The 122394-nt window shown below is 35.6% G+C and overlaps 4 protein-coding genes, 1 long non-coding RNA gene and 1 other non-coding gene across 14 annotated transcripts; 2 read left to right on the top strand and 4 right to left on the bottom strand.

Moving 5' to 3' along the window:
* Positions 1-11515: 11515 nt before the first annotated feature.
* PNN (pinin, desmosome associated protein) lies at positions 11516-18871 on the bottom strand. The gene is made up of 9 exons (XM_006187918.3): positions 18537-18871; positions 17807-17878; positions 17327-17395; positions 16767-16839; positions 16558-16652; positions 16322-16397; positions 15056-15211; positions 14841-14979; positions 11516-14095 (listed from the first exon to the last, which is right to left on the bottom strand). The coding sequence occupies exons 1-9, from the start codon at positions 18647-18649 to the stop codon at positions 12609-12611; spliced, it is 2280 nt and encodes a 759-aa protein (XP_006187980.2). The 5' UTR covers positions 18650-18871; the 3' UTR covers positions 11516-12608.
* Positions 18872-21510: 2639 nt separating this feature from the next.
* TRAPPC6B (trafficking protein particle complex 6B) lies at positions 21511-32302 on the top strand. 2 transcript variants are annotated; one of them, XM_032481931.1, is made up of 7 exons: positions 21511-21882; positions 22217-22337; positions 26805-26872; positions 27608-27725; positions 28862-28945; positions 30505-30598; positions 31352-32302. In XM_032481931.1, the coding sequence occupies exons 2-7, from the start codon at positions 22326-22328 to the stop codon at positions 31381-31383; spliced, it is 408 nt and encodes a 135-aa protein (XP_032337822.1). In that variant the 5' UTR covers positions 21511-21882; positions 22217-22325; the 3' UTR covers positions 31384-32302. The 2 variants fall into 2 exon arrangements, with proteins under 2 accessions (XP_032337822.1, XP_006187982.1); XM_006187920.3 differs by lacking the exon at positions 22217-22337.
* TRNAT-UGU lies at positions 28491-28563 on the bottom strand. The gene has a single exon. It is a non-coding gene; the product is annotated as a tRNA-Thr (tRNA).
* Positions 32303-35873: 3571 nt separating the features above from the next.
* Positions 35874-53016, bottom strand: GEMIN2 (gem nuclear organelle associated protein 2). Of its 3 annotated transcripts, none has more exons than XM_006187922.3 (10): positions 52763-53012; positions 52290-52374; positions 50658-50747; positions 50330-50389; positions 47859-47972; positions 46117-46161; positions 44925-44993; positions 43111-43221; positions 41871-41929; positions 35874-38509 (listed from the first exon to the last, which is right to left on the bottom strand). In XM_006187922.3, exons 1-10 carry the CDS (start codon positions 52897-52899, stop codon positions 38470-38472), a joined length of 810 nt encoding a protein of 269 aa, XP_006187984.1. In that variant the 5' UTR covers positions 52900-53012; the 3' UTR covers positions 35874-38469. The 3 variants fall into 3 exon arrangements, with proteins under 3 accessions (XP_006187984.1, XP_032337820.1, XP_032337821.1); XM_032481929.1 differs by lacking the exon at positions 35874-38509 and adding an exon at positions 38562-41600 and having other exon boundaries at positions 52763-53014; XM_032481930.1 differs by lacking the exons at positions 35874-38509; positions 46117-46161 and adding an exon at positions 38562-41600 and having other exon boundaries at positions 52763-53016.
* On the top strand, positions 52663-109328 carry SEC23A (Sec23 homolog A, COPII coat complex component). 6 transcript variants are annotated; one of them, XM_032481925.1, is made up of 22 exons: positions 52681-52799; positions 58620-58700; positions 59021-59186; positions 63984-64225; positions 65543-65600; positions 65806-65892; positions 66949-67185; positions 69871-69950; positions 70878-71022; positions 75339-75497; positions 76608-76723; positions 81303-81426; positions 83392-83472; positions 84486-84575; positions 85769-85875; positions 88134-88287; positions 94239-94316; positions 97014-97175; positions 98815-98901; positions 100868-101023; positions 102698-102763; positions 107919-108008. In XM_032481925.1, the coding sequence occupies exons 4-22, from the start codon at positions 64005-64007 to the stop codon at positions 108006-108008; spliced, it is 2298 nt and encodes a 765-aa protein (XP_032337816.1). In that variant the 5' UTR covers positions 52681-52799; positions 58620-58700; positions 59021-59186; positions 63984-64004. The 6 variants fall into 6 exon arrangements, with proteins under 6 accessions (XP_032337819.1, XP_032337816.1, XP_032337818.1 ...); XM_032481926.1 differs by having other exon boundaries at positions 52749-52886; positions 107919-109328; XM_032481927.1 differs by lacking the exon at positions 59021-59186.
* Positions 55008-59012, bottom strand: LOC116664241. Its single transcript, XR_004320643.1, has 3 exons — positions 58726-59012; positions 55465-55533; positions 55008-55362 (listed from the first exon to the last, which is right to left on the bottom strand). It is a non-coding gene; the product is annotated as an uncharacterized LOC116664241 (long non-coding RNA).
* Positions 109329-122394: the final 13066 nt, after the last annotated feature.

The following is a 122394-nucleotide window of genomic DNA, read 5'->3' as shown; positions in this document are numbered from 1 at the left end:
TTACAAGTTGAAATGACTTCTTGATCCATGGGCTGCAGAATGGATGTTGTCATGAAAACAACATGAATCTCACTGTCCGTCTCCATCAGAACTCTTGGGTGACCAGGTGCATTGCCAATGAGCAGTAATATTTCAAAAGGAGTCTGCTTCTTTTTTTTGGAAAATGGCATTTAGAGACTACAATTGGCACTGGGGATTCTCAATTCTATTGAGCTCTCTCTCTCAGTTAACAAAGCTAGGAAATAAGTGAATTTCAGAAAGAAAAATAAATCATGAATTCATATGGGTATTTCCAATGCAAATGAAAATTTATACTTTTTCCCCTTAAATCTGTAATTATTACAATTGTATCCCTTTTCTGTCACACTGAAAACCTTGGTTCTAATGACTAACATAATTACTTACTTGTTTATGCATAAATATATACATATATAATATATGTTATGTGTAAAATAGTTTCCAAGCAGCAATACTAGCATTAGTACTAACAAGAGAACTAAGTAATAGTACTAACAATAGAACACCAATTGCAACTGAATTGTGGTGCTTTTGCTCTTTAGGATATATCCCACCAGGGAGGTATATTAAAAGTTTCAGTGTTAAAGTCATTTGAAATAATTTTTTTTCAGTGTGGTTTACACCATCAATTTTATATACGCTGAGGCTCATTTGTATCCATTTGTTTCAGATTTGTAGGAGTTTTTATCCTTTTTGATTCAAGCTTTTTAATTATATGAAATGTTTACATGTTTTTAATTATATGAATGTTTACAAAATCAAAACTATAAAACAAGGTACAGTCAGAGAAGCTTTTTTAAACCCTTTTTGTCCCTCCTCTTCACAATAAAGGTGTTTTGTAAGGTTATGGGATTGAACTGAATTGTTAAGAGAGCCTGATCCCTGAAGGAGATTAAACAGAGTGCATTATTGGTGACAGTTACAGGCGCGAGAAATTTCATATTAATGAAATAAGCCTTATTCAAACCAGTAAACATGTTATAGGTCTAACCACAAAAATAAATTTTCCTGTCTTCATGATGAAGTACCTTACCTGATCTTTTTAACTAAGATCCAATCAACCATTGCAGGCGGGTGGGAAAGAGAGACACAGAAGTCTCCACTACAACATGAGGAAAACAAAAAAGCTTCCTGCAAACTAGAAAAACATTCTAAAATTTCCTATATACAAACAAGAACTATGTGGAAATAGAATGAAAGGGAAAAGTTCCTATTAAGAATAGCAAATGAAACCTGCACACAGACCCTGGGGCTAAACCTAACAAACAGGCACACTAGTTTCTGTTTTAGACAGACAATATTCTGAAGATGTTGATTATTCCTAAATTATAAAGTCAATGCAATCACAATCAAAATTACAACTTTTGAGGGAACTTGAAAAGTGATTCTAAAGTTTTCATTAAAAATATACATTTTGGGAAATTTGGAAAAGAAGCATAACTGACAGCAACCCTCCCCTCCTGCTCCTGCCCCACCATGTGTGCCCTGAATCCCACCTAGTCCGCCTGAGACCCTCTGAGTGCCAATCCTAGTCCCTGACAACGTCCCATTTCCACTCTATCCAGATGAAAAATTATCATGAACCAGGAGAAACTTGCCAAACGGCAGGCACAAGTGCACATTGATGGGAAAGGAACTGCTCACAGAAAGAAGAAGGTTCAATAGAACATCTACAACAGATGACTTTTAAAAACAAATTTCAGTTCTCCTCAAAGAAAGTTAGGGGTAAACAAAATCTCTGGTACTGGAGAATAAGTATGTTCGCAAAGCCAGGAACAGTGATGCACAATAACAACCCTGAAGTTCCAGCAACACTGTAGCTGCTACAGGCCATGCTGAGACGAAGCAGCTGACAGAAATGCTACCCAGCATCTTAAGCCAGCTTGGTGCAGTCTGACTAGTTAAAGGGACTGGTTGAAGCCCTGCCAAAATTATCTGTGGATGGAAAAGCACTGCTTGCTACTGGAGAGGATGATGAAGTTCTAGATCTTGTGGATTATTTTGCTGAGACTTTCAAGATTGAGACAAAACAAATCCAGTCAATTTCTGAAAATAAAACTGGAAGAAGTTATGGAGAGTTACTGTTTTATACTATGACTACTTTTTAAAATTTTGTTTATGGATCTGATAAAATATAGCTTGCTAATGTTTTTAAGCCCAAGCCCCTTGGACACTGCAGCTCTTTTCAGTTTTTGCTTATACATAATTCATCCTTTGCAGCTAACTAAATTGTAGAAGCCTGGTAATAAAGTGTGAAATGGAAGTTAATAAAGTATGTTGCATAGTTTTAAAAAAAGCACGTAATTGAGGGGGGGGGATTTAGCATACTAGATATCAAAGCCTACTATAAAACAACTTTAGGGAATATAATACAGCACTCAATTGAAAAGACTAGGATCCATAAATAGATCTAGGAACATAGGGTAATTTGCTATACATTTCAATACCGGGAAGACAAAGGTTATTCAATAAATTATACTGGGACAACTAATAGCAACTTGAGGGGAAAAAGGAAGTTGATTCCTATCTCTTTTTTTTAACAAATAAATAAACTTCAGATAAATTAAAAATCAAATGAAAACTGAAATTATAAATGTACTAGAAAAAGTTTCACTGTTAAAGAAAAGCAAATCAGTATAAGATTTTTATGAGCTTGCCAAAAAAAATGGATATAGCTGACAAAAATCAGAATTGGTAAGGGATGTGGGGAGAAAAGCAATTTCATGTATAGTTGGTAAGAGTATAAATTTGTATAATTGTCCAATATGCTTCAAAAATCTCTTTGACCCACCAATTTTATGTACTTGAATTTACTTAAGGCCAGTTTTAAAACTGTCTGAGAATAAAGATGAAGCTCACATAATGATGGAGAAAATTTGGTTAAGCATTAAGATGAATTGATTTTGGTTCACAAAATGACACGCAAGCCAAGAAAAGTGCCCTTGTTAAAAGACATTATAAAGTGATGGATTGCAAAATGCTCAAAAAGCAAGAAAAAACTTAGCAAAAATCTTAAAACTTGACTCTGGGTGGCAGGGAAAGGGGAATGAGGAACACATTTTATTTGCTAGATAATAGGTTCACAGGTGTTTGCTATGATCCTGGCTAATTTTTTTAAAATGTCTGCAACATCATTACATAGTAAAAATTATTTTAACCGGAGAGACAAGGATTTAGTGGCTTCTGTTTGGATAAAATTACATGTTGTACTGACTTAATTCAATTATTTCTTCCTTGTTTGCCATATTTGATTTGATGATATCAGAGAAGACATTTATTTTCAAAGTGAAGAAGTTTTTAACAAGATATGTGAACATGTTTGTGAACTTGGAGTCCACCATAAAAAATGCATAGTTGTAGCCAAATTTCCAAAATTACAGTGTTATTCTCTGGCAGTGAGGCTGCTCTGTGCTTGTTACACAAGCATGCGCAACTTGTATAACATTCTCCAGGATGCCTCTCACCATGAGTAAGAATACATACTCACAAGAATATTTTAATTGGATTTTTAAATGATGGGTTGTAGATTTGTGTGTGTGTACACATGTGCATAGATATAGACAAAATAAAATAACAGTGGTTTGAACACTTGTATTTGTAAACTAAGTTGTTTCATTGAGGGGGGAAAACGTGTGATTCCAAGAAATGAATTAACGAATTAGAAGATTTACCTTAAGAAATTATCCAGAATTCAGGATGGAGACACAGAGATACAAAAAATAGGTTCAAAGATACTGAGGAAGGACTGAGGTCGAACATATGTTTATGCTGAAAACGGTGAGAAAAGGGAGAATGAGACAGACGGAATATTTGTAGAGATATTGGTTAGGAATGCAGGCCCCATGAAGGCAGAGGTTTATCTGTTTTTTTCAAGACTATACCCCTAAAACTAGAAAACATTCTGATATAAAGAAAGTGACTGTAAATAGCTGTTAAATTCTATTGAATTCTATTTCCAGTAATATGGGAAGCTGGACCCCTAGGCCAACTATCCCACTAGAAAGCATTATTAACACATGGGTAAAATATAAAAATCTTCTTAAAAGTACTTATGAGACCTCAAGGAAATTTTTATTAAATTAGAGGCAGAAGATGAATTCTATTTCCAGTAATATGGGAAGCTGGACCCCTAGGCCAACTATCCCACTAGAAAGCATTATTAACACATGGGTAAAATATAAAAATCTTCTTTAAAGTACTTATGAGACCTCAAGGAAATTTTTATTAAATTAGAGTCAGAAGATGAGACAAAAGAGTTTTTGCAGGGACAAATACCAAACATCTCAAATATGACATCTGAGAAAAGAACCAAAGGAAAAGGAATGAGGTCCAGAAAAATATTCCTTAGGAGAAATAAGCATTTTATGCATGGTAGAGTTGATGGTTCACTGGACCAGCAGAGTTGATGAATTGCGGCACCAGCACAGCACTTTCTATTTTAACTGAAAGATCAGGTTGTTTATATACACCACAAGAACTACCCACAGGTTCATCAAAAGACATGAACAAGTATGTCAGTAACAGCACTGTTTACACTGACCTCAAACTGTGTGGAAACCACACAAATGGATTCATAAATTATGGGATCATCTTTCACACAATGGTATAATACACAGCAATTTAAAAAAAACCCTGCAGTTACAAATAGCTAAATTAATGAACCTCACAAACCTTATGTTGAACAAATGTAAAATAATCCATTTATGTAAAACATTAAAACAGGCAATAGCTATTACGCTGATTTCTAACAACATGCCACCATGTTCATGGATTGGAAGACTCAGTATTTTATAGGGGTCAATTCTCAAATTGATCTATAGATTCAAACCATATAAAGTCAAAATCCCGGTAAGTTTTTTGTGGAAATTCAAAGGCTGACTCTAAAATGTACATGAAAATGTAGATGGGCAAGAATAGCCAGAAGAGTCAGGTAGGGAGGGGGAGGGGGAGAAGGGGAAGAAGGGGAAGAAGAGGAAGAAGAGGAAGAAGAAGAAGAGGAGGAGGAGGAAGAGGAGACGGAGGAGGAAGAGGAGAAGAAGAAGAAGAAGAAAACAGCCAGGAGAGTCAAGTAAAACAAAGTGGGAGGATCTGCTCTACCTGATATTAAGACTAAATGTGGAGCTGTGATATTAAGACAGTGCTACTGGCTCAAAGGTAGACTAACAGACCAATAAAATAGAGAGCCTAGAAAGAGAAACATGCATATATGGATACCTGATATAGGAGAAAGGTGGCACTGCAGAGCAGTGTGGAAGGCATGGACTTTTCAATAACTGAAGTTGGGCAATCTGACATTCATAAGGAAAAAAGAAATGAGGCTTAACCCCTAACTCATACCATACAGAAAAACCAATTCCAGGAAAATGATAGAGCTACCTGTGGAAAGTAAGATAATAAAGCTTCTGCAAGTTAAAATAGGAGACTATCTTCTTGACTTTGAAATAGAGAGGTATATTTTAAATAGGACACATAAAGTATTAACCAGAAAAACTGATGAACTGAACTACATTATAATCAAGAAATCCTTAATTAAAAAATACTATTTAAATAATGAGGTATCACCTCACACTGCTCCGATTGGCCATCATTAAAAGTCCACAAATAGTAAGTGCTGGAGAAGGTGTGGAGAAAAAGGGAACCCTCCTGCACTGTTGGTAGGAACATAATTTAGTGCAGCCACTATGGAAAAGTGTGGAGATTCCTTAAAACAGAGTTGCCTAAAAAATAGAGTTGCCATATGATTCAACAATACCATTCCTGGTCATATATCTGGAAAAACCTCTGAATTTGAAAACATACATGCACCCCAGTGTTCATACCAGCACTATTTACAATAGCCAAGACACGGAAGCAACCTAAATGTCTTTTGAACCAATATCACAGTTGTAGTTACTTTAGTTTATAAAAATTCTTAATATCTGGTAGAGTAAGTTTGCAATTTATTCTTCAAGATTTTAGTTCTTTACCTTTTCTATTTCCATATACATTTTAGAAACACTTGTCAATTCTTCCATGTCCCACCTCCTCCCTTCCACTCCCTGCTGTAATCTATACTGAAATTGTATCCAATCTATAGATCAACTTGAGGGAAATTAGCATTTTTATAGTAGCAAACCTTTTGATTCATTGGTTTGACTGAATCACTGGTACATTCTTTCACTTATTAAATTCTTTAATTTCTCTCAATAATCTTTCATAGTTTTCTACATAGTTTTCATCTTTTCCTTTCTAATCTTCTACCATTTATTTTTATTTCTAGCCTTATTGCACTAGTAGTCCATTCAGTAAAACACTGAATAAAGGCAGAGGTATCCTGTTTTGTTCCCAATCTCAAAGGGGAATGTTCAATATTTTACCATTGTGCATCCTTTTTATACATTGCTTGATCTGATCTTCCAATAGTTTAAGTTTTCTCACTTACGTGAGATTGCATTGATTTTCCCTTTCTTGTGCTATCCTTGTGTCTTATTGCTATAAGGTTAGATAGGCCTCATTAAATGAGCTAAGAAGTGTTTCCTCCTCTAGTCTCTGGAAGTACTTGTATAAAATTGATAGAATTCACTGATGAAATGATTTGGGCCTGGAATTTTTTCCACTGCTCCCTATTTATCCCTCCCCTCAGGGAAATGGTTTGAATTACCTCCAAAGGAGCAAAAATAAGGCCATCATTTGACTTCTCAATAGAACAATGAATAAAGACAAAAAAATAATATCTTCAAAGTACAGAGAGAAAATACCCATCAACCTAGACTTCCACACTGAGCAAATATACCCTTCAAAAATGAAGATGAAATAAAGGAATTTTAGGATAAACAAAAACAGAGAACTCATCACCAGAAGACCCACATTAAAGGAAATACTAAAAAATTTTCTTTAGGCAGAAGGAAAAATGATCCCAGATAAAAGTCTGGAGATGCAGGAAGGTACAAAAAGCAATGGAAAGTGTAAACAAACATTGAATGTATAAATCCATAACACTGTGTTGTGAGGCTTGACACAACTATATGAAAAATTAGCGTATAAATGGAGTAAAATGTTCTAAAGTCTTGCATCATGTATGGATGCATGTTGTAAATTCTAAGAAAATCACATTAAGTGACAGTAAAAGAATGTGTAAGTATCAAGTTAATAGAGGAAAATAAAATATTAATTTTTCATTCAGTCCAAGTCAAGAAAGGAAAGGAAAAGAAACAGAATAGGCAAGAAAAATAGAAGGCAGTTAGTAAAATAGTAAGATTTAAACTTAAATATGTCACTAATTAAGCTGAAGCAGACTACTCCAAATAAAAGACAAAGGCTATCATATCGGCCTTTAAAAAATATATTGCTTACAAGACATATCTTTAGTAAAAGGATTACTAAAACCTGAAAGTAAAAGTATGGGAAAAGATAAACTATGCCAACACTATTCCAAAGAAAGCTTCAGTAGCAATACTAATATCAGGCAAAGGAGACTTTAAGACAAAAGCATTGTTAGAAGCAATAAGGATACAAAAGATTTGAACAAAACAAGTAATAAAAAGGACCTAATTGATGTAAACTAAAGTGCACATAGCTATAGAATCAATATTTTTAAGGCCACATGGAATAGTTATCAAACACAATCATATGCAAGGCCTAATAGCAATTCTCAACAAAATTTAAACAACTGAAATTATACAGAGTATGCTCTTTAATGACAGGGGAATTAAGCTACAAATCAATAATAAAAAAGATAACTAGACCATTCCCATACATTTGGAATTTGTATTTGGTTTTCAAAAGTTTTAAAATGCTTAAGTGTGGTTTTATTTATCCTACTTGAGGTTCAAGGCTATGGGCTTACTGTTTCTTCAGTTGTGGAAAATCCTCAGCCATTCTTCACTGACCAGCTCTGATCTACTGTTAAATCTGGCCACTGAATTCTTGATTTCAAAAATGATGTTTTTCAGTTCTAGAATTTCCATTTGATTTTTAAAACGTTTTCCATTCTCTGTTGAAATTCTCAATCTTATCTTTCAGTTCCTTGAATATGTTGAGTTATTTTAAAAGTACAGGACTGATAACACCATTTTGAGGATCCCCTTTGGCTCTGTCATCTGTTCTATCTGTAGTCTTTTAATCACAGGATCTTATCTTTTATCCCTTGTTGTGTTTGGGCAGGCAGGCAGGCCAGAAGCACCAGCAATCCCAAATCACAATCCAGTAAGGTTCAGTCCCTTTGAAGACTGGCCTATTTCTGCTTCACCTTATTTTTGAGTGTAACACTTTAGGGTTCCAACCCAAAGCTTGGGGTGTAGGAAGGTTAAAAGGACTCCCCTTGTTAGTGACTGTTCAACTCAAGATTTTGTCTGTCTGGCACCTTGATTTTCAGGGTCTTGACAGTCTCCTCCGTAAGAGGCTCTTGGGGAAAGATAGCCCAAAAGCAAGGCATCTCTGGGTTTCCTCTTTTCTCAGATATTGGCCCAATAATCCTCTAGTACCTTAATAGTTCTCTAAAGGCTTCAGATTTTTATCTGTATCTATATAACAAAGCTTTTCCAGTTCTCAGTGGGAGGTTGGTCCAATTTAACTACCTTAACTGGAAGTGATACTCGCCTCCATCTCTAGTCCTCCATCAGGCTCTTACCCTCATCTCTCCTTAGACTGTTATTTTGAAGGTCACTAATGACCTATGTTACTAAATCCAATGGTTCTTAACTCATTTTTATTAACCTATCAGCATCACTTGGCACATGATTATACTTCCTGCTTGAAACAGTTCCTTCTCTTCCAAAACACCAGTCTATTCCATTTTATTTCTCTGGCTTCTCTTTTGCTGGATCCTCTTCAGCTGTGATTACAACTCTTTTCTCTACACTCATTCCTTGGTGATCTTACCACTGATACGCTCAGAACTCTTAAATTTATATTTCCTATAAAGTACTGTCTCCTGAATCCAAATGGTATGCCTAGCTTCCTTTACTTTCCATCTTCACTTGGATGTCTACTAGGAATCTCAAACTAAGCTCCTGGATCCGTTCATCTCCACTATTCTCAAACCTGTTCATTCAGGCCCTTCCCATCTCAGCTAATGGCAATTCATTTCTAATTGCTCAGGTAAAATCTTTAGTAATCCCTGACTTCTCACACCACATACAGTCCACCAAAAAAACTCCTTGGGGACTATGTTAAAAATGTATTTAGAATCTGATTAACCACGTCTACTACTAGCACCCTGGCCTAGGTTACTATTTTGCCTAATTATTGCAATGGTTCCTTAACTGTTTCTGTTCTCACCCTTGGTTGCATTTAAGTCTTTCCTTAGTTCTGCAGCTAGGAGTAATTCTGCCAAAACGTAACTTCTGTCACTTTACCTCTGGTTTCAAACCTCTCTAACAACTTGCCGTAAATAAAAGCTAAAGAACTTAAAATTGCCTGTAATGCCCCATACAAACTGAGCCTATTACCTCTCAACTACTTTACTACTTTCCTCTCTGCTTACTCTGCTCCAGCCACAATGGTGCCTTCCTTTCTCAGTTCATTGTTTCAAGTAAGCATATATGGATGTGCTGGAAGAGGCAACTGAAAATTGGAAAAACCACCAGACAGAATCACACAAACCACATCAATGGCTTGACACAATTAACTCATATCACCTATAATGCACAAGGACCTATCCCAGGTACCTGAATTAGAGCAATTGGGTGAAAAAAAATCAAAACCAAATTGCTCTCATGGAGCTTCTATTCTAGTGGGAACTAGACAATAAATCAAAGTACAATATGATTATATTTAAATGCTATGAAAGGAGATAAAGCCAGAAAAAGGGACAATGAAGGGAAATAAGGGTTGTTACAAACTTAAAGAGGGTGCTGAAATGGCTTAGCTGTAGGTATCTGAGTACCATGCTAGGTGAAACAAAGAACAGTGTAAGGAATTTTCAGATACCTCAGGTTTATTTTTACCTAGCTGCAATCTTTCCTATTGATTTCTTAGAGTAAGAAGGTCCAATCATGTAAACAGCCAACAGGTTTTCTGGGCTAAGTGCTTTAGTGGCATTATCTCAGGGGTAACTGGGTTAACACTTTTACTCAATGATTTCAAAAAAGGTTTAAAAAAATTCATGTTGGGTCTCTCGCTCCCTTATCTCTGGAGACGGCCCCTGCTCTGTCTATGGAGTGCGTATCTACTTTAACCTAAGCACCCAACCCCTACACCTCATGGCCTTTCTCTGGCCTTCTGAAACAGCCTGCACTCTGTAATATAGATCTCTCTAAATATATCTACCTTTACTCAAAAAAAATAAAAAATAAATAAAAAATTCATGTTAAGAAATTGAACACCAAAACATTTTAATGATTATCCTGACAGCATTGGCCCAGATTACTACCCATGTAACCACTTAACTGTCAATTTATTAATCTATAAACTCATTTCTTTGTGGGTTTTGCTTGGCTCAAATTCCTAGAGTATACATGTATATAGCTACCAAAGTTCTAGACAGTACACAGCGGAGCATGACTGGGTACAGCTCTTTGAAGACCAAATTATCTTCCCATTTCTGTGGCCATGCCAACCCTGGAAACTCAGAGCAAACAAGCCGTTTCCTAAACAGATTAACAGAGCTCCAAACTAATTTGTCCTTAATCATTAGCGATACCCTGTTCAGCTTCTAAATTTTCCCTAAAAAATAATTTCTAACCTCTAATGGGACCCCTGGAAACTGTTATTATTCTTAGTCTAACATCCCTCATATCTTTGCAAGGAATCAATCATACACATCTCTGAAAATAAATTCCTTAAAATAGAATTTTTAAGAATAAAACATTACTTGGAAACACCAAAAAAATGAAAAAGTTACTCTTCATACTCCAAAGATCTTTCCTCCTTTTTTCCTGCTCATGCATTACAGTCCCATCACTGCCACTGCCATTCCCAAAAACTGAACTTAAAGCCCAAAGTAATCTTTTCTATAAGCACCATGACAACAGTTCAAATTTCCTGGATAAAAATGTGTGAACAAAACTTAACTTGTACAAGATCTTAAATGCATACAATTATTTTAGATTCATTGAATACGGGGTTTTGGGTTTTTTTTTAAGAACCAAGTTAAGTTTTATGGTCATCCCTTTCAAGTGTTTACCAACCTTTCCCCCACCATCGCACACAGTAAAGTAAAATCTGTACTGAAAGCTGGTATTCAAATTCCTGGGCGAAGTGACTCTTGGTGGAACTGGCTCAGGGATGCAGGTAGTAGTTTGAGACATTCTACTACTTTACTATTTAAAAATTGCTTCAAGAAAGGATTTTTTTAAAAAAAAAGATTCCGTTAACATGTTCACTTACATTTATACAATGTGGAAATGCATGATGACATTTTTACTCTTACCATTTACTCGTCAAGGGAAGGCATAATGAACATTCAAAGTGAAGCCTAAAACTACAATCACAATGTTAAATTATGAACTCAAAAAAGGCCATTTGCAATTTAAGTGCTCTCTTGTATAAAGCATCAGAAAGTTAATACAAGTACTAGTTTTAAGCAGTCACACAAGTCTAAGCCACATTTATTTGCACATTTATAGTAATGGGCAACAGATACTCCAAATTCATACAAATTTATAAAACAATGTTAATAATCATTTGGTACCACTTGCGTGTTATCTTGCTTACAGATTCAAGTGTAGATGAATTTCCTTCATTTTGTAAACTTTCATACAATACTTAAACAAAAATTCTTGAAAACACATATTGGCATGTTTCAGTTAGGGCCAACACAAAAGTTAAGACAAGACCACAAACTCAAAATCCAAGTTTAGAATATACTTTTCTACCTCCCTCCCCTGTAAAGTGATTATTTTCTTTAACAGATCAGATGTATATGTTGTATCACACAAGTAACCATGGAGACGAAAGAATGACACTCCCATAATCATAAAGAAAATGCCAACCAAATCATACCATTTTAAGTTATCTACCAAATCTATGTTTTAAATATGAAAAACAGGTGGAACTCCTTAGATTAAAATAACAAGGGAGATTAGAAAAAAGAGTGATTTTAAGGGGAACAAACTATGCTCCCATCAAAGCTGCAAAGATTTTGACTCTGACAACTCATAAGGCAAATAAAAGTGAGGAAACCTTCAAAACATTCTAATCATGTTCAGTATCTAGTGATAAAAGCTCAAAATGGTATCAAGAGGATATTTATTATACAAGCGTCAACAAGGACATCTCAAAACTAATGAAAGAAATGCACATTTATTTCTACAAAAGCAATGTATGATACAGAATTAGAAGGGAACAGACTTTAAGATTTACCTATTAAAATATACAGATTCTTACTGAAGAGTATAGGGTTTTTAAAAAAGATGACAAGGGATGTTAATCTTTTTTTATTATTATTATTTTTACATATTTTGGAACCTCACATAATTTTGATAAATAACTCTTACAAAATTATGCAAAAGTACAAGAATGTCTGGTAAACAAACAGTCTGTATTTTCCAAAAAATTTTTTACAACATGCAATTCTTAAGGCAGCATTCTCCTTACAAGGAAAGGTAATCCTTTTATTCAACAAAATCTTCTGCTGCAAAGAATAGGCTAAGAAAGCCTGGCTTCTTCCATTAACGCCTTTTGTCTTTCCTGTCTGATTTTCGGTCTCTTTCACTTCTTGAAGATCTTTTGCCTGATCGACTACTCTCTGATATAGACCTCTTTCTGTCAGACCGTGAATTCTTATCCTTTGATCCTTTCGCTTCTCTACTACTACCACCTTTTGAAGATTTGTGACTTCTCTCTACTCCTGAAGTATCCCTCCGCTTCCGATCCACGCTCCTTCTGTGCTTTCTGTCTCTGTTGTGCCCCCGGCCCCTACTCCGACTTCTGCTCTCACTACTACTAGTGCTGCTGCTGCTACTGTCCCTACTGCTGCTGCCACTGCTGCTGGAGCTGCTGCTGGAACTGCTTCGGCTACTGCTGCTGCCACTGCTGGAACTGCTGCCACTGCTGCTGCTGGATGAACTGCTACTGGAACTGCTACTGCTACTGCTTCGACTTCTACTCTTGCTCGTCTTATTTCTAGCTCGACCTCTACTTCTGCTCCTGGTTTTGGTTTTGGTTTTGCTCTCTGGATGTACTGTCAAGACTGGCTCTACTATTACCTCAGTGAGTTTTACAGACTCTACAGGAAACTCCTTCCTCTCAGGTGGTAGATGCCCTTGCTCCTGAGTAACCTGAGGTGCCAGCTGTAAAACAGCTAATGGCACAGTCTCAGGCTGGGAGAGAGGCTGGGTCTGGAGTACTGGCTGGGTCTGGAGTACTGGCTGGGTCTGGGTCTGGGTCTGGGTCTGGGTTTGGGTCTGGGTCTGGGACTGGGACTGGGCCTGAGACTGAGACTGAGACTGAGACTGAGGCTGGGGCTGGGGCTGGGGCTGGGGCTGGGGTTGGAGCTGAGGCTGAGGCTGAGGCAGGGACTGAGGCTGAGCCACAGGCTCAGGCTGGGACTCAGATTCTTTTTCTTCTTTTTCCTCAGGCTCATTTTCCATTTCTAGAGCACTAGCACTCTCTTTTGCAGGAGAAAGAGATTTACATTCTTTATCTGGCTCAACTTCAAATTCCATCTCTGGCTCTAATTCTTTGCTAGTTTCATTTTCTGAAGGTTCTACACTTTCAACTTGATTGGTTTCCATTACCTCCTGCTCAGCAATTACATTTTTGACACTCTCGACCATCTCTAGCACATCCATCACTTCTTCAGGCTGACTATCCTGCTGCTTCTCACTTTCCCTTACCTCAGTTTCCTCCTCCATCTTAACTTCCGCTTCCTGTTTTTGTTCCTCCTCCTCCTGTTCTTTCTCTGCATCACTATGAACTATACCTATTTCCTTTTCCTCTTCCTCTCCTGCTTCCTCTATTTCTACATCATTGTGCTGATTACCTGTCTCCTCCAACTCTTCCTCTCGCTGAGCCACCTTACCCTCTTCTTGTTCCGACTTCTGTTCTTCATTACGCACCACCTGATGCTCTTTTTCCTTCATTGATTGTCTTCTAGGCCTAGCCTCCATTTTATTTATTTGTTCTGCAAATTCGATGCGTCTACCTTCAAATAAAGCTAAAGAACGAAAATTTACACTTGTAACATTTACTATGATTTAGAATAATCCAAGTCATAATTTGACGCCTAGTTACACATTGTCATTGAACTTTATCTAAATTTCTTCTTTGTAAAGAGATGATGACAGAAGACCAATTATGGCAAACACGTAATTACAAATTGATGTAAGATGACAAAAGCAAAGATCCACTGGAAACCTATACACTAAGAAATTAGTAGCAGGAAAACTACACAGTATCTAACCAATGGAAAACCAGGATAATCTTTTGCTATTTTACTTCATACTAGATGAAAAAGAACAAAACTTCTGAACAATTAGTTTTATGGTATCATATCATGCATTAATTTTTCTGATCCCAGGAAGAAACAAATCATCTAGCCACCATATTAGTAGTGTCTACTCTTCCATGTGTGCCCTCTATGGACTACATCAACATTCAATTTTTGATTCACTAGCATTTATGTATGGCTACTAAGACTACCAAACAAAAGAGAAGTCATCTCACTCAAATGCTTAAGAAATAAACAAGTATTAAGCACTGTCTACAATATATGAGCTTCCAGTTAAAATCTATCATGAAACAAATGCTCCTGTGCTCCAAACACCTTAGCATCTTAGAATATCTTTCAAAAAAAAATTATCTATTGAATCACATTTATTATAGCAAACAAACATGTATGTATGAGTGTGTTACCTTACTCATTTAGGAGTTTTTCCAAGGACCTTTTCATGTACACTTACCATTCATCTTTCTCTGTGACTCTTCTATTAGTTTCTGGGTAGCTGGACACATTCTTCCAGGAATATAGAACAAATGGGGCTTTGTCTTAGTTCTTATATATTTAATTATCTTGGCATTATGCTCGTTCCATTCTTCTTGCTGAAGAAAAGGTAAAAGGTCAGTGCTTTTGTCAACATGAAGGCTAACCAATCTTAGAATTTCAAAATATACTCACCAGCTGCGCAAGCTCAACCTTTTGCTCCAAAAGCCGCAGTTCTGTCTGCTTAGCACGCCTCTCTTCAAACAGTTCTCTCCTCTCATTTTCAACTTGCTTCCTTTCTTCTTCTGCCTGCACTTCAAGTTTTTGTTCAATTTCTTGGCGCCTCTTTTGCTAAAGGTAAACAGTAATCTTTAAAAGCTTATTGTATGTTGTGATTATGTAAAACACTACAATTTTACTGTTGTCTGCATATATGTTTCACAACTGCAATTCTGGACACCAGCTAATTCAAACTTAGTATTTGAGGTGGATTATAATTTCTGTCAAGAAATGAGGAAGAAAACCTTTATGTAAAAATCCAAATGTTAAGGTCGTTAACCATAATACCAACAACTTCCATTCCAACATAACTTTTAGGTAAGGTTCTTCCATAAATTGATCTAAAATAGAAATAGTACTGTCTTTGTAGATTACATTCAGTTATTCTTTCCAAATCAAAGAATTTAACAGAAGTGATGTCCTCATGAACAAAGTAACTAGCCAAGCTATAGTTAACTCTCTATTTTAAAAATCTACCAACTTATTCCTCGAACATTAAGATGCTTTAAGCCTTTTACATTCTCTAAGAGTTGACGTATAAAAACTGAACTCTAATTTTATTTGTCTCCTGTACCTGAACTGTTATCTCCCTTTCCTTATAGTTCTCTCCTGAGAAACAATAACTTGGTATTCAACTCCAAGAACACAGTTCTGTAGCTTTAGTAAAAAACTTCCAGAAATATGACCCAGTTAATAAACTATGGAGACCAGGGAATTTAATTTGTGCTTCTGTTTCTACAGTGCCTGAGATATAACTCTTAAAAATCAAAATTACTGAATTACTTATGATTAACAAGTTCAACTCCCTATTTGAAAGAAAGCACTCTAAGACCTAAAGAAATGAAGCAACTGTCCAAGACCGCAAAATGAGATTGTTATAGAGCTGAGACCAGAACTCAGGTTCTCCTGAATCAGACTTGGCTCTCTGAACTACAAAGAGAAGTTCACTAAGTTACTAAATGGCACCTCAAAAAGGACCAGCTAACAATTTAACAACTTCAGAAAGTTTTACCTTGGCTTCATTTTAGGCTGCAATTAAACCTCCCCGCAGCCCCAAAATATCAGTAATCCACTTTATGAAGCCTGCAGTTAAATCTTAAAAGAACTTCTCAGCTCTTTCTAAAAATACACCATCCACTACTTTGATAACTTAAGGAAGCAAAGAAAAAACTGCTTAAATACCCTTTCAGTAGCAACAGTGGATTCTTGTTTAAATTTCTGAAGGGTGCCCATCAACAAGCCAAATATTCGCCGGTTCCTGAAGAACAGAAAAAGAAAATCCAATTTCAAAAGGTTCCACTTCATGTAAGCCTGCTATTTCCTAACAGGAACATAGTACAGACATCTGAACATTTTAAAAAATTTTCTTAAAATTGCATTATTTGACAAGTTTTCCTCCAAAAGAATACAAAAGATACCTTTGCTTTCCCTTTTCATCCATATTTTGATCCTGGATAAGGTCTCTACGTGTGCGCTCTTTGGAGGTAGCTACGACTGAAGACTGCAGAGCTGGCTGCAGAAGAAAAGAAATCTCAGTAATTTAACTAGAATGCGAGTGGCACTCTTTCAAATGCAGTAAGGTGAAAACACTATATTCATACTCTATTGTCCCTTTAATCTCAATTACCTTCTTAACATCATCGTCCTCTGGGTCGCTTTCTTGGCGTGATTCTCTCCGAGTCCGACGCTCCCCGCCCAGCCTGACATAGGAAAAACGATTTAAAAGACCACTGCAAAATTGGACTTCAGCACATACCAAGGGCAAACTACTACTTTTTTTAGGACTCATTTCCAGAGGCTTCATTCTATGTCTCCATCACATTTTACTCTTTCCTCTGGTAGTAAAAGGACCAATCCAAACTCTGATCTCCTATACTTCTCAAGCAGGTTAGTTTTTGAAGTACAAGACAGAAAAGTGGCACAAATCGACTTTTTTCTCAGTCCTATTCTTTTCATGACCTTTGCTTTGGTAAAATTTCTATTAACAGTAACTGAACAACTGAGTTCTGAGGGATATCGGCTGTCTCAGTTTAGTCAAATACCAGGGAAACAAACTCAGGGAAAGTGGTATACTACTTAATTCTAATACAACTGAACAAAATAATATTTATTAAATATTTAATTTGCATGCTACCTCAAAAGACAGAACACACAAATATGCCTTCAGAATCTTGTCCCTCAGCATACCTACTGACTGCCCCTTCAAGGTCTCTCTGTTTGGCTGGGGGTCCTCCTCCACTATCTGAGAATCCACGCCTGCAACAAACAATGACCAATATTAAGCACTTGAAATTTTAGATAAATGATATTTTCATTTAAGAAAGAGAATTTAGTTGCAATCTTCAAAAACCCTTCCAATTAAATAAAGCAACCTTAACTGGGCATTTATTCCCAGGTAGTTTTTCAGCATTGAAAAAAAAACTACATGGGAATAAATTACGTTTACACATGACTGGTACAGTTACTATATTCTTCAATCTCCATTTCTGCATGTAAATGAAGTTAAAAGGGTAACTATACAGAAAACTAAGGCTGATTACAGCTTTAAACAAAACAAACATTTCTAACATCGGCTCTACCACGAATGTTGTTTAAGTCGATACATTAATTTAGTATAATAAGTGCCAATGATCTTAGCAAATGAATCAAATCCTCAGGAAATCTTACCTCAGCAATAAACTACCACGTCCTCTACCTCCACCAGGACCAGAAAGGGCCAGCAACCTGGCTTGGATGGGCCTATGAGATATTTACAAGTCAGTACAAAAATCATATCTAAGTGCACCAAATACTTTAACGGGCGTAGTTCATCATCAAGAAAAAATAACCAGAAAAGTTCTAAAATGACGGTTTCAAAGTCACGTGTTTGAATCAAGGCAGGAAGTACTATATAGAAACCTCCCTGTTTTTCCAAGATCACTAACACAGAAATTATATTTACCTCGGTGCAACTACCCATTAACAAGCTTGGATCAGGTCGGAATTTTGCCAGCCCCAAGGAAGTTGCACGTGGGCAAGCGCCGAGGGGCGAGGGGGCGGCTCGTCCCGGAAGGGTCTCCGGGCCAGCTCCGGACCGGGGCCTCGGCGGGAGGAAGGCTTTGTGCAGCAGTTCCGGGCCTGCAGGGCCGAGGGCGGGAATCGGCAGTCCGGGCCTTTCCACAGGACAGGAGGCCATCCCGGCGCAACCAGGGCCCGCTCTACTTCCTCACGTACCTGCGCCCCAGGACCTACGGCGGGGGCCTGGGAAACTCCCACCTCAGCAAGGACGGGGTTCTACGGCTGCCCGGGACCAGGCCTCGATGTTCCAGCCTCCTCAGGGCTGGCCGCCCTCCCCGCCCCCAATTCACCCCGGTTTCACGACTGCCCTCGGGGCCGGCATTTCCCATCCGCTCCTCACCTCACATCATTCGGATCCCGCCCGGTGAGCTTGCGAATATTCTCATCCACGTTCTTAAGGCTCTCTTTGGCCTTTTCTAGCTGCTCCTGTAAAGTTCTCACTGCGACCGCCATCTTCTCCCTGCAGCAGGCTTCGAGACTGCTCGGCAGGCCGCGCCTGGCTGGGTCGCGCTGCGAGACGCCAGAGGACTGACAGCAGGGCTCAGCCAATGACGAGAGGAGTTGTAGTTCGGCCTCAACCACTCAGCAACCGGAAGGGGGAGAAGCTGCCGGCCTATGGGACTCTGGGCCAATGAAAAGTCCGCCAGGCGGTGCCTCCCTCCCGGGTTAGCTGCGGGTGGCTGGGCTCTGCTTCTAGCGCAGAGCCGGGGTGGGTTTGAGAGTCCCCTGGTCCTCGGAGACGTGGGTTCGCGGGTCGGCTTTTTGGGTGAGGAAAGCGCAGTTTTCCAGCCCTTTTTACCCCGTGTATGACATGCCTCCTACCGTTTAACCACCCATTCCTGTCAGCGTAGGGCGGAGGCGAGTCTATTTTCCCCCTTCCCCGGCAAATGATTTGATTAGGAGAGGGTGCGGCCATTCTGTTGGTGCGCATGCTCACAGGAGGGGTGGGAGGGGCGCGGGCTTCCCTTGATGAGGGTAAACCAGAGACAGTCGAGGGAAGCAAAGAGCGAAGGAAGGGGAAAGCTTTTCATCGTGATAGCTAACAATTATGTAATTTGTGTGAAACACTTTACGTGCCTTGTCCCCCACAAACCAAAAGCTTGAATAAAATGCCTTTTATTACTGATAGGGAAATTGAGACTGGAGATACTGGAGTTAACTGTCGCTAGGTCACAACGGCCTGGAATCATCATTCAGACCTAATACTGCAAGAAAAACGACAGTGAGACAGATGAGATGGGCATTAGCTCCTACACCCGTCCTACAGCTGACTGGTTTAAATGGGGCCTGGGGGAGTAGTCCTGTTCTTTGTGAGAGTGTCGTCAGCTTTTGGTTAGGCTTTACCTGCACTGCCAACCTGAGAACCGGTTTTGTTTCAGAAATGTATTTGCAAATGGTAGCTCAGGAAGCATTTCCCCACAGAGACAATATTATGAATAATCTGGGTTTTTATCCTCCATCTGTCAAGTCAGGCATCCTTGTACCAAGTATTATCATCCCAACTTTATTTAACCCGAGCTACCATTTTAATTCATCTAACAATCCTGAAAGTTCTTACTGGGTTAAGCTTGGCTCTGAGGGAAAAGCCTAAAACAAGATAGCTGCGGTTCCTGCTTCCATGGAGTTTATAGGCTCCTCGGGGAGCAAAGATCATTCATGTACTCATTCATTAAGCAAATACTTATTAAGCCCCTACTATGTGCCAGACGCTATTCTAGGCACTTGGATACATCAGTGTACAATAAAGTTATCTACCCCCAAGGAGCTTGGTGGCAGGGAGAGTGTGGACACAGATGATAACCGTAAGTAAATAACATAGCATGGTAGAAATGGGTTAAGTGCTGAACAAAAAAAGAAAAGGTAAAGCTGGGTAAGAGGGATGAGGGTTGATAAATAATTGTTTGATTCTGATGTGAGCATACTTGGTCTCGTTGATCCTTATTACAATCCTGTGTAGTAGGCAGTAGGTGAAGCATCAGAATCTGGTAACAGTAGATCCTAGCCATGAAGGGTAACAACGTTTCCATGGGAAGATGCTTTTAGAGGTAGCCAAAAACGTAGGATCTATTCCTACTTACATAGGATCTATTACTAAGATCCTGGGAAATTTAACATACTCTGATTTTGGGGGGACAATCAAGGGGATGCCATGTTCAACATTTAGTTGAACATTAATATATTCCCCTCTAGCCTCCAAAATATCCAAAGAACACATGTTGTTGTAGTTTAAGAAATCAACCTTAGTAAGTTGCCAATCTTTTGCTTAATCTTTGACCTCAGTGGTGGGCTTGGACACCTTTTCCTTGATGGTGGTGATGAAGAGAATACAGTTAGGATATAAAGGACCTAATTTCACATATGGGAAATTTTAGTGCTGGAAAAATTATGATTGCAAAATAACTCTTCAAAATGAGTGTTTTCAAAGGATTAGGTGAAACTTAAATGCTTGATTTATGTGGTGATTGAAAAAGGTGATCCAAACATTAGAAGGTACATGTTTAAAAAAATAAAGCTGGCACAATTCCAATTACGGGAACATAATCTTAAATTACTGTGAAAGGGTATGAAGAGTTGAGAGGTTACTGTTTAGAATTTGAGAAAACTCGACATGTTAATTTGGGGGAAGCAATGAATTAATTGGGAAAAAAACTCCTTTGTGAATTACTAAGAACTAATCATAGGCTAAGCAACATGTTTAAGTCAAAGTTTGCCAAATTTAAGATGTGCATGTGATTTAACATATGTATTTGCACGTCTGTAGGAGTTAAGTCCCACATCCGCCGTACATTCTTATCTGAACTCCGTCCCACAGTGACGTCGCACTTCTTAAGTCTTTCATTTGAATTTTCTGATTCAAATGATCTTGTTCTTTGCCTACTCCACCCCCCTCGTAAAACCAGTAAACTTGATGATGGCCAAAACGGTCTAAATCTTTTTTGTATACCCAAACTTAATTCAAAATGGATTGAGATAATTTCTCAATATACCTAAAATTCATAGCCTGAAAAATGACGATTTATTCATTTTTTGTTTTTACAACTTTTCATATCAAGGAACATAGGGCATAAGTGGAACCTCTGATGAAGCTAATAGAAATTCTTGTAGTTATAACATAGCTCATTAACACAGAGATCGCAGCGGATCTCCTGTAGTCGTACTTTCCCACCTGCCCCGGCCGCCGCGTTCGACGGCGTGTGGGAAAGAAATCCTCTCCTATCTGGGAGCCAGCAGTTCACTCCCGGGAAGGAACTTGGTAACCATAGAGCTGGCGGAACGCCGGGTAGACGGGACCGGAAGTTGTGTTTTCGCCCCCACCCGCAGGGGTCGGATCGGGTCTCCGCGGGCTGGGTTTGGCGCCCGCCGCTGTCAGATTTTCCCGTTCGGCCCAAGGACTTGGTGCCCCTCGGGTGGGCTCGCCCCGGCTCAGGCTGAGTTCAGTACCACCCTTCCGGAAGCTGGGTGAATTCCTCCGTCTCCTCTCAGCGGGGGACGGCCTGCGGACTGAGTGAGCCGCGGCGCCGGCCAAACTGCTCAGGCTCTAGCCGGAACCTCCGAGCCTGGCCCAAACGGGATTCGGCTCCCTAGCTGGGAAGAATAAGCAGGAAATGGCGGACGAGGCGTTGTTTTTGCTTCTGCATAACGAGGTGGTGTCTGGAGTGTACAAGTCCGCGGAGCAGGGGGAGGTGGTGAGTTCGGCCACAAGCCCGTGAGGTCCTTTTGCGGTGACATTCCTTGTATCCACTCAGTGCTTTCTTTCAACCCCTGTCCCGTCGCCACTCATTGCCTCCCAAGGTGTAGACAGACTGGCCGACCTGCAGGTATCCTAAGCCCTAGAACCTGTCAGCTGTCTCCATTCTTTCATCCTTATCTCTTTCGTATCTTCTACTATTTGATACTTCTTTGTCCAGGCTACAGATTTTTAGTTTTGTCCCTTGCATGTGTTGTCCCCACAATGATTGCAGCAGAGTTAACTGCACAGCTGATTTTGGCACCCCTGCTTAATTCTGTCGTCACTTCCAGCACTTCCGAATCGTCCACTGGACAGACGTCTCCCAGCTGAGAATCCTGTCCCTCCCTTCCCATCGCTAACCCTCAGTAACACCGCAGGCAGCTCAAAGAAAAAAGGCTAATGAGAGCTGAGGTAAAAGCAAAGGAAACTTTGCAGGCATTACTATAATTAGGAAACAAAGTTTAATTAATTTTAAAATATATACTTAGTGTCCATTATACGTCAGAGCTAGGCGCTGGGGATGTAGTAATGAACGAAATAATGGCCCCATCCTTGTGGAGATAACTTCTAATGTGTGGGAGTCTTCATTCACTCATTGATTCATTCAGAAAATATATTAAGAGTGTATTGTGGGCCTGACACTGTTAGATGAATAAGATAGTCCCTACCTCCTAGTTATTAGGGAATAGGGGTTCAATGAATAATGAATGCATTGGGTGGTAATTAGATATGGAATCATGGAGTTGTAGGATTTTGTAAGTGAGATATTCCAAAGTCTTGCTCAAGTCAAAAGCTCTTTCTATAATGCTGTTGATAAAGAGAGGTAGAATGTGAGGGTAAGAAAGCATCCTAGGCAAAGGTAAAGGCACAGAGGTATGAAAGAGTGTGGTGTGTTTAAGTATGCTTAAGCATTTTACTGTGGCTTGATTGAACAGGTGGAGAGTGAGAAGTATTGAAAGTTGAAGGTAGAAAGAGCCTTGTATGAATGAAAAACATGGACCTTCTCAGTGGAGGATTTTTAAGGAGGGGAATGACATTGCCCATTAGCATTTCAGAAAGAAAATCCAGTATTTGGGCTGGAGAGGGAAGATCCTTGTAAGAAGATTCAGTATTGCAGGGGTCCAGGAAGGAGCTGAAGATCTGGATAAGGAGAAGCAGAATGGTTTTAGAGATAGGAGGTAGAATTTCTAGGATTCGGTTAAATATAGGAGTGAGTGTTAAAAATTATCCAGGTTTTTAGCTTGAGCAGCTAGGTGGTCAAGCTTGTGGAGAGGGAATAAAGGAGAAGAGCTGAAGTTAATGAATTATTTTGGACAGGTTGAATTGTGGTGCCTGTAGGACATCCAGGAAGAGGTACTGCCAGTTTTAAACTACAAGAAGGATAGTGTCTGTTTGGGGTACTATAGCAAAAGTACCAGACTAGGTGGCTTATAAACTACAGAAATTTATTTCTTACAATTCTGAAGGCTGGGAAGTCCAGGATCAGGGCACCGGCAGATCCATTGACTGGTGAAAGCCTCCTCCTGGTTCATAGATGGATGCGCTTTGGCTCTGTGCTCACATGGTGGGAGGGGGCTAGCTAGCTCTTTGGGATCTCTCCTATAAGAGCACTAATCCTATTCTTGAGGGTTCCATCCTCATGACAGAATCATCTCCCAAGGGCCCTACCTCCTAATAAAATCACACTTGGGGTTAGATTTCAACATACGAATTTTCGAGGGAGACAGACAGTCTATGGCATTATGCAGTAGAGATATTAGTAAGAAGGCATCAGGAAGAGTATTGGAAATGAAACAAATTCTGTTCTTATTCAGAACCATCTGTAATAGAGAATTTTTCCAAGTTACAAACTTTTGACTTTGTCATCATCAACCAATAGTTAATGTTTAGCATCTGTGCTGAGTAACAGACATTTGCTGTTTGTGCAAAGATAGTCTTCCTTCTACCTTTTTCCCCAGAGAATAATTAGCAGCACATCCCTTTTACTCTTTTATCATAAAACCACTGCTCCCCACCCCACCACGTGTGTAATCAATTCTCTTCATTTTCCTCTACTTTCTTTCCCTCTTCCAACTCTTGCCCAGGAAAACATTTTTTTTAAACCCTTCTCTTTTTTCCCCAATGAATTAGTGAAAATAAAACAAAACATCTGTTTTAATCATGACTGTTAATTTTGAGAGCTGTGCTAGTCATATGAGAGAAAGGAAATCGTTAAGTTTTTAATCATTTAAACTAAAAATGACTTTCTTTTCCTATTGCAATTTGTAAATGGTGGGGGGAAAAGTTGAAAGTGCATCTAAGCAAAAAGGATTTTTAAAAAGTTATGTGGTAGTCTTGATGATTAGAATCCATGGTGGAATCTAGGTGTATAAAGGTTTATTACATTGCTGTCTCTATTTTGAGTGTGCTTCAAATTTTTATAATAAAAAATGTAAAAGAAAGACATGATACCTATCATCCAGAAATGGTTTTTATATGTCTTTTCAGACATAAAGTCATAAGTTGAAGTGAAATAAAGGAAAAAAACCAATGTTCTCACCCTCCAAATCAATGATTTTCAAACTGTGCTTGAAGAGAAATTAAATCTAAAAATTGAATAACTGGGCATTTACCAATTTATGGAGATACAGTTTTTAACAGATTAATGGATAAAATATTCTCAAGTTTAATTTTTCTTAAAAATTTTTTACTTACTAGTGAGTACTCACAGATGCCAAAGTGAATGAACAGGTAGCAAATTAGAAGGTTTTTACTGGGGCTCCATTCAAAAGCTCATGTGATCATAGTTAGGATTTGAGAATGTCTGCATATAAGCGTATTTCCTGCTTATCAATATATTCCTAGGTGATTGAAAAAAGAGCAGATTGTTCTATAAAGAGCATTGTGACTTACAGGTACTCATTCTACCTGAGCATGTTTGGGAGTGAGTGTGGAAAATAACAGAAAAACTAAGGATAGTGATAAATAACAGATGTATGTTCAGAGTATTAAAATAGTATAGGGCCCAAAGGAGTATCAGAGAAGGCTTCTGGGAGGATGTGATACTTGAGCAGAACTTAAAGGGTGTGCAGTCTAGGGAACAGCATGTGCAGAGGCATGGAGGCAGACAAAACCATGCCTCTGGATTCGCTATAGAAATTTCAGAGTGGTGGAAGAAGCATGTTTGTGGATACGTGGCTGTTAGTGAATCTGGGTAACTAGCCTGGGATCTTTTAAGGAGAGGCACATAATGCCATATGAAGGAGTTTGACTTTAGAAGGTGCTGAGAGGTCCAGTAGAGAAACAACATGATTTGTCTTTTAGAAAGTCTGTAATACCAGAAATACAGAAGATAAATCAAAGGAAGAAAAAACTAGAGATGAGATCAGTTGGAAAGCCCTAATTGAAGATTGGGAGAGAAATAAGGGCTAACTTAAGCAGTAAGGATGGAGAGAGAAGAAGGATTTTGGGAACCATGTGGACAATAGGCTCCACAGGACTGCAGTGTGTGTGAAAGCAAAGAGGTGAAGAAAATGGAAGTTTTCTGTTCGTGGTAACTAGATAGATGGTGGTGCCATTAGTGAAGTTAAAAGAATTGTGGAGGCAGAGCAGGCTGAGGACATTAAGATGGTATCATTTTTAATTTGCCTAATTTGAGGGGCTATGATGGCTGTCCCCACTGAAGTCTGTACTAGAAATACAGATTTAGTAGTCCAACCCATTAGTGGAGGACATGGCTTCCTTAGAAGAAAGTTCAGGGAAAGGTGAGGCCTGTGGTGTGAGTGGGAGACAACAGGCTTCAGAACAGATAAAAATTCTTGCCCTCTTGCAGCTGTATTCTAGGAGAGGGTGGGGATGGAGGCACATGAGCCATATAAAATTAGTAAAATGTACATTGCGTTAAATGGTGAGAGAAGTTTTTGGAGATTAATTAAGCAGAGAAATGGGATAGAACATTAGAATCACTTTTGGAGGGCTTCTTAAAACACAGGTTACTGATCCACATCTGCAGTTTCTGATTCAGTAAACTGGGGGTGGGATTACTGAATTTGCAGCTTTTACAAGTTCCCCTGTCATGCTGACTGATATTGCTAGTCTTGAGACAGTTAAGAATCACTAGGATAGAGTTTCTGAAGTGCAGTGATACTGCCGTTTTAAAAGAAGTTTAAAATGGGCCTCACTGAGATGGTGACATGTGAGTGAAGACTTAATGCAAAGGAGTTGGTCAGGTGAGTATCTGGAGGGAGACCTGCCTATGCAAGAGCCCTGAGTTTGGAAACTGCCTGGCATGTTTAACGACAGGTAGGAGATCCGTGGAGCTGGATGGAGTGAGTGAAGAAGAGTAGAAGGTTGAGGCACAAGAATCTGGATTGTACAGGGCTTTGTAGGTCATCTGAAGGATTTGGGGTGTCTTCCACAGAGGGGTGGTATTTAAAGCCTTCAGATTGTCCAAGGAAAAGCAAAGCAACTGCATGATTCTGGGCATATGGTAGGGGGGTCATCAACTAAGACACACTGAGAATTGAAAGCTTGAAGCAAGGGACAGAAGAACTTAGTGACAGCACAGAGGCAAAGGTGATCCTTTGACCTCATTTTTATAACTGAGGAGAGAATAGTTGAAAATGGAAGAAGGCAAGGGAGGCAGGGAGAGTAATTGGAAAGAGGCTTTGGCATTTTTGAAAAGTAATAATAGTAACAGTTCCCTATTTGTCTTATTGCCTGATGAAAATGATTAGTACTAAGAAAATTCAAGTATGATTTGTAATCCACTTTTTCTTAAAATGCTTCAGTGAAAAAAGTATGAACATTTACATTCATGTTTTTCGCCAACATCTTAAAGTAAATTTTGAATGCTAACATTCTCACATTCTAAAAGCACTTTATTATTTTTTTAAATAGGAAAATGGACGCTGTATTACTAAGCTGGAAAACATGGGTTTTCGAGTGGGACAAGGATTGATAGAAAGGTGAGCAGTATGGATTTGAAAATTTTCTTCCAGGTAGGTTATGAACAAAGATGACCCATTTGAAAAGACTGCATAAAACCTGAGATAGTTTTAATTCCCAAATTTTATTTATTCTCTGGTTTTTAATTCATAGATTGAATTTTCTTTTTTAGGTCTGATGCTATTCTAACTCAGTTATCCAACTTTCATGTTTTAATATTTGAAGAAAATATGTATCTTATGTTTTGAATATTTTTTTTCCTGAAAACTTGGATAGTGAAACAACTATCTGAAATCTTGTTGCATTTCTTACTTAGGGTCTACTAGGTTCTTTAACTGGATTGGAGTTTTGTTTAAATATATAGCTTAGTTTCTGTTATGCATGTAATAATCTTCCAGTTTATAGATCAATTCTTTTTAGTATTCCTTTCTTATTATCTGAATAGTTGAACTTTGATTATATTTTATATAACAATACCATGCTCATGCTTAGTTTTTTTTGATGTGCTAGAATAAATTGTGCCTAAAATTGCTGCTTACTGTGAGACTAATAGACCGTTAGACTGATTTTAGCCCCATAATTATATAACAGAACATGAATCCATTGAGATGGGATCTGTTTGCTTGGTGCTTATCACTTTATGACCGTCAGTAAATGTTCAGTGCTGTTGTGGCTTTTGGAAACTAGTGAATAACTTGCCCCTCCTGCTTTCCTTGGAGGAAAAATACTATATTACTTCTAGTTGATCTTTTTAGGTTTACAAAAGATACTGCAAGGTTCAAGGATGAGTTAGATATCATGAAGTTCATTTGTAAAGATTTTTGGACTACAGTATTCAAGAAACAAATCGACAATCTAAGGACAAATCATCAGGTATTTAGATAAATTAAGGCCTATTTTTTAAGTCTTTTAACTTAATATAAATCTCCTATTTTAGTGATTTACTTATTATATAAAACTTAATTTCTAATCAACTTTGGAATGTTTCTCTTATATGTTGTTAATATATCATTCCTTTTTTTCTCTAATAGGATATAGTGAATAAAGACAAAGGGACAGTTATCAGTCACGATAGCTGTTCCTTCCCTCAATCAAAATTTAAGTTTAAAAAGTAGCAAATAGCAGAATGATAAAGGTTTTAGGATTTGGTTCCTTTGTTATTATTAGTAGTAATACTATGCAGAACCACAAATACATCACATTTATGTCTTTCAGGTAATTTCTGAAGTCTAATTCATGGAGCATATTTAACTCTTAAATAACTCTTGTATTGCTTACTTGCTGTCATATTTTCTACTCTTAAAATACTTTGTAATTGTAAAAATTCATAGGTTGTATAGGAAACTATAAATTTAAATAGATTTATTTTCTAAAACTTAAGGAAATATGTAAATTTTAATAAAGTATAAAAAAATGAAGATAATGTATCTAGTAGCTGCCAATAGAATTCATTTTTTTCATATAAGAATATCAGCCTTAGCTTGGAAGTACTTGAAATGCTAATGGGAAGAAGTGACTTGGATTATTGGCCTTCTAGATAGGAGTTAATAACGTATAACTGCTAATTTCACCTGGACATGTATTTCTTTAGTTTTTTGTTTTTAGAGGTGAGGGGAGTAATTTTTTATTTATTTATAATGGAGGTACTGGGGATTGAACCCAGGACCTCGTGCATACAAAGCACGCACTCTACCACTGAGCTATATGCTCCCCGCCCCGACATGTATTTCTGATTCTTTTACACTAGACTGAGTTCTTTAAGGATAGTAACTATGTCTTATGTATCTTTGTATCTTCTTTAAAGCACTCAGTAAATATCAGTGTTAAAAATGCTGAACAACTCTCCAGCTTGAACATTGCAGAACTTCTTCATTTAAAGAACCCATTTTACCAATGGAAAGAAGTTTTAATAACTTTTTAAAATTTTTAACTTGTTTTGAAGGGAAGAGATAATTTTTAAATACTATAGATTACATTGACTTTGGATGTTTTTTCTATTTTTGGAACAGGGCATCTATGTACTTCAGGACAACAAATTTCGCCTGCTTACTCAAATGTCTGCAGGAAAGCAGTATTTAGAACATGCGTCTAAGGTATTTAATAGAATAGAAGGTTGGGGTTTTTTATTATGAAAAAAGTAGAACCATGGGGAAGAGTACAGTGCTAATCATAAGAGACTTTCGAATTTAAAATAGTTTTTTAAATTGTTCTTTTTTTATTTAAACATTTTTCTATGAAAATGTTCATATTAAAACAACTTATATTAACTTGTAGCTAAGTAGGCTTTTTTGACCAATTAAAGAAACACTGTAGTTTAAATGCCATTAAAATGTAGATTCATGGTAGATTCTTCAATATAGCATATATAGATCAGAAAAGATATTCAAGCTTAAAAAACTAGCATTAGCTATGCAAAATTATTCACCTCAGAGTTTGTATTTGCAATCTTCAGTAAATTTTTAAAGAAATTTGATGTGGTTAACATTTTTCCTGAGAATACATATTTTAAGTATATCTGTGTTTCTGGGTTTTGTGTATTTTTGTTTTTCAGTCTCAAGTAGGAATCAATGAATAGACCAGATGTATTAAAGAAAAGCTGACAAATTTTAATGTAAGGGTTCCTCTGAAGTGATTAAAATATCTTGGGCAGTATGTATAAGCTGCTATTTATCTGTAAAATTTGTCCATACCTAAATTATCTAACACAAAGGCAGTTTGGTGTAGTGGAAATAGTATAGACTTGGGACCGAATAAATCTAATTTGAAGCTAACTGTACAATTCATAGGTTTGTGACATTGGGTAAGTTATATAACCCCTCTGGACCTTAGTTAAAATTGGTTATATTATGAACAATCTCTGAGTTCTCTTCCAGTTTAGTTTCATGACTCCAGATCTGATTACTTATCAGCACCCATTTATGTATAATTATAAAATAATAATATTCTATATTATTCATAGATATATAGTAGTGTTGTTGAATATCATGCAATACAAAAATGTAGATAATCAAAAATTCCTTGGATTATTTGATTTTTGGCTCTCAATTTTGTCCTGCTTTTTTCTGCTGAATCTTAGTCTCATTTCCTTTCCTTGTTTCCACATTACAGTGTTTTTCAACATTGGCACTTTGATGTTTTGAACTGGATAAGTCTTTGTTGTGGTAGGCTGTAAGTGTTGAATAAGTCAAGATTCTTGGCTGGAGAAAGCAGAAACCAACTCTGATTGAATGTAAAAATATTAGTTTACAGAATTGATGGGAAGGCTCAGAAAATGATTTAACCTCCCATGGTTGTTTAAAGCAGCCAGAAAGATAGCCCACATCACTCCACAAGGAGGGACTAGTTAGAATCCTTTGGGCAGTGCTGACAGTAGACACAAGCTATCTATGCTACCTCTAGAACGAATTCTTACCTGTTTCCATCTTGTTTTTGTCACTCACTCCAGATTCAGAGTCTGAGCTGGACCACCTAGTTGGCTGGGTTTAAATCATGTGTCCATGTTTTAGTGGCCAGGGAGCTGGGAAGTCTAACAACCATTTTTTTAAACAGCAATGACTTATTAATAGCAAAGTTTAACTTAATGTCATATTTATCAATAACTTTACTATCTTAGTAAATCCTTAATATTGTTTATACTTTCTGTTCCTTTTAGTATTTAGCATTTACATGTGGCTTAATCAGAGGTGGCTTATCAAACTTGGGGATAAAAAGTATTGTAACAGCTGAAGTATCTTCAATGCCTGCCTGTAAGTTGAATTGACATGTCTTACAAATGTTTTTAGCAATTATTTTTCAGGTCTGGTGTTTTTTGTTTATTTGTTTCTTGTTTTTGTTACTTAGAGGACATTTAAAATACTAAAACTTTCATTTTACTTTTATCAATTCAAACATTTACTGTGGTATAATATGTAGCATATTTATATTCATAGTGATTTTTTAATCCATAATAGACAATGATTTAAGAAAATGTGCTATAGAAATCCAAATTTATAAGACAACTTAAGGGATGATTCTTAACTTTTAAAGGAAGATTTTCTGCAGTATTCTTTTTAAGATAACAAATTTCCTTGTAGTGCTGAAAATGTTTTCTTTTGAAAAAATTTTTAAAGTTTTCTGAATATATCTTTATATAAAGCTAGATAAAGCCAATTAGTCTTTTATCACTAAACTCCTTTCCAAAGATCTTTCCACCAGAGCTACCAACTGATAATGAAATTGAGCATCACTGTATTTCCTTTCTATTAATAATGATGATTAACAACGAAATACCCAAATGGAGGAATTACAAAGAAAAACAAAGGCACTTATTCACAGACCAGATAATCATCTCATAAAAATGGCACTGACTTTATCAAATATTGTAAAGAGTGTGAAAAGTTGTTTGATAAGAGAGTTTCTTGACTGAAACTACTTCCTAAATAGAGCAGAAAATTGATGTTTAGGCCTGTTTTCCTTGTACCTAAAAATCAAAGAATGATTTTTCATGTTTTCTTTTTTAGGTAAATTTCAAGTGATGATACAGAAGTTGTAGAACCTACTGAAATGCAAGACTTCCATAGTGTGAAGAGATAAATTATTCCTGTATAAAGTATTTCAAGTAGCAATGGTTTAATTACATTGTTGGACATTTGAATTGATATAAGCTATTTGCTAACTTATATAATGAAAGATGCATTCTTAAGCAGGAGTAAGATTGTATTTTATCAATTTAACATAGACCAAGTTAAAACAGGTAAAAGAACATTCTACCATAACATACACTTGACTGAAACTACTCGGAATGAAAACCTGATTTCAAATAACTAAACACCAACATAGGACCCTTATTTAAACGTTCTTATTTGCTTAGAGTGATGTGTATCTAATCAGAGATGGAGAAGCAAAACTCAGGATGTGGGAAATTAGCATAAAGAAAAGTATACACCAATCAGAATTATTTGTGTAAGAATTAACAAATTTTGGTTTTTTTTATGAATTTGTTATTTAAAAAAGCAAACAGTACACTAAATTAAACTTAATTATTTTATTGCTTATAATTTATTTCTATTAAGAATTTTTATGCCTGTTTAAGGATTTCATTATATACATTGTGTTGTGTGTGTGTGATATGTATATCTGACTGCCTAAGTCGCTTAAAAACTTTTATTTCACTTTAATAGAATTCAGTTCTTGAGAGCTCCATTAACGTAACAAAGTAAAATATATAGATAAAGTGAGATATAGACAAGAATTCAGTGACTCCAGGGCCAAAGAATATTAGTATCTCTCTCACCTTCTCTTCCGTCTGATGACCAAGAAAGGACAAGTATAAAGATGAAAGCTATCATCACACTGGCAGGATGCACAGATAGAAAGCACCTGAATTGTGCTTCTGAATTAACCAATCCTGAAATTGCTTTACCTTTGGACTGTTTGTTATGTTGAGATAATAAATTCCTCACATTGTTTAATCTCCTTTTGGTTGTGTATTTTGTTACTTGTAGCCCAAAAGAAGTCTCTCTTGGTAGAGACAAGGGGAAAGTTAGGTTATACAAATAGTAGTATGGGAATATTGAATTTCCTTTTTCTGTGGGGGAAGGAGAACACACTTTTAAAGGTTTACTTTTAAAACAATAAAACCATAAAGTGCTAAAGAAATATGAGGTTAGTTTTATGATCTTTTAGTAGAGAAAGCTTTTTTAAGACATGCAGAAAATAGTAAAAAAAAAAAAAAAAAAACCAAACTTCAACAGATGGTGCTGAGAAATATCCACATGCAAAAGAATGGAACTGGACCTTTCTACCAAACACAAAAATCAACTCAGAGTGAACTAAAGACAGACTTAAGACCTGAAACTTTAAAACTCCTAAATGAAAATAGGAGAAAAGCTTCAAAATGCTGGTCTTAGCAGTGATTTCTTGGATCTATCAACAAAAGCACAGGTGAAAACAGACAAGTAGGACTATGTCAAACTAAAAAGCTGCACAGCAAAGAAAACCATCAACTGAGTGAAAAGGTAGCCTGTGGAATGGGGAAAAGATCTGCAAATCACATATCTGGTACAGGGTTAATAACTGAAGTATACAAGGAATTAAAACTCAAGAGTAAAAAGCCTAAATAACCCAATTAAAAAATGAACAGGGTACTGAAAAAGATATTTGTCTAAAGAAGATACACAAATGGCCAATAAGTATATGAAAAGATGCTCAATATGACTAATCATGAGGCAAATGCAAATCCAAACCACCGTTAGATACCACCCCACACCCGTTAGGATGGCCCTAAAAAAAAAAAGTGTTGGCAAGGATACAGAGAAACTGGAACCCTTACACACTTCTAGTGGGAATGTAACATGATACAGCCACTATGGAAAACAGTATAAAGGTTCCATTAAAAATGACAGCTAGAACTACCATGTGATCCAGTAATCCCATCTGAAGAGTATTCAAGAATTGAAATCAGGATCTTGAAGAGATACTTAGCACTCCCACATTCATTGAGCATTACCCACAGTAGCCAAGAGGTGGAAACAACCTAAACTGACAGATGGTTTGGTAAAGAAAATATGGTATATACATTAACAGCAAAGTCATTCAGCCTTAAAAAAAGAAGGAAGTCTTGTCATATGTGACCACTTTGAGGACACTATGCTAAGTGAAATAAGGCAGTCACAGAAGGACAAGTGCGGTATAATTTCACTTCTATGAGGTATCTAAAGTAGTCAAATTCATAGAAGCAGAAAGTAGAATGCTGCCAGGGGCTGAGGGAAGAGGGAAGTGGAGAATTGTTCAACGAGTATACAGTTTGTTGTGCAAAGTGAGTAAGTTCTAGAGATCTGCTGTACAAGCAATGTGGATATAACTAACACTACTACATGAACACTTGAAAACACGAAGGTAGATTTCATGTTTCGTGCTTTTTGCCACACAAAAGATGACAATTTTCTTAAAGTTTATATGGCAGAAAAACTATAAATTATTAAAATAGAGAAAATATTTATAGTTTATACCATGGGGATAAGTGAATATCTGCACTTTAAAAAAGCATTCACTTTTCAACTTAAAACACATGTCCTTTAACTCAGCTATTTCATGAACCTAAGAAAATACATGAGGGTGAAGGTGGTCAAAGGGTACAAACTTCCATAAAGTGAGTAATTCCAGGGATGCAATCTACAGCATGGTAACCATAGTTAACAATACTGTATTGTATATTTGAAAGTTGCTAAGAGTAGATCTTAAAATAGTTCTCACCACACACAGACACACACACACACAAACTGCAACTATGGGAGGTGGTAAATAGGTTCACTGATCTTACTGTAGTAATCATTTTGCAATATATATGTCCATCAAATCATCACATTGACCTTAAACTTACAAGATACATTTCAATAATCTCAAACTGGGAAAAAAATATAAATGAGTATGCAAATTTGTATGTATAAGGATTTTCATATTTTGGTTAAGTGTTCATTGATGGCACTTGTTCGTACTGGCACACAAGGAAATACTGTGCACCTGGGAAAGAGTATAAAATAGTTATGTATTTGCTTACATGGAATGATGTTAACTGGTATTAAGAGAAAAAAGTTTGTTTCAGGATATTGTACACGCAATATATGAAATACAATTTATGAATATAAAAATACATGCTTATGAGTATATCAAAAAGACTGGAAAGTTGCAAGTAAATTGTATAGAAGATTAAATTAAAATAATCCCACAGTAAAGTTATTTTTATTCGGTATCCTTTTGCACAACTTTATCTTAATTATAGTCATCAAGGAACCTAGGTGAAGAGTAAATTTGTTTTGAACAGATGTATTTTTCAAGAGTAAAAACTACACTGTATGAAGGACAAACTATAAACTAGTCAGTAGCCAATGCTAACCGAAACGACAGTTCAATCCCTTGCTCCGACCTGTCAAACCTCATTAAGCGGATTTAAGGCTGGAGATATCATCAGAACCTGTCTTGGCCCATTTGGGCTGCCCTAGCAGAATACCATAGGTTGGGTGGCTTATAAAAAACAGAAACGTATTTCTCAGTTCTAGATGCTGGAAAGTCCAAGATCAAGGCGTCAGCAGATCTGGTGTCTGGTGAGGTCCTGCTTCTTGGTTCACAGATGGATGTCCTTTTTTTTTTTCTTTCTCCCAGAGTTACCTTTTGATTGTGTCTTCACTTGGCAGAATGGGACTAACTCTGGGGCCTCTCCCACAAGGGCACTAGTCCTGTTAGGAGCGCCCTGCCCTCAAGACCTAATGAGCATTTCTCAAAGGCGCTGCCTCCTAACACTATCACCTGAGGGTCAGGATTTGAACATATGCATTTAGGAGGACACAAATAACAATCTACAGCAGAACCCAACATGCAGACTAAAGAGAAGCAAAATCCTAGAGCCAAGGTTATCTGGTGAACTGTTTCCAAGTCCTCCCAGAGTACAACTGTAGGATGGGAGTTCAATTCAGGCCTGGGCAAGCACCAAAATGACTGCAGAAACGGACTGGTGCAAATTTTGGAGTCATTAGAGTTAAGAAAGAAACTGGATAGAAGCCATAAATGTTTTCCAAAGTGCTCTTTGAAAAATGAGCACTGTGATCAGATACATTTTGGATATTCATCCTCTTTTGTCAACTTTCAGTGCACATGAATGGTATGTTACAGATTCTGAAAAAATCAAGTAATCAGTTTAATTTATTTTAAACTAGTATTTGATTACAGTACCTCTTTTTAAGAAACACTAACAGCTCACATAAACCAATATTCTAGGGACATATTATTTAGAAGATATTATTCTTAGAAACGTAGTGGGAATTTGTAACATACATAGCAAAATAAAATCTTATAATGGACATAGGTCAACTTGATCTTTCTCAGTAATTTCTAAAACTTTTTTTAAAAATTGAAGTAGTTGATTTACATAAAACATTTTTATATCTTTTTGTCCCCAGATGGTAAAACTGATAACCTGAGCCACTTTTAATCTAATTCGGCCTCTAGTTGGCTTATTTTGCTAAGCACACAGATGAAATAATCTTATTTTAAAAGGTAGAAATGAATACAATTTTAATAAAAGAATTAACACAATTTAATCAATGTAAATGTCCTTTTGATCAACAGAAGTAATGACTCTTTCATGTGAAAAAAAAAATACGGGTACAATCTAATTTACTTGGTCCATGCTCCCACAGTCCTGATTTAAACTACCATTTGGTAGTTAATATTTTCAAAATAAATACTTCTAAATTCCATTATTTAAAATGTGTAGTTTCTCAGTGTACTTAAAGCTTTCTACCTGTGTTAAGACTTGGAAAATTTTTTTCTCTTCAATTTCTCATAAAAACCAGAAGATACTTTTTATTGTGAAAGGTCTGATGAACCCTAAGGCTACACTGGATAGTCTGCATACTTACAATTACGTAAGTGGTTTTGAATATCTTTTACTTTTATCTCTACATTCCTGAAAAATATCCTTATGCCAAGTTAAGTCATTACAAAAATAAGTTCTCAGTTAAATATAGGAGTTCCTACAGCTTGCTGGAAAATGAGGTGTAACTGCATTAAAATAATTTCTTATATCACTCGTCTTCTGCACATGCAAAATTGCCTTCTTTTTTATGTTTCTAATCTTCAGAAATGTTAATTCTTTGTGCCATTAGCTATGGAAGAAATGTAAGTTAAAACAACTGACACTTTACCTTTATTAAATCAGTCCCTAGCCCCACCCCGCAAAGAGCAAATCAGCAAAGAATGTACAGCTATAAAACAGCTAGTTGTGGTGTAGGCTGAAAATCTAAACTCTTGATGGTAGACACTGCTGGCTGCCTACCCAATATCCACTCTCCCCTCTTTTCTAACAGAACCATTTTTGGTAGGAGTGACAATATGCTCACCTGAAAAGTTAAATTTTCCAGCTTTCTTTTTAAGTAGAAGATGCCATAACTCTGACAAATAATATACAAGTTGAAGAGTTTTACATAACACTTTGCTCCCCTGGTACAGACCTCCAGAAGTGGTGGTACATTTTTATCCTCCCTGGAATGCAGATTTGAAGTAAGAGATAAAGCAACCATATCATGACCAGAGAAGGATGAAAGCTACACACAAACACTGATGAAAGAGAAATCTGGATGCACCTAGGGCATCTGAGATGTTGTAAACCTGCTGCCCTAGCCCTAAGCTCCTCAGACAAGAATTATTTTATGAGAAACAAAAATAAATTTGTAATTTTTAAAACCTCAGTTAAGTTTCAAATGCAATATTAACTGATAGACTCTTATGACTTGCAACCCTATGCTTGGGAACTTCTGGTCAAAGAAAGGAAAAAGCTATGTGCATGAAGGTATTCATGGTAGCATTTTCTATATTGGATTAACACTGAAAGATTACATATTCAACAACGAGAGAATGTTTAAATTATGGTAAAATACAACTTAGACTACCATTGAAAAATCAGTTTTATGAAGACACAACAGCAGAAAAGACTGAAATATAAAATTATATCTGCTCCATTTATAAAAAGTAGCAAAACTATTGGTTGCCTGATCCACAGTTGTTCCTAATCCCCTTTTCCTTTTCCACTTCCCATTAGAAAGACTGGAAAAGCTTACAGTTTCATTTCCCCAGTTTTCCTGAAGTTAGAGGTGATGATTTTATACACTTATGATCAACAGATGAAGACAAATCTGCTGTGGATTTCTAGAGAAGGTTTTGCTTTTATGAGAAAAGGATCAGATGTGGAAGGCTCTGCCTTTTTCCTCCCTTTTCCTGTCTTGAATAGAGACACATTGCTCTGCACTGTAGGGGCATCTTACCACGAGGGAAAAGCTAAGACTCAGAGACCTTGGTATCGTGGAGTCACTGAACCAGTGCCAGTAGCCAGCTCCTCCAGACGTCTTACTGTGTAAGAAAACAAATCCCTATGTGAAAAACCATTGCTACTTGGATCTCCTGTTACTTAACATAGGAAACATTCCCGCCTGATATAGAAAGAGATAAATTATAAGTGATATGAACAAAAGATGTGGCAGAAAAATGAAAAGTCAATAATTAGGATGTTACTGAAAATTACTTGCAACGAAAAAGTTTTGTTTATGCAATAAAGTATTTAAAAATAAAAGTTCTGAGCTTAAAGGGAAAACCTTAGGCTAATCTTGCTGCTGATTATGAATACATGTGCCACATAATCTAGATGATTAAGGACATTTATCCATTGTCTTTTGTTCTGTTCAAGAGTCAAACAAAATTTTAACAATCAAAACACATTTTCAATAAAATTTTATATGTATATATGTAAATAAACAATGAAACAGCACCAAGGGCCTTTGTACAATTTCACACAGTTTCTGTGCAGAATGCTTCATCAATAAATGGCATTCAATTTGTTTTAAAAGCATGTGACTACAGAAAACTGTTTAAACTATTCATCAAAACTGGGTAAGATCTTTCAAAGATACGTCAAATATTGAAAAAACACTATCTTCTGAATACCAACTTGAGTCGCACAGGTTAAGATGAAGACTCTTCACATTGTGCTGAAGATGTGATGCAATCTGCACTTGAACTGGCATCGCACTTCCTAAGACTCAGGCTGTCTTCATCACAAGTACCTCCTATCCCTGAGAGATCAGCTACATCAAGATGGCTCATCAGCTAAGTCACGCTGGTCAAAATACCTAGTAAAAAAAGAATGTAATGTATGCTTAAAAATACTAATTGCAGCACTACTTTTTTTTTTTTGAGGGAGGTAATTAGGTTTATTTATTTACTTGATGGAGGTACTGGGGATTGAACCTGGGACCTGCCAGCTAAGCTATACCATCCCCCTCACAGCACTACTTGTAATAGCAAAAGGCCACAAACAAGCCAAATGTCCATCAACAGACTGGTTTGATAAACTACAGTACATTTACACTGTGGAAAACCGTGAGGCTTTCATAAAAAAGGAATGAGGAAAATATCTGCACTGCTACCATGTGATTTCCAGGATTTATTAAGTAAAAAAAACAAGGTACAGAATGATATGTTTTGCATGCTACCTTTTATAAGTATGCGCAGGAATGCCGATATATTGTTACATATGCTTATAGTTTTTAAAAGAAACAATGAATGAAAGGATAAATTGAAAATTAATAATAAAATGGATAACTGCAAAAGGGAGAAAAGGGCTACAGGTAAAGGTGGAATGTAAAATGCTCCAAAATGTACCCTGAATTGTAATTTTAACTTTGGAATAATGTAAATGTTTTATGAAATTAAAAAACAAGATTAAATTAAAAAGAAAAAATAACTAATCAAACTCCACCAAATTAATCTCCTCCTATACCAAGTTGGTAGCATAACCACACAAAGAAGAATAATTTCAGGTGACCTTAAATGTGATATTCTGATATATGAATATCAGAGATGAGATATATCAGAGATAAAAAGAACTGCAAAGAATTCTTAAAATGATTTCAATAGTTTCACTATCAGTAAAACTGTTAGTATTGTTAATCTGAAACTATGACATACAAATTGTAGGATAAAGCCAAGGATTATATTGTTAGAAACCAGAATTTTCAGCATTGAAGAACAGAAATATAACATCAGAGAACAGTTAAATAATCTTAAATTAGAACTGAAATATCAATTTGAACTCATGATTTTATTTTTCTCTTTCTAAAAAATACTTCCCAGCTCTGTTGATTGAAAAGGCCTAAACACAACGACCAACCTAGCAACAACGAGCTTCCCTAATGTCCAAATTGTGGGCTCTAGATACCATTTTCTACTTTAAGGGAGGAACCAGCACTCCCAGGAGAAAAATGAGAGTCCAGATCTGGAGCCAGAAGTGTCCAAGATACATCTGAATCATTCTGACATACTAGAAAGTAAGAAAGCTATAAAATAAAAAGAACACAAAGGTTATAGAACAAAAAGCATAGGAATTGATCTGCAGGGCTCCATACTTAATATAAGTATGCATATATTATATTTATATACACACAAACATAAGAATTTAGAATATGAAAACATCTTCAAATAAATTTTAATTTATTTAATTGATCCAACAAGGCTCCAAAGAGAACAACGTGAGTATCAGAAAGCATAATGGCTGCAATACCCCTTTACCTGAATGTGGTCAACTTTCTCACTAGTAAAAGTGGGACATCATGTGCTTCCTGATGTGGCACAGCAGCTCACACGGAGTCTTGTCAAACAAGCAAAATCATTATGTATATTCAAGCCTCGAGACCTACTTCCCAGTTTCCAGAAAATACAGAGGCTAGATGAACACACTGACTACCACTATGAAGACAGCTGTCAAAACAAATTTGTGGGAAATTTTACAAGTCAAAGGACCCAGTTTCTTCAATAAATAAATGGCTAAGAAAAAAACTCAAGGGGCTAATGGGGAGACTTAAGAGACATCAGACAAATGCAATGAGTGCATCCTACTTGGATCCCGATTTGAACAATTCAAACACACAAAGACATCTTGGGGACAATTAGGGAATGTGAAACATGGACCGGACATTAGACAATACCACAGAGTTGTTATTAAATTTATTAGGTGTGATATTACAGTCATGTTTTTAAAAAGTCCTTATCAGTTAGATACACTAAAACAGGAGAAATGACATGTTGAAGATTTGTTTGAAATACAAAACAGATGGGATAAACCAGATACCCTGGTGAAGAGTTAGCAATTGTTGAACCTGGGTGATGGATTAGTCTGGGGGGTTTATTCTACTATATTTGTATGTGTTTGAAAATCTCCACAATAAGAAACTTAAAAAAAATAATTATCAATGGTAAAATAAGCAAGGTGGCTGATATTTAAGGGATCCTGTTTGAACAAGATCCCACTCATCTGACCAGGTATTTCTATGAATTAGCAATTACTGCCTTAAAGCTATCAAAACAAACAAAACCAACAACAAAAAACACAAGATTTATAACAATACCTGATACTTACATTGAAGCTGCTACTGCAAAGAGTCAAGGCCTAGGTTATCTTTTTTTTCAAACTTGCTGTAAGTTTTCCTAAGTGAAGCCTATACCTTCAGAAACTTCTGTCCTAGAACTTTTTTCCTATTTTTACCTAACTTTTTGAGGAAAAGAAATAATCATGACCTACTACACTTGGACATTTCTTCTCTCATAAAGTCAGATGATATGTTTAAATCTTGATTCTATTAAGTACTAGCTTACTGAAACAGCAGTAACTATCATCAGCATAATTATTACAGATCAAGAAACTACATGCTGAATATGTGTGTACTCTGAAAAAGTATCTTGTTTATGCGAGTGAAAAAATGAGCATGGGATCACTTATCTTCTCAATGTTTCAAATATATTACAAAGCTTTGAAAAGTTACTAGCATTGGAATAAAAACACTGACCAATGAACAAAAATATGAAGCCCAGAAAGAGACCTAAAATAAGTATGCATATATTATATTTATATACACACAAACATAAGAATTTAGAATATGAAAACATCTTCAAATAAATTTTAATGTAAGAAATGAAATCAAATGCATACTACATAAAAATATGCCCCAATTGAAAATGAACATAAGACACAAGCAATTTTTTAAAAACTGCAATAAAATGAAACATATTTTACCCTTACAGATAAAACAAAAGCAAATAAAAATTATTTGTATCTTTTTTATTATTAGAATGGAAATTTTTAAATCAACTGAAAATGCCCAGTGTTGAACAGGAGAAAGGCACCTCATTGACACTTTAGTGGGAACACAGAGTGGTATGATCTTCCTGGAAGGCAAACGGGCAATAAATGTCTCAGTTTTAGAAGTACATGCAAGCCCTTTAACTTATTTCTAGGAATTTACCCTTAGGAAATAATAGAGCTGTACGTATAAGGATCTTCAATGCAGCATTATAGAGAAAAACTAGGAATAAGGGAATTGTGATACATATAATATTGTTTCCACATACCCCAACTTCCTCACTGTAAAATGGGAACAATATTCTCTATTACCATTAATAATGCTATTATAAAGCAAGAAGCCAAGGATTACTTACCTGCTAACCAAGCAGATTAATAAATTCAAAGCAGGAACCCTCTCATCATCTTTGCTGTCCTAAAAAGAAAGTTTAAAATGTAATCTGTTGTCCCCCAATATTTTTGAAACAAGTTTCCTTTCAAGATGTGAAACATGAACATTTTATTAGATAGTAATAATCATGTGAAAATAGAAGACATCAAAGAAAAAGGAGAAACTGTAGAGTTAATGATTCCTTGAGAAACATACTACCATAAACAAGACACAAAGCATACTGGGAAAACAGAGGATGGAGAGATTCTTTAAAATTGTGAGGATCAGGGAAAGCATCACAGAACGTGGTAGGATATGAGCCAGACTGGGAAAAGTAAATGATATTCAGATGCAGACTGGAACAGAGTGAAAAGGCACTTCTGGAGAGGGTAATAAAGTCTAGGAACATAGCACAGGGAATATTTACTAACAAGTACATTTTGCTCAGAGTACAGGCCATATAAGTTAGTTTGGGCCCTCTCATGGATGTTTGATGAAAATATTTTGGAATAGCCAATGGTGAACAAGTACACATTTTGCGGAGGGGAAAAGAGGAATGAAAAAAAATCAGAAGTGGACTTAGTCAGGCATCAAATTAATTTATATTGTACTGCTGCAGTTATGAGTTAGAGGAAGGGTCTGATTGGAGAAATTTAAAATGATCATTGTGCCAGGGATTGTTAGTTGACCACTCTAACTCCTTGTCTCCCTCCGTTATTTAGCAAATGAAGCTCATTTTCAGCAGGGCACACTGTGACCCAATTAAAAGTCATCATTTCCCATAGTTCCTTATGGCCATGTGACTAAATTCTGGCCCATGAGCTATTTTGACCAGATGTGTTTGTGGAACCTCTGGGAAGGCTCTTTAGAGAGGATGACCACCTTTTCTTCTTTCCAGCTCCCTACAATGAAATACAATGGCCAAAGCCCCAGCATCCATCCTGGATTACGAGGCGAGCCTGAGGATGGAAGCTGCATGTGGCAGAACCCTAAGGCCTGGGCTACTGCCATCTTAGACCTCACCTGCCGACCGTCAGGCTTCCTTTGTCTGAGAAAAATATTTCCATTTTATTTAAGCTACTGTTATTTTGGACTCTTCTATTATGTAGCTAAATCTAATCCTGACTAATAAAATATTTCACGTTTTCCTATTTCATTGGACTCACTCTTTATCACCACATAAATTGTGAGTGCTTTTGATCTGAAACAGTAAAGTCTGAACTTACCACTAAAAGCCTCACTTCAGAGCACCTTCTTGCAAGCTGCCGAATCAGTGAATGAGCCTCCGGTAATAAAGGTTTTTCAAGACAAGCCAATAAAGCATAAAGCCATCTTCCCTAAACAGAATTTTAAAAAGTAATAAGTAGGCAAACTACACCATAAATTTAACTCAATCACTAAACTATACCTCAGAAAGGTTATATCAAGTTATATTTCCACCAGCAGTATACATGGCTGCGTTTATTCTGAGCAACACATCACTTTGGGGAATCTTGAAGAACATTAGAACAAAGTTTAAATAGCAATTTGTCAATTCCCAGTACCTCCAATAAATAAATAAACCTAAATGCCCCCCAAATTATAAATAAATAAATAAATAAATAAATAAATAAATAAATAAATAAATTTAATTAATAGCAATTTGTGCAACACACTAAGTTAGCTCCTCAAGCAACCACAAATCAATAAGGCTTTCTCTTAAATAGGAAAATTTACATCCAGCTTTCTTTTACAAACAGTAAGCAAGATTCTCTTCTACATGAAAAAAGCTATTATACATTTTAACTTGACTCAAATTTTCAGGGATACATTTATGATACAAAGCTGACATTCAGGTGGTCAAATGTCCTCTACAGTTAGAAGGTACTTAAACCTCTACTGACTAAGGTGTATCTATACTGAAAGGTTCCTTTTCTCAAACTTAGTGAGCACACTCTGACAATAATAAAAAATATAAGCAAAATCCCAAACCAAATAGCTGAAAATCTTCTTTCATAACTTCACACTTGGATGGCAAAATAAGGCTGTATTTCTCAAAAAATATTAGACAAGCAATCCCCAAAAAAGAAATAATTAAAAGGTCTCTCTCTCTCTTTTTTTTTTTTTTTTTTGGTAGTTTATGATTAGCAAACTTCCTGTTACACAGGTTTTTACTTAAACATTGATATTCTCAGTACTAGAGTACTAATGGTATGCTTACTTAGACAGAGGAATTGAACATTGTTGATTTAAAAGACAGATTACTCAAAATAAAACTCAAAGGATTAACTAGGTTAAAATTTAGTAAATCAGTTAGCATTGGTTCAGAAACACTTTAATGGTTCCTCTGGCAAATATAGCTGTACTTTTTGGTAATATGTTTTCACCAATTAACAGGAAAAGCCAAAATTATCTCCCTCTTGAGTGAGGAATCTTTAAAAGTTAAAAAAAAAAAAATCCAAAAACTTTTACAACAAAGAGAATTTAAAAAATAAAGATTAAAGGAAGACACAGAGAATAGGTCAGATAAATAATACTGGTAAAAGGTCGCTATCAGACAGAAAGAATTGATATAGAATTTAAAGTTCTAGATTCCACTAAAATAGTGGCCTAAGAATATGAACAAAGTTATCTACTGAAGGTGTAGCTAATATACCAATCCATGGAAAAATTTTTGTGTTATGATAATAAAACATACTACATTTACTTTGAAGCACTACTATATATTTACTAAACTTGAAAAATAAACACAAATTATGAAATGTTAGCTTGAACCATGTGGAACTGCTGATAATCAAATGTTTTCAACCTACAAAAAAGAAAATTTCATATGGTTCAACTTAAAGTAGGGTTGTAGGGAAGAGAAATAAATTAAAGAATCCATTGTTGGTGTTACACACTGGTTCAATTCTTCTGGAAATTAATCTGGCAGGATGTAACAAAGGCTTCCGACACCGTGATCCAATAATTCTATTCTAGAAACATCTTAAGAAATAATAAAAAAATAAACCAGTATAAATGTTTATAATTTAGTCATGAAAATAAAAAGATGCAGTACTACCAATTCTGGAGTAAAGTCTCTTTCTCCAAACCAATTACTCAGATATTCCAAGACACTAGTTACTGTTGCCTAAAAAAAGGAGGAAGGAGATGGAAGAATAGTATTAGTAATAAAACACAAGTTCAACCTGAGTTTCACTAAGTTTAGTTAGAAAGCAACTGTTTAAAATGGCCTCATTCTTCAGACTTCCAGAGAATGCTGTGACTATTCAGTAATTTGATTAGATGGTTCACTCAGTGAGAAGAGGCTTCTTAGACAAATATGCTTTCAAGTATCAATACCTCAGTTTAAATCCTAGGATTTAGTCTGCAGCTACTAATCTAGTTTGTAAATACTTAAAAAATTCCGTATCTCTTAAAAAAAAATCTTTGCATGAATACCTTTAGCTCGTTTTCATTAAATCAAAGTACAAACCTAAAGAGAAAGCTGGAAAAAGATCAGTTTTAAAGCCATGCAGATAGAATTGAACAAACCTGAAAATATTATCTGACAAATTCAAATATAGATGGACACTTTAAAAAATCACTCTCATTGAATTTAGTATAACTACTACAGTATCTTAATGTAAATGATCAAGTAAAGAAGTATATGATTTACATCAGAGTATGACTCTTAAAAAAGAAATCTATCTTCCAAGGGTACGCAATGCTAATGTGAAGGCAAAACAAAGTTTTTATTTGCTCTTTAAATGGATAAGAGAGTTCCCAGTCCTGAAAGACTGAAAAATCAAAGTCCATATTTCTTCCCTTTTGATCCAAGAAATTCTCTTATTTCATTCTTAATATAATGTGTAGGACATCTGGAATGAGAAATAGCAATCTAGCCTTAGCATTTATTTCAAACCCCAGAATCTAAGACTTATAACTGAAATGTATACATGGCAATAGTTTAGCACTATAATCAAGACCACGAGTTCTGAAATTAAATCAACCTGGAACTGAATCCCAGCATTGCCATTAAAACTTGCTGAAAAACCACCTGCACATGACCTAATCTCCAACTTTGTTTCCCCAACTATAAAAAATGGATCATTAATAATAATCCCCCATTTTAGTGAGGATTAAATAAGAACTGTTAAAGAGTTTAGGACAGGGTCCTACATACTGTAAATATTCAGTAAATGTATTCAAATACTTTAACACACACTGCAAACAAACGAATGCATATATTCTCATTATTAGATTGATTTTACCTGATTCATTCTGCTAACAATACTAAGCAAGGGAGGAAAACCAATCTGAAAGAAAAGCAAGACTCAAATTTACTAAATGGTGTTATAAGGAAGGGCTTCATTTTTTTTTTTTCAAACTGGTGAATTTCTCAATACACTATTATTTAAAAACAAAGGATAGATAAAAGAAAATTTTTTCATTGTCCATTACAATAAAACATTCCATGAACTACTAGGTTGGTAATGCCCAGGAAAATATTGTCTTGAAATCTGAATAATGGAAATTTAAAAATAAAGAATGATTTTAGTAATTAAGATATTAAAGTATGAAATTTTCAAAAATGACACTGATATTAGTATGTTGTACATACTTCTTCAAAATCATCAGCTAAAGCTAACATTTTCAGGAATTAAGGGCTTTTGGATGAGTTTTTTCAAACGTAATCTGTTTCAGTTAAAAAAAGCACTTTGGAGTTTATGTTGGGAGCCATAATTATGAAAACAGCACTGATTCGTGAGAAAGTTAGCAGAACATGCATTAAACTCCGATGTTCTTAGATGGTTTTTCACATGGTATATTTCACTTGTATACATTTTGTAATAAACTAAATATATTTTAATTCTTTGTCAAATTAAAACATTGTGAAACATAACATTAGGGATATTACCCAAAAGAACACAGGTTGTATATGAAATAGTGTCAAATTAGCTTCCTTAGAGATTTGAATCTGTCTACACTCCCACCACCATATGTAAGAGTACCTGTTTTCCCAGCCCTGTTAACACAGTATATCAAACTTTCTTTGCCAATATGTTATATGAAAAGCACCAACTCAGTGGAGTTATAAGCTATATTTCTATTATAATTGAGTTTGGGCATCTTCTCATATAAGAACAATTTGTATTTCCTTTCTGTGAGATGTCTATTTGTCTCCTTTGCAATTTTTTAAAAAATTGGGTCTTGGGTCTTATTTAGTGATTTTTAGAGCTTTTGCATTTTGAGGATAAACTAATTTTAAATGGGAAAAACACAAAGTGGTACCTCATAAAAAACAATAAATACCTATTCAACAGAACAACATAGTATAGGGAGTTACCAGTAATGCAGATGTATTCAGTGGGTTTCATAGCAACATCTGCAAACTCGAGGGCAGGTGAATCCTGAAGGACAAGAAGCAGCTGGCCCCATAATTTATGATTAAAATAAAGCCATGTGAAATTTAAATATACCCTCAACATTTGTCTCCAGAAAACGCAAATTTACTAAACATTTTTAAGCACCTAATTATGTCATATGTTTTCCTTTGTTTCCCTGACTACTCATAACTCATTGTTGGTCCCATGTCTCATCATTAAAAAAAAAAAATCCTGTCTAACTCAAAAAATTATTTAACAGCTAAAACATGAAATATGAGGCCATCTCTAAAAAAGTCACAGTACATTGTTTTATAAGCTAGGCTGCCAATTTTTAAGTCAAAGAGCCAATAAACTAAGTCAAGGATTGGCAAATATTGTCTGTAAAGAGCCAGACAATGTTTTATGCTCTGCACGCCACATGCTGTCCCAGTCACATACTACTTTTTTTTTTTTTAACAACTCTTTAAAAACATAAAAACCATTATGTTTTTATGTTTAGCTCATGGGCTGTATAAAAACAGGATGCAGACTGGATTTGGCCTAGGCTGTTATTTTCTGAATCTTTATACTAAGTCATGTACAAAGTTATAACCTTTTTTGGTTTGTCTGGCCACATTATCACCTACTTGCACGTAATCGATTCCAGGACTTTCACTTGCAGCTGGTCCAGCAGCCCCTTCAGCACATAACCTTTCACCCAGACAAAATTTTTTCCAGCCTTCTTCATCTTCAGATTTTGGCTAAAAGGAAAAAAAAAAGATTTTACTTACTCCAATGTATTTTTTTAATACTGAATAGTGAAAATAGAAGTGAGGATTCCTGCATATTCCCACCACCTCAATACAAAGATATAGTGCCTGTTATTGTGTGAATTGTGTACCCCCCAAATTTATATGTTGAAGTCCTAACCTCTAGTACCCTGAAATGTGACTATTTGGAGACTGGCTAAGTTGAAATGAGCTAATGAAGGTGGGTCCTAATCCAATCTAGCTGGCATCCTTGTAAGAAGCGGAAATTTGGATGAAGAGACGTGAGGGACACGTGCACACACAGGAAAAACCACATGAGGACACAGCAAGAAGATGGCCGCTTGCAAGCCAAAGAGAGACATCTCAAGAGAAACCTACTGAAATCTTGATCTTAAGGCTTCTGGCCTACAAGGCTGTGAGAAAATGAATTACTGTTAAGTCACAGTCTGTGGTGTTTTGTTACAGCAGCCTGAGCAAAATCATACAGGACCCAAGTGGTCACACATACGTGGGACGTGTTTAGCCTGAATCATACTTTAATTGACGCTGACAAGCAAGAGAGTGTCCAAAAGAGGGTGACAAAGATAGAAATTGGTATGGAAAAAAATACACTAAGAATGCTTACAAGAACGAAGGATGTATACTGCAGAGAAGATTACATACTTCCTTACATTGTCAGATGAAAAAAGCAGGACCATTCAGCTCAATAAGGCTATCTTAATTTTTTAATTTAAAAAATTATTTATTTTATTGAAGTATAATTGATTTACAATATTGTCTTGGTTTCAGGTGTAGAGTACATTGATTCAGTTAACAGAACAATTTTTATTTGGACACATCACTTTGCAAATTACTTTACATATATGTAAAGTGTTTCCCTTGAGAATGAATAACTTTCATTAGAGTCTCAGAATGAATATGAGATCCCAAAAAGGTTGAAACCTGTTATCCTAGAACAATAAATCCATCTCTTCCCATTACTCCTTTAGGTCAGAGACTGTTTCTACTTCAGGTAGCATTGAAAACCCTGATTATTAAATATAGTGGGTGCTTAATAAATGGTTGGATAAATCAATCAGTCAATGTTTACATTTACATAGTTGCCATCAGAGTGTGCTTTAAAAATTCTTCACATTATTATTTACATAATGTTTACATCTGCCATGATGAACGCACGTTATTGCTATGTAATAGTCCGTTTTGATGGACGATCTTCATTTTTGAATCAATTGTGCTCAATCATTTACATTTTTGACAAAATTTATCACCACAATGTTATTGTTACAGCTTCTTTTTGAATTAGCAAGTATGTACCCAAAAGTCCTTACCCTAACCAAGAAAAAAAAAATGTCTACCTACCTACCACCTTTTCCCTCTTTTTACAAGGAGGCCTCACAGCACAGAGAAAGGCTTTAGAGTTAGACAAAGTTTGGTTTGAATCTCAGCTATACCTTCTATGAGTTAAATGATCTTGGGCAAGTGATGCTAGTGCCTTTCACACTTTTCCTAGAGCAGAGCTTCCAGCTGATAGGGAAGCATATAGAGAGGTCACAATGATCTCTCAGCTTTCAGCTGGTATCTGAGGCTATGGGAGCAGCCTCCTTCATTTATTCCAATGTGTCATCATATAAAACATGTTAGGAAGCACTGCCTAGAGGAGGCTTCAAAAATCTGAAATCTATAAACTACCCGAAACTATGAGCAAAATTGGATGCAAAGGTGCATTTTTTTCCCTCTGAAGATAAATAGCTTTCATGTGATTCTCAGGAAGAGTATGAGATGCCCTAAAACGTTAAAAGTATTGTTCTGAAACAATGTATCCATCCCTTCCCCAGCACCCCCAGTAGATATAACAGCTCTTCAGTAGATTATGTATGTCTGGATGTAACATATCTACTAAAGAGCTTAAAATTGTATCTAAGCTGATAAAATGTAGGAAACACTACTTTCCAATAAGCATGACAAACTTTACTAAAATGTCATTCACTGGTATTGACACCATTACTTCATTAGGAAAATCCAATAAGCCTTTATTCAATCTTTTTGTAAATACTGAGAATGTATTTAATTTCCTAAAAGGAAATGTCTAGAAGAAACCTTAAAAGCATGTAGAGACCTATCCAAAGTCTTTCAAGATGCTGTGGATTAAAACTGTCATAAAAATATTTTCTATTACTGATTCTGTATGTTTTAGGCTACCAAGATAATGGAATTATTACTATCAATGGTAGATGGGAGAGAATGAAAATCATATGGATTTAGCAAGTGAACCTTTAAGGACTGGAAGTAAATATGGACTATTTCAAATAGTTATACATTGTGCAACCTAAACAGAGAAACTTACATACCATGGTCACGTTACTATCCAACTGTTGTGATTTCCAGTGACTCCTATGTCTGTTCACGCTCTAAAGGAAGAAAAGTCACACAAGTGATCTTCAGAGAACACATAACTGAAATCAACTGCAGTACAACATTCTAACAATCCTAAAACTAGGAAAATATGTTTCAAACTGTATTGTGTCTAATAATTCCAGTAATAATGTAATAATTGAATCATAAGTATTTTATCTTTCTACATTAGAATCCCAAGCCATATTTTTCCAACTACAGTCTCAGAAACAAATCTGAGGGAGGGAAGGGTTTAGTGTGATTAGATGATGAAAATACACTTACCTGCCGAACAGCTGAAAACTGTGCCACTTGTTGCTGTTGCCACTGAAGTGTAGGGGAATATCCTTCAGGGGCAGGCTGGCATCCTGACAGCTGGAGATCAGTTCAAAACATTAGAATCAATGTTAGTGTTATAACTAGAATCTGTAACTTTGCCTCTGCAAAGTAAAAGGAGGATCAGGATGAAAAGTGAATAATAAAGCAAGTAAGACTATACAATAAAGACAGTATTCTTTGCAGATGCAAAAGAAGAGGCACTTAATTATTCACTTAATTATTTATGTCTGAAGTTTAAAACGTTAGGAAAAGACCCTTATATAGTCACCTCAGTAAGAGCAATCCAGAATGGTTCACAGTTGGAGTTTCTAAGAAATTGAAATATGAGCCCTGATGATATAATCTAGTCCTAGCTTTCTGTAATGGCAAAACACTTTATATTTTAATAAGTTTTTAAAATTCAATTTTATTCATTTGGGGGGGTGTAATTTGGCTTTATTTATTTATTTAAACGGAGGCACTGGGGATTGAACCTAGGACCTCCCTCATGCTAAGCATGCACTCTACCACTTGAGCTATCCCTCCACTACGAGCAAAACACTTCAAAACCAAAAGAGAGATATATCCCAAATAAAGAATTTTGGTATGAACAGAATGTACTCAAATATTTAAGACACTTGACTTTACAAGGACTACTTCTGTTTCCTAAAACAGCACACAGGTCACAACTGATAACATACTGTCTTGAAATAAAACATAGTGTGGTCACTTTTTAAAAGCCAGGTATACAAGACATCATCTTCCATTCAACTAAAAACCTGAAAATGAATTACATGAAACATTATAGTGTCTGGATTATAATCTCCCAATTATAAACATAGGATAAAGGAACTACTTAGGACTAAAAGGAAAGGAAATTATCACAGTTTAAAAGCTGCTGTTCTCCTTCGACCTTAGGTTAAATAGCACCTCCTCAAAGACCTTCTATGGCAACTCTACCTAAAGTTGTTCTCCCTGTTACTTACTGGTCTTTATGTGTTAATTTTCTTCACAGCAACAGTCACAATATGTAATTAATTTGTTCATTTTACTGTCTTCCCCAGGAGAATGTAAACTCTACAAGGGGTAGGGATTTTTGCTGTCATATTCTCCTGTTGTATTCCTAGTTACTTAGTAAAAACAAATGTGCTGGATAAATAAACGAATGAAAGTGTTCACAGTGGGCAGAAAAGTGTGAGATATGTGGGTTTCTATTCTTAAAAAACAAAACCCAAATTCAGAACGTGCAAACTACACTAAGATTAAATATCAGCCCAATAATAATTATGAACTGGAAAAAGTTACCTTGAAAATAATATGATAGGTAAACTATTTAAAGACTCCTTTAATATTGGTGCATGTTTCTAAAGTATTGTGAGGAGATCTCCACAAATGCCGGGGTTACTGAAAGCCTCTCTGGAGGCAGTAAATGCCAACTGTCCTTTTCGGGGGAAAAGTAAAAGCAAATATCTAACTTCGTATGGAGTAGTCAAGTCTTACCTACATCATAACTGATACTGTCTGATACTATAGGAAGAACCTTGGTCTTTTTTTAATTTGTGCGGGGAAACAAATTCCCTGACGGGTAATTGAACTCACAGAAACATTCACACTTTGCTTCCTTTTCAACTTCTTTGGGTCAATTTGAGCTACCACAACATCTGGACATTGAGCTGCTTCGATCCTACAAATAAGCAAGAAATGTGATTGTTATTGTTCGTGTGTAGTAAAACAACCGACCCACTTCTACAGTTCATTATGAAGTCAGAAAAAAGTTCAGAATTGAAATCGAGGTACTAAACAATGTATTTCTGAAATTATCTGGATTGAAAGCAAAGAAATCTAAGAGCACATATCTTGTCACGAGTAATCCAAGTTTAATAAAATTAAGTTCACAGAAACTCGCTCACGCAAAGACGTCATCAAGGGAACTTGATCCCACCGGCTCGCGTGGATTGGGGACGAGAACAGAGGCGGGACTTATCACATTTCAGCGTCCAGCGGGGCACGGCGCACTGTGCCCAGGGGAAGAAAGGAAGACCAGCCCACCCGCACAGGGTCAAAGCACTCACTGGACCCGCCTCAGGTATTCCTGAGGAGTCCTCGGAGGTACGCTGGGATCGAAACCTTCGGTCAAATCGCAGGGCTCCACTGGCAACAGCCGGGGCATCAACTCTTCCACAGCTGACTCCGCAGGTACCCACGCCATGGTTTTTAATCCTGCCAGTCCCACCCAGCGCCTGCGCGAAGTCTAGGTCGCAGCACAGGCCCGCATGTGGGTACCTTTGGCGCGGAACTGAGCAAGAGGAGGGGCTTGGGGGCGCAATTGCGCATGATCGAACCTGCTGGTTGTCCCAAGGTTAGGGCTCCGGTGGTGTAACGAAGGCTAAAACTTTAGTTCCTCGTAGAAGTGGTTCTAGAGTGTTTCTGGGTGTTACACCCTGTTCTCTCTTCTAAGTAAAGACTGAGGGTTATTAACTTTTATGCGTCCCTAGTAATGTGGGAATTTTAATTTTTTCAGTTAATGAGCAGGTTACTGTAATGATCACTTATGGAGCTTTAAATTCTTAAACCTCTGGTGGATACATCACATGCATTTCCTCATTCAAGTTTTACAACTTTTTGAAGAAAGTAGTAGTATCCCGATTTTGTAGGAGATGAAATCGACCGAAAGAGGGGTTAAGTACTAAGTAATTATGACTTTCTTCCAAAGGGAAAGAGCCAGTTCCAACCCAGATTTATCTGAAAGCCAAGTGAACAGGGAAATTCTGCTTTCACCAGGTTTAGACTTTTGCTTATACAATCAAAGTAAGTGATTAGGGGCTTCATTGTTACTTTCATTTTGGCTCAGTGTTACAGTAATTGGCCACTCTGACATCTGAGAACTCAGTTCTCCAGCTCATCAGAGCACAAAGACAAATTCTTTGATTAGGTATTTCAATAACTCTTATCCAGAAGGTAGAAGAAAAAAGAGAAGTTAATGGTATACTTGGTAAAGAAGCAGCAGTCATATTAGACAGGTTAGGGAGGTATTCGGTCATTTTGTGGTTTGGACAATCTTGATTTTGTCTGAGTTCAGACACTATTACAGAATGGTCTTGTTTTTGTCTTGATCCTTCAGGGTCACCGAGTGGTCTTATCTGATGTTGGTGGCTGTGAAATGGTTATATTCAATAGAAGAAAAACGTGGCCTGGCATGAATGTCAGGGCAGCTCCTAACAACGACTAGGCCCACTCGATAGAGCCAGGTCAATTTCAGGCTCTCAGAGGCTGCTTTTCTCTTTCTTAGGGCTAACTGTTTTATATAGATTATCACATTTATATAAATCCTCACATTTAGTATATTGTTTTTCTAAGTGGTAATTACTATTGTTATCTTCATTTACAGATGAAGGAAATGGCTCAGAAAAGGTTACATAACATGCCCAGTTCACACAAATAGGAAGTGGACGGAGTTAAGATTCTATTCTGGATGGTCAGACTTATGAGCCATTGCTGTAACTTTATTTTACTTCAAAAGATTCAGCTCAGCACAAATGAGAGCTTTTATGACCCACTGGTTATAGATTAGAGAGAGGCAATTAATTCAGATGCAAGGAGATCCTAGCCTTAGTATATACCTTCTGGGCATGAGCAGTCAGTCTCTTTATCTCTGAGAATGCTGTCCTTAAGCTTTGGGGTCCAGATCTATCTAACTTGAGGCCAGAAAATTAAGACAAGGTCTAGTTTAATTATGGAACACAAAACCCAAAATTTTACTCCTCTTTTAAAGTGAAAATACAAATCTAGCTCCTTCCTTTTAAAGTAGGAGTTCCCTTCTTTTCTACATGGTTTTAATAATTCTTATGTCCTTCACAAATCAAGTAAACATTAGCTAAAAAGAAAAGGAAAAAAAAAGGTAGTTAACCTTGTTTTGTTTCTTTGGCTGTAAATGGTCTAAAAGCAGATCGCAGGATTTCATTTGTTTAGTTTGATGAAATGAACTCTAAGTAATAATTCTGAAGTTGGTCAGAGTGGCAGAATGAAATGGTATTGGAATGAGTATAATACTGCTGGGGTACCCTGGAACAGAAATGATTGCTGTTTAAACAAGAACTAGAAATTCAATACCAATTCTTGTCAGCACTGAAAGAGGAAAAGACAGGCATGAAATCAACATTCAGTGTTGTAGGTTTTAAATGGACATCAGCACCCTGACCTTGGATATGCTACTTAAACTCTCTTATCCTTACATTCGTTATGTACGGAGATTGGACTAAATGAACACTAAGGTTTATTTGAGTTTAGAATTCTACAACTTTATGTGTAATTTATTAATCAGCCTATTTACTATCATATCTGACATGACTGTGGTCATTGTGTGTGCAGACTAGAACACCAGACAGATATAAGTATATGGATTCGACACACTACTGAGGCTGAGGATTACTTTTTCTAGTGAGTAGTCCCCAAATACTTGGCCAGTGCCTTATAATGTCACCATCTGAACAAATGGAAGAGAATCCATGTTAGAAACAACTGCAAGTGCTTTATTTACCTTAGAAAACAGATTAAACCAAAAAGAAAAAGTAGAGGTGAAAGCTCCATCTGGTGGTGACCATATAGAATTTCAAGTTTGCATTATTATGCTTCACCTGACTGCATACTACTGGAATCTCCAATTTGGAAACTTCTGTGGGTTCAAAAGTAGAAAGGAAAATATTGGCTGTTACACATTAACTAGTGATAAATATAACTAATGACTAAAGACAAAGTCATAGGTTGTTTAGAATACCTGCCTTCCAGATGGTCCCAGAAAAAAGTTCCAAGGTCAAATATCTTTGGGAAATGTATGAAAATGCCACTGTTAAAGATTCACAATAAATATCAGCATGTTAAAACTTTTGACAAGTCAAGAGACCTATTTTACATAATTTAACTTTTCCTGACTTTATTTGACCACAGTACCTCTCCCACTCTTTCTTTTTAATATTCTCTGGCATTTTCAAAAATGACAGTTTGAAGAATTATTCAAGTCCTGTATCTTAGGATTATTTGCTTTTTAGAAAGACTTTTTTGGGGAGGTGGGAATTATGTCACATTTTATATTTTTACAGTCAATCTAAATACAAAAAAATGATGATGATGATAATTATATTTTATAATTGTTTAGTTTTTCATGCGCAGTTCATTAATATTTAAGGAACAATCATTTTGTGCCAGGACCTGCACAAGGTGGTGAAACTAAAAGCAAACAATTATAATCAGTTGCATGTTGGTAAATGTTTAACAAACATCCTTCGGATTACAGATTGATCTCAAATGCCTTGGTCCAGGGATGTCTATAGATTAAGTTAGATCCAGTAAAAATTGTTTTTGGAGAATTCCTCTTTCTCCAATTCGTAGTCTGACTCCTTTCTCGGGAGCTCAAGAAATTTTCCATTCTCTCTACTCTTCCTCAGATCAAAACCTCTTAACTTTCAGTATATCAGAAAAAAATAGTCTTCACCACATACCATCTGGGTCCAAATGGATCCTTTTTAATTTTTATATCTTTAAGTCGTTTCATGAATAATTTATACATGTTAGAATAAAGGGATATTCAGTAAAGCTGCTATGAAACAAAAGTGAAGGGATAATAGAAAGCAACTTTATTGGAAATTTAAATAAGTATCTAAACATAGAAAATTACAATTTTTATTTTACATTTTCCTAGTTTTGAAAATATATCCAAAATGGGCAATGTCCTCTAAATGCAACCACCTGCACACTACCTGTGATGCATAAGTCTGGAACATACCCATCTTGTAAATAGTGACTACAATTTTCAAAAACATCATGATTATATACCAACTTATTGTTACTTCTGGTTCTTCTTGTAGTTGCATCATCAAAACTCAAGACATAAGAATTTTTTGAAATCTTTAAAGGCTCATCATTTTGTTGAAGAGAGGGCAGCTATTTTCTTTGCTGCCTAATTGCAAAAATTTGTATTTTTAGCTTTATAAATAAGCAGACCAAAGAATTTTTAATTTCTAGATTACCTGTTTCCTTCCTATCATCTTTGTACACACAACTGTCATTAGCATTTGTCCACTTAAGAATCATATCCATAGAAGTTTATCCATATTAACATCATAAAAGGTGAAATAATATTAAATATATGTCCTTTTAGCAAAATAAGATCATCTAGATTCTTGTTGCAAAAATTTTACGTAATGAAATTATTCATTTTGAATGAATAATTATATGAGAATAACATATTTTCTTTTTGTCCTTAGAAATTAACATATTCTTAATTCATTGATTCCTGAGTTTGAAAAATTCATCTAGGAGATGGGCATCTAAAGATTCCTAGTTTAAGATTTCACTGTCATTATTAGTTAGGGTCTAGAGTGCTATTCTCTATCTCTGCTTTCATCTTCTGAATTCTGAATTCTCAACTATATTGAATGAGAGCTAAAAGCATAGTAGAAAGATCTTGAAAGATGCTGCAGTACTTCGGGCATTGCAAAAAGAAAACTGAAGGATAATGCAATAATATTGACTTAGTTCACTATTCTATCATCTTAGGTAATTCTGTCATTCTTGCATTTTCTTATTACTTTAGTATATTTTTAAAGCATACTTTGGAACAATTAATGAGTAATAATGAAGTAATTCCATAGGTGATGAAGTAGCAGAATGTTTGAAGATGTAGGAAAAATAAGATCAGTAAGATTCCATAATGTAGCCTAGATTTACAAGAGTCCAATGAACCCATATGATAATTGCAAATAAAATGTCTTATCCTATATTTAAAAAAATGTTTTCTCTTTGTTCTTTGGAAGTCCTTAAGAAGGAATAAATGTTATGAAAAATCAAAACCTTACATATAGAACTCCCAAAATAGGAAACCTCAGAAAACTAAAGTTGGGTCCAAGAGATCCTGATATATCCAAGGGTTAAATTCTTAAACTCATTCACCTTAAAGTACATAAAGACAGATACCTTCTTTAAAAAAATTAATAAGTAAACCTAATTACCTCCCCCCACAATATTTATTTCATTGTTATAAATAGGAATTATGACTTCTTAGACTTCATTGAGCTGGATGGCTAAGATTCTGTTTTCTGGGGCCATGAAATCAATGAAATTTGGTTTATTCCTCACTGAATTCCAGGATCCCTGTGGAATCCTCTCATTTACCTATAATCCTACTCATTCTTAGATCTTATTTCTTTTTTGTGAATGTCCTTATACCACCTTTATATCATGTTCCACAGCTGTACTTTCAGTGCAGAATCCTTTTTAAGGTAGCACCCTGAGCCCACTCTATTTGCAGGTCTATATAAAATTTTGGCTTTTGATTCTCATTTTCTCTTCAGGATTGTATTAAAATTTGGCGCGCAAACTTACCCTCTTTTACCTTACAAAACAAGCTTAGAGAAAGAAAAATGTATGTTTGGTGCATATCTTATTTTTTGTGAATATAAGCTTTGAAGAACAAAAGATTGATCTTTTTTTCTCTACTCTGTAAAATGCTTACAGGGCTAAGCTTTGCAGGATTTTAGTTCTCATATTTGGAATTAATTCCGTGAACAACTGCTCACTGAAGGATGGGGTTGCCTGAGACCGCCGAGGTCCAATGTCTTTCCAATCTGTTTCTGTCTGTCTCATTTTGCAGTTTTTTTCTTGGAAACAGAAGCAGAAAACGCATCAAGATTAATCAAAGATTGTAGTGTATGTGTGTGTGTGTTAGGGGAGAGAGGGGGCAGAAGCAGTGCAGGAGTAAAGAGGTAAACTGACTAGGAATACATAAATAGTATATAATCTTCCAGACCAGGGATTTTGCCTGTTTTGCCTACATCATATCACCAGCATCGCTACTGTGCCTGGCACAAAGTAGATGTCCAGTAAATATTTGTTGCACTAAGTGAAAGAAGGAACTTCTTATTTTGTTTTTTTCAGGGGAGGTGTGGTTTGTGGTTCTTGGATTCACCTAGAGCCCTAGGGTAAAGGATGCCCTAGAGGACGCCTCCATGTCTCCGGGTGAGCTTAAATTAAAAGTTCCTACCTCCTTGCGGCTACGGCGGGCGGGGAGTAGGGTCCGCTGCGGCCCTGGGAGAACCGCAAGGCGCGCCATGGCGCAGCCCCACCCTCGCGCTCTCATTCCGGGACCCGCGCCCCACTGGCGTACTGGTGTCAGGATGGTCCCTGTGGCCCCGCCCCCGGCTCCGTCCCCGCCCCTGCCCCTCCTCTTCCTCCCTGCCCCGCCCCTCTGGGGGTCCTCACCTTCCCTTGCAGTTGGTGGCTGGGTCGCCCCGCCCTCCCCACATGCCCCGCCCCTCCCCCTCCCTTTGACGTGGCAGAGGCGGCACCAGCCATGTTGGTCCAGCGGAGTTCTTCGCCGAGGCAGGGGGCGGGGCAGCGCCGGCCCTGATTGCGGTGCCACGGCGGCTGCGGCCCAGCGCGGAGGACTGGTTTTGTGAGGCGGACCCCGCGACAGGCGCAGATCTCGTACTGGGTGTTACTGTGGTAAGGATCGACTTCAGGGCCGTCTCTCGGCTCCTTGGAGGGCCGCGCGCGCTCAGTGATAAGCGGGGGAGGGGCGGCTGTGAGGCGACTGGTCCGCGGGCCGGGGTCTCCAGGGTGGTAACCGCTCTGCCCTCTTGGTGCCCCGGGGCTGGCGGGGTGCCCCGGGGTTGCGACCGGGCCCCGCGGGGGCTGCCTTGAGCCTTGAGCCTGTCACGCACCACCCTCTACTTAGTTCTCTCCAGGCCTGGGGGCCCGGCCCCCCACCCAGCTCCGATGGATTAGGTATGAAATGTGCGAGGCGGGTGCAAAACAGAAGTTTGGGTATCTCCCCCAGCACCCTAGCCCTGGCTCGGGCCCGATCTGCCTTCCCCACCCCACCCCACCCTATCCCCACTTCTGGGCACTTTGGCTTCTTGGTTCATTCCTTGCCTGATCTGAAGGGCTCTAGACTTTGAACCGAGGTGACTTCGTCACCCCTAGTTCGGCCTTGGGAGTTAAAAGGGATAGGGAGAAATGCCAGGTAGAGCCAACACCTTGGGCCTTGATTACAAATAGAGTTCAGTTTTCAGATCAGACCAATCTTACCGACTTCCATTCGGCCCTAAGTGTTTTCCCGTTTTGGTGGGAAAGAAAAAGTCATAGTAAATCTGCATGTAATCACTGGAGTAAGTATGTTGAATTCATGTTTTCATCTGAACTTCCTGAAGTTCTACTCCTCAAAGCCGTGCATAACCAGCCAACATAACTTGGTTAAAAAAAGTTTTAGATTTAAATATAAATGCATGTTAAGTCTTTCTTCTCTCCCTTCTCCAGTAGTCTGACTGACATCTTTTTGGAAGTCCAGTCATTTAAAATTGGCTCAGAATTTTAGATTTAGAAGGGGCCTTGTAGTTTTCTAACCCAAACCCTTCATCTTACTGACGAGAAATTGAGGATCAGAAAAGTTAAGCTATTTGTCCAATATAATAAAGCCATGGGAAGTAGTTGAGAATTTTAGGACAGAAAAGTAGGAGAGGAATGTTTGTCTGTTAACAAACACATTTGATTGGAAGGAACTCAAATTTAATTTGCAATTTATGTTTTTCACTTAGTTATCTATAAAAGAGCTAAAATCAGAATACAGAAAGACTTAATTATTGAATAGGTAAAGCCTTTTAAAATACTTTGGGCACGTATTTGATATGCTAGGTTAAAGTGACTTAATACTTCTTTGCTTCTAGTTATACCATGAGAAATTATTTAACTAAATTAACTGCCAATGATTATTAGTTGTACTGATAAGCATTTCTTTAGAATGGTTTTTTGTGTTTTGTATCCCTTTATTTTAAAAAACATGACTAGTGTATTAAGTCTGCATCCCAACATAGTGTTTGAATCATATTTATTTGGTTTTATGCTTTTATATAAACATAATATTAGGGGAGAGAGTACTTATCAAATAATGCTATTTTATAAAAAGCTAGTTTGTAAAAGGACTTATTTCAAATATGCTATTGTTGGATATGGGACCAAGCCTGGCAAATTTTGTACTAGACTTAGTGATTTTAAGATTGAGCTGTTCCTCCCTTGGAAAGGTGAGGGAAGTTGGGCAGGTGTTTTGAATGGCCGTGTGATTGGACCAGTTAAGAAGAAACTTGTGGGAGGTTTTTCAGACTATTGCTGGGAAGTGAGAATGTAAGAAATAGAATAGATGTGATTTAGTGAGCAAATCTGATCTTAGATCAGAGAGGTTGAGAGGAAAAAGAGTAAGGAAGAGGAAGGGAATCATGCTCAAATATCGTGATATTAATATGTCTCAAGAAAAAGTAAGGATGTAGAGTTATAATCCAGGTTTGTTACCTGTTGTAGAAACTTAAATCTGGCCACTGCCTGCGTGTAAATGTCTTCATGCTAAGTTTCATAGAGCCTTTTTCTACTGGGCTCCCTGATAGACTTATAAGCCCTAGTGTCCTAAGGAGGTAATTCTCAGGACCCCTTTAAACGTTATAGAGGCTCCAGAAAAACAAACAAACAAACAAAAACAACCTGGCTTAATAGGAAACAGGTGGATTTTCTTACGATTTCTCTGCAATCTATTGTTATATGTTGTTTTGGTTGACTTGTATGAAGGAAATCTGGCTTCATATAAATACGTGATTTGAAAAAGGAGAGAGAGCTTAATAACTTTGTCTGATAATTGTGCATAGTCTTTGATACTACACCCAAAACTCGACAGTTTTCATTAAGAAATCAAGGGTTAATTGCAATGTGGAATCTGAAACCTTAGAGTTGAACTTTTTGTACTTTATTGCATTAAAACCCATTGGTCTGTCCTGTACTTTGAATGGATCATTTACCCATGCTTGATTTCATAACATCATGAACTGATCATTTGGGAGCTCTTGCTTCACTGAATAATGTATATCTTCCAAATGTTGATATGTTTCATTATACAATATCTAAAAAATCATTATTATCACCACTGATCTCATCAGAAAAATCTTTACATACTAGGAGGCTGTGAAGCTCATGGTAGCAGATAAAAGTTTTCAAATTTTTTAAGTTTTTAATTTAAATTTGAGAAAGCTCAAATTTTATCATTGGCAACAAATGCTGTGGATGGTTTTCTAGGTGACTGGGCTCACTTCATCCATTTCTGAGAAAATATATGCTGAATACCTAAGTACCATTACCATTCTTAGAGAATTGAGAAAAAAGTCACATGTTTTTGTGTGTGTTTTGTGGTTCAGATGAACAACCCTGGTGGGTCAAGTATATTTTAATAGTATTTTAATGCTTTTTGGTGACGTATTTTATTTTATTTTATTATATTTTAGTGATGCATTTCAGATGCATCTCAGATTATAGGTGCATAGTAATAAATAGAAAACTTCATTTGCTTTACGTTCTGTAGAAATAATGGGAGGGATTGTATAGTCCTAGGATTTATACTCACATCTGTAGCATGGAAGCTGCTGCTAAAAACCATTTTCTCTCAGAGGAGGTTGTTTCTCCCCTTGTTACCTGTGTTAAAACTGAGGTTGGCATCTTCTAACTCCCCTCTGATTATCTTAGACCTTCATTCTGTCATTATCTTTCAACAGCCACTTTTTCTTGAAAACTCATAGTGTCTTTTTCAAAGCCATCTCCTATATTTACATTCAAAATATTCTTTTCTAAACAAATCTAGTTATCTTAGGATTTCTCTCTACCCTTTATTAATTTTTGAAAAATCCGTAATCACTTAAAAAATTTTTTTAAATTTGTGGGGGGAGGTAATTAGGTTTACTTACTAATTTTTTTAAAGAAGGTACTGGGGACTGAACCCAGGACCTTGTGTATGCTAAGCATGCACTTTACCACTTGAGCTACACCCTTCCCCCTGTAGTCACTTTTGATTAGCATAAAGTTCTCTAGCTGTCTCTGAAACTCTGATAGGATGAAATATGTTTAATTTTTTAATAAAATTTTTAATTGAGATATAATTGATATATTCTTATTTCTTTTAAAGAAGAGATAGTTTTTATCTGCTTAAGATATTAAGACTTGTTAAACTTCACTTTCTATAATTTGTATTGTCAAAATATGTTTGAACATTTTTCTAAAGTTAAAATTGTTGCTATATCTAACAATACCTTTTCTTTCTTGACTTACATTTTAAAATCAGTTCTTTATCCCATTGTTGTTCTTAGCAGTTTGAGCATCCACGCTGCCTCTGTTGGCAGCTTACGGTCATAATTCTTTGGTTCTCAATGTCCTTCATCTCTCCCACACATCTTTCGGCCAGCCACATAGTACTTGGAACTCTGTGCTCTCAGACCTTTAAATTTTACAGTTTCCTTCCATCACTAACCATTGTTGCAGTTTCAGAGCATGAGATGGAACTGTTGCCTAGGTAGGAGAGCTGGCATCCTAGACAGGCAGTTAGAGAGTAACAAGAAGAATATGTCTCTGTCTCTCTCTCTCTTTTTTTTTAAGTTTTATTTATTTCTTAATGAAGGTACTGGGGATTGAACCCAGGACCTTGTGCATGCTAAGCAGGCACACTACCCTCCTTCTGAGATGTCTCTTGATACTGATCCCTAACCAGAGTGGCATCTCCCTCCTCTGGTAGCAGATTTAAATGATTATATTGAAAGTATATATCTCAAATTGAGTTTAAAATGTTCTCATAAGTTGGAATGTTAAAAGTATTCTGAATTAAGTTTCTGCAAAAGAGGTGAAATAGCATATAAATCATATGGAACACCACTTATTACACACTTAGTTATTGTTTCTCAAATGTCCTGTATTTGCATGATAAAAAATTACCTGTCTCAAATATTATGTACCCAGTTTTAGAAAAATCTTTTTGTTATATATCCCTGAATATTCTCTTCTAGCAAGTTTAATGGAAACTTCTTATTTTCTGGTAGAAAAGCATGTGAATTTTAGAATTTAATGTTTTTGATAATCTGTTTATTAGAATACTATAACTCAACAAGACTGATGTGGAAAACAGGGGATCTAGATTTTCCCCCATTTTTGCCTCAAATAGGACCTCTATTTTAGTATTCATTATTTTTTGCCTTAGTTTTTTCAAGAGTGAATCAAAAAGGATAAAATACCTCTTATTGGGCCTAATGGCCATTGGGTTCTGTAGAGTTGTTTATTATTTAGTTATAAATGAGGTCATTGTTGCTTACTGATTTTTTTTCTGGTGTAAATATTTTCATTTGGTCATGATTTCTAATGAATTAATATTGGTGGAAGTGGGAAAAACATACTTATTTTGAATTGTCTTAAGAGTATTTTGAAATATTTGTAATTTTGTTACAGAAATAAGAATAAAGCTCTACAATGACAACCTACTTGGAATTCATTCAACAAAATGAAGAACGAGATGGAGTCCGATTTAGTTGGAATGTTTGGCCATCAAGTCGACTAGAAGCTACAAGAATGGTTGTTCCAGTAGCAGCCTTATTTACACCACTGAAAGAGAGACCGGATCTGCCACCTATTCAATATGAACCTGTCCTGTGTAGTAGGACCACTTGCCGTGCAGTTTTGAATCCTTTATGGTAATTAAAGTGTATGGAAAAAAACTAATGTGTCAGTATGATTCTTTTAAAAATGTAGTTTCTTTCTTGCTCTATATAAGAATACCTTTGTTTTGGTTTATAGCTATTTTTTCAAATTAAAATAGATCCAAAGAGCTGTAACATTTTAGGATCTTTCTAGTTGTAATGAGTTGATAAGAAAGCAAATGCCAAATTGTCACTGTGTAAATGGCTTGACCCTATGAGTATTCTCTAGATACTGATGTCAGGATATGTATCAACTCATCTTGTGTCATTGAAAAAGTCATAGTTGAGTGGTATGGTGTTTGAAAAGTGTTATGATTTCCTGTTACATAAACCAGATTCTCAAGAATCACTTTTCATTCCTCTTTCTACTCCCTCTCTCCCTACCCAATCTACTAGTAAATCTGGTCAAGTCTATCTCCAGAACATTTCTGATTTTATCTCTTATTCTCAATCTCTGCTGGTACTTCAAGGTGTACCATCTTTTTCCTGGATAGTTTCACTATCCTCCTAACTGGTCTTCCTGTTTCCATTCTTGCCTTTCAACAGTATATTCTCCAGAATATACTGTTTCACGAGTGGATATCAGATTATTAAAATCTTTCAATAGCTTCTTGTTACACTTGGAATGAAAAATCCAAACCTATTTTCAAGACCTGTAAAGCCTTATATGATCTAGCCTCTGTGTATTTCTGCCTTCATCTTGTACCATCCATTTTCTTTATTCTCTTCTGCACTGTACCTTACCCTCTCTTTGATCCTTGAATATATCTTAACTTATTTCTACCACAGTAGCCCTCCCACACACATTCTCATGTCCTGCTTTGTTCTCTTTCATTTTTATTACCACTATCTAAAAGTGTCTTCTGTGTTTATGCATTCACTTGCTTATTGTCTATCTTTCTCTTCTAGAATATAAGCTCTATGATAGCAGCCACCTTTGATTTCTTGTTAATGCTTTATCAGTACCTAGAATAATGGCATTCAATAATATATTTTTATTGAATAAATGTCCTATAGATCTGAGTATGGAAGTTACTGAGTCATTTGAAAATGAGAAAAAGTAGGCTTATCTTAATTTTATTGTTGGTATTTGCTATGTGTTAAAAGTTACAATATATTCTTTTTGGAGAACTTGTATGTGTTAAAAGTAGGAATTAAATATTGGCAACACCTAAAAATACAGGGCTTTTAAAGATTGCTTTGACTATCAATTTGAATGCATTCATATTTCAGAAAAATTAATTTTATTAAAATTAGGATTATTGTATAATTGAACCAAACCATGAGCTATTGTATCTTTTCTTAAAACAGTCAAGTGGATTATCGAGCAAAACTCTGGGCTTGCAACTTTTGTTATCAAAGGAATCAGGTAAGAAAAACCCCATTGCAGATGTTTGCTATAATACTGGTCTAAATGTGTGGAAAAATGTATGTTTAAAGATAAAGGCTGAGTAACTTTTTATATGATGAAAATATCTATTTTTTAATAATTAAATTATCAGGAAATAATTATTTTCAGTGTAAAATTTAATTACTTGCAAATTTGTTAGAATTTTTTTTTTTTTAACCTATAGTTTCCACCGACTTACGCTGGTATATCTGAACTGAACCAACCTGCTGAACTTTTACCTCAGTTTTCCAGCATTGAATATGTAGTTCTGGTAAGAACGTAAGAGTAAATCTTTTAGAAAGTTTTAAATATCCAGTAATTTACTTTATATCAAAATAATTGTTAACTTGAGCTGACTTAAAAGGCACCATTCTTGATTCTCACTTTGAGTTAAGGGAACATTTCAAAGGTAAAAACTGTCAAGGTCAGTTTGAGCAAGGTAGTCTCTCTGTTGCAGTTATTTGGGTGGGCTGGTGTGATTTGCTATACTAAATAGGTCAATAAGCAGTAAAGTATCAATCTCACTTTATAGCTGGAAGGTCACTTCACAAATACTTAGTCAATATGATGCTGGAGCCTGATGATAGATCCTCAAGTCTAATGATGAAACTACTCTTGCATTGGTCCTTATTAGGAAAATAATTTTTCTTCCCTCCCTGAGCAGCTTTACATAGTTGTGTACATATTTAAGTATTAAAATAATATCTTTTACGAATGTTGTAGAGAAAGCAGAATATGGTTCACTTGAGCTAGTCAGTAATTTGTCCAGCCTGGCTAATTTCCAGTTCTCTTACAATCTAATTTAGGTTAGATAATTATCGTATAAAAAATCACCTCATTTTGTTTTTAAACTTTGTAATTATTATTTTCTTTCTTCTTTTTTGGGGGGAGGTAGCAGAATTAGATTTTTATTTCATTTGTGTGAATTCTGATCTCTTTTTTTAATGGAGGTACTGGAGATTGAACCCAAGACCTCATACACACTAAGCATGTGCTCTACCACTGAGCTGTACCCAACCCCCTATAGTTACTATTTTCTTATTTTAAAAGAACTAATTGCTTGTTATAAGAAATGAAACGTCATGCAGTTAAATAAAATTGAAAGTGAAGATATCCTCTATCTAACTATAATGTTTTTGAGCTCAATGTTTTTCACTTGATGATGTCATAGATACCTCTCCACAGATATATATAACCTGTTTCATTTCTGAAATGGCTTTATTAGGATTCATTTGTATAAGGGTAAATTATTAATTAGTCCTCTATTGGTTATCCTTGTATATTGTATTTAAGTATTAACACTTTTAAAACAACATTTTTTTAAAAGCGTGGTCCTCAGATGCCTTTGATATTCCTCTATGTGGTTGATACTTGCATGGAAGATGAAGATTTACAAGCCTTGAAAGAATCTATGCAGATGTCATTAAGTCTTTTGCCACCGACAGCTTTGGTTGGACTTATTACTTTTGGGAGAATGGTGCAGGTTCATGAACTTGGATGTGAGGGCATTTCAAAAAGCTACGTCTTCAGAGGAACAAAAGATCTGTCTGCCAAACAACTGCAGGTAAACAAGAATGGTAGTTTCAGCCTGTCTGTGAGCATTACTCTATGAACGTCTATAAATGCCTTCTGGATGTAAGTTTCTAGAAAATATTTTTATTATGAATAACTGATACAATTGTAAGAAAGCCTTTAGATTTAGTGTTGGCATCAGCTTTCTTTCATTTGCCTTAAATTGTTATTGTACAGGTTAAAGACCCTTCACTTTAACTTTAAAATTTAGAGTGAAACGGAAGGTATTTTAGTGATTTGAAGGGCTTAGAGAAGAGTCATGCTAACGACTGAGAGATGGCAACCACAGAATTTTAGCTTTTGTTTTTTTACATCTCACTTAGGAACTTAACACTTTTATTATGTTTGACAGGAGGAGATATTTTAAGGCTTGAGAGTTTATAGGTAAATCATGAGTATATATATTTTTTCATTTACTAGAACATTTTTAATCTTTGGGACAAATTGAAGCTTTGTCTTCCAAGGTAGGGAGTTTTGTGTAACATACTAGGATTATCTTGGGATAATTTTCAAATCTTTTTTCTGCGCAGAGATTTTGATAGATCATGAGTGAGTGGGTGAATATGTGCTTATATTGGAAGGTGATTGGGAGGGTAGAGATTGTTCCTGTAAGTGTTTTGAAAAACTTTCTAAGTGATTCTGATACAACCCACAGTTGAGAAATTACCCTAGAAGACGGTTGGTAAGCCTTGCATAAAGTAGACAGACGTGAAATCAGACTTTGGAGGCAGTTGGGGATCCCAAAGTGGAGAAAGATTCTGAGGATGACTCTAATTGAAGCTTAGCAGACTGAGCTAGTGGTGCTGCAGTTAGCTGAGATAGAAAATCCTGGAGGAATTTGCAGGTTCGAAGGGGGAGAATACTGAACAGAGTATACGATAGTTACTGAGTAGTGAATAAGATTTGAGAAAATGGAGAAAATTAGTTTGTATTCTTTCAAGAGGTTTGCTGTTGAAGGCAAGAAGGCGATAGTGTGAGAATTTGAGAGAGCAAGAACTGAGTTAAAGAGTTCTACTTTAGGAGGGACACTTGAATGTGTTTATGCACAGAAGAGAGACTAAAGAGGGTGAGTGAGAGCTAGAGGGAGATGAAGAGTGAGGTTTCACAGGACATGCTAGGGATTCCTTCAAGAGCATAGGAAGCACAGTGAGGATCATCTATTTCCATGACGAGAGAGAGAGGGCAGGTTTTAACCTCTCTGCCTAGGTTTTTTCATCTGTAAAAAGATAATAAAAGTGTCTACCAGATAGTCATGAAAGTTAAATGGATTGTGCTTTTAAGTATTTGCTATATTGTTATTTTTTAAACTGTAGATTTATTTAAAGTGGTTTATTAGTAGTTCTGATTGTAGAGTACATTTTACTTAAATTTTATAGTGCATAAAACATCTGCCTTTTTGCAACAAGCAGTGAATGCCTGCTGACTAAAGTTTTTTCCCTCCATTAAAATGTTTTTATTTTCCTTCTCTGTCCATCTTGTTGAAAAGAGCCTGGTCTTTGCTCCCCAAATAGTCCTGGATTGAAATCTTAAACTCTTCTAGTTGTGTGATCTTGGGGTGATCTCTTTGCTTGTTTTCTCATCCTCTGTGGAAAGGGATAAACAGTATCTATTTTGCCAGGTTATTGTTAGTGCAAAATGAGATAATGTAAGTGAGAGTACTCAATAGTGTAAACGCTTACAGAGCTTTATAGCAAAACCTGGACTAATATCTTGCTTTGCTGCTTCATAACTGTATAACCTTAAGCAAGTTACTTAGCCCTTCTGAGTGTCAGTTTTCATTTGTAAAGCAGGGATTAAAAAAACCTACTTCATTATTTTTGTGAGGAAATAGTATATATAAAGAGTTTCTGACACATAGTTAAGTCCTCAGTGAAAAGTTGCTATTCCTGCTAGCAGTATAGGAAATACTGCAGAATTGGTTCAAAAATTTTTTTCCCAAATCTTTAGACTTTCTGATTTTCTCTTGTATACTTTTATTCTGTTACTTCATGACTAAGCGTTTCTAGATTCAAGCCAATTTTTGGAAAATAACGTTATCTTCATGTGTCTGGAGAGGAACTGTGCACACGTCTAAAATTCAAATCAAAACTGGAAGTTTGGTTGGGCATTAAGTCAGAAAATGAAAAAGCATACATGTACAAGGTGTGTGTACCTTGTAACCATCCTTTATACCATTCCATGTATTTTTCCTTCATATTTATTACAGTTGCAGTTTTACACTCAGTTACTTAAAGATATTAACTCATCTGTTTTACCAGGATTTAATTTTCATATGGTCAGGGACTATATATTTTTTTCACCATTAAATGCCTGGCACATAGCAGGTACTTGAGATGTACTTCCTGAAGGGGATGAATGAATACAAGATAAGAAATATAGACATTCAAGTTAAACAGTAGTTTATTTTGACTGTTAATTAGAAATAAAGTATTTCTGAGCTAGTATGTCTCTTTGCTCACATAGCACCTTGTACTTCGCTCTCTTATGATGATTACTTCATTGTATTACTGTTTACCTGACAGTCTCCCCACCTGGACCTTTTGCATTCTGAGGAAGAGACTTTGTGTTCTTTATTTTTGTGTTTTGATGCCTAGGGAAACACCTTGCATTTGGTAAATAGTTGATACATCTTTGTAGGAGTAATTACATGGATATCACAGAAATAATCTCTTTACAGGAAATGCTGGGGCTCTCTAAAGTACCAGTTACTCAAGCAACACGTGGTCCTCAGGTACAGCAGCCACCTCCTTCTAATAGGTAATAATTAAATATGGCAAAGACAATTTTATGATTGATGCAGCTGTTTTAAGCATCCCATGCCCTTAACTTGAACATAGACATTCAGTGATAATATGTTGTTAAATATTTTTAGGAATAGAAATATTGCATTGGCCTTTAAAAGAGTTGAGGTAGAATCACATCACTGAAATGAATAGTTTCTCATCACAATGTAAGGAGTTACTTTAGTTTTGATATATTTCTGATTTTCTATTTTTATGCTCAGGAAAACTTTTTGTGATTGAGGGCAGCCAAGCAAAAGTAGGGCCCCCAAAACTTTTTGTTTTGCATTCTTAGCCTTATAGATAGCTTTTTCCACTAAACTTACTAATAAGAGGTGGCATTACTAAAATTGAGTTGATGTGTCTTCTCATAGTTAATTCAGTAACCTTAAAACTTACCAGATTAGGGGGGATGGTATAGCTCAAGTGGTAGAGTGCATGTTTAGCATGTACGAGGTACTGTGTTCAATCCCCAGTACTGCCTCTAAACATAAATAAGTAAATAAACCTATTTATCTCCCCGCAAAATTAAAAAAAAAAAAACTTAACTAGATTGGTAGATGAAAGATGCAGTCCTAAGGTAATACTTGGTTTGAGTGTTTCATTTATAGTAGTTGTAGTCACAGTGTGGTTCCTCACTAGCAGACAGCATCATCTGGGAACTTACTTGAAATACAGATTCTTAGTCATCACCCCTGACTCACTGAAACAAAGCTCTGGAACCAGCAATCTGTGTTAAAACGAGTCCTCCCACCGATTCTGATATACACAAAAGTTTGAAAACCATTGGTCTACTTTGTATTCAAATTATTTTTCTCTATTTTTAAGGAAGTGGACAATTTGTTTCTTAAACCCTTATCCACAAACATTTATAAATGGCCTTTTATTTGATTTTGTTTTGCAGATTCTTGCAGCCAGTACAGAAAATAGACATGAATCTCACAGATCTTCTGGGAGAACTGCAGCGAGACCCTTGGCCTGTACCACAGGGAAAGAGACCCTTGCGTTCCTCTGGGGTGGCACTTTCCATAGCTGTAGGACTGCTTGAGGTAGTGATGATAGCTTTGTTATGGAATGTAAATGTGTATGTGTGTGTATGGAATGATATGCACAAGATAACGTTGAGTGGAAAAATCAGGGTATAGGACAGGAAGTACATGATTGTATTTAAAGTTTGATCTGTGCTGTATCCTTTTGTGTATAGAGAGGCTTCTGGAAGGATGTTTACGCAAATGTTCACAGTGGATACTCAGCTGTCCCAGATTTGGCCAGTGGAAGCCCCTTTAAGCTGGCTCATGGGTCCTAATTATATATCTCCATCATTGTTCGAACATTTTCTTGCTTTCTAGTACAGTAAGATGTTCAAGGCTCATCTTACATGTTCCTTGCCCTGGACCTGAAATCAGCCATTTAGAAGCCTTGGCTCTTTTTAGCCTTGGGTCCACCAAGCAGATCTAGATACTTCATGTGGTCACTGGTACTGGAATGTCATTTCTTCCAGGTCCCAGTGGGTGGAGCTAAGAAATAGATGTATGTGCATATGTATATGTGTGTATGTATGTTTCTATAAATGTATGTATATACACACACTCATATAATAAAGTATACATGTGTGCATATGTCACATATATCTGTGTACCACTGTGTACATCTGTGTCTCTCTCTATTAAAACCACAAACCGCTATGTATGTTCTTTCAGGTATTTCTCATTTCAATTCAGTAAGGGTTTATTCTGTCCTTCCCACTTTCCATATTTATAACTCCCTTCTCTGACCATGAAAAGCTGACTCTCATTATTCAAAATATGTTTGCTTATTTGCTCAGTTCTAGTATACACATAGTATATAGTTTTAGAATTTCTAGCTCAGACCTCTGCTCTGTGAAAAAGAAGGCTTGAATTTAGGGCTTACTATTTGTTTTAACATTCTGAGGACATTTGGGGCAAAATGCACTGTACTCAAAAGTGATCTGGGTTTTTTATCTACACCCTCCCCCCACTTACTGTGGTTGTGTTATTCATTTGCTGTACATTCTGTTCATTTCTTTTTTTAAAAATCCCATTCTTGTTTTGCATGTGTCTATATGTGTAGTGAAATATTAAAATGATTCCAAATCAGAATTGTACAAAAAGATATACTCAGCAGTGTCATTCCTACCCAGTCCCTTTGTTGTCTTCTAGTAAATTTCTTAAGAAGGCTTAAAGGGTATAGAATTTCCTCGATTGTTGAATGTTTAAACTCTTTTCCTATTGCCTTTTTATACTTGAAGGACAGCTTGGTTGGATATAAAAAGCCTCGGTTCTCACTTTCTTTCCTATGTTTTTTTGAAAATGCTGCTCCATTGTTTTCTTGCCTTGATGTTGTTTTTGAGAAGGCTGATGTCAGTCTCTTTTTTTAAATTGAAATATAGTAGGTTTACAATGTTGTGTTAATGTCTAGTGTATAGTATAGTGATTCAGTTATACACACACACACATATATTCCTTTTCATATTCTTTTTCATTATAGACTATTACAAGATAGTCAATATAGTTAGTTCCCTATGCTGTACCGTAGGACCTTGCTGTTTATCTATTTTATATATAGTAGTTAGTATCTGCAAATCTGGAACTCACAAATTATCCCTCCGCTTCCCTTCCCCCCAATGGTAACCATTAGTTGGTTTTCTATGTCTGTGAGTCTGTTTCTGTTTTGTGAATAGGTTCATTTGTGTCCTTTTTTTAGATTCCACATATATGATATTTTTCTCTCTTTCTAGAAAGCTTACCTCACTTAGTATGGCAATCTCCAGGTCCATCCATGTTGCTGCAAAAGTGATCCCAGTCTCTTGCCCTTGTAAATTATTTGATTATTTTGCTTAGAGATCTTGAGGAATTTATCTTTGTAACTTAATAGTATTAGTAGTATGTCTTGTGGGTTAATTTTCTCTAGTGCCTGGTCCTTTTCTATCCTTCTTTATACGTGTATTCAGATCTTTTATTTCTATAAAGTTTTCTTTTATTGTAGTTTTGAGTATTGGTTTTATTTCATTGTTTTGTTTATCTTCTTTAAGATGTAAATTATACACAATTGGATATTTGCTTGTTTTCCGTTTCAACCACTTCTTTATACTTTTTTATTTCATTTTCACGCTCTAGGTTGTTTTCTTGGTTTTCTTCAGTGCCCCTTAGTAAGTTTTCATTTGAATCTGGCAGTTGTTCTACGCCAGCTTCTAGCTTCCTTTTTCTTTCTTCCATCTACGTGTCCCCAAACTGCCCTTGCTCTGTGTGAAGGCTTGCATGAAAGATAGCTCCCTGGGACTTAGTGTTTATCTTTTCACTTGTAAGTAATTTGAAGTTTTAATGTTCTTTTTTGATCTAGTTATGAAGGTGTGTGTTTTGTATGCTTTTATTTGTTTTTTTTTTAATTGATGTTTCAACTTTACATGACTACTATTAGCTCAGATACCCAAGATGAAAAGAGTATTTTTATTTGTTTGTTAAACTAGTTTAAGAAAGTTATGGAAGTAATAAGTAATAAAAACATTCAGACAATATGTAAGGCTTTACAAAAATGAAAAGTAAAAGGTAGCTTTCCTTGCTCTTGCCCGGATTTGTTAATCATGTGATTTTTAAAATTATCATTAAAGTTTATATAATTTACATTCTTTTCTGAAGCTATAATGTAGCGCAAAAAATGCACTCCATATTTTTGTCCAATAACTATAGAAATACAAATGAAAGCATTTTGAATATGATTATATAAATATTATTAATTGTGGAACAAATAGAGTGATTATACACATAGAGAAGTAATTTTTAGTCATTGCAATTTTACTGCTTGATGGGGAGTCTTTCATGTATCAGTTTTAGGATACCTTAAAAAAATTTTTTTCTAGATTCCCTTATTTCTTTTGGATTGAACTTAGTTCTTTTGTTTCTTATAAATTTTGAGTTCATGCATATCTAAAATTTAAAATAATTTTTCCTCTCACTTCATTTGTACTTTAGGTAGCTGTAGAATTATGGGTTCCAGATAATCTTCAGTAGGATCTTTGACCCATTCCTCACTAGTATTCTAACAGACAGTTTATTGATGATAATTTGATGTAATCTCATTCTTACTCCTTTTTAGGAAACTCTTTAGCCCACTGAACATTTTTAAAATGTTCCCTTTAATTTTAGAATTCTGAAATTTCAGTAGGCTGTGTTTGGGTTTGATTCTTTGTTCATTAATTATGTTTGGTTCTTGGTAGGCCCTTTCATTCTGAAGATTCCTGTCATTCTTCAGGTTACTTTTTCTTTTTTATTCTATACTCATTAGATTGATGCTGGACATCTGTATTTCTTTATATCTTTATTTTTTTCCCCTCATATTTTCCTTTGCTCCCATTTCTGGGAGATTTCTTCAACTTTATTTTCCATATCTCTAACTTGATTTTCAGGCGTGGTTTTCAGCCCATCCATTGAGGTATTTTTGTTTTTGCAGTGATTTTAGTTCTAGAATCTCTTGAGAGTTGTCATATTTGTTGTGGTATCTGTTGTAACACGTGCTCTGTTTTGTATCTTTCAGCCCCCAGTTTCTGTGCTAAGAACCGTCCCTGGGCAGATTGCCTACTTTCCTCAGAGAACAGTTCTCAGGAATTGCTGATGGCAAAATCTCTTGTCATTAGCTGCTGTTTCTGGAGCTGACTGCACTTTGGTCAATTGCTGCTTTTTGTGGTTTTTTGACTCTAAATGTAGAGTTTCTAAGATTTTCCCTTGGAAGATCTAGCTTACCTTGGGTATCTGGAATATGTTTTTTAAAATTCTTTTGTCAATCTAATACAGTCTATTGTTTGGATTTCTCAAAATTTCTGGTCTACTGATAGCACTCTTTCTTATTTATTTATTTACTTATTTTTTAAAACAATACCATTTATCTCATTTCACTGGTATCTTGAGAGAAAGGGGAGGTAGATTGGAGTACTCAGTCCATCAACTAGAAATTTAAATTGTGCGTATGTTTTAAGCATAGAAAACAAAAATAAAATAACAGCAATAAAACAGAAGAAGATGCTCTCTTTTCTTCTTCCTTCTGTACTCCTCTCTGTCTAGGACTCCTCCCAGCCTAGGACTAGTTAAGCAAGAGGAACATCCTTGCTTAAAGGGATCAGGTTTATAGATTATTTTAAAATTAGGAAGTCACTGTTATTAGAATAGAATTTCAAAGGAAAGATACTCAAACAAACATCTTGTTTGTACATTTTTTTTGAACATTTGATTATTTCGTGGAAAATGTATGCTTTCCTGTTGTCTAGAAAAAATGTATCAAAATTCACTATCAGGAATGTATATCCGTATGTTTTCCTTTAAACTCTTCTAATGAATTACTTTTTTTCTGATAGTGTACCTTTCCCAACACTGGTGCTCGTATCATGATGTTCATTGGTGGTCCAGCCACTCAGGGGCCTGGAATGGTGGTTGGAGATGAATTGAAGACACCTATAAGATCATGGCATGACATTGAAAAAGATAATGCCAAATATGTTAAAAAAGGAACTAAGGTAATTTTGGTTTTGAAGTCTTTTTGCCTTATTAGAAAATTTCATTTGATGGAAGAAGAATACAAACATCTTATGATAAATCTGATATTGTGTTGATACTGCAACTGCTATTCAGAATTGGAGAAATAGTATTTTTTTCTTGATAATTTACATTATAATTTTTCTGATTTTAAATATTTAATAACTTAATAGTGGACACCAGTAAATATCTCTTTAAAAACTACTCCTGAGAGAAACCCTGTATGCCTTTTTTAATATTCATATTAAAGAATGTCTTTCCTATTAGTAAGAACTCCTTAAATTTTTCAATTCTTCATTTCTAAGAGGCTGTCCTTTAGATATGTATATTGTTCATAGCTGAGTCCATCATTTTCTCATGAGTTGTCTTCTGTTCATGTAAATTCAGTTTTATCTGGGTTTGTGTCAGCACATTTTCACTACTGTTGATTCGTGACTCCCTTATTGGTTCTGCTTGTTAATGTCTACCTCCCCTCTTTTTTTTTTTTTTTTTTTTTTTTTTTACTTCTCTAGAGTTCACAAATTTAGTTTAGTTGTGCTGTATTATCTCATATTTCTTTTTGGTAGTCATTATTTATTATATTTTTAAAGGTGTAATTAATAACAGATAATTTTTGTCACTGTTAATGGAAGCTTTCTTCCTGCGACCTAACTTGCCTTTTGAGCTTGGAATTTTTCTTAGAGCTTCAAAATAAGTTTTATATTTGTTTATCTTAATGCTTTTGTTATTGTATCTCTATTTTTGATGTTACTTGACTGGATTTAGTCAGGAAAAAGTATTCTATGTTGTTCTACCATGTTTATGTATGAAAAGCAAGATGTTCATTATGCCTTTCTTCAAAGTTAGCTTAATTTAGGCATTCATTTAGAAATAATGGCTTTTAAAAAAAATAATGTGCAAGTAGCAGACTTATGGAAGGTATTGTATCATAAGACATTATGAAAATTATATTAGAAAAAATCACTTTTTAATTATTATGGATTATTCCTTTAGTTTTTCTTAGATCATTTTGATCTATTAATGGGAAAAAGATTTATAGGGCAATTAAATTTGTACATTGCTTTGTTTTGATTTTAAAAAATCTGTTGTAGCATTTTGAAGCATTGGCTAATCGAGCTGCTACGACTGGTCATGTTATTGATATCTATGCATGTGCATTAGATCAGACAGGTCTTCTGGAGATGAAATGCTGTCCTAACCTTACTGGGTATGTATTTAAATTTATATAAGTTTTGCAGTTATAAACTAATTGTGACAAGTTTACAAATATAAACCAATAATGACAGTTTTGCAAAAAAAACCCAAAGCAGTCATCATCGTACCACTCCAGGACAACAGCTTTTAACAGCTTTTGGTACTCCTTTCAGTGAAGCTCACTTTAAATTTGTTGTAAAATGCAGTTAAAAAGGCACAAGCTCTGTTTTAAAAGCTCATCTTGATATCCTGCAGTCATTGTTTTATTTCATTATTTTAGCAGCTTTTTTGAGATGTAATTCACATACCATAAAATTTACTCATTTAAAACATACAGTTAATTTTTTTTTAGTATATTCCAACCATCACCATAATTTAATTGTAGAACATTTCATTACCCCAGCAAGAAACTCTGTACCCATTAGCAGTCACTCCCCATCCCTCTTTCCTTCCCCTTTCCCTTCCTCTTTCAGCCTAGACAACTACTGAGCTTCTGTCTCTATAGATTTGGTTATTCTTTATCTTCAGGGGAAACCATTTTGTCTTTCACCGTTAAGAATGATTTAGCTGTAGGTTTTTGTAGATGTCTTTATCAGATTGAGTAAGTACCTATCCCTAGTTTGTTGAGGTTTTGTTTTTGTTCATGAAAGTGTGTTGGATTTTGTTAAATGTTTTCTTCTATGTCAATTGAGATGATCATATGATTTTTTTTTCCTTCTTTTTATTAATATGGTGTTTTGCAGTGATTTGGTATGTTAAACCAACCTTGCATTCTTGGAATGACTCTCACTTGTGAATAATCCTTTATATATATTGCCAGATTTGGTTTGCTAGTATTTTGTTGAGGTTTTTTTACATTTATCTTTATAAGGGATTTTGATCTGTAGTTTCCTTTTCTTGTGATGTCTTTGGTGTTGGTGTCAGGGTAATACTTGCCTCATAGAATGAATTGAGAAATATTCTTTTCTCTTCCTTTGGGAGTCATTGTTTTGGGGATAGTTTGATTAGGCTTTATAAACCTCAGTCAAGTAAGTCAACTCATTTCTTAAGTTTATTTATTTATTTAATTCATCTAGTGAATATTAGTGAGCACCTACTATGTGTCAGACTGTTTTAGGTATTGGAGATACAGCAGTGAACTAAACCTAGAACTCTGCCCTCATGGATCTTATCTTCTAGTATAGGACTGTTCAGTGTTATTTTGTATTCATCATATTCTCTGTGTTGTCCCATTGCAATGCGACAAGTATGACTGGGGAAATGAATTTTTAATTTTATTCAATTTTAATTGATAAACATTTAAATTTAAATAGCCACATGTTAGATGGACAGTTCTAGTGAGAGGAGATGAGACAAGTAAAGTAGATAGTACGTCAGATGGTGATAAATGTTAGGGAGAAAAGTAAGTCAGGACATGAGCATAGAGGTTTGCAGTTCTAAATGGGGTGAGAAGGGAAAGCCTCATTAAAGGTGATGTTTTAGCAAAGACTTATGGAAGTGAGAGAGTGAGCCACACGTGTATATGAAAGAAGAGTGTTCTAAGCAGAGAGAATAGCAAGTGCAAAGCTGAGAATGTACCTGGGGTGTTTGAGAAATACTGAGGAGGCCAAAGTAGCTGTACTGGGGTGAGTCAGAGGGACAGATTGTGAGGGAATTTTTACTATTGTAAGGGCTTTGGATTATGCTTGGAATGAGATGGGAAGTCATTGGAGAATTTTTGGCAGAGGAGTGATGTGATCTGACTTAATATTTTAAAAGAATCATTTGACTTCAGTTGTCTTCAGTAGAGGAATATAAGAATACCCAGTGGGGACATCACAGGTAGTGAGAAGTGGTTCGATTTTGGATATATTTAGAAGGTAGAGGATTTTCTGATAGATTGGATCTAGGGTTTGAGAAAACCGAAAGACTTTACTGGAAGGATTGATTTGCCCTTTATTGAAATGGATAAGAGTGAGACAAAGAATATTTGGGGAGAAGATTAGAGCTCAGTTCTGAACATGTTTGGTTCAAGATGCCAGCAGATATCCATGAGAAGATATTGAGTAGGCAGTTGGATATTAGAACCTAGAATGCAGAAGATAGGTCTGGATTTATATCTGGAGATATAAATGGAAGTTGTCAGAATACTGGTGGTTTTGTAGAGCAATAAAAATGGATGAGATTCTAAGATTGTGTAATTTAACACTACAAAGATCATTGGTGACCTTTTTAAGAGCATTGAAAGTTGACTTAGAGTAAATAAGAAAAAGAACAGGAGGAAGGGATTGGAAGCAGCTGACATACACCGGAGCTTCTCAGATTTTCGTTTCGCTTGTGCAGGTCAACTGGATATCTTGTTAAAATAGATTCTGGATTTAGTGTGCTTAGAGTGGGACTTGATTTTTATTTTATTTTGGGGGGAGGTAATTAGGTCTGTTTATTTATTTACTTTTTGAATGGAGGTACTGGGGATAGAACCTAGGACCTTGTGCATGCTAAGCACGTGCTCTACTACTGAGGTATACCCTCTCCCTAGAGTGGGACTTGAAATTCTGCTTTTCCATCAAGAGCCTTGGTGATGCTAATGTTGATGGACCAAGGGCCACACTGAATAGTAAGGGTTAGACAGCTCTTTTATAGAAGTTTGCTGTAAAAGGGAGCATATAAGCAGGATGTGGTGTAAGTTGCTATTAATTTAGGATGCATTACTAGGTTTAGTGATACCATAGACCATCATAGATGACATGTTTGTAAAAGTAGAAAATCTGAAAAAATCTACATACAAACTGTTAGAATTAGTATGTTGTCAAGGCTTCTAGATCAAGGTCAGTGTACAAAAGTCAACTGTATTTTTATATATCAGTAACAAATACAGTTGACCCTTGAACTACTTAGGTTTGAACTGTGCAGGTCCCTTTATATGTGGGTTTCTTTCAATCAGTACATACTTCAGTACTATACAATCCGTGTTTGTTTGAATCTGAGGTTGTGGAATCATTAATAATGGAGGGTCTACTATAAAGTTTTACATAGGTTTTCGGCTGTGCCTAAGGGTGGGTGCCCCCAACCCCTGCATTGTTCAAGAGCCAGCTATAAATAGAAAATAAAATTTAACAAGATACAATTTATAATAGCATAAGAGATAACGTAAATTAAGACTTTAACAGTATCAAAAATAAAATCACCAACCATTGATTAATTATACCACATCAGTTTTATTCTTTTGCCTAATTTAATTTTTGATTATATTTTAAAAACTACTTAAAATATTTTGAAGATACGAGCAAATATATATAAATATTTTATGCAAATATGTATACGGATGTACAGATCCCCTTCATAATTTAAACAGTAGAAAATTTTATCTTCCCCTACTTTGTATTTTTTACTTACATCCTGAAAATTGGTCTATAGCAGTATAGTTTACCATTGAACAATTCAGAGATTAGGGGAACTGACCCTTTGAGTGATGGAAAAAAATCCCAGTGTAATTTATGGTTGGCCATCCATAAACGTGGTTCCTCCGTATTTGCAGTTCTGCATCCTTGGATTCAACCATCTATGGATTTACTATTGAAAAAAAACCTATGCATAAGTGGATCCATGCAGGTCAAAACCTATATTGTTCAAGGGTCAACTGAATATTATTCCATTGTGTGGATGTACCATATTTTATTCAGCTAGTCTAATAGTTGGGCATTTGGATTGTTTCTAATCTTTTATTATTATAAATAGTACATCATTGTATAGACTTGTGCATAGATTTTGCTTTTTGGTTTTTTTTTGCTAGATTATCTTTAGGATAGATTCCTAATAGTAGGGTGACTGGATTAAAGAGAAAATATATGTGTAATTTTGTTAAGATATTGTCAAGTTCCCTTGCACTGGGGTTGCACCATTTCCATTCCCATCAGCAGTTATGAGAGTGCCTGCTTTTCCACAGCCTTGCCAACAAAATATTGTCAGACTAATTTGCTAATCTATTAAGGTAGAAATAGCATCTCAGAATAGCTTTTATTTGACAGTTAATTTTTTTAAAAGTTAAAAAAATCTATAAAGATATATGCTACTGAAAAAAAAAACTTAAGTGCATAGAGTGAAAATACTTCTAAGATATCCTTCTGTTCTCATTCACTGGGTATAACACAGTTAAGTTTGATGTGATACACAGAGACAATATTTGTAACAGATACACATACACACATAGATATTTGTCATCAGGAATGAGAATGCATGCCATGAACTGTGAGCTGTCTTTCCTGGTAGGGAGAACTGGGTGACTGGGGTGGGAGAGACCTGTTTGTTACTGTGTACCCTTTTGCACCTTGTGAATTTTGTAATGTGTGGGATGTATTACTTATTTCAAAAAGGAATTCAAAAAATCACTGAGGACAAATACAAGTGTTAGGGGCACTCAGGTACCCTCAGGATTGATATTATTTGTGGGATTTTTTTTCATATATTTGAGTTTTTAAAATTAATGGTAATATTGTACATTTTGGGAGATATCTTTAAATTTTCTTGGTATTGTTGAGAAATAATTTATTTTTCTAGTTTTAACACATGGACTTAATACGTGTGTCACATTGTTTTTTGTTTTTTCCACGCAGAGGATACATGGTAATGGGCGACTCTTTCAACACTTCCTTATTCAAGCAGACTTTTCAAAGAGTCTTTACCAAAGATATGCATGGACAGTTTAAAATGGGCTTTGGTGGTACATTAGAAATAAAGGTAAGAACCAAAATTTGACATGTATGGTATGTTAACATGAAAGAAATTTGTAAGCTTGACCATAATTGATACCTAACTGAACGCACAAATGATAAGAAAGCCAAACAGCCTGATTGCTAGAATGGAGAGAGTTTTGGTGATGTGGATAGAGGATCAAACCAGCTGTAACATTCCCTTAAGCCAAAGCCTAATCCAGAGCAAGGCTCTAACTCTCCTCAGTTCTAAGAAGGCTGAGAGAGGTGAGGAAGCTGCAGAAGAAGAGTTTGAAGCTACCAGAGTTGGTTCATGAGGTTTAAGGAAAGAAGCCGTCTCCATAACATAAAAATGCAGGATGAAGCGGCAAGTGCTGATGTGAAAGCTGCAGCAAGTTATCGGGAAGATCTAGGCAAGGTCATTCATGAAGGTGGCTACACTAAGCAACGGATTTTCAATGGAGATTTAACAGCCTTCTATTGAAACAAGATGCCATCTAGGACTCTGAGAGTAGAGAAGGGAAGTCAGTGGCTGCCTTCAAAGCTTCAGAGGATGGGTGACTCTCTTGTTGGGGGCTCAAGCAGGTGATGACTCGAAGTTGAAGCTAATGCTCATGTACCATTTCCAGAAACCCTAAGACCCTTAAGAATTATGCTAAATCTACCCTGCTAGTGCTCCCTAAATGGAACAACACAGCCTGGAGGACAGCACATCTGTTTATAACATGGTTTACTGAATATTTTAAGCCCGTTGTTGAGACCTACTGCTGAGAAGAAAAGATTCCTTTTGAAATATTACTGCTCATTGACAGTACACTTAGTCACCCAGAGTTCTGATGGAGATGGGCAATGAGATTCATCTTGCTTTCATGACAACATCCATTCTGCAGCCTATGGGTCAAGAAGTCATTTCAACTTTTTAAGTCTTACTATTTAAGAAATATATTTTGTGAGGCTATAGCTGTCATAGGTGGTGATTCCTCTGATGAATCTGGGCAAAGTAAATTGAAAACTTAAAAAGAATTCACCATTCTAGATGCCTTTAAGAACATTTGTTTCGTGGGAAGAGGTCAAAATATCAACCTTAACAAGTTTGGAGGAAGGTGATCCAACCCTCATGGATTAATATGAGGGATTCAAGACTTCAGTGGAGGAAGTAACTGCAGATGTAGTGGAATTAGCAAGAGAACTAGAATTAAAAGTGGAGCCTGAAGATGTGACAATTGCTGCAATCTCATGATAAAGTTTGTATGGATTAGGTCTTGATTCTTATGGATGAGCAAAGAAAGTGGTTTCTTGAGATAGAAAATGCTCCTGGTGAAGATACTGTGAAGATCATTGAAATGACAACAAAGGATTTAGAATATTACATACACTTAGATGATAAGCAGCAGCAGAGTGTGAGAGGATTGACTCCAATTGTGAGAGAAGTTCTACTGTGGGTAAAATGCTATCAAACAGCATTGCGTACTGCAGAGAAATTGTTTGTGAAAAGAAAAGTAATTTGATGCAGCAAAATTCATTGTTTTCTTATTTTAAAAAATTACCCCAGCTACCCACAACCTTCAGCAACCATCATCACCCTGATCAGTCAGCAGCCAGCATCATTGAGGCAAGACCCTTTGCCAGCACAAAGATGATGCCTTACTGAAGGCTCAAATGATGGTTACCATTTTTATTAATAAAATATTTTAAATTAAGTTATGTACATTGTTTTCTTAAGATAATGCTTTTACACACTTAATAGACTATAGTGTAGTGTAAATATAATTGTCGCAAAGTTATATAATGTAAGATTATAAGATTACTTACAATACCTAATAAAACGTAAATGCTATGTAAACAGCATTGCGTGTGTACAAGCAAATTCAAGCTTTGCTTTTTCGAACTTTCTGAAAACATTTTTTTCAAAAGTTTTAATCTGAGATTGGTTGACTCTGCAGTTGTGGAGCCCACTGACATGAAGGACCGATTGTATGTTCTTATTTTGCAGACTTCAAGGGAAATAAAGATTTCAGGAGCTATTGGACCCTGCGTGTCTCTCAATTCTAAAGGACCCTGTGTGTCTGAAAATGTAAGTCACCTTTATTCTAAAAAGAAAATACAGTTAATTCTCTGGGCAGATCCGACAAAGACCTGGGGTGACAGTCAATAGCATTCCTTTCAAAATTATTGTTTGGGCTGTTTTTCAGTACAATGTGGTTCAGCTTCCACTGGTATACCTCTGTTTGTGGTTGTTCTTTCTGCATGCCCTTTTTCTTGTCCATCCCTAAATTAAAACTTTTGTACTGTCACCAGTCTTCTATTTTTTTATGCATAAATTATTCCTTGCCCCAGTGTGCCTAAAAAACCCAACAACTATAATTTGGAAATTTGGAGACTTCTGAAAGTCAAAATTAATTCTGAAAATTTTTTTTTTAGTAGAATTTCCATCAAAGTAACCAAATCAGCCAGATTTAAGTTTCAATTCCTTTCTTTTCTATTATCCCATCTAGTGGACATATCATATGAACACTTGTAGAATGGTAGAATCATGTAGCTGTGGAGAGAATGATGGAACAAATGACAGAGTGGGCTTTATAATGACAGAGTTTGAAAATTAATTTTAAACAGTTTGCATGGTAAAGATTTATATCTAAGAAGTTTTCTTGGGAATTAGACTGCTTAAATTATGCAGCTCTGATCCAGAGAACCTATATTCATATACGCATATCCTATATGTTAAATTAACATCTCTTTACACAGATTAAATAGTTGGATAGAAGGATAATGTTAGTTGTAATTACTTCATTAAATGATGTATATTTTTAAAGTCTACAATATGAAGAACTTGTATTAATATGTGTAATTTACTTAGCAAGAGTTTGGATCATTTTATGATTTTATTTGTGTTAAAATTGCTTAATTTTATTTCATGATATATTTATACAATCTTAAAAAATTTTTAAGCTTCTAACATTTACTGAATTAGTTAGAATCCGGAAATAAGATTTTTTCTTACTGGAATTTTTCCTCTTTCTGCCTTCATATACATAGTAATAAATTGTATTCTGTAGCTTTTGAACATACTATGTTTTATTTTTACAGGAGATAGGAACAGGTGGCACTTGTCAATGGAAGATATGTGGACTCAGTCCCACTACAACCTTAGCCATATATTTTGAAGTTGTCAACCAGGTATGACTTTTTATATTTGAATATTGAAATGTGTATTTGAAAAAAATACTTATTTTAGGCCATGAATATTTCCAGAGCTTGTGACCCAAAGCTTATTCTGTTTTGGAGTTTTTGTTTGTCATTTTCTGTTCCTCAAGGCTAAACTCCTTGATGAGAGGACATACTGCAACAAGGTGTCAGGGAAGCCTGCAAATGCCCAACCTTGGGCAACCCAACTTTCAGTCTCAGTTTTCTTTTTTCTGTTTTTAATATAAAATTCAAGCATAAATAAAATCTTAAATTCTGTTCCAGTTATGCATTTTTGTAATTAGGTATCTACCTCCTCCTAGTTGTCACAGGGTGTATAGTGATATATGAATCCTCCTATAAGAAAGTTTAATAATATCAAAATCCATAGAAAAAGACTGTAAGGTAAAGGTTCCAATATTTGGAGAGATTTTTGTCTTTTGCTGCAGGTGGAAGTTGTCATATTAAAGAATGATATAATGTATCAATTATTAACTTATATACTAATAGTAATTAGGCATAAAATGAACAACAAAGTATTAGTAGTCGGCCTTCCTCAGACAGGTGCAGGAATTTTTTTTTTAACAATTAAAATTTGTGAAAAAGATAGTGGCTCTTATTGACAAAACAACAACAATAAGGAACAAAACAAGAATGTCTGTTGTCAAAGGGCATGAAGAAAGTTTCCTTATTGATGACCTTTTGAAGATTGTTATCATATATTACTATTGTTCTCTTTTCATTAATGGTTTTTTTTATTGGTCATCTGTTCATCATGTGATTATCTTACTAAAAGCTCTGTTTTCATCTTATGTATTTAGGGAAGAGAACTTAGCTCAATTTCTCTTTATCCAATAACTCAGGCAAAATTACCTCACTTATGTCTGTTCTTATGTGTTAATTTCTTTACACTTCTCCCTTCATTTTGTTTTTCACGTTCCACTGAATTATATATTCCTTGAAATTGATTTCCTAACTGGACTCATTCCTATCCATCGTAATTTTTCTCCTCTCTCAAATCCATTTCTCTTTCATGTGGCAAATCACAACTGTTTTGTATGCACTGGAAAAAGCATCCTTCTGATAGATTTTAGAATGAATTTTATTAGTGTTAGGATATGCAGCCCATGACTGTGTGACAACAATGTAATAGATTTTGCTTAATTTTTACTCTTATTTTTATATAGCATAATGCTCCAATTCCTCAAGGAGGGCGTGGTGCAATCCAGTTTGTGACTCAGTATCAGCATTCAAGTGGGCAGAGACGCATCCGAGTGACTACCATTGCTAGGAAGTAAGTTGTATCCGTTAGAGATTTAATTACATATCAAAACTGTTCTGGGTTGTGCTCCCAAACTAGCTTCCTATTTTGAGTGACATCCGTGACTAAAGAATGAATATTTATGACTAATAGTGTTTTATTTCTTTCTAATCCAGATTATTTGCTAAAATATTCATTGTCAAGAACTATAAAACAATTTATAAAAATTACTCCTAAGACACATTCTTCAAAATATTCTTCTGTTTACCTTGTTCCCCTGAGAGGAGGAAAAACTGTAAACATTATCTTGTAATAGACAATAATAATATACATACATATAAACATTATATATCCATATATAACAACATAGAACAGTAAGTAATAGCATTACTTTTCAATTGATTATAAAGTTCTTAGCTACTTTTATTACATATTTTTCAAGTGTTATTGGTTATTTAGTTAACTTATTATACCTTTATTCAGCATCTACTTTGTGGACTAGGTACTTTTGAGGGAGGGTATGGAATGCAAAAGACTTGAACATCCTTGGTTTGCTATATGATGATGTGGAATAGACCAGTCCCCAAACTATCTGTGGTGAAGGGCCAGGTAATTTTTTCCCCCCAATCCTTTGGAGACTAATACTTTTATTAATATACTCAAAATAAATTACTTCAAAAATGGAATTTTAAAAAATCATTCAAAATACAAATTCCTATTTTTATTTTTGTTAGATTCATCAGTCATAAAATTATTTTATTATATTGCTCAAAAGTTTCTAAACATTTATTCTCAGGTTCTGCTTTTACCTGATGGCTAACTGGCTAGCTTTGCACTAGCAAAATCAAAAGCTGCTCATAGCTTTTAGGTTTGAAATATTCTAAAAATGAAGAGTTTTTTAAAAAGTTAGGTTACTCTTTCAAGAAGAGGGGAGCTTTTGTTGTGAGAAGTTTTTCATGTTGTGAGAAAATTTTCAGTTTGTTTGCCCAGAATGTATGAGCTATTTGTAGAGACATACTGTGTGTGTTGTGGTGCCACTTGTATCACTATGTCTCACCAAAGCACCCATCCTTTCAAATTAACTCACCCTGACCATTTTCAGTAGTCAAGGCTTATTCTTTATTAGGAATATGATTTTAGGGGCCCTGGCAAGTGCATAAGTGAATAAGCTATGTGAAAATAAAAGACTCAAGTTTCTGAGATAGAATCCATTACCCTGTGTTTCATAGAGAAAATAACTTTGATCTGGAAAGTTTGGCTTGAAACTCGTAATTGCTACCTAAATTTTCTTGGGATCACTTACATCATAGAGTCATGTAAAGGTGGTCCAGCTTTTCACCACATCTGTAAGTATTGCCAGAATTGCTTAAAGTGAGGTAGTTTAGAACTAGGATCAGCTGAAGTATTGCAAAACCCTGTGAAGTGTGAAACAAACAAAAACTGTCGCTGCATCTACCCAGGGTTAGTTTGACTGAATTAGATTAATAGAATATGTGAATTTAATAAATTACTGCTATTTTATACATAATATCAAATTAATCCCTTAAACTAAAATTTTTGATTGGTTTTAGTCAGCGTGTTAACATGGAGAGAAAAGAATACATAGTAATTTTAATTATGTAATTTTATCACTAATAATTGATTAAAGACCAACGAGAAAAAATTCTGATAGTTTATATATTTTCCAGTTTAGCAAATAAGAATTACTTAGTCTGGAAGAAAACTTTATTTTTGTATTTCCGTATTTCTGATTTTATAAAATTGAAGAAATGAAATTTTTAAAGTCTGATATGCAAGCTTGTGTACTATGTGCATATGCACACACACATACCTGTGCTATTATTTTCACTTGTAAAAATCTTAATGTTTTAAGGAAAGTTTGGAAATGTTCCTTTATAGTTAGTTACTTTGCAGGATTTTATTAGGTTTGGATATATTTTTCTGAAAAACAATGAGTATCATACTTACTATTAGTGATTTTTTTTAAAGCTTATTTTTCTAGGTAATATTGGAATTTTGAAATGTTGAAGTAATTTTCTATATCTTTTAATTTTCTATATCTATATCTTTTAACTTGAAATCTGTGTGATAGCCATGGGAGGAACAAATGCCAACATAGTTCCTCCAAGATGGACTTTTAGGAAATTTCCATTTAGGAAGATTAAAACATTATGTATATTTTAACCTTTTTGTGTTTAGGACAGCAGAAGAGTTCTCTTGAATTTCACTGTTATTTAGCAATTTGACATGACCTTGTGAGTATAATTTCTGTGCTTTCTTCTTGTCTTTAGCTGGGCAGATGCTCAAACGCAAATCCAAAACATCGCTGCGTCTTTTGACCAGGAGGCAGCTGCCATTCTTATGGCTCGGCTGGCAATATACAGAGCAGAAACAGAAGAGGGTCCTGATGTGCTTAGATGGCTGGACAGACAGCTCATTCGACTGGTAAGACGTAAACATCATACTTTTCTAAATCCGTTTACATTTATTTGTAGAAAATATTTTCTGATAATCTCTTTCAAGGTGCTTGACAGTATAACCGGGACTGTATGAGGGACTCCTAATCAAGTTGCTGAGAAAGACATAGCAATGAATGGTGGAGTTCATTTATCTCTTCCAGGAAACTAAAATGCCTTTTTTCCTTAATAGGAAAGAGTGACAATTGTGTAACCTATTACTATTATTTTTTGGCTGATATCAGATCAATTCCCAATTTATTCCTAAATGACTATAACTTTTTTATTGCTTTTTTTGCATATTTTTCTCCATTGTTATGGTTTTAATTTTGTATTTTCATTATACTGGAATATTTTAAGAGCAATTAATTGGGATATAAAAATTATACATGTTAACATACACAAATACAGATAAGTCTTTATTATCTGGATCTAGATTACCAAAATGTGTGTTAGTAGTTATTGATAATGATGATTTACTTGGATTTTTAACATCAGGAACCTGTTACTTACATTGTGACCTAGAATGCTTAGTTAAATTCTGTTCTTAATACTTTATTTTTACTCAGCAAACTCTGGCCTATAATTTCCTTGAAAGTACTCCTTCAATTCACCTTTCAGCTCAAACACCCTGTTTTGAACTCTCTCTGCTAAGCTATTGGATTTCTGTTTGTAGCAGGTGTTTTTTGTGCTCTTTGTCTAGATTTTCATGTAGTTTTTAAAACATTCTTGAGTAAACTAGTCTTTGTTTTTAATAAAGTTAGCCATTTTTGTAGTATCATTCAGAGCTTTTTTTCCTTTCATTTCTGAGTGTATTTTTACACTAGTATCTCTTAGTAAGGAGAATAGTATTATGACAACATCAACCTGTCTTTTAACAAGAGGCATAAAATCTCTCCTAGAGTCAACCATTGATTGGACACCATCAGTACAAATGCCAACATAGTTCCTCCAAGATGGACTTTTGTTTCCATTTAGGAAGATCAAAACACTATGTATATTTTAAGATTTGTGTGTTTAGGGCAGCAGAAAAGTTCTCTTGAATTTCACTATTATTTAGCAATTTGGCATGACTTCGGTGAAATTTGTTGACTCATCAACTGAATAGAGAAGCTGTTATTTTTCAGCTAATTACACAAACCTCTTCAGCATCATGAAACATGTCATGAATGCATTCACTTGTTATCTTGTTTTAAAATGGAACCTTTCCAATTTCTCAGACTTCATCTTGTTCCCAGCATTTTACTTACTATAATTTTACATGTTAGCATTATTAGGTTCTCACCAACTGTAAGACTTTTCCTTTTTCAGACAATAAATTTTGCTCTGAAATATCTTGCTTCCTGAGCCTTTTCATTGATTATGACTTTGTTTTAATAAACACTTTATTGTTTTGAGAGTCTAAGGGCTGTTTGAAGGAATCAGCACCTTCATTTGTCAAAAGGCTGTGATTTGTGGTAAAGTGCTTTTTCCATTTTGCTGGAGCTATTAGTACATTTGTAGGTTGTAATACACAGCTCAAAATTGAATAGTATAACTAGGTTTCTCAGCCCACATAAAACCCACTGACAAGTAGCTTTTCCTGTGTACCATTGCATGGGTGTAGTGAAATGACTCATACTCTTGTCATTCTTCAGAATTCTCTGGAGGCTTATGTCTAGAATCTTTCTCTTCTATCTCACACCTCCGCTTCAAAAATTGCCATATTGTTTGACATGCTTGTAAAATGCTAACACTAATATAAAATAGACTGGCCTTGTAAATAACTAAATGAGACAGTTGCAAAAAATCTCACAATATAATTCAATTCTAAGCTACGTATTTCTGCAGTGTGCACCATTTACAACAGCAGAAGTTGAGGGTAGAGGACAGGTAAGTCATAATGAAAATTTTACTCTGATCTTCTGTCACACCAATATAGCTTGTCTGTTCCCATAAGTCAGTTGTCAGCTGTGTGTGAGAGGAGATTGGTGGAAGAAATTTGGGAAGGAACGGCTTCCATTATCAGACTATTGCCCTGCTTTCTGTGCAAAACAGCTTTCACTAGTTACCCATAACCCCCCTTGTCTTGTGTCAGATGCTGAGAGTGGAGTTATCCAAATGAACACAGCCCTACTGCCACATGGGACTAAAAGGTCTACAGTGAAATTGCTAGCAGAATAACTTGAAAATAGTGCATCACTGTGGCTGGCATCATGTGGTGTGCAAAGTTCAAAAAACAGTTTTTAAAAATCACAGTTTCTTATGGAAACTCTAGTGATTAATATATGATAAAAGTGGTGAGAATGTGATCTTTACATTCTTTAATTAATTGAATCAAATTAGTGTACAATTGAAGTGAAGTTTCAGGTAATGACAAATGAACCTTAGATACAGAACCTACTCTAAGTAGCTAATAAAATGTAGCCTTATTTTTTTTTTAATTTTAATTTTAATGTTTTACTGATTTTTGTACTGCCGAAATTTCAGCTGTAGCAATGATAGCAACACAGAGAAAGGGTTAATACCGTTTAGGTACTACACTTTTCTGAGTTTTTTCCTAATGAAAAACCTGTGAGATTATACTAACAAACTTCTTTGCCTCAACTTGGTTGGTGCGTATAGTTGTTCAGTTTTTTTCTTGATGACTAAGAATAACTTTAATTAAAAATAAACTTTTTCAAAACTATTTTGTAGATAATGGCCATCGTATGGCCACATTGATGCTGGTACCACCTTTGCTTCATTGACAGCTTCGTTCCCCTTGGTCAGAATCACTTGCAGTACTGATACCAATACATGATATGCTGCTTCCATTCTCATTCTCTTGTTTGGGTCCATCTTGTGTCTGGCTTCATGGATTCGTTCCTTAACTTTTTGCCTCCTGACCTTTTCTACTGAGTAATACCTTTTATAATTTAAAATTGATATTTAATTTTTTTTTCATCTTTGACCTTTGGTTTTGCCCACTAATACATTCTTCCTTTAGCTGTGCTGTTGGCTACAACAGATAAACAGTTCCTCTCTCAGGAAATCATTTCCCAAGAAATCATTTCCGAAGAAATTTCATTCCCAGGAAATCTCTCTTGTTTAAAATTCTTGGGGCTTTCCTTGCAAATTTTATCACAGCTAGGTTTTTTTTTTGCTATCCCAGTGGGACCAAGCACTTTAGTTGTGTTATTTTTAGAGATGACCACTTTGGCCATTGCCGTTTTCTTATAGAGGATAAGCTTTGACCCTTAGGGCCCTTTTATGTGGCTGGATTTATGCATAATTAATTACTGAATTAAAGACATGACTAGGCTTCTTGCAGGTGTTATTTTCCTCGAGAAAATTGTATTCCTGATGCTTTATCTGCTTAATCTTATTACTTCTAAATAACTCAGTGGATCTTTGCTATACCTCATTTATGCATCAGTCTTTTTTCTTATTTGTATTAGTGTTTTGGTTAGGTTATAAATAAGGACTACTCGTGATTCCAGTAGTTAATTCTATAGCACTTGATGAGTGTTCAAAAATATTTTAAGAAGTAACCCAAAGATTAGAAACTTATGTGGGTGTATTATACAAAATTTTTATAGTTATCTGTGGTATAGATTTTATTTATCAAAAAACAGGTTAATATGTATTTAACCTCTGGGTGCAGAGGATTTAAAACATGAGACAAAAACCAGGAGCCATTAAAGAAAAATATTAAAAGATTTTATTACACTAAAATGAGACAAAAAAAAATCTGTGGTAAAAATACTATTCACAGAATATAATGCCAACATTTGTTATATGTATGACAGAATGTGAAAATTTTCATATATAAGAGTGCTTACAAATCAGTAATATTTGGGTAAAAGATGAACAAAGGTCAGAAACAAGAAATTAGAAAAATAAGGAAGGCAAGTGACTAATAAATGTATGAAAAATTTACCAATCTTATTTATAATCAAAGTTGGAAAATAGAACAAGGCAACAATTTTTGTTTGTTAAACTGGTAAGAATTGGAAAAACAGGATAATGCTTAGAAGTGGTTAGTATTCAGGGATATGGACAGCTCCATAGCTTTTAGGTTTGGTGTGTGAATCTGTACAATCTTCATAAACATCTGTATAACTATATTTAGAAGGCATTTGGTGACATATATGAAAAGCTTAAAAACTGCCTTTTACTCAGAAATTCTACTGCTAAGAATGTATCCTGAAGACATAACAGGACAAATGTAAATGCTAATAATGAGAGATTGGTTAAGAGAGTTGTGGTATATATATATATATATATATATATATATATATATATATATATATATATATATATATATAATGGAATTCTAGATAGCCATCAAAAATGAAGTGATAGATTATATTTAGTGACATAAAAAATGTTCATAATAAGAGCAAATATTTTGGACATAAGTATTCAATGTGTCCCACTCTGGAAATCAGTTTTCTAGATACCCCTGATTACCCAAGCAGAAAATTCAACAATCTTTTTGTTACCCTCATCAACCATAACATCATATTTGCCTAATGCTTTATTTTAACAGAACTCTAGGCACAATTTAAATTGTGTATATGTAATACAATGTGATCAGTTGTTCTGAATACTGTGTGGCATACTGGCTTTTTCACAAAATCTTTTCAATGTGTTTGATATTCTAGATCTCAAGTGTATTTTATATTCTAGGTCAGCACTGTCCAGGAGTGGACAATACATTTTCTATTATTGGCACTGTCCGTTATGGAACTACTACCTACATGTGGCTCTTAAGCACTTGAACTTTGGCTAGTGCAACTGAGGAACTGGATTTTAATTTAATTTTAATTAATTTAAATTGCCACATATAGCTAGTGGCTTTCATATTGGACAGTGAAGATTATATTATCCTAACCTACAGGTTTTGTCAGTGAAGTGTGATTAGGGAGCAGTGAAAACAGAAACATTCTTATTCCCAGCTACCAAAATCTATTTTCTGAGGATTAGCTCTACAGCTATAGCTTTTATATCTTTTGAATAACTGGTTCTGAAATGATTTCTCCTGAAAGCCAAAAATGTGTTTAAACCAATTATGCCTTTTTCTGTGCTCCTTAAGGCACAGATAACTACATAAATTATATAGTTGAACATTTGAGGCTGTAAAAGTCCTGTACTACTTGCAGCAGTGAACCTTTTGTTATTTTTTGCTTGTTATTTTTGCCCTTGATCATATATAAGTACTGGTAAACCTTGCTAGGAAATAGACTAGTTGCATAAGACTATAAAAACTTTTCAGGTCAGAGACTTTGCTGAAGAACAAAGAGAGGAAGCTAACATTTCTTGAGTGCTTCATGTCAGTCACTGTGCTAAGCACTTTCTCATGTGGATTATCTCAGTTACGTAGATGCCTTTTGTCACATTATCGTGGAGGCCTTATTTTTTTGTTGCTAGTGTATGTGTCTCCTTTATTTCCTTGCAATTCTGCCCATGTGTTTCTTCTTTGTTTACCAGTTTACCTGTTGGTCTTGGATTTTCTTTTCCTCAACAGTTCTTTCTTTTTGGTATTGTTTCTAGTGTACCCAGTTTTGTACCATCAACTTGCTTTTGTAGCCACTGTGGTATTTTGATAGTGTATCTATCAATCAATGGACTGTTGTCTTTTTTAGGTAGAGTCTTAGGGGGCGATGTTGAGCTCTTTTAGCCATCATCTAAGAGCTCTTTGTTTGCTATCAGAGATACTTAGTTTAAAAAAATCCAAACATTTTAAGATGAGTTGTTCTGCATTGGAGCAATGTATTGTTTGCTTCTGAAATTCAAATTGTTTTCTTTGATTTTAATCATTTTCTTGGTAAGTCTATATAAGTAGTATTCCAATTTTATCCTGTATCGAGTATCTACCTGCTAAAGAGTAATAACTTTTTAAAAATGGGGTATGTATAGGCAACAGTTTATCTCTGTGCCAGGGAATATATTACTAACATGTTTTATTTTATATAGTGTCAGAAATTTGGCGAGTATCACAAAGATGATCCAAGTTCCTTCAGATTTTCTGAAACTTTCTCCCTTTATCCACAGGTGAGTAGATTAAAGGTTCTTAATATTGACAGTGGCACTGGGTCTCACTTTTCCTTATGTCTTTTATTATTCATCATATAGGGTTATTCTTTTGGTTAGGTTTTAGGTTTTGAGATAGCTAAGAAATTATGCTTGAATAGTTGGTGAAAAATATGTAGTATTTTTGTGATGGCTTTGTATATAGTATTTATTTGTGGTAAATAGAAATTTAGACTGGAAGCCTACTGTGGAGTAGAATTAGATGTGAAGCAGATTAGCTTTTTATCTTATATAAGGGATCTGATTGCAGTAGTACTGAAAGGAAGTAATTTTACCAATCAGCTAGTCCTATAGCATGGCATCATTGCCTGAGAACAACTTAATGGAGACATACCAGATAAATAGAAAAGAAGCTAATTTGATTTATCTTACAGAACCTTTTCCACTTGGCTAGTGGAGTCTATCTGTTGTTTTGATAGATATTTTTAAAAGTCTAGGTTGTTTATATGATGAGTGATATAGATAACATTTATTCAACTGAGTATACTATGTGCAAGGAACTTTAGGAGAATAAAGATGATTGACTACCATCCTACTTTCAAGGGGCTTTCATATGAGGTCTGAAATACACTACACAACACAGAATGGAAAGTGAGAAATGCTGTGAGAGATAAACAATGTTGAAAGGAAACTGAAAAGAAGCCTTCCAAATGGATGATAGTTTGATATATATTTATAGAAGAGGTGGTACTTTATTTATTATTTATTTATTTAAATTTACATATATGTACTGTTTATTGTGTCTAAGAACAGTTTAGAACTTTAGCTTTTTAAACTGACATAGTTATCAAAGGAATAAAGCCAACCACAAAATACAAATCAACAGAAAGCAGTAATTCAATCATAAAGGACAGTCAAATATGTTTACACATATTCAAGGAATCAGTCATCTTAAGTTATAAATAATAAGTAGTTCATTTGTATCCTTTTTTTTTTTTTTAGGTTCCACATATCAGTGATATCATATGATATCTTTCTTTCTCTTTCTGGCTTTCACTTAGAATGATGATCTCTAGGTCCATCCATGTTGCTGCAAATGGCATTACTTTGTTCTTTTTTATGGCTGAGTAGTATTCTACTGTGTGTATAGACCACATCTTCTTTGTCTAGTCATCTGTTGATGGACAAGAGGTGGTGTTTTATTTTAGCTCATCTGGAAGGATGATTAATAGTGAGATATGGAAATTCAAATTTTTGCTCATAAAAACTTTGCTTAAAGCTTTAACTTTCTTTTCAGAGCTACTCCTATTTTTTGAAAATCTTTTATTGGTCTATAACCTAGAAACTCCAGGTTATAGAGGGAGACTTCCCTAAATCTCTTGGTGAGGTTTTGGAGAACTAGGAAAACGCAGAGTCTACTTATCTTAACAAAGGCAACTCTTTGTGTTTTGGGAATTCTCAGGCCTCACATTCACAGCAGAAACTAACAGGAAAGGCAACAGAGGGCAGTAGTCTAAGCATTTGATTAAATCAGTCACACTTTCCTTCCTCTTTCTTCTCTCCCTACTTCAAGCCTTCTCTTTGGGTTTTTGGATCTTCCAAGAGATCTGGACATCCCATCTTTCCCTCTAATTGGCAGTAGAGAGCCAGAGGACCCAGAAGTACTTTTTTTTTGGGGGGTAGTTTCAAAGCCTTAAAGATTTTCTAAAAGGTGATATAGACTACATTTAAGGGAGATCTTCATTTATAAAATATTTACCCCCAAATTTACCAGTTACACATTCTTGTGAGTAAATAAGAATGACTGAAGTGGTAAAGGATGAGGAAGCCTCTCAATAAAGTATAGATCACCGAAAAAAGAACAAGAATGAGAATCTCAGTGAGTGGCATGTGTTGGGAGAGAGCTGTGGAATGAGTCCCAGGCAGGGCAGCTTGCAGGCACTTGAGACCTGAGGGCTGAAGGAAGTGAAGTACCTGAAAGACAGGTGGGAGTACTTTGGAGCTGATCCTATTGATTATATTAGAGACTCTTTCAAAGGACAGTGTAGCTGTCCTTCCTTCAGGCTCATTCACCCCTTTTTTTGATCTCTTTCACATGAGGAGTAGTTAGAAGGGGATCACATGAAAGGAGAAAGAAATTATGAAATAAAATCTAGAGAATATTTCTTAGAGACAAGGAGGACCTTAAAAAGTAAGAAACAAATTTTAAAAAATTAAGAAACAAGTGTGTGTATGTAAGTCCTTTTCTTTTTTTTCTTTAAACCAGTGCAGACCCTTTCCAGTGCAGTTTTGGGGAGCTATACAAAAAGTAGAAAAACTGTTAATCTATGTTTATGTTCTTTTGGAGTCTTTTGGTGGTGGTAGTGAATAGAAATTTTAAAAAAAGCTCAGAGATATGGCCAGAAGGATGAAGAATGAAAAAAAGGATGCCGCTAATGCATCTCCTGTCATCAGCCTCTACGACCTTACATCTGAGCAAAGGGTTTTTGTCCCTATTCTTGTTTTCCTCTTGAGTCACTTCTTTTACTTTAGTTTTTTTATTGTTATTGAGTTATATTTTTAAGTAACTGATAAATATGAATAAGATTCTTTCTGAGGAATACAGTTTAGAATGTTCTTATTGTAACGTGTTGTTTCATCGTGTTAATAGTTGTAATCAAATGCTTTTGTAGGAATATTAAAATCAGTAAAAGCAATCTCACATGTTTTCTCTTGTAGTTTATGTTTCATTTAAGAAGATCCCCTTTCCTGCAAGTTTTTAACAATAGTCCTGATGAGAGTTCATATTATCGTCACCATTTTATGCGTCAAGATTTGACCCAGTCTCTGATCATGATTCAGCCTATTCTGTATGCGTATTCTTTTAGTGGACCACCAGAGGTAAGAGGGGCGGGAAGAAATTGGTTTTGTTACTGTGATATGTCCTATTAAAAAAAAAAATGAAACAACTAGGTTTTTCTTGAAATACAGTCATTAAATGTAAGAATTTAATTCAAGCATAGTTAAGTTTTATCTATTCACTTAAAAATATTGATGAGTACTGACTATGTGCTAGATACCATGCTAGGCTGTCTTAGGAAACCCTTAGAAAAATAATATGACAATGAGATGGAAGAGGTTTTTTAAAGATCATTTTGTCTAGTCATTTGGTTTATCAAATCCTATAGGGCTCCTGATTATTCTTGTCCTTAACAACGTGCAGAGGTGGTGATTCTAGAACAGTTTTTCCATTTTATGGTTATAATTATCTGTTTCACTACTTAAAAGCATGTAATGACAGTATTTGAAAACAATGCTTTAGGAAGGGTCATAGAAAGAGAATATATCATCTACTGATCAGTGATTTCTAATGATGCCTGTTTTGTAAAAAAAATAGTGGGTAAAATGTATTTTGTTACTAAAATTTTTTAAAGTAATTTGTTGTAGTTTCTACCTTTCTAGAAAATTCATTTTTAATGTGTTGGTCTAGCTGTATTATTGGTCTTATAGTTCTTTGAATCAGGAAAAAAAATTTTAGAAATAACTTTTTTTCTTATTTTATATTAATATATGCAAACTGTATGCATCTGGCAAGTGTAGAAAAGTGTTTAGAAGACAATTGGAATCCCAATGCCTGCTCCTATCAAATTCTAAACTCACCATTTAATCCATGAATCCCATTAGCTTCATTTCTTAAGACTTTGCTTTTGGAGTTGTCCTCTTTCTCTTCTGCATAATCACTTTCTCTTGTCTGGATCATCCTCACTAACATAGAAACCTTAATAGCGTTCATGTTAAACCAAAACCCCCTTGATTTCACATTTTCTCTACTTGCCACTCCATTTCTCTGGTCCCGGTCATGGCTGAACTCAGAAAGTTACTTGTTCCCACATCACATTGTCTTCTCAACCTGTGTTAGTCAGATTCTCGTCCCTAAAATTATACTGAAACAACTCTTATCAAGGCCACCAAAGCCCTCATCTTGCCAGAACTCTCAGCAGCATTTGCCTAGTGAGGACTCACCTCAAAAACCTGTTTGCTCTAGTCTCTCTCTGCTGGCTTCTGCCTTTCAGACCTGTAGGTGTGGGCATGCTCTGAGGCTTCATCTCTGGCTCCTTCTCCAGCTTTCCTCTCTCTAAGTGGTGCAGTTTGCTCACATAGCTTTACCATCTTCATGCATGTGATACCCAAATTTATATCAGTTCAGGTCATGTCCTTCTGTTTCATATTCGGAACTATCTTTCCATCGCCAAATTTGCTCTTTCACAAGTGTTTCCCCTCTTACTCAGAGGTGCCGCCGTCTGGCTTAGGAGTCATCCCTGATTTCCTTCTGCCTGGACTCTATTTTCAATTATTACTTCACTTTAGAGATTCCTTACAAAGTTAAATTAAAATGTACTTTGAGAATTCATAATAGTAGGAGGTTTTAAATAATAATATAATAAATTAGGAAAATTTAAAATATCCTAGAAAGATCAAAATTATGTCTTTAAGTGATTTATTTTTCCTTCTTCCTTTTTTGCTGTTTTCTTCCCATCAGCCGGTTCTTCTTGATAGCAGCAGCATACTTGCAGATCGTATTCTCCTCATGGACACATTCTTCCAGATTCTGATTTATCATGGTGAGGTAAGATTCCACAGCATTTAAAGACTGGGACATTGTGCTGTACACCAGAGACTGACAGATTGTAATTGACAGTACTTCAGTTTAAAAAGAAAAAGGTTATTTTCAGGTTGTCTAGATTTTGCTATAATAAATATTCTTAAACTTGAAAAAAAAAAAAGATTCCATAGCATTTAAAGCCATGCACATAGGTTCAGTAAAGTCTTTTTATTCATGGAGGCTTTCCCCCATTTACTGTATAACTAGTGTTTCCTCTATGATAAATTCTATTTCCACTTTTATAAGATAGGTGTAAAATGTGATTATTCTTCTACAGGATTTTAGACTTAATTTGCAATTGACCCATCTGTGGTTATTTTGTCCACACTTAATTGGACAGATGGATTTTATACAAAGCATAATGTTGTCAGAGTAAGACCATTAGCATGTCATACTTTTGGGTTTTACCTGAAGACATTAAGAGGGGAAAAGTCAGCCTTTGGGGTGGGCAGACTTTCTTTTTTTTAGTAAATTATGTCAACTTTAATAATAGGCTGTTATTTTACCAGCAAAAATGAGTTTATTCAGGAATAGCCAGAGGAATGCAATTTAGGATATGTGAACTATGACAGACCATCGGCAACTCCAGAGAACAAGGAAGGGGAACTTGCCTTAATAGGGAAAAAGGAGGGGGAGATTGGGGGGGGGGGTGATAACCAAAAAGACTTTCCTTTTCATTATTTCATGTAACCATTTAAAAAGTACTCCACATAAAGTATTTAAAGTATTTTAAAAATATCCCACTTGATCTTGAAAACTCATTTAAAACACAAGTTAATTAAAATTTATAACTTCACTTAATTGGAATGGTAAATGATTGAAAAGAGTAGAATATTTGAGTAGCAGTTAAGCTTTAATCTAGGTATTTAGCAGAACTCTGTTCATTCCTGCATTTATTTATTCAGCCACTGTTTAAGTGCTTCCTCTGTATAAGAAAGCATGAAAATCTTGGTGCTTTGAATGATACAGATCTCTTTTTCACAAACCTACACTCAAGCTTATTGTCTAGTATTCTACTAAGTTGTGCAGATGTATTTTTTTCAATTGTTTTAATTGTAAATGATTTTAGAGTTGCACTGTAATAGTAAAGGCATTATTCAAAATATCCTTTTAAGTAATATTATCCAGGACTTTCAAAGACCTATTGACTATTATTTTTAATTGATAACAGTTACTAATGCCCTTTACCTTTTAAGAATAATACGTATTATATGACAGAGCTAGACTTTTTTTGCTTATTTTTTTGATAGTTTTTGTTTCTACAAATAGCTTGTTAATATGCTTAAATGAGAAATCAGAAATGTAGATGATTGTTCCTCTATTAAATACAGAGAGCAACGTGGAGTATATATTGACTTTTCAGTTAACTTAGAAACCACACCACGTTTAAATTTTGGGATGATTTAATTACATGATTTTTTGGAATCATTTATCTTAATAAAAGAATTGATTCAGATGCTCTTTTACAGATATATTATCTTTATATTATTATTGCTATTGTTATTAAAGTTTTTCTGTTTATATATTTTGTCAGAATGTAACTACATTGGTAAAGACTTTATAATAGTAGGTCATTAATTTTGAAGTCTCTGGGAAATCTTCTGTAGCAAAAATCCCTCTTATCTATCATAAGCTTAGGTATATAGCTTTTAACTAACATTAATATGATCAGCATAGTGTTTTAAAATTTCTCTGGGTTAATTATTACTTCTTTTTACTTTTAAAGAAGAAGAAATACCCTAATTTTGTACCTGTTTACTCAAGAATACTGAATTTAGTATTCTTAAGTTAAAAAATTGAGATAATTAGGATAATGTTCTGTAATTTTCTTATTTCCTCAAGATTGCTTCATTTGAAAAAAATCTTCTTTTAAAGTTTTTAGGTAGGCAAGCAAAAAAAGTAGTAATTTCTTTAACTGTTTTAAAATTAGACCATAGCTCAGTGGCGCAAGTCAGGATACCAGGACATGCCAGAATATGAAAATTTCCGCCACCTTCTGCAAGCCCCAGTGGATGACGCACAGGAGATCCTTCACTCCAGATTCCCCATGCCGAGATACATCGACACTGAACATGGGGGCAGCCAGGTCAGCACTGTTCATTTGTTTGTTTGTTGCTGGTTTTGCAGTGAGTTGTTCCTCCTTGCCTTCTGACTTAAATTTGAATAGACTGCTTCACCAGGCAAATGAAAGAGGAAGGAGGTGGACAGGAGAAGGTTTCCAGGGAAAGGTATGCTTGCTCTTTGCCTTATCTTTGAGAGCAGAGCAATACGATTATTGAGGAGTTGCATAAAGCTGGCAGTTTCTCCCATATTCTGCCTCTAGCCCAGGTCTAATGACAGCCAGGATGGTGTGATGTGATTTGCCAGCTTCAGTTGAGCAAGAAGACTTGAATAACTTGGGAAATAATTTAGTGTGCTTTTCTTAAATCTGTTTATGTACTGATAAAGTCTGTGAATATGAAGTTTGTGGTAACATATTTTTCTGTTTTACTCGTTCTATCATTTCAGTTTTCTAGAAAATGTCATGTAATAGGAAAGCATTATGATCTTATAACAAGGTATGCAGTTTTTAGAACTATGAGGTTTAAATAAGATAGATGTACATGTGCAGATAGCCCTTTTGGGCCTTTCAGAAGACTTAGGACCCCTTAACATACACTCTTAAAACAATTTTACTGCTCCCCTGTAATTCTTACTAGTATTTTATGAATTAATTATAAGTTCTTATAAGTCTGTTTCACTTGCTCCTTGAAAGCATAGACCTTGCTTTGCTTATTGATGCAGCCCTAGTGCCTAGAAGAGTGTTACAAAGTAGGTGGTAGATATCAGTAACTGTTATTCAGAAATGATAGCAATTATTATTAGGGTTTTACTGTATTTATAATAGAAGCTACCCTGTACTGAAAATTTGCAAAGCTTATAGTTAGCGCTTTATGAACTTAACAGTCCTATCATTATCTCCATTTTACAGATTATAAAACTGAGACTTAGGTTACCTGTGGCCAAGGAAACACAATAAATGGAGGAATTGGGATTTGAATCCAGATGTTCTGACTCTAGAGCCAGTGCTCTTGTGTTAAACTACTTACTTTTAGAGGAGAAAAAGAAAAAGAAAATAGGAATTGTATGATACTAAGTTTCAAAAGATAAGACTGTTCTTCCAACATGAAATTGTAATTTATGACTGGGTCTCTCATTGATGTCTCACCGTGTGTACTGCTGTCTTCCTCTTTTACTCTGGTTATTTCATGATGATAGGGCATAGTGGATAGATAGGTACAATGTTGGGTGGGTGCTCTCATGGAATAGTCTACAGTTTAAAAAAGTTTAAGAGCCATTGTTTAAAGTAAAAGAACATATAGGTTTTCATGGTTTTTATTTTTATCATTTTTGGGGACTTCAAGCCTCTGGTGACGTTTCAGACCAGGAGTTTGGTAAATTTCACACTAACCTTGTCATAATTGTTGCACGCATATTTTTTATATGCCAAGTTTTGGACTCAACAATTTGTATTTGCTATTATGAATGTTCTTATGAATAATTTGTTGAGTAGAAGGTACATTTATTATTTCTTTGTAACATACAATGGCCTATGTGTTTCAAAATTTAGTTCATTTTTTTAAAGTTGCATTTTAATCAAATTAATTTTATGAAAACATATTAAATAAAATTGACTTTAGTTGGCGTAATGTATTTGTGTAGCCTGTGTTGACTAAATCTATTTTTGATAGGATAGTCTTATTTCTTCTTTGCTTTTAAGGCTCGTTTCCTGCTTTCGAAAGTCAACCCTTCACAAACTCATAATAATATGTATGCCTGGGGACAGGTAAGTATAAACAGCAGATCTTGGAAATTACTTCTTTATGTATTTATAGTTTATTATTTTAATGAAAGCTGCATTTTTTTTCCCTATGTATTTGGTTAATGATTTCTGTTGGAAAAGTTAATGAAAAAATAAGTTGAAAACAGGACTAGCATTTGGTGGCACCATAGAAAATAAAAAAGTGATCATATCAAATAGATAGAACCCCTTTATATTCCAAGTTTACACTACACCCTTGAGACAAAAAGCAATAAAGTGTGTGAGATGGGAAGTGATGATTCAAGCTTAATGCCAGGCCATGAACCACAAAAGACAACAATAAGCAGGAAGTGGTCAGGGCTTGTGTTGAGCAGGAAAGTCTGGAGGCCTGGATATCATTATTAATATGTTTTAATTTGGTAGACATGTCCTACCTTTTGATAAAATACATCAACATTTATCAAATGTCCAATCTGCAGGACCCTGTGTTGGTACTTTAGGATCCGCAGTGATCATCCCTGCCTTTGAAGAGCTTGTAGTCTAGTGTTAGAAATAAAATACATACCTAAGTAGTTAAAATATACAAGACAGATTGGGATATGTGCTTTTATAAAGATTTAAAGTATTATAGGGGATAGAAGAGGAGGAGAGGAAGTGGTCATATGGTGGCAGCAAAGAGAAGGGTATGTGATCAGACAAGAGCGCAGAAAAAGGGTATTTCCTTTTGGAATGGTTTTTATTTCAGTAAGCAGAAATTTCTTGAAGAAGGTAATTCTAGGTAGAAGACAGCATGGACTAAGGTGAAGAGTGCATGTTGGGATAAATAGTAGAACAGTAAATTGGAGATTATTGTGCAGCCAGATTGTGGAGGATCTTGAATGCCAGGTTGAGGACTGAGGAGCTTAGTCTTTGGTAAATAATTGAGTTTTATTGAAAAAGATAGAAAAGTAGCACCAATAAACAGAGTTAATGGAAGTGGTGATTAATCAATATGAAGAGGAGGTTAAAGGATACTTTAAAATAGTACTCATGAGAGGTCACATATCAAATGCCCGTGAACAAATGAATGAGGCTGGCTAAATAGAAGCAGACCTGACACTCTCAATGTCAAAAAGCAATACCTGGGGCGGGGAGCTACAGCAGACTAGCGTTTGTGGGGAAAGTATACAAATCCTTTTCTAAAGGGGGTACTTGTTCCTCTTCTCCAGATTGTTGCCATTTACATAATTCAGTTAACAAAATGTGGTGAGCTTACATTATGAAGACCAAATAAAATATATCTCTGTGTGGCTGAATTTCTGCATTAAAAAGGCGTGGTTTAATTCATGGAAATAATGACTTGTTCCTTGTTTTGGGGGCTTTAAATTCCTACATGGAGATGTAGTTGGTGGTAGGCTTATGAAGTAAAGAACTTGTTGAGTTGTTAAACATGGAGAGCATCATTCTGGGCTGGTAGTTGAAAACTCTGCAAGTTACTTATCTTCTCTTTGCCTTCTCTTCCTTGTCTGTTACAGAGTTCAGTGACACATACTTGATATGCCCAGTAATACTCAGTAAATATTATTATTAGTTTTTCTTGTTATCATTGGAGAAAAAAGTCTCTCTCTAAAGATAATTCAAATGAGAAAGAAAACCTGTTTTAAACTTTGAAGTTTATTACTGCCCAGAAGTAGGGGCATTATAGAGGCATAGAGAAGAGAGCCCTAACACTTCAGCCAGACCCTGAACGACGGAGATCATTTCATTGGGTGAATATGATGGAGAAGGAAATTCCAGGCAGAGGAACAAACATGCATATTGTTTCTCTGATTCACTCAATCATTTATCCGTCCATCCATTCATCTGTTCCTTATTCAGTTTTGAAAGCCATCATCTTTGGAGAAACTTAAATGTGCTTACTTATTAAATGAACTATTTTTATCCACTTGATAAAAAGTTGTTTAAATATTTGTAGTCATGTTAAATATTTTGTCCTTATACTGTATGGTGGTTTCAATTACATTGTTATCAGGTTTGTCTCTCCTTAGATTTTTTATAAACTTTTTTTCCTCAAAGAGGCAACTGAAGGCAATTTGGATTTCTTCTCATTATTGCATTTTAGAAAATATAATTGAAAAATCGAGGTCAATCAGTTGCAAATTTTTGATAAGATTTTGTGTTTGATTTAGCAAAATTTAGGAATTAGTTACAATTAAACGTTTGGGGGAAACTGACATTGATCCTATCTTTTATGAATAGATTCTTACAACAACAAACTAAAACATTCTTAAAGAATGTTACTCTTCTTTTTTTCAGCTTGGTTCCAAACTATCTTTCATCTTTATTAGTTTTGTTCATGTATCTAAAACAATGAAATTTTTGTCTTGACATTTAAATCAATGTTTCTCAATCTTTATATTTTGATAAATTTGAAAGCATCCCTTTTCTGTAATGCTTTTTGAAATGTCAAACTTAAATAAATATGATAAGTGAAAGTAAGAAAAAACCCAGGAGCCTAAGGTCTATCTTGACATAGGATTTCTGTAAGAGAAATTATGTTAATATTTTAGATGATAATAACTAAAAAGCTGAATCTGTACTGTTTTAGTCATTACACTAAACTTCTCATGCCCTTCTGTTGGATAAAACGTGCCTGTGAGGTAGGCACTATTAATCCTAGTTTTCAGAAGAGGAAATTGAGGCTTATATAGGTGAAGTGACTTACCCAGAAATCATATAGCTAAACTGTGTCAGGGTCTGGATTGGAACCTAGGCCAGTCTAACTCTAGTATCTGAATTCTTAATCATTAAGCTAAATTGATGATTGAAATTTAGGGAGTTAACCTGGTAGCCAAGCATTTCACTAAAAATTATGGACTCTAATACCTTAGTTTTCTTTTTGTCAGTAATCAAGTACCCAGTGATAAGTATTTTCCATACATGGCCTGAAGAGGGCACCACTGCAACGCTGCTTCTGTGACAGTTCTGGAGGCCTCTGTTGTGTAGTGCTTCATATACTAAATGATCTAAAGCTTGGACCTTTCTGCCTAATCTTGGATATATTTTAAAGAGAAAAACGATGCAGTTGAAAAATTGAGATCAATCAACTGCAAATTTTTGGTAAAATTGGGTTGAGCATTAGTATTTATAATTTCAGATAAAATCACAGTATATAAGTTAGAAAATCTATGTATATTTTGTCTTGGCTAAGAGAAATAGACCTGGGATTGGGTGAATTGAGGTGGAAAATGTGTAAAATGAAAAAAATTAAGGTATAGTTACAGAAAGGAAAAAATAAGAGCTACTAGTTTATTATAGTTTAAGTCACATTTTTGAGACCTTTGCTTCTCTATATTAACTATGAATGTAGAATAAGGAAAAGTATTTCAGTGTTAAAAAAATAATAGATTTTCCAAAATAGATTAAAATAGCTAAAACATGTTGTATGCCTACTGTGTGTGTCAAGTATTGTTCTGTTTGCTTCACACAGTTTAATTCATTGAATCATTATAACAACATGTGAAATAGGTTCTGTTATTATCCACATTTTACAAATGAGGAAACTAAGACTCAGAGAGGTTAAGTAAATTCCTCAAAGTCACACAGGCAGTAAGTGGCAGAGCCAGGATTTGAGCCCAGGCAGCCTGACTCTAAACTCTAAGCTCTTAATTACATTGCTGTTGTCTACCTTCATTATCAAGTTTTTCAAGTTTTCATAAATTAACAGTATGAAAACACATAATAAAATTGATTTTCCTTTATTCAGGAGAGGTTATGTCATATCTGTGGCTATGCCAGACTAGAACTACAAGAGCTGTAAATTCTCATCTCACATTTGCCACTAACTTGCTGATATCCTCTGAAAATTACTTAATTTCCTTGTCTTAGACATTTTATATTTACTGGTAAGTAAGAACTTGGATATCAGGTGAAAATTTAAAAAAATCCAGATATAAAATATTCTAGAAAAACCTTCTTGCTACAATAAAATTTCATTAATAGTAAATTGGATCACTAAAGTCATTCCATCAACACAGTTTTTATTAAAATAGAGGTTAGATATTTCCCCTAACTCTTGTTAATTACCCACAGAAATCAATTAAAATGACTTGAATGAAAACATATAAGCATAGTTTATCTTAAAAATGATATAAATTCTCTTTCTTCCAACTGGCAGTTCTGCTAAAATATGTGTAATTGGAATTTTATTTTAGTAAATAGGCAGTGATAAGGGAGACTTATTTCTTACTAGTGATAAAAGCACCAAAACATTCAGGACAAATGAACACTTCACTACTTTAAAGATTAAGGTAGGTATAGAGCATTCTAATGACAATTGGTAAACTGCAATACAAATCTGACTATGACCACTTGGGGTTAGTGTAGACCCCACAAGTTAAAGGACATAGTCCACAAGACTGCCCCTACTTCAGATGCTGGCTGCTCGTGAGATCGCAGGCTTACCTGCACTTCTGACCAGCCAGCTACAAATCTTTGTGAGGTCCTGGGGGTGAAGGGGGGTGGATAGGGAGTGGGTTCCCATAAACTGCCTCAGGTTTGATAATTCCCTAGAACAACCCACAGAACTCAGGAAATCACTGTATTTATGATCACAGTTTTATTATGAAGGTTACAAATTAGGACCTAAATGAAGAGACAGTGAGGTCTGGAATGGTCCCAGATACAGAGCTTTTGTGCCCTTTTCCTGTGGAATCAGAGCACGTCACCCTCCTAGCACAGTGATGTATTTGTCAGACAGGAAGCTCCCCTGTGCTTTGGTCTCCAATGTTTTGTTTTTGTTGCTTTATGTAGGCATGATTGAATCTCAGGCATCCCCCTACACACACACACTTCCTCTGCCTGGAGGTCAGGCTGTCTTAAAGCCCAACCGTCTAATATCATGGTTGATTTTTCTGCTGACTGGCCCGACCCATCATGAGTCATCTCAGCTCATAGCATAAACTCAGGTGTGATCTGAGCGACTCATGAATGACAAAAGACGCTACTATTAGGAAATTCCAAGGATGTAGTCTCACTCTCAGGAACCAGGGACAAAGGCCAATCAGATTCTTTATTACACAATGGGAGCATAGGCCTTATTCTGCTTAAATGACTCCCTTGTCCATTTAAAGATTTGCTTATACATTTTAAGGTATCATCCTGTGTTTTAATCATAGAAAACATTTTTCTTTCCTTCTAGGAGTCTGGAGCACCTATTCTCACAGATGATGTTAGTTTACAGGTGTTTATGGATCACTTGAAGAAACTTGCTGTGTCAAGTGCTGCTTGATGTGCTAAACACACTAAGGACACTTAAGAGGATGAAGTAATATTTCAATTTCTTTTTTTTTCCTTTTTCAATTAATCTGTGGAAACCAACAGAGAGATCTCTCTATACTCTGTATTAATATGGTTTGAGACAACATATGGAAAAATGTTCATGTTTGTAGATTAAGCTAGACTATAAGAGCAATGAGAACAAATTTTTTTGCTTGCCACAGTATTATAACTGGTTTTAGAAATTTGAGGTCTTTATAACTTAATTATATTAAAAAGTAAAAATAGAGTCTGCCTTGTGCTATAGAGACACTCATTTGTATATTGCAGACAAATCGAGTGGCACTGAGTGTTCTTGACTTTTTGAAAACTTGTTTCTTAATTTTAGTAAGAAAGTAAACAAACTCATCAACAGTAAAGATAAATGTGAACATTTTTGCCTATTCATATAATATTTTTCCATAATTTTCAGCACTTATATGTACACTTTTTCTGTACTTATTCTGTAAGGGCAGATTTATTTTTATGATGATTTGTTTAGGAATTATTTGATGTAATGTATGGTAATTTTCATGAAGATAATTTAATGTTTTTGGTCATTTGAAAAAAATAGTTTAGAGATGAAAGTTTTTTGGGGTAACAATTCTACAACTGGCAACAAATGTAAAAGTCCCACAAAGTACCCAGCTTACATGATTAAACATGATAATTTTTTAAAAAGGGAGATAGAAAATAAAGTTTGGTCAGAGTGCATTTTAGAAAGCCTTTGCAGTAAAATGACTGCTGTAACTTCTAAACCAAATTTGGTATTCACTGCATGGTTTTGTTGTTTCCCCTTATTTTTCTGAGGTAAATTTTATGTTATATCTTTCAGTATTTTAAACTATTTTGGGAGTTTACACATTACTTTTTGTTTTTGCTTCCATTTTGTGAAATTTATTAAGTTGTAGTTCTTATTGAAACAGTATTATCTAGTATTTTGTTGAAGTATATCATGTGGTGATGCTCAGTTCTACTTTGATTTATTCATTAGTATCATTCACTTTTACCTTTTAACGTTTACTTCTAGCAAATGTTTACATTGCTAAAGCCAGATATGTTTGACAATGAAATTTACATCAAGTACTGCAAATAAAAGGTGGTGCTATGATATGTGCTTAGGACAGTTTGATGATTGTACTTGCATGAACACAATCATTTGACAGTAAAATAGAAACTTTAAAAAATGTTTATAAGTTATATTCAATTAGAGTAAATAAATTGCTCTGTTCCGTTTTATTTGAATTGAACTGTGCTAGGCCTAAACACCAATAAAATATACTTTTTCTCTGTTTTCCTGCTTATTTTGAAACCTAGTAAGCCTGAAAAGTCTAATGTAAAATTAGACCATGTATAAAATCCACTGTTAGTGGATTAAAAAGTTGCTCATTTAAAAAAAATAACAGCTTTAGTGAGATTTAATTCACATACCACACAACTCACTCATTTAAAGCATGAATCTCAGTGGTTTTTAGAATATTCACGGAGTTGTGTAACCATGACCACAATCAATTTTAGAACACTTTCATCCCCAAAATAGTTATTTATTTTTGCTATAAGGAAATCATGTTTCGGAGTTAACATGTTTTGAATTGAGGAAAGGCCCTGTGATGATGATGCATGTTTAGTTTGCTGGCCCCTCGTCCTGTGCCCTTTAAGAATGCGTCGTTATTTCTTCTATTTTATTTTATTTTACTTTATTTTATTTTTTTATTGAAGTATAGTTAATTACTATGTGTCAGTTTCTGGTGTTCAGCACAATGTCTCAGACATGCATTGTTATTTCTTCTATTGAGTGTTAAGTTGGCACTTAACCTCTAAACTGCCCTCTACTTCTAAATCAGTTACAGCTGAAGCTGCTAAAGGACCTCTGTATTTAAGGGATAGGCGTGAACAAATACATCATCATGCCCTTTCAGCTTACCATTTGAAAGAAATCACCCTGGATCATTTTTTTTGTGTATAATTTAGCTATTACTAAATTGCTAGCTACTTAAATAGACGTGAAGGAAGAAACGTTTGACCCTTTTAATGAACTTAAAGTGGGTAACAAAAATTTGCTAAATCACTAGCAGCACTGAGAAGCTTTGGTGTGTCCAGAACTATTTTGGAATTCATTTTTGAACCTACTTCCTCTCAGTGGCCTTATCCCTAAACACGACTTTAGCCCTCATCTATGTACACTTATATTTGGGTGTAACAGAATAAATTCATTCTTTTATTGGTTGATTCCAAAAGTGATCTGATATTTTCTCTTTCCAGTTCTCCACTTGATAAACTTCCGTCTCCTATTCCCTAGTCCAGACTGCATCTAATGAATGCGCTTGTTGTCCAGGCTAGACCAGCCACCACTCTTATTCTCCTCAATATCTTTGGTACCAAATGATACCAGTTCTCCCTCTGTAACATCTCCTCATCTGTTTACTGTTCTTCATCCTGCTGCTGTTCTGCCTCATCGTATCCCGCCTGGTGTGGTGAAGTAGCTTCCCAGCCAGTCTGCTTTCTCTCAGTCTCCTTTTCTCCATCTCTCTCTTCAGTTCACTCAACTACAGATATGATTATGTCATTCCCGCTGCCCTCATAATAAAATCCAAACACTTGGATCTGGTAACATTTTATGATACACATGAAATCCATAGCTCTTCCCTAGAAATAGTACAAAGAATGCAATTGAAAAGGTAGTCCTGGAGAGTGGTCTCTGTTTCTATCTCTGCCTTAGTCTTAGGTGTGATACAGTGACAAGAACAAATGCATTTTTTATTGGTTGTTACAAATTAAATGCTGTGGTTTATCATGCTTGGTTTTATTTTAAATGGACACTTCTTTCTGTTGTTTTTCAGACAACACTGACAAATTAGGATTATTTTCTTTCTAATGCCTACCTTTACATTTTAATTTGCTTTTTCCATGTTTCCAATTTACATGCATATGTTCTTCTTTTACTCTTATGTGCTTGATCTGTATTCATCTTGAGCATTTTATCAAATAATTCTAGAGAGTTTCTGTTTCTTGTTTGCTTTTTAATAGTTTACCTTATGAAATTAATACAGTTTCCTTTCTTATGTTCATTCTTCCTTCTTTGTTTAATACATTGAAACAAAAGCTGGTTTAAATTTAGTATATCATCTGGTGAATATAATAATAGATATGCAATACCAAGTATGGAATAGTGAAGTTACATTACTAAATCAGATATTTTTCCTGCCTCATCCCTATCTATGGCTTATACTGAATTATAAAGCCCAATTATGTTGAGGATGTGATACCAAGAAATTGTGGATTTTTTCCCCTACGGGAACATAGAAAAAAATATGCATATAGTAATATGTAGAGCATTTGGAAGGTGCATAAAAATATTAACTTTTGGCTTTGTTAATCAGCATAAAATTAGCTATGTATTTTTAAATGTTAAGGGTAACAAGGACCAAACCAAGATACATACCTTTTAAACCAGAATGTGTAACTTCTAAACCATTGGAGAAAAAAAGCAATAAACTAATTTGATCAATTGAAGAGAAGGCAGCAAAGGGAAAACATGGTAAGAAACACAAAGAGGAAAAGATAATGGATTAATACTTATTAGTGTATTTTATGAAAATTGAAAAATATATATTGGTCTTTCACTGTAATAAACAATAACATTACAAGCACTATTTTTGAACCTTCTGCAAATGTGTTTTAAGACTTTATAAAAATTGGTCTTTTCATATATCCATGCTCTACAGAGTTTAGCCAGACTGGTTATTCTTTGTTCATAGTTGATTGAAAAGCATTTTTTATTAATTTCAAAAGTTATTTTTTTCATTTCAAGCAACAGATACACAGATAGGAAAACTCTGAAGATAAATTTGATGAGAATCATAAAAATCCCAATTTCACAGTAAATTCCTAAATTCTTAAAACTGCTTCTTTAGGAGAACTTCCAAAAAGTTCTCTTGGTCTAAAAGATTCCATTAAAATATATAAACCAGAAAATTCAAGATAAATTCCTATTACATTTGATAAAATCCTCCAAAGCTTTTCTTCTTTTGCAAAGATGAGAGTAAATGGCTGAATGCTGTTGAACACTGACATTATTTGATCCAGTGATTTAGATCAAAGGTCCATTTATGGTGAGAATGATGAAGGCATTTGAACATTGCTCTTTTAATTTCTTCTTGACATTTAAGACCAACATCTTTTTGCTGCTTTCCTGGCATTCTTTGAATGTGACTCTTCAGTGTAAATGCCTATTTTCTTACATTCTGTTATTACATAGTTAATAGTCTCTACAATTGCTGTGTGCTAATCTTTAAAGAACAATTTTAAAGCTTAGTGCTTTGCTGTACACTGTTCAAGGCTGTTTATACTGTGACTATTTTGATTTCTGATTAACCTCATCTAAAACTTAACACCAAGAAAAAAATTTTTTAATTGTGCCATTTATGCAACAATTTATTTTCTTGGTTAGTCCTTTAGTTTTAAAACAAAACAGTCTAAAAAGATAATTTTAATTGTAAAGATAATCAAATTCAGTAAAAGTTTCTGTATGTATGCTAAAATTCACACTTACAAAAAAATTGCACCTCAAAGTTCACACTCTGTTTCAGTTTTAAAATTTAATCACAAACAAAAACTCCAAGTGGTCATATAGATTGAGAGAATTGTTTCTTCATCTATGTAATTACTGTGCTGGTGGTGTTTATCTGAACCTACTGTTTAAACACCAGGATATTTAGAACTATGGGAACCGAAGACACAAAATCTCCCCAAGAGAGCTGAAATTATTTTAAAAATGTTATAAACATAACCTTCCAAATTCAAGGGTGTCTATGTTGGGACTGGACTGTATAACTGGGAGTTCTCTGAATTAATTTCCATGTAGAACACAATGTTTATTAAAGGATAAGTAGTAACAATATACTAATCAGAAGGTTACACGCTTATTATTAAAACTCAGCAGTAGCCACAGCAATTACATAGATTTTTGACCAATAAAAATTTTTTCAGGTTGGAATGTTTTATCACTGGCATTATTTGGAATTGCTGGCATAGGGTGATAAAACTCAATCCTACTGCTCTATCCTTGTTACACCACTGGGCTTGGAAACTAAACAAACAGGCTTATTGACTCATGAATTAAATAAGAAATTTCAATGAAAATTATGAAGCATTTAGAACTGCACAATAAAAATATTATCTATCAAAATTTGTGGTATGGGAAAAAGGATCATTAGGGGGATATATGTTGTTCTAAATGCAACTAGAGAAAAAGGATTAAAAATAAGTGAACTTTGTTTTCAACTCAAGAAAATGAAAAGGAACAACAAATAAATCTAAGAAAGAAGGGAAATAATAATGGTAAAATTAGAATTTTAATGAGATACAAAACAGAACAAAACAAAATCAATGAAGATGTTCAATAAAACCAAGAAGACAATAGCTTTAAAAGTCTTAAACCAATTTCTGAAGATAAGGAAGATCAGCTCATCTTCTGAATAGTAAAATACATTTTCGTAAATGGAAATCTTAAATAATTGTTCGAAATTTTTTGTCTAGACCAGTTAAGAAGTATAATTGTTTAGTTGTTTAAAGACCAAGACATCTAAAAATCTCTAATGAATTTCAGGGAAAACTTGATGTTACAATTATATACTTACCACTCATGAATGTAGAAATACAAAGTTGAGAATTTGTGGAATTTTGGAGTTAAAAGGGTACATTGAGGTCATTAAGCCCTATCTCCTTACCCAATTCAAGAATTCCCTCACAATATTCCTGATGATTGGTCATCTTCCAGTGACAAGTGAGACAAGACAGATGTAAATTGCTGAACGCTACAGGTGACCTACACTTTCAGAGAAAAGATAATGTTAGTGAATTGGGAAGGATTAATATGTACATACCAAAATAAGCCTTGACCAGAATTTGATGGAGAATATTCAAATCTGTTTTACACAACACATTCTGAGGACATAACCATTGATCTGCAAAGCCACTGGCACTCTCTGATATTGTCATTAAAAGAGAGACTGGGGCAGCCCATAATGCAGGAGGTGTCGTGCCAATATAGAAATAAGCTTTCCAAGCAGGACATCATTCATCTACGTTCCAACAGAGCTCTCTATGTTTCCCAACTGCAATAACCAGAGTACATATTTAGGCAGAGAAAAGGGCACTGCAGAGCATGGTGGTGGGAGTCTGTTTCCTATGGAAAATGTGGCCTGATCTTCTGGGGAAAATGTTTTCTGATCTGTGTCAAGATCTTGCTCAGCTGCCTTGACAGGGTGAAGCAGCCACAGAATGATCCTATGTGTACATTTAACCTGTTCTAGGGAATGCCCTATTTGTTTTCATAAAACAGGGAAATCCATAAAATCAACAATTTTTATAGAGGTTAGAAAATTGACTAAGAATAGCAAAGCTAGAGATTACTTACGAGTTACAGTAAATGTGCCATTTGAAATGGTAAGTATACTGACTGAAGAATCTCCAATAAAAAAAGATCACATTTCACTTTATTTTAGTGGTTTAGAGCAGATAGTTCCTGTCTTCAAGGCAATTTAAAAATAACTTAATCTGCAGAGGTTTAAAAATTAATCTCCATAAAATCCTTGTGAGATGCTGATAGGTCGAGTATTTTGCATGTTTGAAAACATTTGTGAAGAAAAATTCAACAGAGATGAGAGAATCAGAGCAGTGCTTCTCAAACTTGAACAGGCATAGGAATCACCTGGTAATGATAAAATGTAGATTTTGAAGTAGGTTGGAAATTGAGGCTGAGATTTTGCATTTCTAACAAGTTCCCAGGTGATGGCGTTGCTACTTTCTGGACCACAATCTAAACAGCAAACTCAGCAATAAGCAACATTTTATTTTCACCATGGCTTGGGACTGCCATGGGAAGAAGTCCAGCAGTCAGTTGGAAATGTGCATTCTGGAATCAGGGTACCCCGGTTTGGGGAGCATAGGCATAGAATTGATAACTGAAGCTATGGGTTAGATAAGATTTCTCTTACTTAATTATTTACTAAGTACTAACAAGGTAGGTAGGGAGCACAGAGCCAGACAGTCTTCCAATGTTGAGCACAGACTATGTCATCATGTATGGTCTCTCGTAATGTTTAATTCTAAACTTCTACTTTTAATGAGAACATTAAGCCACCTGATTTATGAAATATATCCTTTTCAGCAAGGAAGTATTTCTATTAAAAAAGCTATCAAGTTACTGAAATATTCATGGGAGTGAAATTTCATGTACCCGAAGAGAATGTTTCCATTAACTCCTGAGTTTTGATAGTACCCGGAATGAAGTTCTATATTTTAAAAGGGGTGTTGAGAAAATAAGATCCTGAGTAGTAAACTGGGGGATGGCTTAGTTAACAAGTGTCTTTAATTATTTTAAGGAAGATGCATCCCATTTTTTAGGGCTGTGAAACAGATTGCCAAGGCCTGTTATGAAATGTTCTTAATTAGGTATGTTTATTAATTGCTTTCATAACTATTATGGGTTAGATAGACTTGGATATTCTTGGAGTTAGAAAAATAAATTTGACAGTCTGAGCAGTCTTTAGACCAACAGACTAGTGTTCTTTGTATGTTATGGCTTCTTATCTTGCATATTTATTTACAGTGGGCCTTTTAAATTATGTTCACTTACGGAGCATCATACACGCTTTTAACATTTATTGTAAATGACTCTAATGACTGGTTGCGACTTGGAGTCTAAAGTCCAGCATGGTTTCAGGGAGCTAATATTTCACTGTTGCAGGTTCTCTGTTGAGAGAACACTCACGGCGCCCGCTCTGCTTACTCAGCCTGTATGGGTGGCAGCTACATCTGCTTCTCCATCTGCACCTTTCCATTTAAGTCGCTGTCATCGGCTGTCCGACTGCATCTAATGAAGGAAACTAACTGGATTGAAAAAAATCTCCACCCTTCTGCAAGACCTTCCAAAAAAAAATACTTATGTGGAATGATGTGAGGAGTTCATATGATTAAATAGATCGTGAAGCTGTGATTGTCAAACAGAAATATGTTTAAACATGTCCAGAACTTACTTTTATTTATTAAGAATATAATCGCAAAATGTGTTGAATAAGGATGTAGCCATGCTATATGTTATATATGGCTCTGTTCCTGTCATAGAGGAAACCCACTCCTAACTAAAATCTAAAGTTGCCACTACAGGGTAAGAAAACCAAATCCTTAATGTAGTATACTAGACCGTCTACACAGCATACGAGACCACCAGTCATCCTGCCTGTTACACTCAGCACGTCCTCTGCTTGCAGCCCCTCTACTGGGCTAAGCAGCCAGCCCCAATCTCTTCATTACGCAGAGGCATGGGATCTAGTTTCCTAAAGTCTCCTAATTCACAGACCAGCTGCTGACCTATGAAGTGACTCAGTATGAAAAAGTTTTCCCAGCAGGGATACTGGTAATTAATAGATGAAGTATAATCTCCACCCCTAAAAGCTGAATAGGAAAATTCAGAGTGCAGCTACCATTCTGTAGTGAGAGGAAAAATGATAAAGAAACAAGGTGTGGAAGAGGCATACTGATGGTGAAATAAGAGGGTGAAGTTTCACAAAATCCCGCTGGGGGAGGGTTCCTAGATGGCCTTGAATCTGGAAGCATGGCTATTTCTGGAATCCTTTCACCCTTACTCCCAAATGTGGCCTTACATCAAGTCCCCATTAATGAAGAAGACTTAAACTTATTGATGAAACAAAGATCACAGTGACCACGATGATACTATCTTTTCAGCTGAGAACTGGGATTCCGTGTTCAGAAAAGTAATCAGAGAAAGTGAAATGCATGGCACATTTGGACAGAGTCCAGGAAGATGCCCTGTTTTATCTTCTCTGTTCACTGGGAACGGATAAGGTTCATCTGGGTTAGATGTCTTTCTAACACTATCCAGGAGGATTCCTACCTTATAGCTTTCTGAAGACAGCAAAAAGCCTTAATATCAACGAGTAACAAGAGTAACATATAGTTCCCTTCATATCTTTGTAACTAGTACATTGAATGAATAGGGATCATAAGCCATAATTATGAAGGCTACTGTGTTTTTCTCTCTGTACCTTTAAACTTACTCAGTGTGTGTAGTCTCCTGTCTGTCAATCACTTGATGAAGACCCTAGCAGGCTGATAATTTGGGGTCACTTTTACCTAATTGGCTTTTTTACCTAATAGATCACTCTAAGTCATAGACACAGTCCTACGTAACAGTGGCCAGGTCCTGTGCTAGGTGGGACACCTGCATCATCTCATTTACAGCTCTGCATGGTGGTCTGTCTAATGGCTCACTTTGGAATCTGCAATGTATGTTATCTTATTCAAGTCGCTTACTTCACGTTCATCCACAAGAAGAGTGTTAACCATACCCAGAGAATCCCACCGTCAGTTTCTGGTTCTTGGCGCAGGGATACTTAATCAGCATGTCTTGGGGTAGTTCTGTTCGCTATATATTCTTTTCCTAGGACCTGGAGATTTCCTCCTGGGCCCCACCCATTCACCTCTTCCTCTGCAGTGTTTGCTCTGTGATATATATAGTTCTTACTTTAGAACCTTTATTCCTAGTCACAGGATTTGCTTATAAACAGCTCAGAGTAAACCTGAAGAGACGAATCTTCATCAACGAATTCTAATGAAAGGCTACACTTGCCGCTCAAATGCTGCACAAGGCCATCTGTCTGCTTCTCTTGTTAATGAAAATGGGAACTGGACGCAGCAGCTTTGTGCAGAATGTCGTGTGGTTATGTTCTTCTCTGCCTCCTGGGTCTGCTCTGCCGGTGGGGATGCTTTATGCGCTGTAGCCATGGGAAGAGTCCCTCCCTGCATGGAGGCTGGGCTCAAAATGGACACTCCTTTGCACAATGCTATAACACTTTGTGTACCATCAGTAAGTGTTTCTTGGCAGGTGTAGCTAAAAAGCAGCTCAGAGATATGGTCATTCAATCACTTTGTATGCAATAGTATGTAAGTTACATAAGTGCTGATAGACTAGAGATAAAAATAATTTATGGAGCACTGCCTTGAGCTAAAAATATCAGTTGCTGATGATTCTAAAAAGTTAGAAATAGCCCTAAGCTACCAGCCAGATATCTGCAGGGAAGGAGGCAAAAGATATTTCATCATTTATCCTTCCTGGAAAGAAAATTATAATTTCATTTCAAATAATCAGTGAAAGATTTTCTGTACGTTAGATGACTCATACACCAGAATATATTTGTCCTTTATTTCTGACTTCTGCAATTTAACAAAATTATTACAATTTTATTTCTAGCCAAGTCTTTCTCACTATTAGATTTTAGGACTGTAAAACTTGTCAAGAGAGAAAAATTATTCTGTGCTTTTTTTTTCTGTCAAGAGATGTGTCATTAATATTTCTTTGTATTATTTTCACTTTCTACTTATTTGTAGAATTGCTGAGCTGTCTCTTGAATGGGGTGAATATTTTAATTCACTCTTGTTTTTTGTATTGTTAAGTCTTCAACAAACAAGAGAATGGCTAAAGGAAGGAAATAAAGAATGGCATGATAAAAATAACAAGGAAAGCATTTCAGAGAAACACGTTAGAAAATGCTAAAAAAAATTTCAAGTGGTAAAAAGAGCTTGAAGGCACTAATACTTTTTCACCTCAGGGGGGCAGCAGCTACTACATAACTGGAAAAAAGTTATTTCAATGTATCTTTCTCCTCCACTTTAAGTTCTGAAATTTTCTAATTCTTTTTGTGATTTTTTTTTCTATCATTGCCCATGCCTTAGTGTTTGATTTTTGAAAGCTAATCCCTACTTTTGTCTAAAATAGTTGGGTCCCAAAAGTAAAAAATAGTTTGTTGAAAGTGTACAAAATTGAAAAGTACAACTTCAGCTCCACATCATGTATGAAAAGTTTTCATCAAGTCTGAGTTCCCAGAAAAAAATTATAAACTCATAAAATTTTAATTTTCTTTGTAAATCAATTATTTTAAAAGTAGCAATTGTGGACTCTATAGCATAATTAACAGAGGATGAGAGAGGATTTTGGGGTCACACATCACCCCAGCATCTCAAGATGGGACCACATTTTTGACCTATAATTTCTTGCAGAATATTTAATATTTTGGCCACATTTCCATGTTAGAAATCCTCTTTCTCTTGTTAAGTTTACACGCTTGAATGAATGACTCATCATATGAGTGGAGATCTTCCGTGGGGATAAACAACTTTGGTAAATGTTAGATACAGCCAGAGTTCCAGCTATTTAAAAAAAAAAAATATGAGTGAGTTTATTTTCTGAAATATCTCAGTTGGTTTTATTGCTTTCACAAGTTCAAGACAACCTAGCCGTGTATGAAGTTCCTGAGTCGAAATGCGTTTCCCCTTAGCTTTAGTGGAGCTGGACAAGTTCGGGCTCAGAGCAGGCCCCAAACTGGCACAGTGAACGGTGTTCTTGGCGTCTCCCGTGCCCGGGGCGAGCACCGGCACCACAGGTGGCCAGGGGGCCGGCGGGCTGCTGCCTTTTCCCCGGCAAACACCTCCCCACCAACTGGGCCTTGTCTTGAAGCTCCCGCACCGAAGGTGCGGATGAGCACGGAGGACTTGTGGAGGGCCGGGCCTCAGTTTCAGTGTCCTCTGGGGTCCCCCGGGGAGACTGCGTAGGGCGCGGCCCTGCTACAGCCCTGGTGGCCCCCAAATCACGCGGGCCAGGAAGGAAGCCGACTCCTCCGTGCCCCTCGTGCGCTTCACAAAGGCCGTGGACGACTCGTGCGTCGGTGACTGCGCAGCCGCGTCCTCTGAGGAAGGCCTGCTGAGGCGGCGCGCTGAGCCAGGCTGCGGCGCGCTGAGCCAGGCTCCGCCGCGGGGTCCACCCTGCGCCCCACCCTGCGCCCCACCCTGCGCCCCACCCTGCGCCCCACCCTGCGCCCCACCCTGCGCCCCGCCCCACCCTGCGCCCCAAGCTGCCGCGTGGCAGCCGGAACTTCTGCCGGCGGACGTGGCCGTGCTGCTGCAGCCACGCGGCTCACCCCGCCGCCGCCTGCGCACCACGCTGTGGTCCCGGACCGGCCCCCCAGGCTCGGCTGCTGGCTCGCTGGGCCTGGTCTCCTGCGTCGCCCACACGACGTCCTCGCGCGCAGCTTGCGCCGCGTGTGGGTCCCGGGCGGCCGCGGCCGCTGGTGAGCGGCCCCGGCTTGGCCCGCCGTCACGGACTGGCCGTCCCGGTCTCTCCGCCGTCCACGCACAGCATCGCCCTGTGCGCCAGGCCCGGCCCGGCGCGGCCCCGGCAGGTGAGTGTTTCGTACTGAATACAGCATCATTTCTTAACCTAGTTACGTCGCGTAGAGAGAATGATCTTTGAATGTATACGTATATGGTTTAAAAATGTTTAGGGGTCATATAGTCTGAACAAAATAACTAAAATAGTGTAATGTTTAAGAGTCATTTGTCCATGGTCGTTTTGTAATTTGTTCTGTAGAACGAGGACAGGGGACTTATAAATTAGTTTCTCACTAGAGCGTGTGGTTGCTACTCCCAGTTAGTACTGAGTTTTAAACTTGATTTTCTTTTCTAGATAACATTAAGTAGAAGGTGTTTTTTTTCCTCCCTCAAGCATGACTTTTATTTAAAGTATTTTTTAAAAAATAAATTTTGGACTCTGTAGCAAATATTGAATACATCTGATTGTATAATAGATGGCTTACAGTTGTTGGCTCAGGAAGGAAAAAAATCTGTATTTTTAATTCTACTTAGTCTGAAGAAATGCTTTTTGTAATGAGTGCTCATGGTTAGAAATGAACTCTAGTAACCACAAAACAACAAAACCCCAAAACAAATGAAAAATGAGTTTCCCCTTAAATCTTTCAAAAGATTTTTTTTTGCTGTCTTTTGGCTTTGAATGTTGCAGTACATTATATTTTAATCCGGGTCTGGAAGAAAAAAATAGGCGGCAGTATAGTAAGTAGAGCAGTTCAGAACACTGACTTTATCTTAAATTGAACTGTACTCGATTTATGATGTTGTGTTAGTTTCTGGTGTATAATATAGTGATTCAGGTATACATTCATTATATATATATTCCTTTTCATGTTCTTTTTTGTTATAGGTTATTACAAGCTATTGAACATAGTTCCCTATGCTATACAGTAGGACCTTGTCGTTTATCTATTCTGTGTATAGTAGTTTGTATCTGCTAATCCCAAACTTCTAATTTATCCCTCCCTTTCTTTCTCCTTTGGTAACCATAAGTTTGTTTTCTGTCTGTGAGTGTGTTTCTGTTTTGTAAATAAATTCATTTGTGTCCTTTTTTAAAGATATTACACATAAGTGATATATGGTATTTGTCTTTCTCTTTCTGACTTGACTTAGTATGATAGTCCCTAGGCCCAACCATGTTGCAGCAAATAGCATTATCTTATTATTTTTGATGACTGAGTAGTATTCCATTGTGCGTGTATATACCACAACTTCTTTATCCAGTCATATGTTGATGGACATTTAAGTTGCTTCCATCAGAGGACTGACTTTAGTACCTCACCAACAGAAGTTCAAGGCTTTTTTTCTGCCTCTTACCTGTCTACCAATGTCCAGACTTAAGATCTCAGGAAGTTAGCCTCAGTTTCTCTCTAGTATAAGGAAGGGACCTGATGATGGTATTTAACCTCATAGGGTTATCGTAAGCATTCAATGAGTTAATTTGTATAAAGTATTTAGCCCAGTACCTGTTATGTTACTCATTTATTATTTATTTGATTACCCTTTCTGTCACAGTTTGGACTTTTTTTTCCTGGAGATTTAGTTGTCTGAATTTCAGTCTTTTCTTTCTTTTTCCTCTGTGGTAATCATCTTACTTCTTATTGTTTTTACTTTTAGTATCTACCTCTATATTTTATAAGAGTATACAAATTTAGTCTTATTTTTTCTTTGCTCAAACCTGCCTTTTTCTCAACCTAGATTTTAGTTCTGCCGTGTTTCCAAAACCTTTTAATCATGAAATATGAATGCACATACTGAAAAGTTGGATATATTCTAAATGTAACATTGAGAAATTCTAAGAGAATAAGCCAAGTGTACCAGCTCAGGTTAAGAAACAGAACACTGAGGGGGAGGATGCAGCTCAGTGGTAGAGTGCGTGCTTAGCATGTACAAGGTCATGGATTCAATCCCCCATACCTCTATTAAAATAAATAAATAAATAAGTGGGCCCAATTATCTCCCCGTCTCAACATACAAAAACTCCAAAACCAAAGAAACAAACCAAAAAAAAAAATAAAAATAAAAATAAAAATAAAAGAACACTGCAGTGAACCAGATTCTCCCAGAGGCTCCCCGCATTCCTTATTCCCAAGCACAAACTCTGTTCCTTTCAGAGGTAACACTCTTCTGACTTTGAT

This window comes from Camelus ferus, chromosome 6 (assembly GCF_009834535.1).
Source record: "Camelus ferus isolate YT-003-E chromosome 6, BCGSAC_Cfer_1.0, whole genome shotgun sequence".
NCBI classification, from domain to species: Eukaryota; Metazoa; Chordata; class Mammalia; order Artiodactyla; family Camelidae; genus Camelus; species Camelus ferus.
This window is presented reverse-complemented; position numbering and strand designations above follow the sequence as displayed.

What these genes read in the sequence shown, in the direction of transcription:
- GEMIN2 (XM_032481929.1), bottom strand. Translation starts at nt 52,899, where the DNA reads ATGGCGTGGGTACCTGCGGAGTCAGCTGTGGAAGAGTTGATGCCCCGG. An exon ending in AGTTTTCAGCTGTTCGGCAG is followed by an intron (nt 50,390 to 50,657) that starts GTAAGTGTATTT and finishes TTCTTCCTTTAG; the next exon opens with AGCGTGAACAGACATAGGAG. An exon ending in CTGGAATCGATTACGTGCAA is followed by an intron (nt 46,162 to 47,858) that starts GTAGGTGATAAT and finishes CTTTTCTTTCAG; the next exon opens with ATTGGTTTTCCTCCCTTGCT.
- SEC23A (XM_032481926.1), top strand. Translation starts at nt 64,005, where the DNA reads ATGACAACCTACTTGGAATTCATTCAACAAAATGAAGAACGAGATGGA. An exon ending in TAGCTGTAGGACTGCTTGAG is followed by an intron (nt 71,023 to 75,338) that starts GTAGTGATGATA and finishes TTTTTCTGATAG; the next exon opens with TGTACCTTTCCCAACACTGG. An exon ending in GACCCTGTGTGTCTGAAAAT is followed by an intron (nt 83,473 to 84,485) that starts GTAAGTCACCTT and finishes TTATTTTTACAG; the next exon opens with GAGATAGGAACAGGTGGCAC.
- PNN (XM_006187918.3), bottom strand. Translation starts at nt 18,649, where the DNA reads ATGGCGGTCGCAGTGAGAACTTTACAGGAGCAGCTAGAAAAGGCCAAA. An exon ending in AGGTTGAGCTTGCGCAGCTG is followed by an intron (nt 14,980 to 15,055) that starts GTGAGTATATTT and finishes CCTTTTCTTCAG; the next exon opens with CAAGAAGAATGGAACGAGCA. An exon ending in GTCACAGAGAAAGATGAATG is followed by an intron (nt 14,096 to 14,840) that starts GTAAGTGTACAT and finishes TTCGTTCTTTAG; the next exon opens with CTTTATTTGAAGGTAGACGC.
- TRAPPC6B (XM_006187920.3), top strand. Translation starts at nt 21,802, where the DNA reads ATGGCGGACGAGGCGTTGTTTTTGCTTCTGCATAACGAGGTGGTGTCT. An exon ending in GGACAAGGATTGATAGAAAG is followed by an intron (nt 26,873 to 27,607) that starts GTGAGCAGTATG and finishes TGATCTTTTTAG; the next exon opens with GTTTACAAAAGATACTGCAA. An exon ending in ATCTAAGGACAAATCATCAG is followed by an intron (nt 27,726 to 28,861) that starts GTATTTAGATAA and finishes TTTTTGGAACAG; the next exon opens with GGCATCTATGTACTTCAGGA.